At 48.8% G+C, this 107,647-nt stretch overlaps 2 protein-coding genes across 3 annotated transcripts; both read left to right on the forward strand.

Annotated features, from left to right (window-relative positions):
* Positions 1-2,872: 2,872 nt before the first annotated feature.
* FAM3B (FAM3 metabolism regulating signaling molecule B) lies at positions 2,873-61,272 on the forward strand. 2 transcript variants are annotated; one of them, XM_070252461.1, is made up of 9 exons: positions 2,873-2,955; positions 28,626-28,737; positions 29,326-29,469; positions 38,466-38,589; positions 49,343-49,401; positions 50,324-50,374; positions 51,727-51,814; positions 52,930-53,062; positions 61,143-61,272. In XM_070252461.1, exons 2-9 carry the CDS (start codon positions 28,725-28,727, stop codon positions 61,230-61,232), a joined length of 702 nt encoding a protein of 233 aa, XP_070108562.1. In that variant the 5' UTR covers positions 2,873-2,955; positions 28,626-28,724; the 3' UTR covers positions 61,233-61,272. The 2 variants fall into 2 exon arrangements, with proteins under 2 accessions (XP_070108562.1, XP_005606215.1); XM_005606158.4 differs by lacking the exons at positions 2,873-2,955; positions 28,626-28,737 and adding an exon at positions 22,357-22,478.
* Positions 61,273-66,885: 5,613 nt separating this feature from the next.
* MX2 (MX dynamin like GTPase 2) lies at positions 66,886-104,578 on the forward strand. Its single transcript, XM_005606159.3, has 14 exons — positions 66,886-67,045; positions 77,383-77,764; positions 78,313-78,505; positions 80,153-80,290; positions 83,941-84,095; positions 87,970-88,108; positions 91,015-91,213; positions 94,846-94,924; positions 96,795-96,917; positions 97,202-97,343; positions 98,188-98,346; positions 98,807-98,883; positions 100,651-100,905; positions 101,808-104,578. The coding sequence occupies exons 2-14, from the start codon at positions 77,528-77,530 to the stop codon at positions 102,036-102,038; spliced, it is 2,127 nt and encodes a 708-aa protein (XP_005606216.3). The 5' UTR covers positions 66,886-67,045; positions 77,383-77,527; the 3' UTR covers positions 102,039-104,578.
* Positions 104,579-107,647: the final 3,069 nt, after the last annotated feature.

The following is a 107,647-nucleotide window of genomic DNA, read 5'->3' on the forward strand; positions in this document are numbered from 1 at the left end:
AAACAGAGTGAGTGCCAGTTGGCAGGCCTGCTTTCAGCTCAGCTGATGGCACTGGCTGGGCCAGTTCGGTCCTGCCCATGCTTCCCTCCCCATCCTTACCCCACTGGGGCAGCCCCCTGTTCACACACCCAGAAGCACTGGTCCAGCATGGCTGTCATTTGCAAGGCGTCTAGAAGGGAGGGGTGGGAGGAACAGATTGCCCCTGTGACAGCAGCAGACTCCCTCACCCAGTTCCTTGGTTATGACCGTCATTGATTTTCCTGTCATTTGACTGTCCCCATCCCTGCCCCCCTCCCAGCCAGCAAGGTCCTCCTTAGGCACACGCTAGGGACCAGGGATGCCCTCTCACCTGCACCTCCCGGCCCCTCACCCTAGCGAGCTCTGCTGCAGGGAGCCACACAACCACAAGGTCCTTGTCCGGGAGGGTCAGATGACTTCCCAAGGTCCTTTCCACCCAGACACTCCAGGGCTATAACCTCATATTGTCTGGATGCAGCTGGTGAGTTGCTGTTTTAATAAACTAACTGGTAATAACGGCCTCCCATGGCTTGGCAGTGCTCTCAAACTTTCACGTGCATGTGAGTCACCAGGGAGCTTGTGAAAATGAGGACCCCACTTGGGGTGGGGTGGGGGGTTCTGCAGCTCTAACAAGGTCCCAGGTGATACAGGTTCTGGGACTACCCGCTGAGGATCAAATGCCACCAGAGCTGCTCTCCTCCCGCCCTTTATGAGCAAATCCAGTGGTTCTCAAGTGGGGGCAGTGGTGCCTCCCAGGGAGACATTTTTGGTGATCACAGTGGGGGCGTTCCTACTGGCCATCTAGTGGACAGAGAACAGGGATGGTGCTCCCTGTGACCACCCTACCACGTACAGGACAGCCCCCACAGCAAAGAAGTATCTGGCCCGAAATCTCAGCGGTGCCCAGGCTGAAAAGCCCTACAGACTTACGCAGGATGCTCTAATTCTGTCTGTAGAGTTACCTAGGGGCCTTCTACAAATGTCAGTTCCTAGACAATGACATCGGAATCTCAGCGATGAGGCCTCGGTTCTGTGCTTTTCCCATGCGTCTGTGACTGCAGTGTGCAACCCCTGCTGCGAACCAGTGGCCTCCACCCGAAGTGACTGAGACGCTGGAAACCATGGGCTGGGTTGGTGTTTGGGGACTTTTTATGTTCTCTACAAATGCACAGCATATGTTTTTGCTAACACTGGCTCCCAGGGTGTGGAGCATCCTGAAGACAATCCACTTTTTGTGGTCTGCTCAGTCAGGCCGTGGGGGAAGCTGAGGACCCCTCTCTGCATGTGTGGGGTTTCTGACTCTGCCCAGGCGCAGGGGAGAGCTGGCTGCTGTCTGCCGCTCCCTCTCCAAACCCATTCGACATGACACTTGTCATTATTGGCTTCAAACAGCACAGAGACGGTAAGGGAGTTTTCATTTCATCTTTACGAAAACTAGGGAGGTGGATGGTTAATAACAGTCATCATCATCATCATGCGATTTTTCAGGCAAGAAAGCTAAGGGCCAGAACAATCAGGTGGACTCGCTAGAAAAACGGCAGAGCTGGGATTAGAACCTAGAATCCGTAAATTCGAATCAAATTAAGTCTTCACTTTATTTCATTGCTTTCCATAGAATTCATTCATTCATTCATTCGTTTATTCAAAATGCATTGAAAATTTGCTATGCGCCAAGTATCATTTTAGTTGCTGGATAAGCTAGTCTCAGAGAGTTCTGTCCACAGGTAATTCATAGGCTCCGGGCTGGCAGAGATAATGGGAACATATCTTTATAATGCTGAGTGATAAACACTCCTGGGCGACAGGAAGGAGAGTGCCCACCAGGGAGCCCTCGGCCTGAGTCCTACCAGCTGTGTGACGCTGAACAACTTACTACACTTCTCAGATCCTCAGCTGCCTCACCTGTAAAATGGGTATGACAGTCCTCCCCTTCCTGGACTGTTGTGATTATAAAACAACATTATGGAAGTCAGAGGTCCGAGGTAGATGTTCGTTCTTTCATTCACCCGTCCCTCTGAGATGTTGGAAGGAGGGAAGAGAGGGAGGGCAATGGCCAAACAAACCAGAGTCAATCAAAGAGCGAAACTTCTTTTGTTTCTCTCTTTAGAAACAAGGCAGACGTTTTTACTAAACATGTCTTCAACGTTTTTTTTCACCTCTAAAAAAGACGTGTGTGTGTATTTAACTACTTGCCACTCTACTGATCGCTGTTTCATTTTATAAAGGAAAAGCAGCTTTTGGCTCACGGCTGAAAGGGAGATTTCCATTGTAAGGACACAATGAGCGAGCTTCCTTGGAACGGTGTTGTGAGGCAAGGTGACCAAGGAGATTTGCTTTGCATTCCTGACCAGGTATCCTGACTGTTCTGCATGATGAGACCAAGAACAAACTAGGAGAATGAGTGTAGGGTTTTACTCTCAGAAAACCGCCTTTCTCCAGCCGAATCCTGTGCTGATCAGACACACCTTAGCTGTCAACAAGGATGACCACAATAGGGGGTACGGCCCCAACTCCTCTTCCTGGGTGGCCTGAATTTGAATTACAATGACTAAGAGCATTGTTTCATGCAACAAATGTTCCAAAAATACTAGCTGGGGCATGAAAGGCTGTGGTGGACGCCACAGGACACATGGGGGGAGGGGGCAGGAAAGGCGGTGATGGACCCAAGGGGACATGTGGCAGGGGATGCGATGATGGACCCAAAGGCCACACCAGGGGCCTGCAACGTGGGAGAGGCCGTACAGGCCCAACTTGCTTCTCCTGAGCTCCACCAAACCGGAAAGGCTGCGTAGACTCCAGGCGCCGCCTGGAGCGGCGGGGAGGTGGGGGTGGGGGACCGCGTGGACCCGGCCACGCGTGCGCAGGACCTGGCGGGGATGGCGCGGGCGCAGCGGCGCCAACTCCTCCCCGTGCGCAGAGACCGTAGGGGGCGACTGGGTGAGAGAGCGCGGCCGGGTCGGGGGCAGGGGCGTGGGGACGCAGGGCGGGAGGGTCGGAGTTGGTTGCAACGCAGGGCGGGCTAGGCCTGGATAGGGTTGGTTGGGACCTGAGGCAGCCCCACGGGCCCAAACCCTGGGGGTCGGAGGGAGCCCTCCCCCTACCCTGGTGTCTAAGGGCGGAGCCCGAGGGTCGCCGGCATGGACCGGGCAGTCCACGTGAGGACACCCTCGGGCCCCTTCTCAGCCTGTGGAAGACTTGGGCCCCGCTCCGTACTCATCCCCTCATCCCCTCAGGAGACCTGGGCGGGAACCCCAGGCCCTGACCCAGGATATCTCGGCTGGCCCCCACCTATGCCCCCAACCCCACCCGGGCGACCAGCGATGGCACCCCGGGCAGAAGCTGCCGCGGCGGAGGAGTGGGTGCCTCACTGAGAGCCTCGTGCTTTTCCCTGAAAGCAGTGGGAGGCATGGAGGTTCCAGCTGGGGACCGTAGGACGGTCCCCGGGGAGAAGGCGGAGGACATCTGGAAACGGGGTCAGTTGGGTGCTGTCAAGGTCAACCAGTCAAGGGTGAGGTGGTCAGAGTGATGTCAGAAGGTCACTCTGTGCTACGTGTGGCACCGTGACAGGTGGGAGCCGAAGGCGGGTGGGACCCCAGGTGGCTTGCGTGTTAGTGCTGAAGTGATTGAGCACATCGAATGCCGTGACTTCCCCGGCGTTTGCTCCTCCTTTGTTTGACCGCGTGCCTTCAGTCACAACGGTGTGTTTCAAGGTGGAGCCTCGTCATCCTTAGGAGATCTCCTGGGTCCCAGCCCAGGCCGGGTAGAAGTGTGGAGGCCGAGTGAGAGGCTGCCATCTTTCCAAGAGCTTTGCAGGAAGACGGCAAAGAAAATGGGTTGGTGCAGGTTCCACGGGGAGGCGGAGGAGGGCGGGGGTCCAGGCAGTAAGCTTTTGGCTGGATGAGTGATGGTTTGGGGTACGTAAAGCATAAGGGCAGTCCTGCAACTCAGTCCAACTTAGGAATCACTGGCTTTCAGAAATAATTTTCATTTTCTTCCATTTGGCATTTTTGGGCTGTTGCGTGCATGTGCTATTGAGATGTTTTGTTTTGTTTTGTTTTGTTTTGTTTCCCAAAAGGATTTGCCTTTAAGAAACATCTTTTCTCATTGGAGTATTCTAGAACAGGTGTCATATAGTGTTTCTTTGGTAGCTTTTTTTAAATCAAAACTGAAATTCAGCTAGTTTTCCTCTTGATTGCTTATGACAGTGAGAGACAAAATAACCCATTAAGATCATAATAATAGTCACCATCATAGGGTGCCTTTCTTGCATCCAGCGTTGTTCCAGGTACTCTCCCTCCATTCTCTGACATGTGAGGCCACTCTAGTCAGCAAATATTGCTTCATAAAGAGTGAAAACCAGCAGCGAAGGAAATGAATTTGGGTGTTGGTCTTTTGTTTGTTTTTGTTTTGTAAATGGACGGCGAAGCGATCATCAGATCACAGAAGGGCGGCAATGGCGGGGGGGGAAGAGACGTGGTGTGAGGGTCTCACAGAGTGTGAGCGGTCCGTGTGAGCTTGTGCAGTCTCCCCCTGCCCCTTGAGAACCTGGTGACCTCATTGTATCCATCTCCATCAAAGGAGACATGGCCCTCCGGGAATCCAGGACACAGGCTGCAGGACGGACCTAGGAGACCCAGGTTCTAGCTGAGTGGCCGTTGAGTACTCATGCCCCCTTTGTGCACTTCAGCTGCCTCCCTGTACAGGACCCTGTGAGCAGGGATCTGGCATCGAGCATAGGATTCCTCGCTGCTCAAGGGAGCACACAGCGTCCACTTCTGGGACCAGCCAAGTAGGTGGTCCTATAAGTTGTAGTCCTGATTTATTATGAAAGCTCTTTTCCAGTCTCCACATGGACCCTCCCTTCCGACAAGTGGGCAACAGTTGCTCCAACCTCCCCTTGGAGCTGTTCTCTCACTTCTGTATCACTCACAAAAATCAGATGCCTTTTCTCCCCACAAATGCGTCACCTGTGCAGGGTGAATTCTGCTTCAGTTTCTCCTTGTCCCACCCTGTGAGCAACAAGATGATGCAGAAAATATATAAGAAACTTTTTGAACTGCGGGATATAAACATCCCCAATTACAATTACGGGGGTCAAAAACAGTCCCAAGGTTTGGACTTTTCTCAAAACCTGAAGTGTCCGTTTCACGGTGGTTTTCTGCAGCTAAGGGTGTGACCACGCTCTTGGTTTCTGCAGGCAACGCCTTTCCCAATGAAAGCTCCAAGGTCTCCGTGGATTGTCTGCACAAACACACCCGGCACCTTCGGGAGACTGTCAGAGAAACAGGCTGCAAGGAGCAGCTCAACAAGCAGAACAAACGAAACCAGTTCAGAAGCTTAGATGCCCTACTCTGGACCCTCCCGCCAGCCCTTCCCAAGAGCAGTGGCTGTTCATGAACAAACAGTGGGCACAGTCAGGCGTGGGACCTTCCTGTGTGTGTGACCACCTGGCCCGTCCAGGTTGCTCCCCAGAACAAAAGGGGAGCAGCCCAGCCTGGCAGCTGGAAGACGGGAACAAAGGCTTACCGGTTTACACTCTCAGTTCACCTTTCCCAGCTTCTTCTGGCGCCGTTCAGACTCAGAGATTTCTGGACTCAGTCTGGGTCTTCTGCCAAGCCAGAGTTCACGGGCCCCTGAATTTCTCTTCCTCCCAACATGTTGTGGACCAGGACTACAGACGGAGTTGTGATTAGGAAGAGAGTTGAAAGTTTTCACCCAAAAGCTTCCCTCCCCAGCCTCAGGCTTCCTCCCCTTCACTCCCTTGTTTTGCTCCAGGGCAGCCTGCTGTCCTGCTTGGCATGGCCTCTAGCATCCCTGGCCCCTGCGCCCCAGCATCACCAGTGCCTCCATGCAGCACCACGTGAACCCATGCACAGAGCTTCTGGGGGTCACCGCACATGCTCAGTCCCTCTCCGTGGCCACGGTTTCCATTGGTCGTCCTCCTGTCTGCAGGTCAGTCCTCACCAGGGGCCTGTGTTTGCATGACTTTGCACTAGAAGGTAAGCTGCCTGAGTGCTGGATCTTGGTCAGTTTTGTTCCCTGATGCATCTCTGGGGCTTGAGCAGTGCCTGGCATCTAGTAGGTGCTTAATAGGTAGTTGGCTGATTGAATCGGATTGAACTAAGACCTGTACCTCCGCAGAGCTGCTGTGTCTGGATTTCTGGCCCCTCCAGGGAGGAACACTTCCTCCCCCAAAAGTTGGAAGGGCTCTGAAGGGTCAGCCCTCCACCAGCCTGTGGCCTTCCCCAGATGCCTCCCGGGACATGGAGAGCTTTTGCTTTCCTTATAGTCGGTCAGCTGGCCGGATTCTGAACTTCACCCCCAGCTCAGCCGAGGCTCTGGCTGCCTCCAAGCCTTATAGGAGAAGGGCAGCGTGAGTAGATAATCAAAGGGCTGAGTGCCTGCCAGCTGCAGGTGTCTTGTGCTAGTACCTTCCATGCATTAGCTTATTTAATCTCAGCAACTCTGAAAATGATGTCATTATTCTTCCCATTTCACAGATTTAAAAAAAAAATTGAGGTTCAAGACTATTAAATAATTTGCTTAAAGCTGTTAGCGCCGTGTGGAATGCTGAAACCCGGGTCCATCTGACTCCAAATCCGGCTCATTGGACCCTTTCATTTCTAAAGGGTCTGCTCCGTGTTTTAGTCAGGTAGTCGGAAACAGTAGTCCTCAGACTTCTTCATCTCACGATCCCTTTAGCCCCTTACAAGTCACTGAAGGGCCAGGTAAGTTTTTATGTAGGTTACGCATTTGAAATTAAATGTGAGAAATTTTAACAATATTTATTAATTCATTTTAAAGTAACAATAATATACCCATTGCATGTTGACATAAATATTTTTATGAAAAATAATTTTACTTCCAAAACGAAATATCTAGTGAGAAGAAAGGCATTGTTTTACATTTTTGCAAATCTCTTTAATGTCCTTAACAGAAGACCGCTGAGCATTCCGTCTGCTGCAATATGTTGTTTTGGTTGAAGGACTGGCAAAAATCTGGCTTCATATGGCTAAGTAGTTGGAGCGGTGTGCAGTATCTTAACATCCTTTTCAAATAACTGTGGGTCTTCCTCTTTGATAGTATGCCCAAACTCAACAAATGGTGGTTTCTTAAAGATTAATTGCAGCGTAGAATCTGAAACTGAATTTTTCGTCCTCTGTTACTTTAAAATGTGTTGGTCTGCCTGGCACTTGAAGTGGATCCTTTTGCCCTGGCATGATGTTGTTTCCTTATACAGCTGTCATTTGAAAACTGCTTCTTCACTGAGTCCTGCAGAGCTGCTCAGGAGACAGTGGGAAACTCCCGAGAGGATGAGAGTAGAAAAGGCAACTAATGTCGTGTTATTAAGCTGTGACCTTGCAAACTCCTTGCAGGGTCTCATGGACCCACCAGGGGTCCCCAGACCATGCTTTGAGAACTGCTGGTCTGTAGTATGAATTGAATGGTCGTTGACTGCAAAGCCCTGTGAGAAGATACCAAAAAAAAATAAAAAATTAAGTCCAATGAACATAACATTTAAAAAGATAAGTACGATTATGTGTAATTTGATGTGGATACATTCTGAAAAATGAGATTCTGTCGTTGTGTGAACATCACAGAGTGCACTTACACAAACCTAGATGGTAGAGCCTCCTACACCTACGCCTAGGCTACATGGTGCTGATCTTATGGGACCACCATCGTATATGCAGGCCGTTGAGTGAAACGTCGTTATATGGCACATGACTGTATGTTCAATTCAGTGTGTGAAGCTGAGGAAGGGCCAGTGAAGAAGATACGAGGGGCCAGCCCGGTGGCGCAGCAGTTAAGTTCCCACGTTCCGCTTCAGCGGCCTGGGGTTCGCTGGTTTGGATCCCAGGTGCAGACATGGCACCGCTTGGCAAGCCATGCTGTGGTAGGCATCCCACATGTAAGGTAGAGGAAGATGGGCACGGATGTTAGCTCAGGGCCAGTCTTCCTCAGCAAAAAGAGGAGGACTGGCAGAAGATGTTAGCTCAGGGCTAATCTTCCTCAAAAAAAAAAAAAAGAAGAAGAAGATACGAGTGCACATGACTTACAAAACAGACTGGGTCTTTGTGTGTATGTGTGTGTGTGACTGACCTGGGCAGCTATTCATGATCCCAAGTCACATTCATGCCATGGCTCTGTAGACCAGCCGCCCATGAACTGACAGGTTGCTGGAGGATTTGAGATGATTAGAGGCTGTGGGGGCCAGTGGAAGGTGTGGCAGAGAAGAGGAGAGGCTTGGGGGAGGCTTGAAGGAAGGGCAGGACACAGTGTAGTGGGGATGTTTGTCCCGGTCCAGGTGGGACCACAAATCGTTCCCTCCAGTCCTGCTGAAGAACAGTGAGGACCGCTCATGGTGTGTGCAGGCAATCAGAGCCAAGAGCAGGCTTCGGAGGAGGCCATGCCAGGCCTGAAATGACGCTTGACCAGGACAGCTTGTGTGTGCTCTGTCGGCCAGACTGAACTGTAAATGTGCTTCCACGGCCCCGTGAGTTGCAAAGGTTCACACACTGTTCGGCTCTATCATTTCTATCCATTCATCTTTTCTCTTTTTGATAACAGACTTTATTGAAATTTTTCTTTTGGAAGATTGGCCCTAAGCTAACATCCGTCGCCAATCTTCCCTTTTCTTTTCTCCCCAAAGGCCTAGTATATAGTTGTATCTCCTAGTTGTAGGTTGTTCCAAGTTCTTCTATATGGGATGCCGCCACAGCATGGCTTGATGAGTGGTGTGTATGTTCGTGCCCAGGATCCGAACTGGCGAACCCTGGGCTATGGAAGAGGAGCGCGTGAACATAACTGCTACACCACCAGGCCAGCCTCCCGTTGAAATATTGATAGCGTACTTTATGTGCAGTAAAACACACAGACTCTAAGTGTATATAGCTCTATAACTTTTTACGTAGGATTCTTGTGTACTCACCACCCAGATAAAGATAAGAACTTTTCCGTCACACCAGTAAGTTTTCCCCTGCTGCTTCCCACTGAATACCTTTCCACCCTGTGCTCAGAGGAAACGACTATTCGATCTTCTGTCACCATCGATTAGTTGTATCAGCTCTTAAACGTCATCTAAGTGTAATCAGACATCCAGTATGTAGGAAAATAGTTTTTGAGAGTTATCCATATTGTTGCATTTATCAGTAATGCATTCTTTGTTTTTGTTGCTTTTGTTGAGTAGATTCCATCCTACGAATATGCCACAATTTGTTTATCCATTCTCCTGTTGATGGATTTTTTGGCTGTATCTGGTTTTGAGCTATGATCCTACGTGGATACTGTGTACATACGTCATGCAGTCTGTTCTCTGCAGTGTAGTCTTAGGGGTGGAATTGTTGAGTTGTATAGTAAGTGTGTGTTTTACTTTATTAGAAACTGCGAAATGATTTTCCAAGTGGGTGTATCATTTCACACTCTCACAAATAGTGCATGAAGAGTTCCAGGTGCTCCGTATCCTGGTGACACTTGGTGTCAGTCTTTTTAATTTTAGTTCTTCTTTCAGGTGTGTGTTATCTCACTGTGGTTTTTTTCTTTTTCTTTCTTTGGTCATAGATTGTGGCCTAATTCATTTCCCTATAGTTTATCATGTAAGATATTTTTGACAGCCTATAATATTTTATCTATAGAAATAACGTTTTATTGATAAGTTCTCTTCCTGACTAGTCAAATGGGGAGCTTCCTTCTTTAAAGCAGCAACTAAAGAAAACATGTAATGTGATGTGTAAAAATTTTAGAGAATTAAAAAGACACCTAGGAATCTGCAGCTTCCAGTTCCACATGTAAGAAACTTGGAAGTCACTGTTCCATCCTAACAACAAGGGGAAAGCTGAACAGACTGAAAAGTCAACAGCTCTTCTCGGGTCCATAAGAGAGGAGAGCACACAGGGTAAGCCACTGCCCCCAAGATTGGAGAGACAGGTGAATGCAGGGAATTGCAGTTTATGGGAGCAGAGACTCAGGAGTGAAAACTGCCATGGGAACCAGAGGCCAGGTAGGAAAACCTGAACCTTAATTGACAAATTGCTGGAGGCCCAAGGTGGACAACCCTGAGGGTTAAAGCTCCAGGGGGACCTGGTCAGAGCTGGGCCCTCACGGTATTGTGAGATTTACCTCTGGGAACTTGACCATGTTCTCACAGTAAATATAGAGAAAAATCTCCTCCTGTTTCCAGCAGAGGGAGAGGAAAAGGAACCATTTTGGAATACACCAGAGTACTCTGTTCTTCTTAACAAGATCTGCCCTCAGGGGAGGGGACAAGTTAACCAGAGCCTAACCTACTGGGGTATTATCAGAGCCTAACCATCCTGGGGGAAGGCAAATACCCAACTCCAGCCCACTCCAGCCGTCCTATCCCACCTAAGTGGGGGTGGGGGCAGGGGAGAAAAAGAAGAGTAAGTCAAATCTAAAGTAAGCAGAAGAAAAGAAATAGTAAGAATTAGAGCAGATATCAATGAAATTGAAAACAGGAAATCAGTAGAGAAAAATCAATGAAACCAAAAGCTGGTTCTTTGAAAAGATCAATAAAATTGATAAGTGTCTAGCCAGGCTAAGAAAAAAAGAAAGAGGGTACAAATTACCAATATCAGAAATGAAACAGTGGACATCACTACAGATCCTATGGACATTAAAAGGATAACAGAGGAATACTGTGAACAACTCTGTGCCTGCAGATTTTATAACCTAGATGAAATGGACCAATTCCTTGAAAGACATAATTTGACAAAAGTCACTCAAGAAGAAATAGACGATTTGAATAGGCCTATATCTATTAAAGAAATTGAATCAATAATTAATAAACTTCCAAAACAGAAAGCACCAGACCCAGATGAGTTTGCTGGTGAGTTCTACCATTTATGGAAGAATTATACCAATTTTCTACAATCTCTTTCAGAAGATAGAAGCAGAGGGAATACTTTGTAACTCATTCTGTGAGGCCACCGTTACCCTAATACTGAAACCAGACAAAGACATTACAAGAAAAGAAAACTACAGTCCAACATCTTTCTTGTAAATAGATGCAAAAGTCCTCAACAAAATATTGGCAAATTGAATCCAGCAATGTATAAAAAGAATTATTACACCACGACCAAGAGGGATTTATCTCAGGTACACAAGGCTGGTTCAACATATGAAAATAAATTGATGTAATTCATCACATAAACAGGCTAAAAAGAAAAATCACATGATCATATCAATAGATGCAGAAAAAACTATTTGACAAAATCCCACATCCATTCATAATAAAAATTCTCAGTAAACTAGGAATAGAGGGGAACTTCTTCAACTTGATAAAGAGTGTCTACCAAAAAACTATAGCTAACATCATACTTAATGGGGAGAAACTCAGAGTTTCCCCACTAAGATCAGGTACAAGACAAGATGTTCCCTCTCACCACTCCTTTTTGGCATTGTACTAGACATTTTAGCTAATGCAATAAGTCAAGAAAAAGAAATAAAATGTATACAGATTGTAAAAGAGGTAAAACTGGTTTTGCTTGCAAACGACATGATCATCTATGTAGAAAATCTGAAAGAATCAACAAAAAATTCCTAGAACTAATAAGCAATTACAGCAAGATTGCAGGAAAAAAGTTAATATACAAAAATCAGTTGCTGTCCTATATACCAGCAGTGAACAAGTGGAATTTGAAATAAAAAACAATACCATTTAGTTAGTACCCCCAAAATATAGTTAGGTATAAATCCAACAAAACATGAACAATATCTGGATGAGGAAAACTACGAAACTCTCGTGAACAAAGAAAAACCAAATAAATGGAGAGAGAGTCTATGTTTATGAATAGAAAGACTCAACGATTGTCAAGATATTGGTTCTTCCCAACTTGATCTATAGATTCGATGCAATCCTAATCAAAATCCCATTCAGTTATTTTGTTGGATCTTGACAAACCGACTCTAAAGTTTACATGGAGAGGCAAAAGACCCAGAATAGCCAAGACAATATTGAAGGAGAAGAACAAAGTCAGAGGAAGGACACTACCTGGCATCAAGACTTACTATAAATCTACAACAATCAAGACAGTGTGATATTGGCGAAAGAAAAGACAAGTAGGTCAAAGGAATAGAATAGATAGTTCAGTAATAGACCCACGTAAATATAGTTAACTGACCTTTGACAGTGGAGCAAAGGCATATAGTAGAGCAAAGATAGTCTTCTCAACAAATGATGCGTGAACGACTGGACATCCACAGGCGAAAAAGTGAGTCTAGACCCAGACCTTACACCTTTGACAAAAATTAACTCAAAATCGACCACAGACCTAAATGTAAAAGGCAAAACTATAAAACTCCTAGAAGATAACATAGGAGAAACCCTACATGACCTTGGGTATGGTGATGACATTTTAGATACAACACCAAAGGCACGATCAATGAAAGAAATAATTGTAAGCTGGATTTTACTAAAATTAAAAACTTCTGCTCTCCAAAAGACAATGTCAAGAGAGTGAAAAGACAAGCCACAGACTGGGAGAAAATATTTACAAAAGACACATCTGATAAAGGACTGTTACCTAAAATATACAAAGAATTCTTAAAACTCAACAATAAGAAAACAACCAATTGGCTCAATTAAAACATGAGCCAAGGGGCCAGCCCTGTCATCTGCGTGCTCCACTTCGGCGGCCCAGGGTTTCACCAGTTCGAATCCTGGGCAGGGACATGGCGCCGCTCCTCAAACCATGCTGGGGCAGTGTCCCACATGCCACAACTAGAAGGACCCACAACTGAGAATACACAACTATGTACCGGAGGGCTTTGGGGAGAAAAATGAAAAATTAAAAGAAAAAAGTGAGCCAGAGACCTTAACAAACACCTCACCAAAGAAGATATAAAGATGTCAAATGAGCATATGAAAAGATGCTCCACATCCTATGTCATCAGGGAAATGCAAACTAAAATAACAATAAGAGGGGCCAGCCTGGTGGCACAGCCATTAAGTTCACACGTTCTGCTTCAGCAGCCCAGGGTTCACCAGTTCGGATCCCAGGTGCACACATGGCACCACTTGGCAAGCCATGCTGTGGTAGCCATCCCACATATAAAGTAGAGGAAGATGGGCATGGATGTTAGCTCAGGGCCAGTCTTCCTCAGCAAAAAGAGGAGGATTGGCAGCAAATGTTAGCTCAGGGCTAATCTTCCTCAAAAAGAAATTTAAAATAACAGTAAGATGCTAGTACACACCTTTTAGAATGGTTAAATTCAAGAACACTGATGACACCAAATACTCGTGAGGATTTGGAGCAAGAAGAATTCTCATTGTTGGTGAGAATGCAAAATGGTACAGCCACTTTGGAAGAGGTTTGGTGGTTTCTTACAGAACTAAACATATTCTTACCATATGATCCAGTAATCACACCCTTTGGTAGTTACCCAAAGGAGCTGAAAACTTATGTGCACACTAAAACCTGCACACAGATGCTCATAGCAATTTTATTGATAATTGCCAAATCTGGGAAGCAACCAAGATGCCGTTCAGTGGATGAATAGATAAGGAAACTGGTACATCCAGACAATGGAATATTATTCAGCACGTAGAGAAGTGAGCTATCAAGTCACAAAAAGACACGGAGGAAAGTTAAATGCATATTGCTAAGTGAAAGAAGCCAGTCTGAAAAGGTCATATACTATGATTCCAGCTGTATGACATTCTAGAAAAGGCAAAACTATGGAGACAGTAAAAAGATCAGCAGTTGCCAGGGCCTGGGGGACGGGGAGATGACTTGGCAGAGCACAGAGGATTTTTAGGGCAGTGAAACTACTCTGTATGACACTATATGATGGAAACATGTCATTACACGTTTGTCCCAACCCACAGAATGTACAACACCGAGCGTGAACCCCAGTGTAAACCATGGGCTTTGGGTGGTTATGATGAGTCAATGCAGGTTCATCAGTGGTAACAAATGTGCCACTCTGGTGGGGATGTGGATAGTGGGGGAGGCCGTGCATGTGTAGGGGCAGGGGATGTATGGGAAATCTCTGTACCTTCTGCTTAGCTTTGCTGTACACCTGAAATTGCTCTAAAAAAAACATGTTAATTAAAAACAAAAGACGCGTAGTATGTATTTTGGTGCTAAGACATGAAGGTGTGGTTGCAGTCATCGCTGTTCTGAATGTCCTCTGCTACCCGCGTTGTAAGAAGGAAATCAAGGCTAGCGAGGTTGCTCTTTCTTACCTTTGCTTAGCTGATTCCTTCCCTCTTTCCAGAGTCCTGTAAACCCTCCTGTTCGCCGGGCCCTGCATCTTGGGCAGCCTTCCACCCCTCACTCAGATGGCTAAACCAGACTCATAACTCACTTCCCCTTGCGGTCTGCTGCCCCTCCTGACTTGCTGTCTCTTTCAATGGAATCATTAGTTCACTCATTCCTTCATGTATTCGTGTGCTCGCCAGGGATCTGCTGAGCAGCCCGTCCATGTCAGGCTGTGTTCTAGGCAATGGGTCCCAGCAGTGCACACGATGAGGCCCTGCCTTGGTGGAGCCTCTGCTCTGCTGAAGGAGACGGACAGTCAACAGCATCCAAACCAAGGAAAAGAATTTGGATGCTGCTAAGTGCAGTGAAGAGGAGTAAGAAGGAGTGAGGGGTGGGCTCTGGGGGTGTCCAGGGAAGGCCTCTCTGAGGCGCCCCCTTTGTATGCAGACGTGAGCATCACGAAGGAGACGTCATAATCCTCAGCCACCGGTCACAAGGGTGGACCGAGTGCACCTTTCAGTCTGGGGGCCTTCTGATGTCTTCTTCCCCTTCTCTCTTTTATTTCCTGCTTGTTTTCCGTTACGGTTGACACCTCCCCGTTGAAAATGCATCATTCTTCATTTATTCTAATGTTCTTCTAACATCCCACCCCTTCCTGCTCCCCACTGCAGACTGAACTCCCCATCTCCCTGTGCTCCTGGGAATGGCCCCCTGCCTCTGGGGGCTGCACGCCAGGAAACCACGTTTTACCCAAAGGCGCTTGTCAATCCCCCTAATTAGAGCCGAGGGGTCTGACAGGAAACCCTCCACACAAAAAAACTGGGAGCCCAGCTCCATCAGGGCAGGCACCAACCTCAAATGAACAGCTCCTGTTGGCCTATAGACTGTTGTGAATTGACTGTGTCATCCAGGGATTTTCAGGCCTCAAATTTATATTTCTTTAAAGATGGCCCCAGAGTGGTAATGACTCAGGCCCCTAGCAGAAGCAAACACAAATCTTTTCTGGAGAAAATTACTTTCACTGGCTCCAAGACATTCTTTCATCTATTTTTTTCCAATACAATACCCCATGCACAGCCACTGGGCGAAAACCTCCCTGGGCTCGAACCACGAAAACAGCTTGCAAAGACCTTGGACAAATGAATCATCAGAGACACTCTTAACTCGCTTAGGCTGGTTACGATGAATAAAATCAAGGCGGCTTCCAGATACCTTGAGAAAAGTATAAAAAGTAATATGGCAGTTTTGAAAAAACCAAGTAGAATTTCTAAAAGTAAAAAAATATACAGTAACAACAACAACAAACCCAGTGAACAGGTTTAACGGCAGATTATATTGTGCTGAATATGTAATTAGTGAACTGGAGTGCGCAGTTGGAGAAAGCTCAACACAGTGCAGCAGCGAGAAACAAGTGGATGGAAAATGAAGAAGACCGGGTAAGTGACGTTGAAGAGACGCCGTGATAAGGTCTAACATCTGCAGAAGGAGAAGAAGGGAAGTTTGTTTCCAGAAATTTCTAAGCATCTCAACCCATGTAGTCTCCAGCTGTAGGATAAATAAGAAAAACAGAATTAGCTTAATTGTTAAGAAGCTAAGTCTAATTCTTTAAAAAAAAATTTAAAGTGGACTTAGCATTTTATGTGCTATGGGTTTTTGAGATGGAGCATTACAAAGGAAGGCAGGTCATTCCGTGGATGCAAGTAGAACTGAGCGATTGTGACTATTCAAATACTGCCCTTAGGGGGCCCTGGAGTTGTCCTATTCTTGTGATTTAAGCAAGCAAAGAAACTCTGGAGAGAGTAAGTTTGGAGTCGTTTGGAACCCCTTAGAATCCTTGCTCTCTGATGGACTTTGTGACATTCGATGTTTCACTTTACCATCCTGAGAGTTAAGCCATTTGTAAAAAGCTTAAGATACTTCCCTTCAGGCTGCTGTGAGGGTTGGAGGTTTCTGACTACTGCCTCCCCACCAGAGCGTGTCCCCTGGTGGGAGCTCTGTGGCTGGAGGGGGCAGCGATCCTGAACAGTGACCGCTGAATCCAAAGTTCATGCAAAAAGTAAACGTGCAGGAATCTCTGGGAAATCCCTGAGCCGGGGGAAATGAGGCCGAGGGAACAGAAGTCCAGACGCCGACACCAGCGCTTATGCGAACTTCCAATGACAAAGGGACGTTTCCACCAGTGGAGGAAAATGGTCATCCAACAAATCGTGAGCAACTAGCCAGCCAGCTGGAAGAAAATAAGGTCTGGCTCTCCACCCAAATTTAGCATAGAGGCATCAAATATTTTAGTTAAAAAATAAGAAAATAGGGGCCGGCTCCGTGGCCGAGTGGTTGGGTTTGCGCGCTCCGCTGCCTCGGCCCAGGGTTCGGATCCTGGGCGCGGACATGGCACTGCTCGTCAGGCCACGTTGAGGCAGTGTCCCACATCCCACAACTGGAAGGACCTGCAAGTAAGATATACAGCTGTGTACAGGGGGGGTTTGGGGAGACAAAGCAGAAAAAAAAAAAAAAGAAAATATGAGGAAAGGGAGAAAGGCCTTTCTATGCAAGACAAAACTCAAAAGCTGTAAAAAAAAAAAAAAAATCAGATATTTTTTTAAACTGCTCAGGGGAAAAATAAAAAAGCCACACTCAAAGTAAAAACAAATGAGGAAAAATTTTTTTATTACCCTGTGAGGAGGGACTAATTAATGTAGAATTGTAAAAACAATAATACACAATTTAGAATTATATCTTGATGTATATAATAGGTGTCCATTACTGTAAAAGGGGGGCTTTAGACTCTATTTCCATATGGAACAGGGTCCCCTCCCTCCTCAGCTCCCGGGTATTGGGGTTGCTCTGCATTTGTGTGCATTTTAAGGGAGCCCCATTTAAATGGCAGTGCTTTCCTAAAGTCAGCAAGTAAAGTGGAGATCCGCAATAGTAAAAACTGTCCTTGAAAAGCCCTTAAAATGAAACAAGCATGCACGAACGTTGGCAGTGGGCGTGCCAATGAGTACAACATCCCCCGAGGTCCATTTGGCACATTCTACCAAAATCACAAATAATACAAGCCCAGCAGTGCCTCTTCTAGGAATTAATTATATTTATTCCTATATTTCACATAAGTGGAAGGGTCTAGGTGAGAGGTTTTCATTATAGAGTTAGTCCCGACAAAAGGGGGGAAAAGGATCAAATGTGGGTAGTAGGGAACCTGGTAGATAAACTATGGGCCATCCATGCGGTAGGATACTGTGCAGCTGTGGAAGGAACGATAAAGAGCTCTGAATACACAAGGGACAGACTCTCCAAGATGTCTTCATAAGCAAGATGTGAGTCATGGGGAGGGTATGTGACAGTGTGTTAAAGTGTGTGCGTGTGCTGGAGATATATTCCTATTTGGTTGGATATGTTTAAAGACGTTCTGGAAGGACACCCCAAGAATTAGTAACTCTGGTTTCCTATTGGGTAAAGAGGATGCAGTGGTAAGGAGGTGGTTTGTCACTATACACCTTTTAATATGCTTTACAAAAATTAAGCTATGTAATGTATTATCTAGTCAACAAGTTATTTCTCAAAACTATTACAAATCAAAAAGAAAAAGACTAACAACTTAATAGAAAAATGGGCAATTATGTGACTACATAGTTCCTGGACAAAGAAATACACACAAATCACAAATGGCTTTTACACCAATGAAAATATACCAAGGCAATCACTTTAATGAAAGAAGCAATTAGAACAATACCAAGATTTTTTTCCACCAACAGATTAGCATAGACCAAAGTTGGAGCATACAGTGTGTTGGGAAGGGTATGGACAAATAGGCATTCTCCTCTGCCACTGGCAGTGTGTAAACCAGTGTGACTTCTCTGGAGGGAGGGCCGTGGGAAATAGCTGTTAAATTCAGAATTCGCATGCCCTTCCATTCAGTACTTCACTTCTAGGAATTTATTTTAAATTCACTCCAATATATGTGCCACTGTGGATGCATAAAGGTATTCATTGCAGCACTGTTAATAGGAGAAAAGACTAAAAAGAAACAAAAACGTCCTTCTATAACCTATTTAAAGAATGGGTCCATCCAACAGTAAAAGATGTGGTTTAAAGATGTGGTTCACCCAAAGGTGGACTAGGATACAGAAGTCGAGAAGATCAAGCTGGAGCTGGCCCCGTGGCCGAGAGCTTAAGTTCACGCACTCCGCTTCGGTGGCTCAGGGTTTCACTGGTTCAGATTCCGGGCGCGGACATGGCACCGCTCATTCAGGCCATGCTGGGTGGTGTCCCACATAGCACAACCAGAAGGACCTGCAACTGGAAGATACAGCTACGTACTGGAGGACTTTGGGGAGGAGGATGAGAAGAAGAAGAAGAAAAAGATTGGCAACAGATGTTAGCTCAGGTGCCAATCTTTAAAAAAGAAGAGAAGAGCAAGCAGTCTGTGTGTGCTTGCATACAATGCTCTCTAAGATATTATAATACCCAAGGGAAGCTGTGAAACACCGTGTGTAATATGACAGCTTTTGTGTAAAAAGGATGAGGGAAATATATGTGGGCTTGCATATGCAGAGACTGCTCTGAAGACCATAGGAAATGCTAGTGACGGGGGCTGTCTCTGGGGCGGGGACTCTGGGCCTCGGGTGGGGCAAGGTGCCGGTTGAGAGGAATCCTAGGAAATAGACTTGATGAGGTGGAGGGGCTGCCAGAGAGAGAGAGGAGCTGTGAAGAGGAGCCAGTGGCCCAGCGACGCCTGAAGGAATTGAGGGGGAACTTGGAAAAAGGTATATAATTTTTTAGTGCCCATTTATTTTTAAAATTTTAGAAGTAATGTGGTTTTATAGTATGCTCAGGGAAATGCAACAGCATTTTCATTTTTGCATGTTTCCTTCCAGCCTCTTTATAGGCATAAGTATCCACTTTTGTTCCTGCTTTTTCACTTAACGTGCATTTCATGTACATTTTCCATGTACATTACAGGTAATATATAATCTTGATACCAATCATTTTAAATTCCCAAGTAGACTTCCAAGCAATTAAACAGTAATTTACTTGAATAGTCATTCCATCTTCTATTGACTTCATAGGTTTCTGTACATTTTTCACTGTTGAGTGTACATAGCATTTCCTCTTTAAAAAGAAAAGGTTTCTTTAGCATAGATCCCCAGAAATGGAACTTATGTCATGTTTTTTAAAAATAATGGGAGATGGGGCTGGCCCCGTGGCTGAGTGGTTAAGTTTGCGCGCTCCCCTGCAGGCGGCCCAGGGTTTCGTTGGTTCGAATCCTGGGCGTGGACATGGCACTGCTCATCAAACCACGCTGAGGCGGCGTCCCACATGCCACAACTAGAAGGACCCACAACGAAGAATATACAACTATGTAGGGGGCTTTGGGGAGAAAAAGGAAAAAATAAAATCTTTAAAAAAAATAAATAATGGGAGTTGCTAAGGAGAACTTGAGTAGAAGTATTTGTTATAGACCTTGTGAGAATGGGGAATGGGGTCTGGACCCCAGTGATTAAAGCAAAATGAAAACAAACCCAACTTAACCAAGGAAGTGAAAGGCTTGTACACCGAAAACTACAAAACACTGCTGGAAGATATTAAAGAAGACACAAGTAAACAAAGAGATATCTGGTGTTCATAGACTGGAAAATTGAATATTGTTAAGCTGTCAGTACTACCCAAAACAACCCACAGATTTGGTGCAATCCTTATCAAAATAGCAATGATTTTTTTTTTTTGCAGAAATAGAAAAAGCCATCCTAAAATTAATATGGAATCTGAAGGGACTCTGAATAGCCAAACAATCTTGAGAAAGGAGGACAAAGCTGGGGGCTCACACTTCCTGATTTTGAAACTTATTATAAGGCTGCAGGAATGAAAAAAGTGTGGTACTGGCTTAAAGACAGACAGATAGATAATTTAAGTGGAATAGACTAGAGAGCCCGAAAAGAAACGCTTGCATAGATGGTCAAATGATCTCTGACAAGGGTGCCAAGAGCATTCAGTGGGGAAGGGACAGTCTCTTCAGGAAATGGAGCTGGGAAAACTGGATCTCCACATGCAAAAGAATCAAGTTGGACCCTAACACCATGGAGCACAGTTAACTCAAAATTGATTAAAGACCTAAACTTAAGCCCTAAAACTATAGAGTCCAGAAGAAAACAGAGGAGAAAAGCTTCATGAAGTTGGGTTTGGTAATGATTTCTTGGATATGACACCAAAAAACATAGGCAACAAAAGCAAAAATAGATAAATGGGACTATATTCCAAGTTAAAAACTTCTGTGGATCAAAGGACACAATCGACGCAGTGAAAAGCCGACCTACGGAATTGGACAAAATATTTACAAACCATACATGTGATAAGGAGTTAATATCCAGAATATATAAAGAACTCCTACAACTCAGCAACAACAACAACAACAAATTACCAAATGTGAAAAGGACTTGAATAGGTATTTCTTCAAAGGTTGTATACGTATGGCAACAAGCATATGAAAAGATGCTCAACATCACTGATCGTTAGAGAAGTGCAAATCAAACCTCAGTGAGATGTCACCTCACATCTATTAAGATGGCTACTATTAAAAAACAAAGCAAAACAAAATAACATGTGTTGGTGAGGATGTGGGGAAATTGAAATACCTGTGCACTGTTATTAGGAATGTAAAATGATTCAGCCACTGTGGAAAATAGCATGGCCGTTCCTCAAAAAATTAAAAATAGAATTACCATATGATCCAGCAATCCCACTTCTGGGTATAGACCCAAAAGAATTGAAAACAGGGCCTCATAGCGATATACACCCATGTTCATAGCAGCATTATTCATACCAGTCAAGATGTGGAAGCAACCCCAGTGTCCATCGATAGATGAGTGCATAGACAAGATGTGGATATTCATATAATGGAATATTACTCAGCCTTGAAAAGGATGAAATCCTGTCACATGCTACAACATGGATGAACCTCGAGGACATCCAACCTTGGATGGCGCCACACAGGAGCTTCTCAGGAAGCAAAGCCCATGGAGGAGGGGGTGGTGGAGGCAGAGGCATGGCCAAACCCCCTGTGACACCCCAGAGGCGGATGGATGTCCTGAGCTAGGGGAGGGCACTTGGTGTTGTGTTGTTCAACCCTTTCAGCTTGCTGGGAGAGGAGAGATGGGAACAGAGCAGAACTGCCGGAGCCAGCCGGCCTCTGGGGTGGGGCCTGGGTCTCTGCAGAGCCTCCTCCCTGGAACTCTCTTTTCCAGCAAAAGTGGCCAACTGTCCTTGTAGCCTTAACTTGGTCTTGGTATCCTGAGGCCATTGTGACTACAGTGGGTTCCAAAGGGTGCTAGAAACCTCGTCTAGTGTGGTGGGGAGAGAGCAGCTGGTCCTGTGTGGAGCCCTGTCTGGGATGTCTTCTGAGAAGCTTTCTTCAAACACCTGCCTGATGCCCCTCCGGCACCCCCGGCCTCCATGTGGACAAGAGGACCTCAGACCTGTGACCCTGACCGTGGGGCCTGGGGCATCGTCCTGGCCCAGATTTTCTAATCTACCCCCAGAGTAAAGGAGGAAGCAACAGAGCGGTGCACGGTGCTGGGCTGTGCAAAAAGCAGTGGGCAGCCAGACTGTTCCGGAGGAAGCAAGGAGCCTCATAACCCGGCCCAGCGACGTGGACTGGGAACTCGGACCCTGCCGGGACTCAGCTTTGACGGTTAAAAGGCTCAGGCGTGCTGATCTTTGCAGCCATTTTCCCTTGTGAGACATTAAGTTGGGGCCTGGGGCGACCAGCCTTTATGAGACACAGTGTCCTGCCTTCAGAACAAGCCCTGCTCCTTTTCTCTGCTCCTCAGGCAGCTTGGCCTACAGTGCATCCCGCCTGGGCGCCGCCCCACCCTCAACCCTGCCCTGTGCCCTCACCTGCCGCCCAGCCCTCAACCTGCCCCGTGCCCGCACCTGCCCCGGCGCACCCCCGTCAACGTGCCCTGTGCCCGCACCTGCCCTGACACACCCCGGTCAACCTGCCCCGTGCCCGCACCTGCCCCGTGCCCGCACCTGCCCCGGCGCACCCCCGTCAGCCTGCCCTGTGCCCGCACCCGCCCTGCGCACCGGCCGGCCCCGCCCTGTGCCTGCCCCTGGCCTGGCCTGAGGGCGTGTCTCGCGGACCATCCAGTCTGTGCGAGGCTCCCTCCAGTCACCACCCGGAGCTGCCACCAAGGGCCAGTAGGGCGGGGAGCAGCGCCTGGAAAATGCGCCCCGGGGCTGCTGGTGAGTGCGACCCCCAGCGCGGGAGGAGGGAAAGGCGACCCGGGCAGTGGAGAGTCGCCCCTCGCCCCTCCCAGGACCGCCGTGCTGAGAGGAGGGTGGGGCTGGCGCTGGGGCTGCGTCTTCCTTTAGACCCGGGATCGGGAAAGTGGGAAGCGAGTCCAGCAGAGGCGAATCACCTGAGGTGTCCCGAGCAGGTAGCCCTGCACCGTTTCCTCCGCCCCGCCCCTACCTGTCTCCACCGCCCTCGCTGGGGTACATGGCAAGGAGGGGGTCAGCTAGTGTGACGTTTTACCTGGAGAGTGGGTATTGGGTGAGTGCGGGCGGAGCAGGACCCAAGGAGCTGCAAGAAGAGGTGTCTCCCTCCATCGGGGCACGCGTGTGCCTGCAGGGGTGTCCCTGGACAGCGCCAGGAAGGGCTGTCAGCTGCTGGTTGGAAGCACCTGTGGGTTCCACCTGGGCTCGTCCGGCTGGAGTCAGGAGTCATTAGCCACAGGTCCAGCTGACCAATCCAACAAATTAGGAAAAGGAAGGACACAGTGAGGCCGTTTTTAAGTGACTGGGGAATTTGGGTGAGAAGGGGAACTAATGAACACAGAATGCCCCATTGTCACTTATGACACCAGTTCCGGTGGCATCTTTTTATGCGAGTTTTTATTTTTTCCATTTATCAAACTACTTGAGACTGCAGAAGATTTGGAAAAAATAGGAAAGAGGAAAGAAAAACAAACCCCACTGTTTCACCAATCATTTTATCTCAAAGCCTGTCTTCCCGACCTCGGCCTCTGGCCTCTGTCGCTTGCCTGCCTCACTTTGCAAGGGTCCCCGGTTAACTGCCCTGCTTCTGTCACACACGCTCTCTAATGGATTGTGATGTTTTTCTCCTATAATCCGAGGAATCTGGATTCCTCCTGGAATGGAAAGTTCTCTTTGCTTCTTTGAAGAGCCACTTCCCCATCTCTGGATGGTGGGTCGGCTGCAGTGAGGTGTTTCTTAGACTAAATGATCCTTTTTCCTTCCTGCCCTAGCATTCCGGTCATGTGGTCACACTCCAGAAAGTTCTAACACCGCATCTTCTGCTCCATCCCCAAAGTGTAGGAAAGCCGGGTTTTAAGATTTTTGCTTTATTATGTGACATATTCATGTTTTCTACAAAACCATTTATTTATGAAAAGCACTGTTTTTGGTAACTTGCGTGGACTGTGATAAATGACTGGACATAAATAGCTCTTTTGGGGGAGGAAAAAACCTCCCTTGGGGCACTGACTTTCATTATAACTATTTTGGAAGAATTGTTTTTTCATTATTTCTGTATTACGTGCTTATCGTTTTGCTGGTTACGTAGTGGACACTGCTGAGTATTGTCAGATTGCTTTCCCCTCCCTGCAGTTTTTTCACACACAACCCTCATGATTCGTTCTTGAGCTTTCACTTAAAGCTTCAACATGACGGCAGGTGTGTACTGATCTCAGGGTGCGTGGTTATAAGAGAAGTCGCCCGCAGAAATGAGAAGCATTATCCCTTTTGAGTTTGTGAACGTTCTTGCAAGCAATACTTCCTTGGTTACTTCAGCCAAGCACTGGGGCCTCGCCAGGCAGACCGCTCTCAGGAAGGACGTTCAGAGTGGAAGAAATAAGTTAAGCCACCACCGCCCTTCTCCTGGGGGGAGGGGGCAGCTGCCTGGCAGTGGTAATCCTGACGCCTCACATTAGGGCATTGGCATATGAACCTTTCCAGGTGGGTCACCTTGCACACCTGCTGTGGTGTTCAGGTGTGGCACCTCCAAGTCCTTCTGCCAAAAAGCCCCGGTCAACAAAACAGTGACAACGGAAGACACTGGAGCCACAAAGCAGCAGAGTCCCAAATTTGGCTCGTCCGCTGCTCAGCCCTCCCAGCCCTTCAAAGGCAAAGGGGACAGGGGTAGCGACCTCCAGGGCATGGGGTTTGGGTCCATGGGGCAAGACTGCCAGTGACAAACAGCTTCATTGTCCTGCCTCACGTTGAAGGCAATCCCACCAGTGGAAGTGTGTTCCGATGAGCTCAGACTTCCCTCCCCGGGGCCCCCGGATTGCAGGGTGAGGGGCATCCTGGGAGCCACTCCCTGTAGCCGGGTTTAGTGTAAATTGGCTTTAGGACTGCTTTCTTCTCCAGTGTAAGTGAAGTGTCCCAGGCCAGCCTGAGACCCCCAAGGATCTGAGGGTGGGGATGAGGGTAGGACACGCACACGCAGGCACACACACACCCACGTGAAATGAGAGTCTCTGGGAGGGAGTTCACCGACTCCCTCCCTGGGCTCAGTATTGGCCTCTGCTCTGTTCCTCATGTGTCCCTGCTGGGCGGAGGCACAGAGGCGGACACGCCCGTGAGCCAGTGATGTCTTACGAGAAGAGGCTAGGTCACAGGTACAGAATCCCAGCAGTGTCCTGGACTCTGCTTACTTCCTCCTCCTCCGCCCCCGCCTCTGAAGCTGCTGGACCCCCTCCCACCAGGGTAGGCCCACCCTGGTCCCGGGACCTGTCTCAGCTGAGTCCCTGAGCTTCCACCTTTCCTAAGATGAAGCTGCACCCCACCGACCCACCCCCAGCGCTGTTCTTCTCTGCTGCCCAGTGTCTGAGTCTGTCCTCACAAGCTGCCTCATGTCCCGCCCACTCTGCGACCACCCCAGGCACCGAGCTCCGGATGCAGGTGTCCAGCCCCGCGTCTGGCTGTGCCACAGCTCGCCTGGTGCTGCCTGCCTGGACATTGTCCGTCACCTCCTGGCTTGTAAGCCTGCCCTCCCTCGGGCTGCTGGACTGCTTCTGTGACTGCGGGTTAGACCCATGCACTGGCTGCCAGTCCAGCTCACCACCAGCCTGGGCCTCCATCTTGGCTGTTGGATCTGCCCTCCCACCCTGAGGGAGTTCAGGCTCTAGGTCTTAGCTTCTCTCAACCACCACAGGAAACCGACTGGAGGTCATCAGCTGCACTCCTCACCAGAAGCACAGATCCCTCAGAGCCTCCCTAGGAGCCCTGGGAAAGGTCCGGGGATGGAGCCTGTTGCCTCACCAGGCAGGCCAGCCCGGGGTTTGCCGTTCTATTTGTGATGGCACTTGGGCTTTTTACTCATTGTTCATTTTCTTCCTTGTCCCTTCCATCCATTTGTCCTTGTTCAGCTGGGGACGAATCCAGCCTCTCTTCCTCATAGCTGTTCTTTACACATTTGAAAGGTGGCATCTTGTCATTTCACTCTTCTCCAAGCTAAACAGCAGCTCTGTGCTCAAAGCTCTTACATGTGACGTGCTGACTAGAAGATCCTCTGAATAATCTTGGGTTTGCCAGTTTTCCATTCCAATATGACACTTGGGCAAAACAGTTCAGCTGTGACCCAACACACACTGGACACAGAGGGCTGCTGTTGCCTTTGAACCTGACACTCGCTCAGTGCTGGCTCCATGTTTCCAGCAATCACATCACACCGCTCACTCCGTGTGCATCCAGCAGCATTTTCTGGGACATCACGTGGCCCATGCACTGTTCCAGGTGTGCAGGCACGGTCGTGGAGGGAAGGGAGCCTTGGTGTGCAATGCCAACAAGGCGTGTGAAGGACTGATGTGAGGGTGCCCGTGCAGGCCACAGGTACATGGCAGGCTGCACCCCAGTGGGGCCACGTAGTCGCCGTAGGGGAGCCTGGAAGGAGGAGAGGGAGATGGCCGTGGGTCTGTGCAGGAGAGCGCCCTGCAGGCAGAGGGACCGACTCATACCAAGGGGTACAGCGGGCGTGCAGCAGCTGCCTCAGGTCAGTGTGGCTGGAGCGCAGAGCAGACTCAGGAGTGGTAGAAAGGGCGCCTGCCACACCCTTTGCTCTCATTTTGTTTTCTGTGGCTGGTTTTTCCAGCTTGGAGATGTCCCTTCAGCCCTAGAAACTGCACTGGGCACACTGTCCCAGGTATTTCGCAACAGGAAGCCATCTCTGCGTAACGTTCTAACGATCTTAGGGACAGCATAGTTTGGAAGATAGAAAAAACATAATTGATGTTGAAACATGCACTTGAAAAAAACCCAAATTGTCAAGATGAAACAGAAGCATCCCGTTCCATCAGCGTGGCTGCCTAAGCTAACAGGCCCTTCTGAGCACAAGCACATACAGCCTGGATGAAACACAGCAGTGGAGGGGTCCACAGGCAGCTGCCGTCACCAGAAAGAGAGGGAAAGTTCCAGGTGCTACCGATAAAGAGGGAGCTGAGATCCAGAGCTGAGCACAGCCGGACTGACAGACAGAGGTTTGCAGGAGGGCGAGGAAGCCTTGGGCTGTGTGCGGGTGGGTTGGGGTCCTGCCTCTGTGTCCAGGGCTGCAGACCTGGAGAGGGCTGGCCCAATGGCTCACTGACCCCTGCCCAGGGCTCTAGGGGCAGAGCCAGCCCTCTGACAGACCTGGGTGTCCCGCCAGCCAGTTCAGTTCTGACGCTGACCACCCGCAGGGAGCGTCAGACCCCACAGGCTAAGGGCAGAGTCCTGGCGAGCTGCCCTCTCTTCAGACACTAGTCACACGTCTCGGGAACCACGTGCACTTCCGACCGACCAGCTGTTAATTTGAGAGTTCCCACGCTCCTGTCAGTTTGATAGTTGGCAAAAACGACTCTCAGAACTCACTGAAAGCACTGCTGTCATTGTAATCACAGTTTTATTATCAAGAATACATGCCAGGAGGACCAGCTGGATGAAGAAACATATGGATCGAAGGCTTGGAGGGTGCCGGACTCCAAGTTCTGTGCCCTCAGCCCCCGGAGTCCGGGCACATCGCTCTCCTATCATGGCAGTGTGTTCACCACCAAGGAGCTCCCCAAGCTTTGGGAGTCCAGAGTTTTATTGGTGTCTTAGTATGTCATGGTCACATGACTGAGCTCAGTCTCCATCCCTCTCCCCTCCTGGAGGCCAGGGGGTGGGCTGAAAGTGCCAGCCCTCGAATCACACATCTGACAAGGCCAGCCTCTCCCTTGAATCTATCTGAGGACCCAGCCCAGTCGCCTCCTTAGCATAAACTCACTGTGGTTGAAAGGAGCTCCCTACCGGTAACGGCAGAGCCTCACATCACTCAGGAGATTCTAAGGGTTTTAAGAGCTGTGTGCCAGGAACTGGGACAAAGACCAGATACGTTCTTGATTATACCACCCTGTGATAAATCAGCACGACACATGGCACGCACACGTGGACATGGGGTTTCATGACCAGTGGGAGAGGACAAGTGTTAGGGGAGGCGAGGACAAGAGGACATGGCCTGGTCAGGTGGAGGCAGTAAGATGAAGAGAAGTCTAGGGACGTGAGATTTATTTTGGAGGTAGAACCAATGAGACTGGCCAATGGATTCTCTCAGGGCTGGGATGGGAAGCGTGGAATCGAAGAGTCCCAGGTGTCCGGCACTTGACCCCGTGCATCGGCTGAGGCGGGCTAGACGTGGACCCGGAGCAGATTTGGGGAGCCAGGAGCATCAAGGGTTTCCTCTGGGACATGCTAAGTGGGAGGCCAGGCATGCCAGGGTGCTGACATCAGCTGGGCAATACGACAGCCTTGGTGGGACCTCAGGATGGTCTGGCTGAGCTAATCTGGGACCCTGAAGAGGGAGAGGGAAAGCTGGCAGAGAGGCTGGGACCTGCCCACAAAATGGGAGTTCCCTCAAGAGTGTCGTCCAGGGAGGACATGCACAAGGCTGCCATCATCTGGGGGCCTGGGGCAGGCGGCACAGCTGCCCTGAGCCATGGGGTGGAAGGTGAGCCTGGAGGCTGCACAGAGGATGGTTATTTCCAGCTGCTTGGCCTGAAAGGGGCCAGAAATGAGGCAGCCGCAGAAGGGTGTAGGGTCAGGCGGGAGGTCCTCTCCCTTGCCTCCCCTGTTTCTCCTCCTTTTCTTTCTTCTTTCGCCTTCTCTCTTTCGCTCTCTTATTTCTTAGGACTGGGTCTATTAGCACATATTTGGATGCTGGTGGAGAAATTCCTGCTGTGCTTTTATGCTGCCATTCCTGCATTGTGGCAGTCTTGGTGATCTTGAACACTCCTGATCTGTGAGATATTTAGGGGGTAAAATCAGAGGGACCTGGCAGTGGATTGCCTGGGAAGGGATAGGGAGCTGTCCGCTGGGCCCCCGGGAACCTACGACTGGGTAATGCCTTTTCCTTAGGAACTGAGGGGAAGATTCCAGAGCCAGTCAACCAGAAAGATTATCTCTGGGAACTTTCTGCTGTCGGGAACCTCGGGCGTCTCCACAGGCTTGTCTGTGATGATAATGGCAGGTTTGAGGACTTTTTCCAGCATTACAGGGTCCCACTGAATGCTCACGGGCACCAGGTACTATTCTCAGCCCTGGTAATGCAGCAACTAACCAAACAACAGAAGCCCTGGCCCTCTGGAGCCTCCAGGCTGCTTCCAGGAGCACGCTCAGATCTGATTGTCTCGCAAAGGCAATGAGCTCCTTGGTCGTTTAGGCCCTTGTCAGGTGCATTGGTTCCCAGGGCCACTTGATGAATAGTCGCCATTAGCATTTGAGGAAGCTCTGAGACCCAAACCAACAGCAAACATAGAAAGCTGGCCTTGAAAATATTCCGATCTCGGTTGTATTATCTGCCACTGTCTACCTTAAACGCCAGTCTTAGCAAAGCCAACCAAGTCCTCATGGTTCGGTTAAAGCAGACCTGGCCCTCAGCTGCCCACAGCCTCCAGGGAGTAATTTCTCTCCAGAGCATCCTGCTGATGCTGGCGCACGAATGCCTGATGCAGTCGGCCGGGGCAGGCCCAGGAGCGGGTCCGGGGAGGCTGGGGGGGGTGGGCTGCCTGATAGCGCCTGACCTTGGGCGCCCATTGTCTGTCTTGTCTGTCCCCAGGCACTTTGAAGGCAGTCTTCCTCTTTTTCGCCTCCGTGTGCGCCTGGTACTCCGGGTACCTGCTGGCAGAGCTCATTCCAGACGTATCCCTGTCCAGTGCTGTTTACAGCATCCGGAGCATTGGTGAGAGGCCTGTCCTCAGAGGTGAGCACGGGTTGTGTCAAACCAGCAACTCTGCAGCTCGGCTGCAGTGGGAGAAGTGAGTGCTGGCCTTGGCTCTGCCTGGACTGGCCGTTTTACGTTGAGGAGGAGGAGAAGGAGGAAGGGGGGAGGGGGGGAGGAGGTTTATCCGTCCTTTAGTTCCCACACCATTCCAAGATAGGTACCCTTGCTCACCCTGGTGCGAGACCCCAAGGCAAATCATGATGTGAGGAAAACGAACAAAGAAACTTGACACAAGAGGTTGTGTTAAATAAAAATATGCTTTTGGAATACAACTCGAATTGGGAATGAAGTGAAATTACAAAATATCTGGTGTAAAAATTACATTGGAAAACATGTGGAATGCTAAAGTAATTATCTGTATCCCTCTTCAAAATCTCATGGTAAATAGATATGCTGGTATCTTTTTAATAAATTATACAAAGTTAATTTGCACAAATATAAAGAACTGGATATCCTTCCTTTTCAAATTTAATTACCTTTTATGGCCAAAAAAAAAGAGCTTTCTAGGAATTGACTATGACTGAGGTGTTTTTACTTTTAGTAAGGTTTTCACAGTGGATCTTGCAATCAGATAGGCTTATTGCATACAGGCCGTGGATGGGACCCAGTGCTGCAGGGGTGTCCCCACGTGTGGAGGGCGTGGGAGATACCCTCAAAGGGCTTCCTCTCTCGTTTCCTCGATTTTTACACAAAATGTGAAGTCTGTCCCGGACACCAGCTTGGCTCTCCGAGCTGCGTCTGATGCCAGTCTTTTTACAAGGGCTCATAAATGTAATTTCCAGTTCCCACCAGCGCGGCCAGGGCTGAAGCTGTCAAGTTAATGGAGTCTTAACGTTGGTGGGAGAGGTGTGGCAAGGGTGGCTAGGCAGCCGCTGCATCCTGGCTCCTGCTGGCTTGGAACCTCCACTTTGGAGGGATGCGTGGCTGCCTGGGGGTCTGGCAGGCTCTGAGTTGGGGGTTGAGCCCAGTGACTGGCAGGTTAGTGTTCCTGTGGCTGATAGGTTATAAAGGGGACTACATCATCCGTAGGGCCACACTGGCTTTGCGGCAAGACTTATTTCGCGCTGTTATCAGCGGTGTGACTGGGGGGGGGGCCCCCAGGGAACGGCCTCCCTGTGGACACAGGTGGCCCTTGTCCAGGAGCATGCACAGTCCCTCGGCGCCCCTCCTGGGCTCCTCCAGACCGCTGCAGCCCTCTTGGGCCTGCTGAACAGGCAGGAGGGGTTGGGATTGCCCCTGCTGGACAAGGTTCCAGGGCTGGATTCAGTCCTGCAGTCAGCAGGGGCCGTGGAATGTCCCAGTCCTCGGGGCTCTGCAGGGGCCCTCTGCCGCTCCCCTAGAGTATGTTTGTTCTCAGTGTTGCCAGCCCCTGGTCCACATGAGGGCAGTGACTGGCACATCTTGGGGGAAAGCTGGAGCAAAGGAAGGAGCACGTTGAGATGTGAGGTCAGTCTTGGGCTGGCACTGAGAGAAGAGGAAACCAAGGCACAGAGTGCTCCACCCCATGGCCGGCCGAGGCGGCCCACTGAGACCCCCAAGCTGGGACACCTACTGCAGTGCTGCATCCTGCCCCCTGGGGCTTTCACTCTTCTAATCCATGATTTGCTTTTCCCACTGCATTGTCTCTTCTTTCACAATGACCTATCTCCCAGCACAGCTGGAGGGCTTCCATTCCAGCTCTGGATTTCCCGAGGCGGGTTCATATCCCGCAAGTTCGGGCTCTCCTGGGTTCACACCATCTATACCCTGGACGTTGCCTCCTGCCCCTCCTCCGAGGTTTTGAATCTGAGCTGGTCAGCAAGTGCCCTGGGTCACGCTGGTTTCTCGACAGGGCCTCCCCCTTCCTCCTCAGGATCTTCAGAGCAGCTCCCCGGGCTCTGTCCCCTCTCTGCCTTCCCTCTGCCTCGTATTTCGTGGGTGGCTCAAGTCCCACGCTCAGCCCGTCTGCTTTATGAAGACTGCTCTCCTGGAAAGGCCTGAAGCACAGCCTGGCTCCTCCTGCCCTCCAGGGCTCAGCCTCCTGGTGTGTCCGCTCCCCAGAGCCTTTCCTCCCCTCCCCGCCTCCTCCCTGCCTCTCCGCCCCTGTCTGTCTGTCCGTCTCCTGGTCCCTGCCCCATTCGAACCTCTGGTCGCGTGATGGAGTTAACATGCCCTGTTATCCCTGCACTGGCCCAGGCCTCCCTTATTTTATTTATCTCTTCTGTTTCATTCCCACTTCCCACCCCAATTTCCCCCACCCCTCTGAGGTATTCAGTGAGACCTCTCTGTTTGAATACCTCATTGCAGAATGCGCTGCTCCATTCCGGGTGTGGTGTGTGTATTCTGGCTTAGGTGACAGACCACATTCTGTTTCCTTGTTGTCACTTAGTGCCACGCCCGAGGACCCTTCTGCTGTGGGCACCTCTCCTCCCCGGCTGCTCGCTGCTGTGTCGGGCCTAGGGTGTGACTCCTCCTAGTGTCCCTTCTGGATTGCCTCCAGCTGGTCACCGCACAGATGCTGTGGCAGGGAATGTCCCACACAGTCACCCGTGGACCTGGGTGAAACTGTATTTTGCATTTATAACCCAGGAGTGGAACTGTTAGACCATGGGGTCCACATCAGCATGATCTAAGTCATGCCCGACGCATTTCCAGAAGGGCCTGTCTACACTCCCACCAGCAGCACGTGGGGCTCCTGTCCCCGACACCCTCACCAACACTTGCATGATCCAGCTTTGTGATTTTGCCAGTCTGACGGGTATAAACTGCTGTGACAAGCATTTCTCAGGTTACTGATGAATTTGAGAACACCAAGTCACACTTGAGGTTCTTATTTCTCTGTGATGGGCAGGACAAGGAACAAAGAACAGCTTAGGGAAGGAACCCAGACTCATCGGAACCTCTATACGGCTTGATCCCCAGCCCCCTCGGGCGGCCGGGGCGCCCTTGTGAAAAGGCCCTGAACTGGTGGGCGAGTGACCTGTGCCAGGCAGGCGGCGACCGAGAACACAGTGCTGTGTCACTGTTTTTAGGCCTTTGTCTCAGGCCCCCTCTTCTGTAAGCGGCATGTTCGTACCTTGCCCATTTTCTGTCGGTGTTTTTCGCTTTCGTGTTGATTTCCAGCGAGTTTCTCATACATATTGAGCTATTAGTGCCTGTTTCCTTCATAGCACATATCATAGTCTGTAATGATCTTCTTTGACTTACTTCTGTCTCTCCTATTCGTAAGCTGTTCGATTCACTGCTGTCCCTGTCGAGTGGAGGATAGTATCTGGCGTTTAATGCATATTTGTGTAGTAAGAATTTGTGAATGAGTAAAGAAAGGAATCTAGTTTGGAAGCAATATATACGGACCGCAGACACAGCTTACCACACCGGGCTGTAAAGGAGAATAACTCGAAAGAGAGCCCTGTTGAATTCAGCTTCCATATACTTCCGATATAAAGTTGTTCAATCATTGTCTTAGAAAGTCTTGTCAGACGAAACTAAACCAAACCAATCAGCTGCATTAACCCGCCTGCCTGGGCTCTCAGCCAAGATGAAATGAACTGACAGCCGTCCAGTGACTGCTGTTGAGGGAATACTGATGGGAGAGCCAGGAAAACGAATTTTTAATTCTAATCCTGCCATTACCTAACTGTTAAGGCCTGTGAGTTGTTCCTCATCTAAAAATGAAGGAATGGGGCTGGCCCGGTGCGCAGCGGTTTAGTGCGCAAGTTCTGCTTCGGCGGCCCCGGGTTCACTGGTTTGGATCCCGGGTGCAGACATGGCACTGCTTGGCAAAAGCCATGCTGTGGAAAGCGTCCCACGTATAAAGTAGAGGAAGATGGGCACGGGTGTTAGCTCAGGGCCAGGCTTCCTCAGCAAAAAGAGGAGGATTGGCAGCAGTTAGCTCAGGGCTAATCTTCCTCAAAAGAAAAATTAATTAATTTAAAAAATTTTAAAAAATATAAATGAAGGAGCATTGTAGATGACATCTCTATCTAAGGCTCTTTCCAATTCTGAAATAAATCCTACCTGCTACGTTGCCGTGTCCTCTGAAATTCAGCTCTACTCAGTAAAAATGCCGTATCACAGGTTTAAACACGTCACATGGTCCACATCTCAGTGTCCCCACGTGGAGGGCGTATGAGCAACATGCTACTTGCATCTAGGGTGGCACAGGGACAAAGCCCCAGTGAAGGTGACCCAGCGCTGCATCCACATAGTCTGTCCCAAATGGCCACCCGCCCACTCCACGCTGTGCCAGGAGTTCAGCATCTTTTCACGTTGGCCTCGCTGGGCCCAGTGAACCAGCGCACTGACCGTCTGTTGCCCTGGCCTCACCACACTCAGGCGCCCGGTAAATCACTGTCGCTGATTAGCAGAGAGACGAGCTTGCTGTCTGCCTTCCGCCCTTTATTTTTGTGGGCTAGACTTTAACTGCATGCACAGCTGTAAAGTGACTTAAAATAGATGAAAGGCCGTCAGCAAACAGGTAGCCATCCTTCTTCTTTGCCTGGTATACACGCCAAGATCATATTTCTGAAGTCATCGTCTTCATTTAAAGGGATGAATGAGATTATCATTCCCAAGTCAGGAGGTATTTAAGAAAGACAGATTCCTGGACCCAGCTCGGGGAAATTACAAAAATCTCTGGGTCCAGAGTGGAGTCTAAGAACCTGTATTTGTTTTAACTGATGTAAGGACCAGACAGGCCAACTTTGCTCAGTAGGAGAATAACGTCTAAGACAGAAATTCCCAGCAGAGGCCCACTGTGTCGGGAGTGATGTTGCCAATGAGGGCATTCCGTCTCTTAAGCTAACGGATTCTGCAGGAGACACAGGAGCGGGACACTGACTGGCAGGGCCTCAGCGTCAGTGTATCCATGTGAACGTTACCTTTCGATTTTTTGGGAAGGAATTTCAGAAAAGAGCACTGAGGACCTAGATGTGGCCCTCTGTGACCGTGATGGGAGAAGAGGCAGGACTGGAAAAAACTCCCTCTTCTCAGGAGTCACATCTGCCTCTCCGTGTCCCCCCCGAATAAGGAAGACAATCTTCTGCCTTCGTTCACAGAGCGACATTTTGTGCTTCTAGGAAATGGATGGAAGGTTAAGAAAGCCTTAAAAAAAGGGCCATACAAGTTGCCCAGCCTTTGCTGGGTACTGCAAGAAAGCATAAATACCCATTTCCATGCCACCCTTGGGCCCTAGAGTCACATTCTCCGTGGAGAATCTGATGAAAATCAAACGCCTCCCTTGTAGAAAACCTGCCTGCTCTTATCCACGTGAACAGAACCCATGCTTTGCAGGGACCTTGGGTTCGAAGCTCTGCCCTCGGCGGGCAGGGAGCCTCGCTCCAGGCAAAGCACAGGGTCCTGCGTCCAGGGCACCCCGGTGCCCAGGGGAGCTGGCCGCCACGTGGGCAGTAAGGCCCTTGCCTGGCGACCTGCCCATTGTGCTGTTGACCCCACGGCAGGAGGAGGGCGGTGGGGAGGCATCCGTATGAGACCCCCAGAAATGGGACAGCCGTTCTGAGAGGCTCTGGTGTCAAGCCTTTGGGGTCAGAGGGCAGGAGAGAGAGGCAGGTGGAGTCTTTTCCTGGACGGTGCTTGCTCGGCTGGACTGGCCATCCTGTCCCTGTGCCAGAGTCCCAGCCCACTTTGTCCCATGTCATCCCTCTATCTCTTCCAGCTCTGCTCTCATAGAGAACGCCCGGCCCCCTCTCCTGCCCGGAGTCCCAGCTCCCGCTTTCCCTTGTCTGCTCTCAGTTTGGGGTCTGCTGCCCCCGCCTCGGGCACTGTCATGGGAGGCGTGGTGGCGCCTGGGTGCTCTTTGGGGTCGTTACTTGGGCTCACAATGCCTGTTGGAGCCGGTGCCAAAGAAAGAAGGGGAGGGAATGAGAATGGGGGGCGGGGTGGAAGCCGGGGTTCCCACTCCCACAGGTGCAGCCTCACAGGGGCCTTTTTAAAAAAAAATTTTAGTAAATCTGGAAGTTCACCTAGAAACCATTCACTGCTATTTTTATAGTGAAAAACATATTTTAAGTCAAAACTGTGATTTGGTATGTTTGCAGGCACACCCTTAGCTGAATCGTGCAAACACTGATGACTTTATGAATCTTTCCAACATTTTTGCAAAGAAGTGCTCTAGCCTCAGGCCTGGTACCCTCTCCTCCATCACTCAGAGGTGTAATTTCTGACTTAGGGCGAGCTTTGCTCTGCTTTCTGAGCCCTCTGGGAGCTCACTGAGCAGACCCTGAGGTTGCACAGTAGGTGGTCGGCTTGCCAGTTGGTGGCAGGAAATGGGAGGGCGGAGTGTTTATACCCAGTCGGTCGTCGCTCCTCAGGGTTCAGCTTCAAGAGCAGCGTGGTGGATGCTCTGTGGTGGCTGGGAATCTTTCTCCGGCTCGTTTGCAGTGTCAACAGACCATGTTTGCCTGCTTCTGATTTTCCAGCTGGCTTTAAAACAGAGCAAAATACCTGTCCCGGTTTCCCTCCCTAGTCCTCTGTTGTTCTGTCTCCAAACTTCCGTGTCCCGTGGGGCTCGGAGATCCCTGGGGTCCTCGGGGTCCTTGTGGCCCTGTCTCTGAAGATCCACTGGCGCCGGGGCTGTGTTAGACCGTCTAGCTCTGCGAACGTCGCAGCGCGGCTGTCAGGCGCGGCACCCTCAGCGAGGACCTAGGTCCTTCGCATCGTCTAGCTGAGAAGATCCCGGAGCCGGCACACTGCTGCCGGGGCGTGACGATGGCAAAGGGACCTGGAAACAGCATCCTCCTCGGAGAGCAGAGGGCCGGCTCAGTGAGTCTCAGGCCAGTTGTGCTGAGAACAGCAGGGTCCACAGGAAGTGAGCAACGCAACGCCCGCCGTGTGCTGGTTCAGGGAAAGGGGTCGCCTGCGTTAAGGGAAAGGCGGGCGCGAGGAAGGATGAGTGTGGACTCCACTCTAGAGCGTTCTCTCTAGATTGAGTATAGTCCGTTCAGGACGTCTGCAAAGCCGGGAAGCGGGGCACGCCTACTTTAAACAGGATGTAAGTTACATTTGCAAATACTATGCTCACTGTGGTTTTGGGTAAATGATCTCTAAATTTAAAGTAATGAGCACTATTGTTAAATTTGTTTAAATTAAAATTAATACACCGTAGTGTCCAAAAGTCTAGAAACACTGGAAAGATACTGTATTTATAACACTTTTCATGTCATTAGTTGGATCTCTTGCTTTAAATTTAGGTTTCTGGAAATGGAGAAAAAGCATATTGAGTATGTTATTTGAAAATGTAAGTAACGTAGCATACCATGTAAATGTGTTTAGTCTGTATTTTCCAGCTTTGCAGATGCTCTCTGTGTGCATAGAAAAGTCTAGAGGGAAATATGCTGAAAGCTGAAACAGTGAAGATTCTTCAGAGTGAAAACATGTGGGATTTTTTTTCCTTATTTTTGCTTTTCTATTACTTTTGATTTTTTTCTGCAGAAATTAAATCAGGCAAGATAAAATCTCATGGTCCTTTCTTATTTAAAAGACGAGGGCTCAGTCTGCTGGAGTAGGTGCAGAATTCTGCCCGACCAGCCGGGGGGCCAGATGTCCGCGTGTTTGTTCCGCAAACATTGGTAGGGCAGCCGTGTGCGGGCACCTGGTGTGGTGCTGGAGGTGCAGTGAAAAGTAAACAGCCAGCAGCCTGGCCCTTGGGGAGAATTTTTTAAAAAAGGAAACATTAGGATATTAGAAAGTGATGAGAGCTAAGAAAAAGAGGATAAACCAGGGCAGGTGGGCAGCTCGGGTGGGCAGTGATGGGGATGGGGCCGGTGGGGAGGAGGAAGATGTGGATGGGATGAGTAAGCGCGATGTTGGGGTGCACCCTCCCTGGGGAACTCTGCTTTCTCCTCCCGGGCACCGAGGGCAGGGCTCACGCCCACATCCCTGTGGTCACCAGGAAGTCTGCCCGTCCAGCTCATCTGCCCGTCCAGCTCATCTGCCCGTCCAGCTCGGCTCGCAGTGACCGTGCTTGTCTGCAACCCGACTCTCCCCAGCAGGGCCTTCCAGAGCGGGGCTGTTTGCCTTCCTCATGGTATCTCATCTCACGCGTGTTTTGCCACTTGACTGGCTATCCTCCGTAGCCCTGTGTCCCAAATCGGAGAAGCACCGTAATCCATAAATCGGAGCCACATCTCCAGTCAAACTGGAGGAGTGAGAGCACTTTCTAAATGTTTTTCTGGGGATCAGGATTTAAATGCGAACCGAGCACAGCATGATGGGTTCTGTGGGCTAGGACAGGCAGCCACACCTGTGATGTGAGCCGGGAGACGCACCTGGTAGTGAGGGCAGCACAGCATCCCTCAGTGGGAGTGCATGGTGGGCATCCAGGGCCGGCGGGCTCCTCAGGCAGGTCCCCAGTTCTCCCTGGTTGCTGACCCTTGTGAAATGGGGGTGCTGGGCAGACATCTCCAGGGCTGGCCAGTACTGACGTCATAGCACCCCAGGCAGGAAATCTCAGTGCCTCAGGCTCAAGGGGAAGGAGAGGCGTCAGCTAAGGCCAGAGTGGGTGTCAGATGAATGTGTGTGTCAGGGTATGTAAATGCAGAAGCTGGGAAGATGCCCCGTAGATGGCTATTTCTTCATTCACCAGCACTCTCTCACCTAAGTAATCTTTCTTTGATTGTAATACAAAATACACATTGCCTGCCAAGAATGGCAGGTAGACGGCCAGCCAAGGAGCAGGTTCCCAACCCTTTTGAAATTGTTATGCCTACTCAACATGTCCCCATCCCCCACCTCCGCCTTTTGCATATTTGTGATTTTAAGACAAAAGCACATTACATTGACTTTGTGTCTTTAGAGGAATTTCCGATGCTCCCAGTGAAAGTTGGCGACCCCTTCCCCACTCCAGTTTTTTCCCCTGCTCCCCTGGGACTTGCCTGTGTGAAGTCCTGGGATAGAACGGCTGCCATTCATGGTCAAGGAGTGAGTTTCTCTGATAAATACTTGCATGATGCTAACTCTCACATTCTTGTTCCTTACAGCCCCAGCCCCTAAAAGGCAAAAATGTGACATCTGGACCTCGTGCCCCCCGAACACCTATGCCTACCGGTTACTCAGTGGGGGTGGCAGGGACAAGTATGCCAAGATCTGCTTTGAGGATGAGCTGTAAGTACCAGTGTGGAAAAAGAAAACATAGCTGTCCCACCTGATTCTCCCCCTTCTCTGAGGCTGACCACGCAGCAAGGCTGCCCCCCACCCCCGGGGAGAGAAGGGTATGGCCTTGACCTCAGGCAAAAGCTGAGAGCATCCTCGTGGAACTGAGAATGCCATGCCATGTTCGTTGAGGGGACGTGGGTTGTCTTCTATGGCTTTATGTGTCCCCGTGTTGAACTTTCATTGACAGCACGTGGAGCAAACTTTAGTTTATATTTTGTACTCTTTGGAATATGTGGCCTAGCCCTTCAAAGTCATGGAAACACCAAAATTCAGCAGACGGTTTTTCTTCCACTTTGCTTTATGGTCCTCACCCTCGTGGGTTAAAGCAGGTGTGGCTTCTCTTTGCAGCCCCGCCTCCATTTAGCTTGTCTCAGGTTCCCCTTGACTCCTTACCCCCCGTAGCCTACGTAAATCCTGGCGCTTGGAGCGGGTCTGAGTGTAGGGTGGTCCTTTGCTAGGGTGGCCATACCAAACTAGTGCAGCCTTGGTGTCTCAGATGACAGAAATTTACTGTCTCACAGTCTGGAGGCCGGAAGTCCAAGATGGAGGTGTGGGCAGGTGAGCGCTGGTTCCGTCTGAGGCTGTGGGGACAGTCTGTTCCATCCTCTCGTTGGCTTGTAGATGGCCGCCTTCTCCCTGTGGCTTCACATCGCCTTCCCTCCGTGTGGGTGTCTGTGTCCAGATTCCCCCTTTTAAAAAGGACACCAGGTATATTGGGTTAGGGGTCACTCCAAAGACCTCATTTGACTTATCACCTCTTTGGAGGTTCTATCGCCAAATGGGGTCTCATTTGGAGGTACTAGGGGCTAGGATTGCAACGTTTGAGTTTTGAGGGAACACAGTGCCATCTATGACACCCAGCTTAAGGAAGCTTAGGCGATTAAATAATGACTACAGATGAGGGAGAATGGGGCTCTTCCTACGCTGAGGAGGACGTCGTTCCGAGTTATCCCAGCCCTTTCTCCAAACCTGGCACACCCTCCTTTTTGCTGTTGGTCTGTCTGTTGCCCACAGCACTTGGCACTTGCTGCATTTCCCTCCCTCCGTCTTTCAGTTCGTTTGTCTCTGTATGTACCGTGTCCTCCCAAGGAGCGTGTAGCACACCTGGGGCGTGAGCTGTGTCGTGTTCAGCTTCACACGCCTTACACGATCTCAGCGTATCCCCCGTTCAGTATTTGAGACTTGAGTAGGAATAAGGCCCTCTCCTCTCAGCCAGGAGGTTATTGATAAACGTCATTCACCGATGAACTCCCCAGTGTAGGACGCTCAATGGGGGACAATGACAGTGCACATGTGGCTCTTGCCCTTAAGGAGCTATGTCACCGCTCAGGGTTCTCTACCTCCACTCCATGGACATTTTGGACCAATGATTCTGTGCTGTGGGCACCGCCCTGTCCGTTGTAGGTTGAGCAGCATCTCTGGCCTCCACTCACTAGATGCCGTAGACATCCCCTCCTGTTGTGACAACACACATGTTCTCCCCAGACATTGCCACATGTCTCCTTGAAAACGGGGCAGGATCCCGTGGTAAAGTAGAGGAGGGAAGCCCTGGGAGGGAGTGGGGACAGTGGGATGGGGTCTCTCATCCAGAATCATATCGCTAGACAGAAGTGGTTCCAAGTCAGATCCCAGAGCCCAGGATTTCCCCTCTGCACGGGGCCCGGAGCCTTCTGCCGACCACGGTGGAAGAGCAACAGCAGCATCCCTGCCTACTACAACCGACTCCCTCCTGTCTTCACTTCATGTGACTCCCTGTGAGGTAGGCACTGCTATTATTCCCACGATACAGACGAGGAAACTGAGGCACAGAGAGGTTCAATAACGTTCCCCTCATCACACAGCTGGTTAATGGCAGAGCCAGGAGTCCACCCTGGCGTACACAGAACATGCTGGGTTGACCGACTTGAATCCCGTGGTCTAAAGTAACTAACTGTGTGGATATGTTGTACCCAAATGTAGCTGGCCGGCTTTCACTCCGTCCTCTAGATGTTTTTGAGAATACAGGGCAGCATGAAGCAGGGTAATCTCAAATAAAACAAGTTAAAAGGAACAGCGGAATAAACACAGCCGGATGCCTGAGAAGAGACTCTGGTTTAGCATCCTGTTTTCTTGTCACCAACTCATGCAGCAAAACCAGCTGGGTTGCAGAGATCTCATTGTCTGATAAAATAGCCAGGTTTGTGTAGAAAGACAAGTGGTTTTCTTGTCTCATTCGTGGGTTTCCTGGGTGCCTGCGGACGTCACCGCCCGGGACAGCCTCCTCCAGCTCTCGGGGGCTCCTTGCTTCCACGTCTCCAAATAGCAGGCTTCTGTCACCGCGTCTTGGTTTCCCATTTAGGCATGAACTGCTGACTCACCACTCGGTAGGCGAGAGGTCTTGCATCACCACCCAATTCCTGTCCTCTTTCCTTACTGTCGTCCTGATTGAGTCATTATACTGTCATTTTGGTTGGATCGAAATCCATCATTTACATTACTGTGACTGTCAAAAGAAATTTCAGAGGGTTTTCCTGGATATGAATATTTTATTGAGCGAGAAACAAACAGCCTGACAACAAGGAGACTTTCAAACCAAAGGCAGTTAGGGAGCGGGGCTCCCAGTAGTTACAGCTCAGTTTATGAAGCAGGAATCAGTAAGGGATTTCTATTGTGATTTGTGACTAGAAACACGTTTCTTCCCATTTCATAAGCTTACTTGCCTTATGCTTCCTTGCATAAGCTTAGCTGCAAGGTCGCACTGACGTGAAGGGTGCTTCCTTTTTGTTTTTCCAGTTATTTTATTGAGGTCACAATGATTTATAACATTGTGTAATTTCAGGTGTACATTATTATTTATCAATTTCTGTACAGACTGCATCGTAGTCTAATTTTTACCTGTCACCAAACAAATGTGCCCCTTTACCCCTTCCCCACTATTAACCACCAATCTGTTCTCTTTATCCCTGTGTTTATCTTCCACATGTGAGTGAAATCATGTGGTGTTTGTCTTTCTCTGTCTGGCTTATTTCGCTTAGCACAATACCCTCAAGGTCCATCCATGTTGTTGCAAATGGGACGATTTTGTCTTTTTATGGCTGAGTAGTATTCCATTGTATATAGCTATATACCACATCTCCTTTATCCAGTCATCAGTCCATGAGCACTTGGGTTGCTTCCATGTCTTGGCTATTGTGAATAGTGCTGCAGTGAACATAGGGGTGCATGGGTCTCTTTGGACTGTTGATTTCAAGTTCTTTGGATAAATACCCAGTAGTGGGATGGCTGGGTTATATGGTACTCCTATTTTTAATTTTTTGAGAAATCTCCATACTGTTTTCTATAGCGCCTGCACCAGTTTGCATTCCCACCAGCAGTGCGTGAAGGTTCCCTTTTCTCCACATCCTCTCCAACGTTTGTTATTTTTTGTCTTGGTAACTATAGCCATTCTGACAGGTGTAAGGTGCTATCTCATTGTAGTTTTGATTTGCATTTCCCTAATAATTAGTAATTTTGAACATCTTTTCATGTGTCTATTGCCCACCAGCAGTGTTTAAGCGTGGTAACCATGAGAATGTGCTTCTCAGGTCTCCAGTTGCAGGGAGTTCATTGACCAAGGGTTCCAGATAGTAAGACCCTCGTCTCAGTTGGGCTGAGTCGGAAGGATGCTTATAGCAGTATCGGCCCCCGCTCAGGATCTCACTCCTCCAGGGAGGGCTGTGTACCTTAGGGTGGCTCCTGCCTGGCGGGCTGAGAAACTCCGCTGCTCCTGAAGTTGGCTTTTTACCTATCCAGAAGGACTTTCTGCCTCTTCCGCCTTAGTCAGGACTGTCCCTTGTTGTGGGGGTTCTTTTTATCCAGTTTTCAGTTTTCTATCTAGGGTAGTTTTTCCAAAAATAGTTGTAACCTGGTTGTGTTCATGGGAGGAGATGAGTTCAGTCTGCCTACACTGCCATCTTGAAAAGATCCTCGGACCAAGAGTTCCAGCTGCTGCATTCTGAAGTCCATAGCCTGTTTGCCTGAGGCCATGCTTCCCATGGGCTGCTCCTAGCCAAGGACTGAGCACCGTTAAAGAAAAAAATATTCATGCCACTTGTTGAATATGCTAAGGCAGGCTTTATTCAAGGGGGGCCATGGCAATAGCTGTAGGACCATTGTCGTGGGGTCTTGCAGTTGGGGAGAGAGATGGGGTTCAATACAGCATGAGCAAGTGGGAGTTTGTAGACGAGGAGCGGGGTGGGGCTCAGTGGATAGAAAATTACTAAGTGGAAACATCAGGGGTGAGGTGGAGGGATTCTGGCTAAACCAACCTAACAGGATTCTTGCTAACAGCAGAACAGAGTATCAGATGTCACCTGGAGGATGGTGGAGGATGAGGAACCTGATCAGATATGGAGGGTGATCAAATATCAAAGGGGAGGGCTCCTAGTTAAACTGACTTAGCAGAATTCTTGCCAAAATTAGACAATGCAGAGATAAACACAGAAGTCAAAAAGTCAGGCCTAGTTGAAAAAGAGCTCAGGGAGGCTGAGTAGAGTTTAGTGAAGGAGACAATCCTCCTCAGCACAGAGGGACACCAGGCAGGGCCATTCTTGGGAGACACAGGCTCTGCTGATGGCTGCCTTGGGTTCCAGGTTGCCCCAGTGGCCTTGCTGTACCCTCCTGAGACCGAACGGCAGCCCAGGCACGTCCACCCAAGCTTCTCCCTCTCCTTCTCAGAGAGTCAGACTCGCATCATGGTCTGACAGCTCTCCTGGCTTAACCCAGCTCCCTCCCATCTTGTGTTGTAGGCGTTTCCCCTAATAAAATGTCTCATGCACTTAATCCTGTTCTGGTGGCTGCTTCTCAGAGGACTCAGGTTAACACGACAAGAATGACTGTTTCCCCACAGTCTGTCCAAAACAGCAGTTGACCTTTTGCCATTCTGTTGATCTTTGCCATTTTGAGTGATGACAATTGGAGTCTCAGATCAGATTTTCACTTTTATTGCTCTTGCTATAAGTGAATTGAGGATCTTTTCATGGTAAGAGCCTTTGTATTTACTTTCTGTGAACTATCTGTTCTATCTCTTGCCCATTTTTATTTCTGTCATTGGCCTTTTTATTGATTTATAAGATTCCTTATATATTAAGGTAGTTAGCCCTTTTGCATTATAAAAATTTTCTCTGTATTTGGTCTTTTCATTTATTGAAATGGTATTTTTAAATATGCTTATGCCTTAGTTAATATATGACTTTTAACAAAGCAAAGAAAATGCACACCATATAGCAAAAGGAAAAAATTTAAAAAGCAACAAAAACAGCCCAAGGGTGACAGTGTCACAAAGAGCAAATATACGTCACGTAGTAGTCAGTGGCCTGAAAACTGCCAATTAAAGGAAAACAACTCTCAGATTGGATCACAGCACATAAATCCTAAATTATGCTGTATATAAAAAGCACATCCATACGAGAGGACTGAGGTCGCACGGCAAACCATCCCTGAAAACTGGGGAGACGGGCAGATTGACAGAATCACAGCTTACCTTGAGCAGAAACGCCAGGCGGAGCCAGGACAGGTCGGAATCCTTCAAGGAGAAGTGGCTCATTGCTGGAGACCGGGCTTGGGCTAGCTCGAGAGGTCTGAACTCCTGGAGCCCGAGCCTTGACGGAGCCCCTACACTTTCCTGATTTTTTTCCTTCAGGAGCCCCACCAGGCTCTCAGAGTGAAGATCAGAGAGAAATGCCCTGTGCTTCTGGCAGGGGGAAGGGAGAAGTAACCGTTCTGAAATATGACCACAGCGTTCTGTTCTTAACCAGGCCCTGCCTTCAAGGGAAAGTGTTCTGCCAGAGTCTAACCAATGTGGGTTTTACCAGAGACTTAACTGGGAGGGGAGAAACTCCCCAACTGCAGCCCCTTCTAGCCTTCCTGTCTTACGTAAGGGGTAAAAGAGAAAGCATGACCACTTGTGAAGGCCACAGCCCAGGGGCTCAGGCTCTCCAAAGCCTGAGACCTAATCATAGGACTCAGTAGTAGTTGGAATAGGAATATATATATAGTATAATAGGAAGTAGCAGACTACTTCCCCTTCCCACATCCTACCACCACATAAATAAGGCTCCTGTGAAATAACGGGGTTACAGCTGACAAGAACTGCAAGGCTAAACCCAATTTTAAAGGGTCTCTCGGGATATCCAGGACCTAGGGGAGAAATTTTAGCCTTTAACACCTACAGCTACAGCAGATAGCAAATACAGCCTGACTCCCAGCCAGATGACCGTGGAGCCTCACACTAAGATCTGTGTACCTCAGTTCCTTTTACCTGATGTCCCATGGCTGGCTTTCAACAAAACAACAAGGCACACCAGAGGTAAAAAACACAGTTTGAAGGCACGGGGCAAGCTTCAGAACTTGACTCAAATATAGCAGAGAGTTTGCAATTAGCAGACCAGGAATTTGAAACAGCTCTGATTCATATGCTAAGAGCTCTAGTCAAAAAAGTGGACCAAATACAAGAACAGATGAGTAACGTGAGCAGAGAGGTGGAAACTCTAAGAAAGAATCGAAAGGAAATGGTGGAGATTGAGAACACTGTAAGAGAAGTGGGAACACCTTCAATGGGCTCATCGATAGACTAGACATAAGCAGGGAAAGAACCAGCGGGCTTGGCTTAATTCTTTTCTCTTACACTGAAAATCTTGGTTCCTAGTACCATCATGTTCGCTTTCAAATTACAGCATCAACATAGCTACTGAGTGAACCTACAAATTTCCTTTCAGTTCTTTCTGTCTTTAAAAATATTCCATTATTAAACAATCCAAATACTGCGACCGAAGCCATGTGAAATCATTTCTTCTATAGTTGTGTTACATATTTGATGTGCAGTTAGATTTATTTCAGTTTGTTTTAAATTCTAGGGTTTGTTTTGTTTTTCTTTGGATTTTATTTAATTTTTTAATACATTTACATGGTTCAAAAATCAACATTATGTGTACAAAATAAAATCGTACTCAAAGAAATCTCCCCGATACCCTCCACTTTGTTCTCCTCACCCCCTTTTCTCATCCTCATTAATTTTTTATTAATTTCTGATTTATGCTTCCAGTGGTTTTTTTTGGTCAAAAATAAGCAAATTGGATGTGTGTGTATATATATTATATGTGTAATATATATATAATTAATACATCCTTGTCTAGGTGTTTTATATATATGTATATATATGTGAGTATATTTATGCATATGTGTGAGAGAGAAATATATATACATCTCCTTTCTTGTATAAAAGGCTGCAACCTTTATACACAGTTCTGCACTTTGCTATTTTCCCTTACCAGTATAATAGAGGTCACCACATATCAATACATAGAGATTGTCCTCATTCCTTTTTATGGGTGCATAGTATTCTATGGCTTGGACGTATCATAGTTTATTCCATCAGGTCTACACTGATAGATGTTTTTACTGTTTGAAATATTTTGGTCTTACAAATACTACTACAATGAATAACCTTGTGAAGATGTTGTTTTGTAATGAATTATAATAAGGCGAATACTTGTGAACCACCATCCAGGCTAAGAAATAGACTATCACTAACGCTCCACAGGCCTTCTGTGTCCCCCTTTCCAAATGCAGCCCCCCTTCCTTATTGTCCAAAGGTAACCTCTATTCTGCTTTTTATAGTGATCATTTCCATGCATTGCAAAACACTATTGTTTAACTTTGTCTATTTTGAAATTTATATAAATGGAATCTCAAACCATATGCTCTTTTGTGTCTGACTTCTTTTGCTCAAAATTATATTTGTGAGAATCATCTTTGGTGGTGGATGTAGCTGTCGTTCACTGACTTGCATTGCTGTGTAATACTGCATTGCATAAATATATACGACTTATTTATTCCTTCTGCTATTGAGTGACATTGAATCGTATCTAGTTTGGAGCCGATATGAATAACAGTGCTGTGAATAGTCCTGTTCATGTCTCTTGGAGCACACGTGCATATATTTCAGGTGGGTAATGTGTTTGGAGGGGCCACCACCACAACCCTCAACTTCAATGATACTCTAGACAGACTCATAAGACTCAGTAACAACTAATACTTATGGATAAGCTTCATGACACCAAAAGATACGGAACAAAAGCTTCTCTACGGTGTGCTGGTGGTTAACTCCCTTAGTTTATCTTTCTCTGAAATATCTTTATGTCATCTTCATTGCTGAAAGATATTTTTCCAGGCTGTGCTGGCTCTTAATTTTCTTTCAACCCATTCAAGAGACCACTGCATTGTCTTCCGGCTTCCATTTCTCAGCTAACAACCTAAAAGCTGATTCTGTGAAAGTAACTGCCCTTTTTGTCCTTCTCTGATTCCTTTAAGCTTTCTTCCTTGTCTTTGGCTTTCAACACTTGTACCCCGCTGTGTCTGTTGTTGTAGCCCTATCTTATTTGGAGTCTGTTGGGCTTCTTAAATATGTGTGTATTGAAGTGCTTCATCACATTGAACAAAATCTCTGCTATTGTATCTTCTGCCCCATTTACTTGCTCCCGTTCTTCTGAGACTCCTAATGAAGCATATGTTAGACCTTATCACTATATTCTCTGTAGCCTACAGTCTGTTTTGTATTTTCCATCTTTGTATCTCACTGTCCTTCATTGTGGACAGAGCTGTTTTCCTCTGAATGTTTTCCTGTTCACTAATTCTCTCTTCTACTGTGCATATTCTGCTGTTAAAACCGTCCATTAACTGCTGGTTTCAGATATTATATTATTTTAGTTTTAGAACTTTATTGTGGTTTTCTGATTTCCATATCATTTCTTGTGGTTTCCAGTTTTGAGACTTTCGGTTTTATTTCTCATCTTCTTGGACATATTAAATATAGTTACTCTAAACTCTGTTAGCTAGTTCTACTATTGGGAAGCCCTGTGAGTCTCTCACTGTTACCAATGTTTTCTGCTGGTTCCAGGGGTTCTCATTTCTCTTGGCGTCTGTCCTCATGTACCAGGGTTCATTTGATAGCATACCAGACAGTGCATTTAAGAAATTATTATTTTAAAAATTGAGATGTTAGATGATATTATCTTCTTCTTCTGAGAATATTTGTTTTCTTCTGCCAGGGACCTGGAGCCATTAGCCATACAGAATGATCTGAATAAATGTTAAGGATTGAGTTTTTCTGGCCCACCCAGTTGTCTTAAAGCTGGGCTACAGTTATACAAGCTCTGATTTCTTTCTGCTTCGCTCTCACTTTTAGGATTCAACCCAAATAAAATTGGGGGATTTAACGTGACCTTCCCTTTAGTGGGCCCTGGCTTCCAACTTGTGTCCCACTCACCTCACATGGTTGTCAGAAGTGCTACTCACCTTATATGGTACTTTTCTAGAATTAACAAATGCTTCTAGGGTAAAGTAGCTTTATATGCTAGGCTTGCCACCTTGAAATTTAGTCTTCTCCCAAATCTTGGCCCGGGAATTCTTTACTGCCTTATTAGGTCTCTAATAGATTCAAGCAGATCTTTTTTTTAAAAAAAAAGTTCATTTTTGTTTTGTTTTGTTTTTCTCTATGGGAGAGTAGGTTCAGATTACTCAATTTTCCATTATCATAAGTGGAAGTTTCTTTTTGCTTCTTTTCAAGTTTTTATGGAGTATTCTTTAAAATTCTTGAAAAGCTGCTCCTCCATAAAGGACTTAGCCTAGAAGGCTCACAGGGGAGATAGGTAAACATGTCAAGAGCCGAATATGACAGCTCTGTATTCACTATTCCAAAGCATGGGAAACGGGGAAAGCTTCCAGATTCTTTCCATGAAGCTACCAGATCATTGATTCTAAAACTGGACAGAGGGTGCACGCACACAGACACGAGGGTCCCAAGACCTTCAGCAATAATTACCACCTCCAGGAAAGTCCGTCTTCTTCCTGCTTATAGAGCACAGGCCCCTTGAGGTTGATATGTCATATTTTCCTATTTAAAAGTAAAAATTAGGGGCCGACTCCGTGGCCGAGTGGTTAAGTTCGTGCGCTCCGCTGTGGCGGCCCGGGGTTCGGATCCTGGGCGCGGACATGGCACTGCTCTTCAGGCCACGCTGAGACGGCATCCCACATCCCACAACTAGAAGGACTTGCAACTAAGATATACAACTATGTACTGGGGGGGTTGGGGAGATAAAGCAGAAAAAAAAAAAAGATTGGCAACAGTTGTTAGATCAGGTGCCAATCTTTAAAAAAAAAAGTAAGGAGATAAACTGGGTTGCATTTTGTGGCTGGACAAAAGGCTGCCCGGGAGTCAAGCAAAGCCGCCGTCAGTCCGCTGAGGGGGAGGACCTATGGACGTGGATCGCAGAGTTGGGTTACATCCTTCTCTTATTGATCCACCTCTTACTACTTCATATTTATAAAATGGAAAAATGAAGGCTTATGCTGGGACTGAGGTTTCAGTGGAAAGATGGAAAAAGACTGTGCTGAATAAATATTAGTTTTTCCTCTCCCTGGCTGTTTATCTATATTATAAGATTAAATGCAGTTTCCAGGTTCCCCGCAGGACTGAGTCTATAGAAACTTGGGGATGGATGTGTGTGGACCGAGTAGGGGTGACTTTGAAGGAAGCTGGGTCTAGGCCAGCGCGTACCTGCGAGGGAGTGGTCAGCAACGAGGGCCGGGCAGTGACTCTGCCAAGAAAAGATCTTACAGAGCGGGGAGGGCTCCTCACTGCCCACTAAGAAAGGAGTTCTTTGTCTAATGCATATTTGCATTTCAGGCTCATAGGAGAGAAGACTAGAAATGTTGCAAGAGGAATAAATATTGCCATTGTTAACTGTAAGTTGTTCAGTGTTTTCTTTAAAACTTCTCTAAAAGCTCTGCGATTGGATTTTCAAAGATACCTTGGGTTTTCGAGGATTTTTGCATGCAATCTAGTGTAGGTTTATATTTTAATGCATTTTGAAATTATATATTTAATTATTTTTACAGTGCCTCACTTTACAGGTTATTTGTGGTACGTACAAAAAAAAAAAAAAAAACCCTGAAACCAATTATAAGTAGACTTTTAAAAAAACAAAAAAGGCGCAGCAGGAGGCAGGGTTAAAACCAGATACGCAGAGGGGGACCTCAGGCCGTCCTGGAGTACAACCTCACATCCGCTCCTGGTGGCCCAGCAGAGGGTGACACCGCCAGCCAGTTGTCACCGCTGTGTGATAAAAGGCGACTCAGGCCTCAGGGGAAGCTCAGCTGGCCTCCTCTTAGGCCTGGGGCAACATTCTTTTGGGATTGCTGCTGGACCCCAGGCAATAGGAACAGTAGCAGGTTTGGGGAAACGGTGTCCCGTGGAGTACCTGAGCTGAGCGCATAGTCCAGTGACAGCAGGGCTGTAGAAACCTGAGACAAAATGTGCCCAGCCTCATAATCCTGCAGGAAAGCCTAATGGGGACCAGAAAGGGCTGAGTGGGGGCCCTGGTGGTTCTGCGGGCAGAGGCAGGTGTGACAGGAAAAAGCATAGGATCACATCTAACTGGAGGCAGACGGGAAGAAAGTTCTAGAAGAGCTGACAAGCCCTGTCTGTCCCCACATTGGTAACACCCCTCCAAGGAAGGCAGCCTTTTTTCCTCAAGCTGGGCCATCGCAGCAGTCATGCCTCCTGGAAAGAGACAGAAGGAACGTGCCATCTTGAGAACCGCGGTGCCACAAGGGTGCCCTGAGTCCCAACAAACTTTCTTTCAAAAGCCATTTCTTTTGTTTTCAGATGCGACTGGGAAAGTGATAGCAACACGGTATTTTGATATGTATGAAGGTGGTAAGAAAAACTTTTTCCTCTTAAAGTGAATTATAAACATAAGTTAGGATGAAAACACAAAAATGTCAAACATTCTTATTTTGTTTATTAAAAATATTGCCAGAAGCTCATGTGAGTATTCTAGAATGGTCTGACAGAAATCCTCTTAGTCCCTAATTGAGTTCGTGTAACAGAGGTTGAAGGCATTAACTAGAAAATATCTTTCCTCTGATCACAGTTGTCCTGGCTCTTTTCCTTCTATTCCTTCATTGGATAATGGGAAAGAAAATACCTCTTTTTTCAAAATCAAATATGTATAAAATAATGTGATCAGCATCCAGCCTTGAATATTGTCACAATTACTGTCAAGTTCATGCCTCCTGGGCTCGGAGCACGCATTCCTGGAACCAGTGGTGCCCCTTCACCTCCAGTGGTCTCTCCATTCTGGGCACTAGATCTTGAATGCAGTTGTTGGTTGGGATATACCAGCCCTTTTTATTTTTGTTTAACACCAAGAATTGTTGAAAACAAGTCTTTATAAAGATACTGAAGAAGGGGGCCGGCCCCGTGGCCAAGTGGTTAAGTTTGCGTGCTCCGCTTCAGCGGCGCAGGGTTTCGCAGGCTCGGATCCTGGGCATGGACATGGCACCGCTCATCAGTCCATGCTGAGGCGGCGTCCCATAAAACAGAACTAGAAGGATCCACAAATAAAATATACAACTATGTACTGGGGGATTTGGGGAGAAAAAGCAGAAAAAGAAGAAGATTGGCAACAGTTGTTAGCTCAGGTGCCAATCTTTAAAAAAAAGATCCTGAAGAAGAGCAATGAGAAATGCCTGGATACACTCGATAGGAACTATCCATTTTTACTTTGCAGTTAACTTAAGCATAAGTATAAAGAACCAGCCCCAGCGGTAAACAATGAGGTTTGAGATTAAGCTTTATTTTCTTCCTGTAAGGCATAGATAGGTCTCTTAGCAAAGACTTAGCCCCCTGTCCCATCTGGTCTGCGTGTCTCTGTGTTTCTCTTCTCCGTTCTGCACATCAGTGTCCTGGGGCCGCTCTGCTCTAAGGTGCTCACACTTGGGTCTGGGGGTTCGTGAGTAACTGCAGAGAAAACTCCACCTGTGCTGCCAATGTTGTGGCTGGTTTTGAGCTTGATTAATGGAATCTTCATGATCTGATCGTGCTGCTCACCTCCCGCGGTCCCACCATGGAGCCCCAGTGGCTGTCGACTGTAAGAGCCGGAGCACTGTTACGTGGTGGAGAGTCGGAGCGGACACAGAGGCTGCGAGCAGAGGACGCACAGCATCGAGGGCAAGAGTCTGAGGTAACAGAGAAGAGCCTAAAACTGATTTGCATCGACCCGACAGATAACTCTGGACCGATGACCAATTTTATTCAGAGTGCTCCCCCGAAGTCCCTGCTCCTCATGGTGACCCACGATGATGGCAGCAGCAGGTGAGTGGGGACAGGTTTGTCACAGTGGAGGTGGGGAAGAGAAGCCAGCTGGGTGGAGAACACCAGGCCCCAGCTGGCCCCTCAGTGCGTCCTCTAGGAAAGGACAAAACTCCAAGGAGCAAGATGCTTCTTCAAGGAAAAGGAATAGGGGACCAGGGCAAAACAGACTGTGCTTCTAAAGAGATGACTAGCCAGTGGAGGACGTAAGTACTAGAAGCTAAGGAATATTTCCAGGTAGCAAGACAGAGCCACTGCTGACTGTAATTAGGATGGAAAAGCAGTTAGCTTTTTACGGTTGTTGGCCAGAAAAGCTAAACCCAGTGTGGCACTGACACACGTGCAACGCTTTCACGACGGAGCAGGTGATCTGGCTCAGTGTTTCTCCCCGTCTGCTCTTCCAAGTAAACATGTGCGCCTTCACTGCCAATCTTCCCAGAGCCTCGAAGGGCCTCTCTGCACTGCGAACCTCCAGGAAGCGGCTCCTGAACACAGCATTGCCCACATGTGTTTGACCTCAGGTCCTGTTTTCACTAGAGCATCTTACCAGACTGAAGTGCCTTGATACAACTCTGAAACACTCAGATTTAACTCGTTTAGGAAAACCTGAACTTGTTATTTTTTCCTTTCCCTTTCTGCCCTCCATCCTTTGCTTCCTCTCAATTGTACCCCTTTTACAATGCAGTATTGTTTTAGGTTTTTCATTTTTTCTTTTTTTGGTACTGACTTGTCTGAATATGAAAGGGACAGTTTTAACATTCGCTGTCATCTTTCGGTAACTTCTCCACCTCATTTCGTGGTTGGTAAACAGGGGGTGCAGCAAGGAGCAAAAATTATGTTGGCTGAGTATGAGGATGTGATTGAACCCCAAGAAGCAGGGGCTTTTCAGAATTGAGAATTAAAACTCTGTACCCAGAATCGAGTCTAAGGGAGTCCTGGATGTTGTCGCAGGTTTTACTAGAAATTTGACATCCTCAATCAGCACGTGCCCTCTTCCTCCTGCCGTTCGCCCGAGGAGGAGATGAGTCGCTTTAGAAACCTCTATTCTGGGACAGACACAGTGCAACACACTGGGGTCTCCACATGAGACGTTCAGACACTGTCCCCTCTGTCCCCAGACTGAAGGAGGACGCCAAGAAGGCCATAGAAGCTCTTGGAAGTAAAGAAGTCAGGAACATGCGATTCAGGTCGAGCTGGGTATTTCTCACAGCAAAAGGCTTTGAACTTCCTGCAGGAATTGAGAGAGAAAAGGTGAGTGGCTTTTAAAGGTCCCTTCCCACAAAGGGTTGGTCCTCCGCACGCTGTGAGGTGAAGTGTTGCCGGTGGGTCAGAGCCGCCCGTCTCCAGTACGGTGCCTGCCGCACAGGGCGAGGCGGCGCCCGCTCGCTTCTCCACTCAGGGTCTGTGCCTGAGATGCCGAGTTCCTAAATCTGGGGAAAATCACCTCCTATGCAGCCAGCGCTCGGTCCGTCATTACAAGTCAAAGAGTCCATCATAAGATGCTCATAAGCCTTTCCCACTATGTCAGGTGCTTAACCAAAGTTTCAAACTTCTCAAATCTGTTTATAAGTAGAAAATCCTGAGTGGGCTATTGGTATTGCTCTTCTGTCCTGCTGCAGCCAGCCCTTGTCCCAAGCCTCTCTTTCCTTTGCCTCTGTCCTGGGGATGGTAATAGTGCTTACTAGTTAAGGTGGTTAAGGAGATTAACCAAGCCTGTGCACGGGAAGCACTTAAAACGGGGCAGACGCCAAACAAACTGGCGAAATGGAGCTCTCGTTGTTGCTGTTGCTGTAACTTGTTGCATGATTGATTATAAGTCCCTCCCACTATGTCCTTTATTTATCCAAGAAAAATAAAATCAAAAGAATGAAGTTCTAACGTATTAACTTAGTCTCCTGGGAAAGTTCCAACTAGGGTTGGCAAAGTGTTGTAGGAGTTGCAGGCTGAGGCCTCTGGGGATGAGCACGCAGCCTCTGTCACCAAGTACCGCTTTCCAGGAACCGTTGCTGAAACCCGACAGGCTCTGAAAGGGGGGGCGGTGGCTGCCTGCCAAGGAGGGAGACCTCCGACTGTTCCTTAGGAGAAGGGCCTCCTTTCTATGAGCTGGAAATTCAGAGGAGGCAGAGATTTGAATGTCTCCAAGGTGTGCAAGAGGTTGCCTCTGACTCCAGACCAGGACATTTGGTCCCGGTCCCCTCTTTGCGCTGTCCGCTGTGGCTTTGGGTCTGGGAAGGAAGGCAAACAGAAGCAGGTGGGCAGTTGGCGTCCCCTGGTTGGCAGGACCACCTGGGTGCAGGAGAAGGGGAGGCTGAGGTGTGACTTCATTGTGGCCACCACTCAGATGACTCGTGACCGGCTCGCAAGGGAGCCCTAGAGCTTCTCTGACGCCCTCGTTGTAGCCCTCGGAGGCTCAGAAATCGCGGTTATTTTAGCACGCATCTGAAAAAGCAGGTTTTCTCCTTGCACCTCTCATTTCTTTCACAGCCAGGAAGCCAGCTCTGCAGAACTTGTCAGGAGCATTTACCCGGGGCCGCAGTGTAGACCACTCGTTACTAATGATTGGGTCTGGACACCCAGGATACAGTTGAGACCTCACAGACTTGTCCTGATGTGTGAGGCGTTGCCTGGCTCTGCGTGGGGGGCTCCCTGGGCCACCACTACCTGGGCCCACATGGGGGTGAGGTGAGCCAGGTGCACGGCTAGGAGAGGGGCCTGATGTCCAGTGTCAGGTTTGCAGGGGGTCAGGTGTGATCTTGAACAGCCACCTCGCCTCTCTGGGCCTCTTTAGTAATACAGGGTCACCTTCTCCTCTGCTCCTTGTATGATCAGCACTAGTCTAGTGTCTTACAGATCTCCAGATTTTATGCGCTTAGCTGTGTGGTTTTGGGAAAATTAGTTAACCTCTCTGTGCCACAGAATCATCTCCTGTCAGAAAGGGATAATGACGGTGCCCATCCTACAGAGTCAGTGAGGACTAAGAGAGAGCAACACGTGGGGCTCAGCCAGGATGCAAGGATGGAGCCCTGTAATCCCCAGCACCTGGGCCTTTCCGGAGCTCCCCTTCTCCCTCCCCCCAGCCCAGCCCTGACCTTCATTCCCACGTGCACATCCAAACTTCCCCTTAACATCATCTTCCAACTTCGCTGCCCTTTCCCCCATGCCTTACCCTGTCCCCTCTGCCCTTCCCAGTCTCCCCAGGTCACTAACTCAGCAGGAGTGGTGGGAGCAGCAGGACCACTGTGGGCACTGGTCGGGGGACAGAGAGGGTCAGGCCATGCAGGGAAGGGCTCCCACGTGTCAGCGCCTGTCCTTATTATTGTAATTGGAACTGTTACCTCAGATGCACCAGAAAAGCCAGGAGCGAGGCTCGAGTCCCTTTAACTCAAATGTTCACATCTCAACGAAGCTTCCCTGTTAATGTTTAGCTAAGGTGCGTGAAACAAATTCACATTGGAATTGCCCTGTAGCAGTGGCCTTGCCTCTCCCATTTTCTTTATAAGTGTCCACGCAAAATTACCAATAACCATTGTGTAGACAAGAGACAGAGGTGAGTTTGACCTGAGCCAGAGTGAGGACTATAACCTGGGAAGGCCTTTTCCAGAAAAGAAGAAAACGTTCTGGAGAAGCATGGCTCTCAGTACAGTCTTATATCTTTTTAGAACAAAGGACATGCATTAAACACGCCCAGGATACATATACCTCAACGTCTCAAAGACGTAATCAGCTGCCAATTAGCAGGTCAACATGACCCCGATGTCATGTCAATGTCGGGAAAGGGACTAGCCGGGCAGTGTTATCAATAGGGCGTAGGAGGGGAAGTCTGCATGCTTATCTGAAGAGAGCTCATTCTTTAATGGTTAAGCAGATGCACAATGAATGTTTGATAGGCCATAGGCCAGTCTTGCTAGTTCAAGTCGAATCAGTTTTCAACCCGGAATAGTCACGCCATGTACCTCAATATGTGAGAATGTCTGGTGATAAGAAAGAGAGTTTCTGGAATGGGCGGAATCGAGGAAGAGGCTGGGTCTCCAAGCGCTGCACTGAGTTTAGAGAGCCGATGTGTCTTGAAACGGTGGCTTTAAGGGAACTGCAGGAAATGTCTGTCTTGCCTGCATGTGTTGGTTGAAAGTTATTGTCCCAGTTGCAGCAAGAGTTCAAGGACTGGACCTGAACACGGCGAGCAGTTTGTGCAGGACTCACAAGAGCTATTGTGGTTTAGGGCACTAAAGGATGTTTGCTCAACCCTTGATGAGGCCTGAGCTGGTAGCCAGGGCCTCAACACAGTCCTTCTGAGAGCTTGAGTTAAGTCTGTCAGAGGAAGCATTTGTCTTCACATTTGAGATATTCAGACTCACACCCCGTCGATTTCCCTAAGGGCGGTGTATGGCTGTGTTGGGAGGGCCCCCAAGTCCTCGGTGGTCTCTCCAGCCACCGTGCACATCCACGCCCCCTGCTATTCTCAGAGTCAGCTTCCCAGGCACAGCTCTGGGGTCATTTCCATGCTCAGAAGCCTCTCCTGGCCTCACTACTGAATTGAATTTTGAAATGTAAGCTGGTTCTAGTTTCATAAGGGAGGAGCGACCTGAGACCCACAAACTGAGAAATAAACAAGGTGGCAGTCTAAAGGGAGGGTAACCTGGATTTGGGCCTGGACTCAGTCATCGCCAGCACTCAGCACAGGTCATCATTGTCATCACCTCCAGTGTGGTCTTTGTCTTGGTCCCTGGTGAACCAGAGCTCAGACCCTTGCTGCCAGCCCAGCTAATCCCTTCCCACTCTTCTCTCCATGCTTGTATAAGCTCAACACACCAGCAAAACCACCACAATCTTTGCCCTCTTCCACCCATCACAGAGCTTTCCCACGCTCGGACCTTTGCTTTTCCCTAAGTCTCCTTCAAGATCCGCCGTGTCAGGGAGGAAAAATTTCCCTTCCACCCTTCTAGGTTCTTTGTCTGGCCTAATAATTAAATTGACATAACACAGATCAACAGGAGAAAAACAAACAAAAGTTTACCATGTATACCTTCTGTCTACATGGGAGAGACTCAGAAAACTGAGTAACTCGCTGAAATGGCCGACGCCATCACCTTAAATACCTCCTTTAGCTAAAGATGAAAGAAGATGTTGGCGGGTGAGGAGTCAGTTATGGGAGGTGGCCAGGAAAAGCACAGTAAACAAGGGTAGGGCTGGTATGCAGATTTAAGTCCTTGCCTTCTCCATTGATAAATGTCTAGAGATTGAGTCATCCCCTGCTTCCTGGGGACGACAGCCTTACGAACAGAGATTTCTCTTATACATGTAAATGTTTCTTACAGAAGATAACTTCTACTTGGTTTTCAGAGCTTCTCTGCTTTTTCTTAAAAGATATTTTTATCTTTTAATATGTCTGCTATTTATTAAAAAATAACCAGGCTAAGATAATCCTGATGCCAAAGAGATGTATTTTGGGTGACAAATTCTGCTCCCCTACAAGCGTGGTGCCATTTCTTTTGTGAAGCCTTTCTGGGCCTTCTTCCCTGCCTGCGGGTGCTCGTGGCCCTCAGTGCCTTCCTTGACGGGCATGTGGTGCTTTGCCTTAGTGTTGTGTGTCTGTTCACACCTGGATTGTAACCTCTTGAAGGCATAGAGCACATTTTCTTCAATTGCGTGATCCCCAAAGTCCCAACAAAAGTCAGAAGGGTGGTTTTAAGAAGGGAGGTATAACCAAGCGAGATTTATCCCAGGAAAACAAAGTTGATTTAACATCCAAAAATCAATCAGTGTAAGACATCACATTAATAGAAGAAGGGATGAAAACTGCGTCACTCTCTCAATAGACACAGAAAACACACTGACACAATTCAGTACCCCTTCATGATAAAAACACTCAACAAACTTAGAAGGGAAATTCCTTAACCCTTTAAAGGGTATCTGCAAAAACCCATAGCTGACGTCATATTTAATGGTGAAAAATAGGAGGGTTTCCCTCTAAGATCAGGAACAAGACAGGGCTGTCCATCTTTGCCACCTTTTCAACATCGTACAGGAGGTTCTAGCAGGGCAATTGGGTAAATAAATACATAGATGCCATTCACCTTAGAAAGGAAGAAATAAAACCATCTCTGTTCACAAATGACATGATTTTGTGTATAGAAAATCCTTAGGAATCCACTAAAAAAACTAAACTAATAAAGAAGTTTAGCAAGTTTGCAGGATATAAGGATCAATGTACAAAATCTATTTACTTGCAATGAACAATCCACAAATAGAATTCAGAGAACAATTCCATGTATAATAGCATCAAAAAGAATATAATGCTTAGGAATAAACAACCTAGGAGAGGTTAAGATTTATACACTACAAACTGCAAAACATTGCTGAAAGAAATTAAGAGGACCTTAAAAATGGAAAGATATTCCATGTTTGTGGATCGGAAGATTTAATATTGTTAAGAGGTCGATACTTAACAGCTGATGTACAGATTGATGTAAAGATTTAATGCAATCCCTATCAGAATCCTAGCTGACATTTTTTATATAAGTTAACAAGCCGATCCTAAGATTGATAGGGAAATTCGATGGACCCAGATAGTGAAAACAATATTGAAAAAGAAGAACAAAGTTGGAGAATTCACACTTCCCAATTTCAAAACTGACTGCAAAGCTGTAGTGATCAAGAAGGTATGGTACTGGTGTAAGATACTGTCAGGGAAGGAAATTTTCCTTCTACACTTCTGGGTTCTTCTGGCTAGCCTAAGAATTAAATTGATGTGAGACAGATTAACAGGAGAAAATCAAACAAAAGTTTAATAGCATGTATTTATGGGAGAGACCCAGGAAAACAGGGTAACTCACCAAAAGGGCCAAAGCCGCCGCTTTAAATAACATCACCCACAAAACACAAATAAGATGTTGGGGTTGGGGGAGTCAGTTATAGGAGGTGACCAGGAAAAGCACAGTAAACAAGGGTAAGGTTGTTTTGCATATTTAAGTCCACGCCTTCTCCACTGATAGGAGTTTCAAGAGATTTACATGTTTTCTTCTTCCTGGTACAGAGAGGGAGATGCCCTTACAAATAGGGATTTCCCTTACAAATGTAAATGTCTCTTACAAAGGGTAACTTCTCCTTGGTTTTCAGAGCTCCCCCCATATCTGCTGTTTCTAAAACAGTACCCAGCCTAAAATAATCCTTATGCCAAAGAGACATATTTTGGGGTGGCAAATCTGCTCACCTACAATAGATATATAGACCAATGGAGTAGAATTGAGAGTCCAGAAATAAAACCTCACATTTTGGGTCAATTGATTTTCGACAAGGGTGCCAAAAGCATTTAACGGGGAATGAATAGTGCTGAGACAACCACATATTCACTTGCAAAAGGATGAATTTGGATCCCTACCTCACACCATATACAGAAATTAAGTCAATATGGGCCAAATAATTAAATGTAAGAGCTAGAACTATTAAACTCTTAGAAGAAAACATAGGCATAAATCTTTGTCACCTTGGATTAGGCAGTGATTTCTTAGCTATGACACCAAAAGCATAAACAACAAAAGGTGAAATTTGCATTTCATCAAAATTTAAAATGTTTGTGCTTCAAAGGACACCATCAAGAAAACACAAAGACAACCTACAGAATGGGAGAAAATATCTGCAAATCAAGGACTTGTATCCAGAATATATAAAGAGCTCTTACCACTCAATAATAAAAGGAGAACCTGATTTTAAAGTCAGCAAATGATCTGAATAAACATTTCTTCAAAGAAGTTGTACAGATGGCCAAAAACACATGAAAATATTCTCATCATTAGCCATCAGGAAAATGCAAATAAAAGCCACAATGAGATACCACCTCACACTCACTAAGATGGCTATAATGAAAAAGACATAATGAGAAGTTGGACAAGGATGTGGAGGGTTGAGAACCCCCCTACACTGCTCCAGGAAATGTAATAGTACAGCTGTTTTGGGAAACATCCTGGCAGTTCCTGAAAAGGCTAGGCACACAGTTACCATATGATCAAACAATTTCACTCATAAATGTATATCCAAGAGAATGAAAACATATGTTCACAGGAAAACTTGTACATGAATGTGCATAGCAGCATTCTTCATAATAGGCAAAAAGTGGAAACAACTCAAATGTCTGATTAATGGATAAAAAATGTATATACAAAATATGGTATAGCCATACACTGGAATATTATTCAGCCATATAAATAAATAAACTACTGGGCCAACCCTGGTAGCCTAGTGGTTAAGTTCAGCCTTCTCTGCTTCAGCGGCCCAGGTTTGGTTCCCAGGCATGGACCCACACCGCTTGACTGTCAGTGGCCATGCTGTGGCGGTGGCTCACATAGAAGAAGAAGATTGGCAACAGATGTTAGCTCGGGGCGAATCTTCCTCAGCAAAAAGAAAAAGGAAAGAAAGTACTGATACATGTACAACATGGGCGAACCTTGAAAACAGACTCAGGGAAGAAAACCATACACAAAAGGCCACATATTGTATATTTCCATTTATATGAAATTTCTAGAATAGACAAAATCCATAGAGACAGAAAGTAGATTTGTGACTGCCCAGGACTGTGGGGGAAAGAGAATGACTGCTTGTGGGGCTGTGGTTTCTTGTTCCAGTGATGAAAATGTTCTAAAATTGATTGTGGTGAGGGTTGCATAGCTCTCTGAATATACTAAAAGCCATGGAATTGTACACTTTAAATGGGTGAGTTTTATAGTATGTGAATTATATCTCAAAGCTGTTATATAAAAAAAGAGAATTCCAAAGTTTAGGATGCATATTATCCTTTTTAAGCATTAGGTTAAGGGACTCCATTATCTGTAAAAAAAAAAAAAAAAAAAAAAAAGTAGGAAAGCCTAAATCCCACATCAGTATGAACACACATCCTGAGCAAGGAATTTACAATTACCCTGAGAAACAGTACCCTCCTCCTCTCTGAGAATTGAAAACTAAACAGTAGACCTGTGCTGTCCAGGATGGCAGCTACTAGCTAAATTTGCATTTCCATTTAAATTTATTAAAATTAAATAGAATTTAAGATTCAGTTCATCGGTCACACTTGCACATTTCAAGTACTCAACTGCTAAACGTGGCTAGTGGCGGCTCTATTGGACAGTGTCGATTCCAGAACGTTTACATTATTGCAGAAAGTTCTAGAACTGCATTAACACCTGGGTCAAATATTAGTACGAAACACGTCGAGAGAAAGTAGGATGGAGCAAATTCCATTCTAGGAAGTGATTCTCTTTATATGACTTTGCTCATAGCCGACAAATATTTGTTGATTAGATTAGTGAATAAATAAAATTGTTTTCTTTCCTTTACGCAGATCAACCACTCTGACAATTCGAGGAACAGATATTCTGGCTGGCCTGCAGAGATACAGATAGAAGGCTGCATCCCGAAAGAGCCAAGCTAACGTTGCACAGGTTTAATAAATGTGGTTTTTGCTAGACAAATGCATCATGGAATGGCGCAAGGATCTTATCCAAGAGTCTATATATGATGAGTGTTTTGGGTTTGTCATCAGCCAACCAATTTCTCCTCGTTGTATAAAATCTGGGCACACAGTATTGTTATGCCAGTATTTATATAGTGAAGATAGAATGAGCAGGGAGACAGATGAGTGGGAATGATTAAAGGGAATAAAGGGATTTACCTGGAAAGGAGAGGGTTGGGGGAAGTAAGCGCTGCTTGCCCAGGGGCGGAGCTATTATTTGATCAGATCTAAGTGTGACCCCTGTGGTCCAGACGCTCTGCAGAGGGAAAACCTTCATTCCATTGTCACCAAGCACAGCCTTGTTTCAGACAGCCAGCTCCTAGGAGGGCTTGGCAGACTGCCTCGGTCAACTCCAGTTGACCCTTGAGCTCTTCCTGTGGGGCCATGAACTTATTCATCCCACAAATCTGGGCGCCTCCTACCTTCTGCCACTAGCAATGGGGTAATGAATGGGACCCAGTCTCTGCCCTCATGCAGGAGTGTCACTCCAATGACTGGCCTTTGTTTAATGGGGTGGGGACAAAGGAGGCTTGACAGACCCAGCAGAGTCTTCCCTCAGGAGGGCAACTGTATCCCTCCGACTCTCAGGAGACGCCTCATGGATCCAGGAATACCAGATCCCCACGCCCAGTGACTCGAGTCCAGGCATGCGTCTGATGGGGGTTAAGAAATGAAGTCATTGCCAAGCATCCGTTCTAACCTCCTTCTGGAGCCTGGCTAAGAGAAGAGCTAGGAGACTCCGATGCCAGGTTACCATTGCTTCTCGGGGCCTCCGGTTTCTCATCTGTAAGATGGAGGATTTGGGAAAGATGAAATGATTTCAAGCCCTTTGATCAGCAGGACCCCTTTTACAAACACGCTAGCACATGGCATCCTGAATTTCAACGTCCTCAAAGTAACAACTGCCCCAACTCTCAGTGGCTTACAACAGTGTTGATTTCTCCTTCGTGTTACATGTGGGCCACGGGGCCGCCTCAGCTCAGCCCAGGGCGCTGGGAGCCAGATCAGAGCGGGGTCCCTATCAGGCATGGAAGCCAAGAAGAGCAGAAATCCAGCTGCCCCACAGCTGCTGCCAGGACACCGTGTGAGCACCTGATCCTCGCATCCCGGTGCCCTGCCCTGTGGATGTCAACCACGTGGCAGTGGGTGGGGGACTGTCCTCCCACAGGAAAGGGGTGAATCTTTGTGAGCAGGAAGACAACGACCACTGAAAGCCAAGCAGTGCTCTGGCCCAGAGAGGACCGTGGGGCCTGCTGGCCTCCTGCCTGGCCCTCACCCCTCAGGGAGCAGGGCCTCTCTCTGCAGAGGAGTCTGCAAACCCAGGATGGGATCTTGGCTCGGGCCCTGATATGGGCTAAATTCTGTCCCCCCAAAATTCATAAGTTGAGTCCTAACACCCAGTCCCTCAAAACATGACCTTATTTAGAAATACGGTCATTGCAGATGGAATAAGTTAGAGTAGGGAGGACCCTAAGCCAACATGACCGGTGTCCTTATAAAAAGGGGAAATTTGGAGACACACACAGACACAGGGAGAGCACCATGTGAATGAAGACAGAGATCAGGTGATGCTTCAAAAGCCATGGATTGCCAAGGATTGCCAGCAGCCAGCAGGAGCTGGGAGAGAGGATGGAACAGATGCTCCCCCAGAGCCTTTGGAGGAAGCACAGCCCTGCTGACACCTTGATTTTGGCCTTCTGGCCTCCAGAACCGTGAGAGAATAAATTTCTGTTGTTTTAAGCCCCTCAGGATTGTGGTGTTTTGTCACAGCAGCCCCAGGACACTAACGTAGGCCCTTTTAGGTTCTAAACTCTTTGATACACATAGGCATTTCTGTATTAAGAAGAGGTGGGAGCGTAGTTTTACTCTGGCCGAAATTACCACATTTTCACGGCATCATTGATCTTAACTCGCTGTAATAGGGCAGGCCTTGGGCACTCCTGAGCAGGCTCTCCAGGAATCCTGCCTGGGCGCTGAACACCACCAGCACCACCACCCCCACCAGCATCCTGTGACAGCCCTGGGGCCCCTTCCCTCAGCTGGCCCTGCCGCTCTTACTGCTGCCCTCCCTAGGGCCCAGGACTCTGAGTTGTTTGTGTCCTATTCCCGCCTACAGGGCACTGGGGGTGGAGACCGGCATCGCCCCTACCTCATGCCCCAGACTGGGGATGCCCTCCAACATCTGTTCTCAGGATGGCACCGGCTGATGCTCCCCTGGAAAGCTTGGAACGCCTGTCCCAAAATATAGAACTGACTAAAAACATCTTAGTTGTGACCCAGCTGTATTTCTTTCTCCAGGTTTATGTTGTCTACCTAAATTTTCATTTTATTCCATTAAATGAAATGGCAATCGGTAGAACGGCTTCCACGATATTACTACTTGTGAGATTTCTCACCTGGGTTATAGGGTCTGGTTTAGGCTCTGTCACAAGGTTTTCTTTTAGCAGGTCTTGTGAAACGCGTTCTAGCCCCTTTCTCAGTCTTCACAGGGGAGTTCACAGCCCGAGAAGGATCCCAGCAGTGGGATCTGTGGGAGCTGGCCATCCTGACATTGTCATCACTGCCTGCCTGCCCTCAGCCCCAAGGTGGCGACTGCTTCCTCTCTCCCAGTGCTCTGTGCCTCCGCCTTCCAGCCTGGAGGTGGCTCCTGGGGCAGGAAGGGGAGGTGTCCCCCACCAGCTCAGCTCCCTGGGTCCTCCACTTACTGGGAAACCCCTCTGGCTCTCTCTGCAGGAGTCCGGGGTGGTAACCAGTCCCCTTTCTGGGTTCTGACTGGGAGGAGTCTGGGAAAAGGCAGCAGGATGGAGACGGGTACAAAGAGCAGGGGCTGCCAGGCAGGTGGGGAGGGAGGGGTTACCAAGTGGAGCACCGGGGACGTGCAGGGCAGTGACACTGCTCTGTCTGATACTGTAATGGCGGCTACGCGTCGTTATACATCTGTCCAAACCCGCAGAATGTGCAGCACCAAGAGGGAGCCCCACTGTTACCTGTGGACTCTGGGCGATGTGATGTGTCAGTGCAGCTCCATGAACTGTAACACACGTGACAGACAGCTGGGGGTTTTTGAAGTGGGGGAAGCTGTGTGTGCATGTGTAGGGACAGGGGTATGTGGGAAGGCTCTGTACCTTCACCTCAATTTTGCTGTGAACCTAAAACTGCTCTAAAAAGTAAAGCCTATTACAAAAAAAAAAAAAACCTGCTCAGGAGACTGCGACTTAGATGGGCAACCACCCCGGGGCGTCCTAATTGCCCAGACCAGTCCTGAAAATGAGCGTAAGCCCCCCACACCGCAGGCAGCCCAGGAGCCTTCCCCACCGAGTGCAGACCCCGCCCTCCCTGTGGCCGTCCGAGGTCACGGGCCGCGCGGTGGCCCGGAGCATCCTCCCCCGCCCTGCAGAGGGACCAGGGCCTTTAGGCTCCGCCCCCCGGGAGGCGGGGCATTTCCTGATCTTCTCAGCATTTGTTACCGAGATGCCTGTGCTTTCGACACCACAAGATCCATAACAGAGCTTGTCTCTGACTGAGGAGAGGGGTGTCGCCAGCTGAGACGCTCCACCCCCTGCGTGCGCCTTTCTCTCGTTCTAACCCAAAGGTGTGGCCACTACCAGCCCCCAGGCCAGTCCCCGATCGGGCACCTGAGATGACGTTCTATGTGCCAGCCACCCTGGGGTGGACCCTCCCCTACTCCTCGGGCCTGCCCCATGATGGGGTCACCATTGTCACCCCCCTTGGAGCAGGAGGGGTCCAGAGAGTGAGGGGTCAGCGGGCTTGGGACCCCACCGTGCCCTCTGCCACCGCGCCCTGCTGGAGCGAACGCCCCCGGCTAAGAACTCTTGCCCGTCCCCAGGAGTCCGCGGTCCCCACCTCTCTTCGATCCGGGAAAGGCCTGCGTGCTCTCATTTGTACCGCTGAGAGGTCGGCCCGAGGGTGGGTGCGCTGGCCCAGAGGGCTGGGGGCTTCGCGAGCTCGCAGCGGCGCCGGCCCTTTTGCGGGGTCGGCAGGATGGCCGAGACGCGGTGGGCGCGTGCAGGAGCCGAGCAGAGAGCAGCTGAGGACCCGCCCTGCCCTCTGAGGCTGCTCAGGGTGTTCCCTCCCCGGGCTTGTCACACCCACGGGCGGCAAGGACCCCGTCCTTAGAGTTCGAATCTGCAGGCGACCCGGGTCCCTCCTGGAGAGGCGGTTGGGATGAGGGGCGTGGAAGAGGGGATGCTGTTTTGACCCGGAGCGGTGGGGCTCCCAGCTGCCCTTGCTGCCTCCACATAAGCTAGCATCACCCTGTCTGGCTTCCCAGGTGTCTCAGCTTGTGCCTTTCCTGGAGCAGTAGACGCACGGGGGCCTGTTATAAAGGACAGCAGTGCGGAAGCACAAAACCATCCCACTGCCAGGTCCGCTGCCCAGCCCCTCCCCTCCGTTCTCAGCCTCCGCCCGGGGACACTGGAGTGACACGGCTCAGTATTAGATGCTGCGGTGCGGACCTGGACCACTGCCTCCCTGGACCACTGCCTCCCTGTGACCTCTTCATTGTAAAAACATTTTTTAAGCCCCTAAATTCCTTCTTTAAAGAAAAGCTTGCCCACCAGAGCAGTAACTAATATGAAGGAGCAAAGAGGTGCTCAGGAGTTTTTTTCTTAGTTTATAATGTTGATTTCTATTTTGGTGATGATCGAGAGAGTGAAACCGAGACTGAGGGCTGCTTCCTCGCTCCTGAGTCACTCCCCCCGCCCCATCGTGAGGGCTTCTGGAGTTCCAGACAGTTGCCCTCTGATGATGGGAATGCTTAGCTCACCGCCTCCCTCCCCCCAACTTTTGTCACAGAGCAGAGGGTCTTTCGGAGCGCTCAGGTGCATGCCTGCATTTTTGCAGTTGAAGTAATGGAGGGCTGGAAGATCCTGCTGGCCCAGGACTGAGTTCCTGGCTTGAAGCCAGCGTCTAGTGTGGACCCCACCCTCCTCCTGTCCCACCAGGGAGCAAGAACTTGCCAAGGGGGTGGGAACCACTGAGTGTGAGGGTATGCATTGCACAAATGGGTCATTTCGGCAAGCTGTGGACTTCCCTTCCTTGGATATTCAGGGTTTAACATGGGGAGAGGGTGACATTTGCTGGAGTTCCTCAGGCTCAATGCCCACGGGACATCTCAGACCTTTCAGATCACACACTGGAGTGTGCCCTGCAGGGTCCAGAATGGGAGCCACATACACAGTGGCTACTAAGTTAGTTAGAACTGAAAAGAATGAAACATTCAGTTCCTCAGTCTTGCTAACCACATCTCAAATGCTCAGTGGGCACCTGTGGCTCCCACATTGGGCAGAGAACAGAACGTTTCCATCGTTGCAGAAAGTCCTATGGGAAAGCACTGCCCTGTCACTGGATCTCCAAGTGTGGCTGGTCATCAGCCTCCCCTGCAAACTTGTTCGCAATACAGACTCTCTGCCTGCCCATGATGGGCTCCTTCAGATCCCCGGGATGGGCCCAGCCCCCAGCCCCCAGCCCCCTTGTGTGTTCACATGTCCCAGGGAGCCTCAGCCGCAGGTCTAGCCTGAGGACCACTGCGTGAGTCACTGGGGATCATGTTGCCTCTTTAGTTTCATTTCTGTGGTCTGGCCATTAGTTTCATTTCTCTGGCAGTTGGAAAGGGAGAACAGTGCATGAGGGGGTGGTTCATACACCACATAAAAGGAGGGCAGAGGAAGGGAGAGAGTGAGTTGCCTGGTCTCTGCTCTGGACGTGCGCAGGTAAGAGCTGGGCTGGTGCGGGGATGTGTTCATGCAGTCGAAGTCCCTTTTAACAGGAGCCATAAAGACAAGGTTCTGCACCTGCCCCTCTGAGACTCAGAAATGCCTGTTGCTGCTGGCCGCCAGCCAGCCCTGCATGCAGAGGGTAGATTCTAGAAGATAAGTGGCTAGTCTGGGAGCACAGGGTGGCCCCCTCTTCCCAAATCTGGCCAAAAGCCTTGTAGCCACAAAGGGGGGTGGCTTTTGGGACACCTTTGCTCAGTGTCCATGGAATGCACACAGCTGGGGGTGGGGTGGGAGCTTTGTGCCCCTATGATATTGTGATAAGAAATATATTGGCTGCAGTCACCACACTGGACATTGCATCCCCAGAGTTAATGACTCTATTGCATATTTGAAAGTTGCTAAGAGAGTAGATCTTAAAAGTCCTCATCATAAGAAAAAAAATGTTGTAACTGTGTGTGGGGCCAGATGTTAACTAGACATATTGTGGTGATCATTTAGCCATATACACAATATTGAAAAAAAAAAAAGAAAGATATTATTTGGTTTTCATCCTCTTTCCTGGCACAGAGCTCCTAAAACCCTTGGAAATTCCTAAGTGAAGAGAGCACTGTCTTTTGTTATGTTAATGAGGTAACTTTTGGAAAGCAGATAAACATAGGGTCTGATTGCCAGGAGAAACAACCCTGTGATTGGAGGGTTGGAACCTTCAGTCCCACCCCTGACTCTGGGGAGGGGAGAGGGGCTGGAGGTTGAATAAATCTCCAATGGCCAATGATTTAATCAATCATGCCTATGTAATGGAGCCGCCATAAAAACCCACAAGGACGGGCTGAGGAGAGATCCCAGGGTGGTGACCATGGGGAGGTGTGGGGAGAGCGGTGTGCCTGGAGAGGACGTGGAAGCCCCACGCTTTTCCCCACCCCTCGCCCTATGCATCTCTTCCATCTGGCTGTTCCTGAGCTATATTCTTTTATAATAAGCCTGAAATTTAGTAAGTAAAATGTTCTCTGAGTTCTGTGAGCTGCTTTAGCAAATTATTCAAACTCAAGGAGGGGGTTGTGGGGGCCTCCAATCTATAACCAGTTGGTCAAAAGCACAGGTGACAACCTGAACTTGCAATTGGCGTCCGAAGTGGGCAGGATAGGGAGTGGGGACGTGGAGCTGTCTTGTGGGACTGAGTCCTTCCCCTGTGGAATCTGATGCTATCTCTGGTAGATAGTGTCAGAATTGAGTTAATTGATTGGTGGTGTGGAACACACATACACACACACACATACACACTGGAATTGGTGTCAGAATTGGAGCCCCAAAGCCTGGGCTCAGGGCTTCAGAAGCCCCCTTGCTTGTGCTATTGGTGGCACAGGCCACCCTCAGTGGTGCTAGAAAAGTGGCTCTGCTGAGCGAGAGGGCACCTGATTGCTAGCATTTGTTTCTTCCCTGGTGTAACATATAGAGTTAAATTATTATGCCTTCAGTTTTTTACTTAGAGAGAGTCATTGATGCCACGTCTTCCCAGCAAAGAGAGGCATTTAGGGGAACCAATTGGGTACAAACCACAGGGCATTAACTTGCTGGGGCTGCTGTAAGAACGCACAGCAAACTTGGTGCCTTAAACAGCAGAAGTGGATTCTCTTGCGGCTCTGGAGGCTGGGAGTCGATCAAGCTGTCAGCAGGTTTCGGTTCCTCCTGAGACTCTGTAGAACCCTTCCTTGCCTCTTCCAGATTCTGGTTGTTGCCAGCGATCCTTGGCGTTATTGGGGGAAACTATCTCAGGATGCTGGGGTGGCCTCTCCAGGTCACACCGCCAGCAGGAAGAAGAAATCCAGGCCACACAGTCACCCATGACATGTGACCAAGTCTGGCAGATTTTGCAAGATAATCAGACTTGTAGCTCTTCCGCTGTGGTTCACAGAGAACCACACAGTCAAGCCGAGGCAAGAGTGAGGGTTTAGACGTGGATCCTTGAATAGTAACACCTTCTTCCTCTTTCCTGGATGAAATCTCAGTAAGCCAGATTTTTGTTGTTGTATTCTGCTTTTAGGAGAAAGTAGTTTCCTAATTAGTATGAAGGAAGACAAAATATGCCCACAGGGCTGTCTGAGAGGTCATCCAGATTCAGCACAAGGTGCCAGGTCAAAGGGAGAGAAGTTTCCTAGTTAACTGCAGTGTTCTCGGTTCTGCGGGCATGAGTCTGTGCGGCTGTGGAACTTGGCAGAAGCCTGGGCCACAGCAGGTCCAGGATGCCAGGCCCCGGGCCCGGCGATGGACCCAGGGCGCTGAAGTTCAAGCCACTCAGACCTACTGAGACTCCTCTGGGGCTTAATGAAGCATGTGGGAAGCTCAAAACACAAAAGAAGCAAAAACAGTCCAAAGGAAGAGACCCAGCATGGAGGGGCTGGTCTTCAAGACTGCCTGTCTGAAGTCTAGCCATCATTGATGGTGGCACTCCAAGATGCAGTTTCCAGATCTGAATAGCTTTACTGTGTCCTCCTTATCAAGGTAATATCTTGTTCACTGGAATCCCCTGTCTGTTGCCTCCTAGCTATGGGATGGTATCCTAGTTACTTAACAGGTCTGAACTCCACTTCCCATGTTGTGTAACAATAGGGATAATGTAAATGAGATTCTAGAGCACATATCACTGTAGGGGGCACATGAAGAGCGTAAAGAGAGACGGGCGTGGCCACCAAGCCCCTGGGAGTTCCTCCTGACCCTCCTCCTGGCCTCTCTCCCCTGCCCAGTCCCTCTGTCCATCTGTCCATCCATCTGTCCCATCACCCTACTCCCCTGCTCCTTCCTGGCCTCTTGGCACACACATGCCCTCACACCACTTCCCTCTGCGTTCACTCTCACAGCAGAGATTCCCAAACTTCCCCTGTTCAGGCGCCTTGAGCATCTCAGTAATTCGTTCATGGTGTCCCTGACCAAAAAGAATACCTAATAGCTCTATTGATTAATTAGTTAGTTCCAAACAACTTAATAATAGTAGATTGTGTGATGTCCAACAGATGTCTCTGCATAACCCTGGGAAATCTGAAATACCCCATAGTGTTCCCATGTGTCTGCTAAGGTTCCCCAGGGCACCTTGGCACACAGTTTGGGAAACATAGCATTACCGTCTTGGTTAATTCCCTTTTTTCAACTGCACACCACCCAAGGGCTTATCTGGGACGTAGGTAATCTCATCACAATTTGGGGGTGCCTTCAACAGAGGGGGTGTTGTCCCTGTGGACCTGGCTGTAAGGCTGTCCATGTTGAGATGCAGTCGCTTTCTCATCTCCCACTCTCCCAGCTGCTCTAGAACTGGGCAGACCGTGGACAGAAACATGGGGAGAGTCAAGTTTTAGGGGAGGCAGGGAGACTGAGCTCAAGCTGCACTCCCGAGCTTGTGGAGTCTGTGACCAGGCAGGCAGAGAGCTCTAGGTTTCACGACTTATACTCGGTCCAACCACACCCCCAACTCTGTCCTCCTGCTGGACAGAGATCAGCACAGCGTCCAGGCAAAGACGTTTCCTTGTAGGTGATCAAAGACCCACGTGGGGATGCCCAGGGATGGTGCAAAACAGTTCTCTCCTGTTCCCTTCAGCTTTCCCTCGGTCCAGACTCGACTCCGCCTCATTCAGCATCAGGGAGCCCTCCTCCCTTATCTCTCTCCTCCTGTCCTCTGCCACGGTCCTTTCTGCTCTTCCATCCCTTTGCCCACCTTTGAGGCCACTTCTTCCTCTGGGTTGCTGGCTCGGGCTCCTGTAAGTGGATTCCAGCCCATTGCCCCTGCATGGATCTAGATTGGAAGTGGGGGCAGGCAGGGTCCCTCTCGGATGCTGTGGGTCCTGCCCAGTGAGAGGGAAGGTAGGAAAGAAACCCCCTCTCTGGGGGCGGCCTCAGTGATCCTTGTGTCAGACCAGCCATCTCTCTCCTCCCTGCTATGCTGTGCTGCTGCGCTCTGAGTCTCTTCTCTTTCTCCATCTTGTCAAAGACAATTCCATGCTCCCAACTTGATAGGATCCTGCCGCAGCATCATGCTGCCGCATCCTGCCACACAAGAAGCCCAGATGTCAGTATTTCTCACACTGCCTCTCCCGGGCCTCTCTGTCTCTTCCTTCAGCTGCAACCTCTCCCCTGCCTTGGACCCCCTAGCTCCCCCCACCACCACCAGCAAAGGCAGAGAACGTAGCGATTCCCAAAGACTGTCTTTTGCATGCCCTGCTCCATGTTGTTTTAAAAGTACCGCAATAAAACCATAAAACCAGGTAAGGCTTTGGGGACCGGAGCCGAGGATCATGACAGCAGCCTGCAAGAGCTGAGGGCAGTTTTGACAGCCGGAAATTTGTCTCTGAGCCTCCTCACCATGAAGGCCAAGGTACGGGGGAGGGATTGTCTCCTCAGCTCTTTAACAAAAGAGATTAATTCCCCAGGAGAGCAAAGTCCTCATGCTGGGCCCTCTGTAAAGTAATTTGGTGTATGTTTGTATAAAGGAGGTTAATATAATCTTAATCTAATTTCCTTGTATTAAGGCAGTAAGTCGACATGTTCTGGAGGCCAATTTTACTTAAATAAGCAGAGATCTTTTACGTGGAATCACAGTCACTGTTGACAACTTGCTGAAGGGTGGGCGTGACGTGAAGCGGCTGTTTCGTCAAACGGATGATTCTGTGGGGGGCAGCATGCAGTGGTGACGTGGTGATGTACAAAACCATCCAGTGCTGGACATGGCAAAGGCTGAACTTCAGAGACTCCAGAGAAATGAAGAAAATCTGGGAAATGCAAACCAGCCCTGAATGACCATGATTTCTTTTGGGCCCCCATCAGAGGGAGGGGCTTTCTGAGAGCTTTCCATCCACCACCCCGCCCCCCAACCCAGGGATGAAAATGCTTAGGGCCCCGGGGCACTTCTGATGTGGGCCTGACAGTGCTTCCTGTGCGGGGAATGCCTGCTCCACCCGGGGAAGAAGAGCCGTTCCCGTACAACGTCAAACACCAGGACGGACGAGCAGGCTGCCTGTGAGATTGGACTTTGGTGTAATTCACTCTCGAGCTGCTGCTAAATAATCTTGAGGTTGCCTTTCATCTATAAATGGGAACTCAGGTGCTGGCTTAGGATCTGAGCAATGTGGAATCCAAAACAAACAGAAAAAGATCAGGTTAAAGGAGGAGATAGAGGAAGAATGGCCTAGAAGTAACGAGGACGGTGTAATGTGCAAGGAAACCAAGTCGTGGGAAAGCAGCTACTCTTGGGCGGGTAAACGATACTTAAGTTAGCTGCTTCTGCCAGGGCCTGTAAGCGGAAGGGGAGGGCCTAGCCCTGGATTAGGGGATAGCCTGAGAGGGGGACAGATTGCCCCGTGGACAGCTCTGGGAGTTGGCACGCCTAAGTCAGTGTGTTGCGAACACGCCCAGAGAAGGCTGGGCAGAGTGAAGGATGCCAGAGCAGAGCCTGGCCGAGAGGCCTCCTGGAGGGGAAGGCGTCTCCACTTCGGCTCCCCACGAGCAGTGCCCTTTTGAAGAATGTGGGGTCAGTCATTGTTTCTGGTCCAAGTCGCCAGGCCGGGTGGCCAGGTCAGCATTCAGTTGAGAGACCACAGTGGTTTGGATCGAGGTGGCAGCAGTGGGAGACAGCTGGATTCTGAGTATTCGGACGGTCGAGTCGACAAATTGCTAAAGGCAGGCGGTGGGCTGAGCACAGAGAGGAGGCTGCGGGGGGGATGAGGAGGATGGGGAGACATTTTGGTGGAACCGCTAGAAGGCTGGAGCCGGCCTTCACTGAGATGGGAGGACTGGGCGGGGGTAGGGGAGCGCCATACTAGTTCTGTTTCCAAGGAGGGACCCAGGGATACCTAAATCCTGCCGTAGAACAGCAGCCTCCCCGGTCACCACGGGAAATGAACCCATCCTTTGGTTCGGTTGCTCCTGCATCCGATATGGAGTGAGTGCCTGCTGCGTGTCCCTGTCTGGGGCCATCAGGGAAGCTGGGACTCCACCGTGCAGAAGACACAGAGTGCCTGCTGTCGTCAGGTGACAGGTGATCGTCCACAGAGAGAGAGTGACTTTGCAGGTGCACAGGCAGAGGTGAGGGGGCTCCTTCCCCCCCGATGGCCTTTCGCAGGCCTTCCACCGGGGGTCCCCCTCCAAGTAAGGTCCCAGGTTGCAGGGCTGGCCGCTCGGAAGAGCGAAAGTAGAAGGCCTTCCCTGCCTCCGTATAGCCCAAACCCAAGTGTCGGGTCTGGCCCCAGCACTGCGGGAAGAGGCCAGGGCACACCCCCAGCAGGACGAGGCAGAGAGGGTCAGAGAGAGGTCAGGAGCTCCACCCCCAGAAGGGGGCTGCCTCTGGGCTTGGCTTTCTGAGCCCCCCCAGGAGGAAGGGGACCTCAAGACAGACAAAAATCCTGGCACCAATTCTCCAGTCCTACTTGGCTTCTCTGGACTCTAAAATGAAAAAAGAAAAGAAAGCGAGAGGAACAGCCTCCTCCAGGCAGCCCTCCGGGAGTGCCTTGCAGAACCTCGCAAGAGAGAGCCGGGAGAGCCCCCTGTCCACCAGCCCCGAGCCCCCGGGCCTCCCCTCAGCTCTCCCTTCCCTGGGCTCTGGTAGTGGGAAAGGAGGTGGCGAGAAGCAGAGCATGATGGTGCTGGCACCAGCTTCCACTCTTGCAGCCACGTGGTGCCTGGCACAGGGCTAAACCTTCAATAAACAATCGCCTTTAACCCACAACGTCCTCATGGGGTGTCAGGATCCCCATTCTCTAGATGTAGGAAATTACACCCAGGGAGATTCCAGCACATACCCGAGGTCACACACACAGCTGGCCTGGCCTCAGACGCCCCCTTGCTGAAGATATCAGAACTAACCCTGGTTTCTATTTGCTTATCCTGAAATCAGATCACAGAGTTTATCTTAAAGAGATAGTGCAACCACTCATCTCTGATTCTCTTGGCCTTAGCTTAGTGGTACCCCCCCTCAAAAATAGAGCCTGAGGGGCCCGCCCAGTGGTGTAGCTGTTAAGTTTGCGTGGGTTCGCATCCCCGGCGGCCCTTTTCACAGCTTATCAAGCCACGCTGTGGCAGCATCCCCACATAGAAAATAGAGGAAGATGGGCACAGATGTTAGCTCAGCCAGTCTTCCTCAAAAAAAAAAAAAAAAAAGTAGAGCCTAAGACAGGAGTATGTGCATAGACTTTTCGGGAAGGGATGCCAGGGGGGTGGAGTGGGGTCTGGACAGGTGACCCAGAGATGGAAGGTGTGAGCCGCTGACCCCATGAGGGCAACTAGGCTCCATCCCGTGTGGGCCTTCTAAGGAGACGTGTAGGATCGTGCGCATCTGAGAGGTGGGCGAAGAGAGCAGTGTCACGGCCTCCATGGGTCAGAGGTTGCCCCAGGGGGTTAACCTGCCTCTTTCCAGTTCAGGCACGCTTGGGAGCCAGGTGGGTGCAGGCAGGCCCCACCGCAGCTTCAGAGAAGCCCCAAGGTGAGCCCGAGGGGTGTGGGGCGGCCACGGGGGGCAGGTTGTGGGACACCCCCTCTCCTGTCTTCCCTGTCTCCTCCTTTCTCGCCTGGGGCTGGGCGCCATCCTCCAGCTCCCAGCCCTGCATGGCTTTGAACTCCACCACCCACACCAGGGACCCAGGCGAGCTCCTGACTTTCCTGAACTTCCACCTCTTTGGCTGGGGATACAAGGACCTAAGGAGCAGAGGGTGGTGGTGACAAATTCAGTGTTAGCGTGTCAAGTGTTCAGAACAGTGCCGGGCACAGAGGAGAACTCTGGTCTCGAGGGAGTGCTGAGTCCTGGGGCGTGGCTGTTGGTCCCAAACCTGCACGACTCTGGCTGTGTGTGACCTGGCCTCCCGTCCTCGCCCCTTATCCACGGCCGGCCAGGTCCTTTATTGCACCTGGTCTCCTTACCTGCATGGATGTCCATCGCGTCACTCCCCAGCTCACAGCCTTCCCACCAAAGAACCCACAACTCCGATCATTTCCCCTCACTCCCTGCCCACAGTCACACAGTCCTTCTTCCTGTTCCCTGAGCTCATTCTGACCTCAGGACCTTTGCACTTGCAGTTCCTCTGCCAGGAAGGCTCCTTCCTGGGTCCTCAGAGATTAGACCGTCTGCTCATTCCACTTCCTGTTCACAGATGTGCCCGCAAGCAGACTTTCCCTGACAGTCCTTCAGGGAAAATAACACCCAAACCGTGACCTCTAACCCACTGCCCGACTTTCTTCCAGATGCTCCAGCCTCACCTGGAGTTATGTTATTGTAGAGTTCTTTGTGGGTTGGCTTATTTGTTTGGGGGTCTCCCTGCTAAAATCTATGTGCCAGGAGCAGGGACTTTATCTGACTTGGTCACCATCTTACCCCCACAGCAGAAAGTGCCTGGCACATAGTAGGTCCTTGTACTAGTTTGCTAGGGCCGCCATAACAAAGTGCCCCAGGCTGGGTGGCTTAGGCCACGGAAGTTTATTTTCTCACCATCCTGGAGGACAGAAGTCCAAGATCAAGGTCAGCAGGGTTGGTGCCTTCTGAGGCCTCTCTCCTTGGCTCGCAGATGGCTGTCTTCTCGCTGTCGCCCCTCTGTGTGTGTCTGTGTTCTAATCTCTTCTCATAAGGACCCCAGGCGTGTAGGATGAGGGCCCACGCATATGACCTCGTTTACCTTAATCCCCTCTAGAAAGGTCATATCTCCAAACAAGGTCACATTCTGAGGTCCTGTGGTTAGGACGTCAACATATGAATTTGGAGTGGACACAATTCAGCCCGTAACATCCTCAACACATATTTGTTGAATGACTGAATGCTGGAATGAATGAAACCTCATTTTTTTTTGAGTAGGCCATGGCACACACAAAGTTGTGAATGTGCATGTCCAGTGTAAAGAAAGGCAAGATGTGTAGAGAGATGCTAGAAACACTGAAAGGTAGGTTGGGACTACATTTTTTAGAGATTTTGTCCTGAAAAAAGTTCACAGTGGTTTTTAGAAAAGATAGTGACTCATGAGATCGGGGATAGGGGGGTGGTTAGAAAGAAAGCAGGCCCAGTAGAGAAGGGCACCCATGCACGACGTTGTGAGCAAAGCAGGAAGGGCTGGGCTGAGGGGTTTCGGCTGGACAATGAGCGAAAGTGGACTTCCCAAAGGCCAGCTGATGGGGAAGAGGCAGCCTTGAGACTGCGGTCCTTTCCCACGCTGTCTCCTGGGGCTGCCGTGACAAATTCCCCAAACTGCGGCGCTTAAAACAACAGGCTCTTACACCCTCACCACTCCAGAGGCCAGAAGTTCCAGATCAAGGCACCAGCAGAACTGGTTCCTCCTGGAGCCTCTGAGGGAGAACGGGTTCCCGGCCTCTCTCCTCACTCCAGACGCTCCCAGCAGCCTTTGGTGCTCTTCAGCGCGGGGCAGCATCCTTCCAGTCCTGGCCTCTGTTCCCACATGGCCCTCTCCCCTGTGAGTCTGAGCACCTCAAATCTCCCTCTGCTGTCTCTCATGCATTCAGGGCCCACTCTCATCTCCAGATCCTCACCTTAATGACATCTGCAAATGCCATTTTTCCGAAGAAGGTCTCATTCACAATTCCAGGTGGACATGAATTTGAGGGGCGGGGTGGGGGGGAGGGGAAACCGTTCAACCTCCTGCATCCACTGTGTTCCTGGAGGGGAGGGGCCGTGTAAGTCAGAGTAGGCAGAGGTTCCTGCCCAGTGTCGCCTGGCTTGGGTCTCTGAGTGCTGACTGAGGCCGGTAACTGGACTTCCGGCACTTCAGCTTCCTGACCTGGAAGATGCAGATAAGGAGCTGACACACAGGGCTGCTGTGAAGATACAGTGAGCCTCTGAGAGCAGCGCTGGGCGAGGCCAGTACTCCCCACGCCAGAGATTTCTGACAGTGCTGGCTTGATCCATAGAGCCATAGACACCCAAACACCCACTCCTCCTAGACTCCCAGCAGCCCAACCGGGTCTGGGTGAGGAACGGTGACAGCACGGGGTGGGGGCACTGGCTTCCAGAGGGCCTGAGAGATGCCGCTTCTCCTCTCTCCACGCCTAAGGGTTTCCTGTCCCGTCCTGAGCCACAGGTGACATGGAGTCCATCATAAGTGACAGAGGAACATTCACTCTCCTGTGGAAAGGTGGAATCCACTGCCCCTTGTCCCGAAGCCCTGGGGGCCCATAGAGACCCCACTTGTTCTCTGCGCCCCTTTGCGCCAACATCCCCTCCTCACACAGGGGGCCTGTGTCTGTGGGGGAGGCAGGGGTGGTACTGCGGTTGGGTGAGCCGAGGCTGGCAGAGGTGCGGCCTAGGGGAGGACCATCTGGTGACGTTTGGGCCACTCTCCCACCTTGTGTCTTTGCAGGGCTTGTGAAGAAGATTGGAGGTCCTGAAGCACAGGAACTCGCCCACCAGCTCTGGCTGGGCGACAGCTAATACCCAAGGCCCACCGGTTTGGGCGGCACAAGAAGAAGAATTCATTGTCTTCCCAGCACCATCCAAAAAAAGAAATGAGTTTCTCCCAGCAACGGCCACCGCCCCCTGGTGGAGCAGCAGGAAAAATGATGATTCCCCCAAACGGGCAGGTGGGAGAGAAGTTCTCGATGCAGATCCCCAAGGATTTCAACTTTCTGGCATTGAACACTCCGCTGCCAGAAGAAGAAACGGGCCAACAGAGGACAAAGGAAAGTCAGGAGGGCCGACGTTCAGGACAGGTGCATTCCAGCCTCCAGCCAAAGGAAGGACCGGTGAGTGGCTGTGGATGAGCCCACCCGCTCCAACAGCACAGCTGGTGGCCCCCAGCTCTCCTGAGCATGCCAACAAGCACCAGGGACATAGTCTCTGGGATAGCAATGCCCTTCCTCAGCATGAGTCTGGGGGCTTCTGTTCCATGTACCGGAGTCTCCTTCCCCGGAGATTTTCCTTGGGCTACTCCTACTGCTGTCACCACCGCCAACCCCCCCACCTCCCTCCTACCTCAGCTCAGCAGCCCCAGTGCCCAGCTCCTCCCTCCTTCCAGCTGGGAGCTCCCACCTCTTGGTACCTTCTCTCTGCTCAGCCAGGAATCTCCCCCCCACCAGCCCCAGATATCTGCCACGTCAGCAGAAGTTAAGCCTCAATAGGAACAGGTCACAGGGACCTCCCCGAGGCACAACTGAGTCCTCCTGCAACCCAGATCCTCCTCCCAGCCCTCCCATATGCAACCAACATCAGTAGATGCACAGATTCTGCCTCCCCACGGCGGTGGGAGCCCTATCAGTTGCCAAGGCTGTGAATTCTCTTCTGCCTCCTCCAGGGGCTCGAGAACAACCTGTACAACCAGTACGAGGAGAAGGTGCGCCCGTGCATCGACCTCATCGACTCCCTGCGGGCCCTGGGTGTGGAGCAGGACATAGCCCTGCCCGCTATCGCCGTCATCGGGGACCAGAGCTCGGGCAAGAGCTCTGTGCTGGAGGCTCTTTCCGGGGTCGCCCTTCCCAGAGGCAGCGGTAAGCACGGATGGGCCAGCATTACCTGCAGGGAGTAGCCAGCCACCTGTGAGCCACAGAGCATCCCTGAGGTACCAGTGGTTTCAGAGACAGACTGCTGGAAGGCCCGCAGGAGGACAGCTCCTCCAGGCCCTGACGGCTAAGGTCTAGAGGGCACTTCCTGGGCTGGCCACCCTGGATGTGCTGTGCGGTCCCCTCTGACACGGCCGTAGCCACCGCTTGGCCTGTATCAGTCAAGATCTGGGGACCTTGTGGGTTCTTCTAGTGGTCTCTGTGAGAGTGCAGAAGCATTTCTTCTTTGATCGTGTTAAATTTATAAGTTTCAGGTGACATATGTAGTCTTTTCGAATAATTTTCTCAATGCTTTGAAAAGCTGTTAGCCAGGATCACGGCATGATAAGACACTTTTTCCTGTAATTGTGTGTGCAGAGTCAAGATGCTGTGGTACATGTATGACTTAATAAGATAATTATAGAGGAAGAAAAGAAGGAAAGAGGTGGTATCCCCAAAGTGGGTAGAGGGAGGCCCTGTCCTGATTCCCTCTCTTGCTCCCACCTCCTGCCAGCGCTGCCCACCAGCCAAACCCAACCAGAGCCCAGGGGTCAGGAGGCACAGACGCTGTCCTGCCAGGGCTGCCTCTGGGGCAGAGAGGAGGGTGTGGGATGCTGGAGGTCTGCCCAGATCCTCCAAGGCCCCCAACAAGAGACGCCACACTAGGCGCCCGGCCCGTGTTCCCTCCCGGCCACAGGCAGCCCCATCCTTTGCTCCGGGCTGTCCTCTAAGATCCCATCAGCCTGGGCGCCTGATGCCTGAGAGGGTAAGAGTCTGGGGCAGGCACTCCTCCTCACTGCTCTGGGTTCGGGATTTTGGGGAGAGGCACAACAGAGCGGAGAGTCTGGATGCGGGATGGCCAGGGGCAAGCATGTGACCCTGGGCAAGTCCTCAGGCTGGACCAGGAGATAACTGCTGGCTCATAGGCAGCGCTCCTTCACAGCCCTGCACAGCAGGAGCCCCAGCCCCAACAGCTCGGGGCTATTCTAGCCTTCTTAGCTCCAGCTGCACCGGGAGCTTCCTACCTTCCTGCTGGGCAGCAGACACCTTTAGGATTTCTGTGGACCCCCTCCTTTGGAACGTCCAGCATCTCCCCCAGGCTCCTGCCACCTCCTCCCTGCACCCTCCACCCTCGAGTTTGGAGGGAGCCTTGGGAGGGGCTCATGGCCCTTAGGCAGACCTCACTGCTCCACATCTCTGTCTGCTCCCGTCCCCTGGCTGCCACCTGGACAAAGACAAGTCCCGCCCATGCCCAGGGTGCTGGCCCAGCTCTGAGGTGTGCGGGAGCCTCGACTTCTGCTTGCATGCCTTACCGGGCAGCGAGGCAGCGACTGTGGCCATGGTCAGCCTGGAGGTGCTCGATGACCCCCGAGCGGGGCACTGGCACCAGCTGCAACTGCTTGCAGTCCCCGAGCCCACGCTCCTTTGCACCTGCCCAGCCCAGGCCCCCTTCAGGTACCAGCGGGCCCTAGAGGGTCAGAAATTTCAGACGAGGCCTCTGGGGACCCTAGGGCAGCTCCTTGGCGGGTAAGAGTGAAGGACACCTGTGAATCTTCTTTTTAAAGCAAACTTAGGGTGTTTGGGAATTTCTCTCAGGAATCGTAACCAGGTGTCCGCTGGTGCTGAAACTGAAGAAGCAGCTGCAGGAGTGCACGTGGAGGGGCAGGATCAGTTACCGGAACGTGGAGGTCCAGCTGCAGGAGCCCTCCCAGGTGGAGAAGGAGATCTGCGAAGGTAGGACCCACGCGGGCTCCGCAGGCGCCTCTCCGTGGCTGCTCCCTCACCATCCCGGCTCCGGCTGCTCCTCCTCCTCATCAGTGGGGATTCTTCAGCTCCCCCAGGGAGCACACTCTCTTTCTGCCAGGCTTTGCCACATGCTGGCCCCCCTGCCACCCACACTGCCCCCTCCTTTCACCTACCTAATTCCTACTCTGACTTCGGGTCTCAGTTTACCTGTCCCTCCTCAGGAAGTGTCCCCCGCAGGACTCCCCAGCCTTAGCCCACAGCCCAGATCTGCTGGTTACCACTGTCCTGAGACACAATGATGGCTGGCCGCCTTGTGGCCCCGTTCCCATGCAGCATCCCCCAAACACCGACCCCACCCACCCATCATTCTTGGAAGCACAGCCAACACTCAGCCTTTGAAGAAAGTTTACCAATGCGTGAGATTAGCATCAGGTAAGGATAGAAGGATAAAGAGGCCGAATTGCTCCTGGAGTCCACTTCCGTAGCCCCTCAGAGGAGCTCCTGGAGGTCACCCCCTCTACAGCCCTGCACGCCCACATCCCTGAGCCTGCCCAGCCCTCCCTGTGCAGGTTCTCCCCTTTCCTGCTCCCCTGCTGGTCTCAGCCAGGCAGGCAAAAGATAGCCCTGACCCTAAGAGGAGTCTCTGCAGCGACAACCTCAGTTCCAGGGAGCCAGGCTTTGCACATCATTAAATAGCAAACTCCGCATCTGAAGGGGAGGCCTTTCCGTGACTTCCCGGGCTCAGCGCCCCAAGAACCCAGTGTCTCCAGGCCTCAGTTAGCTCACTGAGGGGATCCCTTCCAGAATGCAGGAGTCCTGCCCCCAGTCTGGCATTCACCCCTGAATACAGAAGCTGCTCGAGGCCCCCAGTTGGCAAGTTTTAGCTTCAACGTACAAAAACTCTGCACCCCAGCTGTGCCCACCACGGCTGTCCCGGGGCTGCCGTGGTGCCGAGCACACCCTGCAGCATTCATTGATGTCTGTCCTGACTCTCTGTGGGCAGGACCAGGAGGGCTGTGTGCTCTCGGAGCCTCTAACAGAGCTCCAGCACACCGTGGGTGCATGCGTTGCAAATGTTCTGTGTAAGGATGGATGATGAGCAGGCCGTGGCTAAGGCGTCTTTAGAACAGCATCTCAGAACTTCCGTCCCCTGCTGGTAGGAGTGTAAATTGGTGCAACCACTTTGGAAAACTGGCGATATCCACTAAAGCTAGAGGTGGGCACACCCTATGATGCTCCAATGCTCCACTCCTGAGTATGCACCCAGCCACAATGTGCACCAAAAGACAGGTTCTAGAATGTTCCTTGCAGCACTCTTGTGCTAGCAACACCCTGGGAACTACCCCAATGTCCGTCCACAGTAGACTGGATCAGGCAATGCCACATGGCCACAGGGTGGAATAAGACACAGATATGAGGACAAACAGCCCTCAGCTACAAGCACCAACAAGGGTGACTCTTACAAACGTAAGGTTGAGTGAAAGGGGCTAGACATAAGGGAGTCCATGTTTTACAATTCCACTTATAATTAGGTAGGACGACATGAAATTGCTGTTCTTATGGGTCAAAAGTGGTCGCGCAGCAGCAAATTCATTTGGCTCGACCAAGTCTAAAGTATAAAGATGACAAAAGGAATGGATGCTATTGGCGGTCAGGATTGTGGTCACTCTTGATGAGGGCTAGTGACCGTAGGGAGCATCTGGGCCTCTAGGGGCTGGCTGTGTTCTGTTTCTTGATCCCGGTGTTGGTTACACCTGTGTGTGCAGCCTGTGAAACTCACCAAGCCACACACTTAGGACAGTGGGTACTTTTCTGTACATATGTTACGCTTCAACAAAAACCTACAAAAATCATGTCTTAAATAGTGATTATGAAACGATAATTAAAACAGGAAAGCTTAGAAGGAGTAACCCTGGTTTTCAACATGCCCCTGTTCTAGCGCTAAAGGATTAGGCAATTAACTGGAAGTGTTGCTTAAGCTGCCTCCCTGTTTTCCGATTCAGAGTTGTCCCCAAATGTAAGTGGAATGCATAACTGCCCACAGATTTCATTGCTGGCATCCCAGAATGACACCAGCATTTCTCTTCTCATCTGACCCAGGTCCAGCCATCCACTTGTGGGGAGCCCACTCAGTGCCCCTGGGGCAGGCACTTCGTAACTTACAATGTCAGTGTGTTACCAACTACAGACATGGGTTCTCTACCCACCGCACAAGAGGGGCCAAATAAAAATTGGAATGCCAGGCTTATGGCAAGGAAAAGGTTTTTATTTTGGGAGACATCAGCCAGGAGACGAGAATGAGCCGTCAAATTTGTCTCATCTCTTCTCGTCTCCCCAAAAGATCGGAGGCAAGGGGTTTTTTAAAGGTTGCAAGGAACGTGGCTGCTTGTAGGGTGGTAGGGGGGCATCAGTGGCCTTGCTGGTCGGAGCTTTCCCACCAGCCTGCATTTGGCCTTGTAAGGCTGCTTACAGAGGAGGATGATAAGGGAATTTGCAGGTGGGTGACCTTTGCTGTCTGTCTCCATGGAGGATAGTGGATGCTGGAGCCAGGAAGCCAGGAAGTAAGCAGGGAATGAGTACTTTGGTTTTAACCCCATATATGCTGGGTTTAATGTAGGAGAACTGACATGACGGCCAATATCAAGTGCACTCCTGTAGGTCACAACCATGCGACCTTCCCAGGGGCCCTTTACCTAAGGCCTTGGAGTCTATCAGAATGGATCCTCTCCCCGTCCCAAAGCCATTGTGCCACAGAATTGGTCACAAATAAGTTGTTCTGTCCAGTGAGTTTATTGTGTCCAAGTGTAGGCTTGATGACCCCCAGGCAAGGCTGCTGGAGAAAGAAGGGTCTTCTGGCCCTGATGTTCCAGGATTCACTTTCTGTTCCATGCAACATCCAAAGGCAAATTCTGAGAAGGGAAGGAAGGGGGGAGGTGTTGACACAAAGCAAGTAACTGGGGTGGGCTTAGGGAGCGTCATCCTCATGTCTCCAGGCTTCCCTGGAGACATGTCCCCGTCCTCATCTTGTCCTTGGCATGGGTGTCCTACATATCTGATTTTTGCCGTTGGCACCTTCCCCTCACCTAGACACTCCTGGGCTTCAACTCATTTCAAGATGTTAACAGGGGCCCTAGGTCCTGGCTTCCCAGCGTGGTTCCTGGTCTGCAGGAGCGACATCACCTGGGGGTTTGTTGGAATTGCAGAATCTCAGGCCACTCCTCAGAGCTGCTGTTAAGAACAAGTCCCTGCATCCAGCCCACGCCCAAGGTTCCACCTTTTGAAGGGAGGAATATTGAAGAATTGGTGGATATATTTTAAAACTACCACAATTCCCACTGGAAAATATTGAAAAGCGTAAAGAAAGAGAACAGGGTGCATCCGCCATCCCACTGAGAACATGTCAGTATATTTTCCTACAGACTTTCTGAGGGTTTACGTACATGCTATGTATGTATTACACAGCCACAGTAGTGGCCTCAGAGATCACTCTGCACACTTCTGTGAAATGTTTCTTAAGCACCAGGGACTCTCCGAAGAGCCTATACTCTGAAAACAAGCGGTCACCTTTAAGAACAAGTGCTTTTTCTCACATGGGCTGTAATTTGGATTCTGAGTTTCTCCTCTCTTGGTGGTTGTAGCCCAGAACTTTGTAGCTGGGAATGGAGTTGGCATCAGCCACGAGCTCATTAGTCTGGAGATCACTTCCCCTGAGGTTCCGGATCTGACCCTCATCGACCTTCCCGGCATCGCCAGGGTGGCCGTGGGAAATCAGCCCCAGGACATCGGACGTCAGGTGAGCCTGTCTGGAACTTGGGAATGGGCCGACGTTGGGGAGGTCTCTGCCAGCAGCCCAAGGGCTCAGGTGCCTCTCCCCAGCCCTCACTTTGAGTGGTTGGGGAGGAGACCGGCAGGACTGTCCAGGGCAGGGGTCTCCTACTCAGGTTCTGAGAGGGGCCTGGCAGGTCATGGAAACAAGAGAAACTGATTCTGTGGGACAGGAGGTACATGGAACAACTCACGCCCTGCCTGACATTGCCACACGAGAATGTGGGTCCACTGTCACTAGCTGTTGTGATATTCAAAAGAAGCCAGGAATTTGGATTTTTACATCAAATCTGCCAATTTCAGCAATAATTTTTTTTTAAAAAAATTCACACTGTGTAAGTCAATCAGAGCACAGACTGTGATCTCTGGTCCGGGGCAAGAAGGCCAGCACCATGAAGAGGGATGACAGCTGCAGGACAGCAACGACCCAACACTCACCAACAGCCACTGAGCCTGTTGCTCCTTTGACCTTCCCACTTCAGGTTACCTGAGAACACGCTCCTCACTGAGATGCCTGAATGGCACATGATCTCTGGGCTGGGCCATCCCAAGACCAGCCTTGTCAAGCTTTGCCAAGCCAGCTCACATGGAAGCCAAGGAGACAAGGATGGGCTCAGGAGCAGGGGCGCAGTCCAAGGAGTGGAGGGCTAGGATGGAGGAGGAAAAGACAAGACCCTCCTGTCCTATGACTGAAGTCACTTGCCTGCCCTCTTCCCTTTTATAGGGGACACTGCCAGTGTGGGGAGCTCAACCGTAGCCAAACTTGGGGTATGGCAGTGCCAGGAGCCCCCTGGGTGGGGTGTCTGCTGGCTCCACTGTCTTGGGCAGTTAAATTACGCTTTCTTCCTCAACATCCAGAGCGCCATTCTCTGTCTCTCTAGGGGTGGTGTAATTAGCTCATTTCCCTTACTGAGTTCAGCCACTACATCCATACTTCTTACCCTCCTAGGAGGGTCCTGATCCATCCATCGAATTGGCAGGGATGTGAGAAAGATGCACAGATGGGGTCAGAGCAAGCAGCTTCCTCCTGCCACTCCATCCGTCCTCTAATGGCGTCCAGATGATTCCAACAAAACACTTTGATCTCAAACAATTTCATCCAAAACAAATTGGTTGAGATGGCAAAATATCACAGGTGCCTAAAGTACTTGAAAAATGTGCGCACCATGATTCTAAGGCTTTCCTTCGTGTTCCGGGATGCTTAAGCGCTTTGCTTTTCCTCAGTCTTTACTTCTCATTCGCTTTCAGCTCATTAAATATTTTTATTTCCGAATGCAAGTTATCACCCCCTCCTCGAAAAACATCTTCACTGGCTTCAGGGCAAATTCACTCTGGTTCTCCCCCTCCCTTCCTCCCTTGACCACTTTTTCTCTGTCAATTCTTTCCCATTTTCCTGACCTGCAAATGGTATAGTACCTCAAAGATCTCTTCTTTATATCAAAACCCTCCCTTGGTAGCTCATCTAGTCTCGGCGCTTTAAATACCACTCGTAAATCTCTATTTCCAGCCCAAACCTCTCCCCTGAACTCCAGGCTCCCATCTCCAGCTGCTCACTGGCCATTTCCCTCTGGATGTCTAATAGGCATGGTAAACTCAACAGGTCCTAAACCAGCACCTGATCTTCCCACCCACTCCCACCCTCCCACAGTCTTCTCCATCACGGGAAACGGCACCTCCATCCTCGCAGTGGCTCAGGTCACCGTCGCCCCGGTCAGCCTTGCCGCCTCTCCTTCTCTCACACAACACATCCAGTCCGGCTGTAGACCCGACTGACTCTACGTTCAAAGACATCCGGAGTCCAACCACGTTTCCCCCGTCCATCACCAACATGTTAGCCCAAACCACCACCATCTCTTACTGAGTTAACATGTCTGCACTGGCCTCCTACTTGCTTTTCCTGCTTCTGCCCTTCAGGCAGCACCCCCATCCCAAGTGCGTTCCCAACACAACTCTCGCGTTTCAAAGAACAGGTTGGTTGCTGTCCTTCCTTGAAGTTCTCCAATGGCTCCCATGTCAATCAGCATAAAACCTCCCAAGGTCCAATGGGACCTGGCCCCACTAGTTCATTGGCCATTTCTCCTATCACTGCGCCCCCATCTCTGGCCCCTCTCCAGCCACACCTGAGTCCTTGGTGGTCTTGGAACTCTCCAGCGCACCCTGGTCCCTCCATCTTTGCATCTACTCTTCCTTCTTCCTGAAATGTTCTCCCCACCCAGATTTCCACATGGCACATTCTCTTATTTCCTTCAGGGTTCTGCTCAAGTGCCACCCTCTCAGTGGTGCCTTCCCTGATGTCCAATACCCCGTGCCTGGCCCTTCCGATTCCATCTGTCCTCCGTAATGAGTGTTTACTGCTTATATTCCCTCCTGGGCTGTAAACTCCTGCGGGACGTTGCCTGTATCTTCATTGCTGACTCTCTAGACCCTAGAATGAGCCTAGTGCCTGGTGGGTTCCCAGTAGCAACTGTTTGCTGCATGACGAGAAGGTGTTCTTTGTGAGACTTTGCTCTCCAGGCAGACATTCTGGGGAGCAGCTATCAGTCCCCAAGATCCACAGCAGTTCCCAGTCTGAGTCTATTTTACCCCCAGGGGACATTGGCAACGTCTGAGACATTTTTAGTTGTCACAGCTTGGGAACGGGGGATTGCTACCCGCGTCCAGTGGGTAGAGACCAGAGATGCAGCTAAATATTCTACAGTGCACAGGATGGCCCCCACAACCAAGAGTTATCCACCCGAATTTGTCAATATTGCTGAGGTGGAGAACCCTGGGTTATATGGTCTGCCACTTGCAGACATCAGCAGGATGGTCACGTGGGTGTAGCAGAGGGAAAGAGCACCAAGAAGATAACTTTTAGTTTGAGGACAATTAACATTAATACTCGCTTATAGAGGTTCATTATAACTTTACTCAGTTAAATTTTCCCATGGCTGAGACCTAATTTGTCCTGCTTATATATGTCATTTTTATTTCACGCCAGTGTCTAATTGTTTATATGGTGCTAGTTTGTACTTACATGATACAAATTTTCTATCTTGCGGTAATGCAGTATTATCTTCTGTGTGCAACTTAAAATAATTAGATGGGATATCAGATGAGCAAAGGTATGTGTGAATTGTGCCAAAATATAAGGAAATATGTCCCAAGGTGTCTGCCTTTCCATGTTTGTTTGTATTGTCCATGAGAAAACATAATACTGAAACTTGGCATTTTAAGGCTCATGTTGCCCGCATCTCTCTTTCGCCTACAAATTCTCAGAAATTTTATTGGATTTCTCTAATTTGAATGAGCTAGACCCCTTCCAAGACTAAATTGCAGATAAAGTCATTAATATGAGGAATAAACATGCATAGAGATAGTATTGGTATCAGATAGTTCTGTCGTGAGCAGGTACTGAGCACCTGCCACTTGGGGTGTTGTGCTGGACTCCTCATGGGGATATTGGGACCAGTGTCACGGATCACCACAAAGGCACTTCTGGGCTTCTCGGGCTGATACAACACAAATGCAAATCACTCTCATAGAAGGTGTCAGTTAGAAGCATAGCAGGAGAGATCTAGAGAGGGAGGAGAGGTCCCATCGGGCTACAGGAATCAGAGAGTCTTCAGGAAAGAAGAAATACCGGTGATGGGATTTGTATGATAGGTGGGAAATCCACAGAGAACTCAGTAAGGGCAGCTGGGTGGGCATTCCAGAGGAAGGGACAGGCCAAGCAAAGCCCGGAGGTGTGGAAACAGGCTCACGCTCTGGGAACACATTGGTTTTTCACAATCACACCTGTGGGGTCGCATTGTTGGATGAGCAGAGATGTATGATTCTCCTGTGTGGTTCTTTGGCATCAGATCAAGACGCTCATCAGGAAGTACATCCAGAGGCAAGAGACGATCAACCTGGTGGTGGTCCCCTGTAACGTGGACATCGCCACCACGGAGGCGCTGAGCATGGCTCAGGAGGTGGACCCCGAGGGAGACAGGACCATAGGTAAGAGGACAGAACCAAGCTTCCAGAAGATGGGAAGGATGGGGGAGACTCCTCTTACATTTAGAAGATCCTGGAACGTAGCACTGTTAGAGACGCCCACATCCTGCATTGGATCCAAGTGCTGTTCACAGCAGAAGCCCCGTGGGCCCAGGGCTCATTCGCGCACCGCAAATAAGTCATCTTCACTCACAGTCAGGGTTAGATACGTGGCCAGAATTTGGGGGTTCTGCAGCCTCCTTCCTCTCATCCCTCATTTGCACTCACGAGCCATTCTGGATGGGGGACGAGAACTGCCTTGTTTGCTTTCCCACAATGGTCTAGAGAGGACACAGGGGCCCATCAGCTCTGCCATCCACAGTTGAAGCTCTTGGGACCCCGTGGTGCATGGAGAAGACCTTCATCAGGCCTCATGAACACACCGCCACGCTTGCATCGGAGCGTGAATGTCCGCAGAATTCACACGCAGGCAGAACCCTTCGTGGGGAACCAGGTTCTCCTAACCGTCTTTAAAAAATGTCACCTTGGAAGGCACTGTAGGGGACTTGGTTTAACAGCACAGTCTCTGGATTTGAAGCCACAGTCTACTGCTTACTGGCTACATGTCCTTGGGCAGTGTATTTAACCTCTCCTAGCCTCGATTCCCTCATCTGCAAAGTGGTACCAACAGTCATACCTATTCGCTAGGGCTGCTGGGAGGATTACGTGAAGGACGATTGTATGTGATGGTAGGTCCGTGTGTGCACACAGTATCTTCTCGGAAAATGATAGCTGCCATTTTTAAATTTTTAATATTTTTCTTCAATATCACTTCTTCATCAATTAGTCCACCTGCCCATAGAGTTTACCTTCCTGAAAATTTGCAGGTCATTTCCCCTGACAAAATGGATGCTCAGGATATAATTACCTTTTTTTGTTTCTTCCCAAACAAATGCCTGGTTTTCCAGTAAAGATAGAAATAAATATTAAGGGAATACACCTCAAACATAATGTTTTACTGTATGCCAACTACCCTTGTGCCCTCTTAGCTGTTGAGTTCCACAGGCATCTCCAACACACTGAACCAGAGAGAAAACTCAGGCTTTGGGTCACCAGTCATTCATTGTAAGTCCAAATTCTTTCTCTTCTTGTCATCATAAGTCGTTAGAGATGCCTTATTGGTGGCCAAAGTAGATAATATCATCTGTCCAGCAGATAGATCTATTGGGATATTAATGTCTTTGCATAAATTTAGTAACTCTTCTTATTAATAGTCAGTTTTCTAGTCCTCTAATTATCCGCAAACTCAGATAATCAACAATTCTCACTAAATATTAGCGCTTTTCCAGTCTGGCTCAGTCATCTCAGCTCCCTCTCACCCAAGGGTCTGGAAAGCTCTTTGTCCATCTTCACTGGGCTGGTTCCTTCCTCTCATTCAGATCTCAGACCACCTGTTGCCTTCCCAGAGGCCCTCTTTGTCCACCCAACCTAAAACTGTACCATCCGCTCCTGCCTGCAGTCATTTGGCAGCACCTCACTTTATTTTAATTCTCTTCATAGCACTTTGATATCAGATACTTTCCTTTATTTCTTGTATATTACTAGATTAATTTATCTGACTTTTTCCCTCTAGAAAATGGGGCGACATTCATGAGACCAGGGATTCTGCCATCTCATTTACTACCACCTCATTAACACCTAAAGTGGTGTGATTAATAAGCATTTGTTAATTCAATACGTAAGTGTAATATAATCAGAAATGAATTAATTTAAAAAGAGAAAAAACTGAAAGCATCTAAAAATTGCTGACACTGCCTTTCTCTGTGGCCCAATAGTTGGGGCATTCAGTGATGCTTATGAGTGGATGCCGTAGATGGAAGCATGTGGATTTTCTGACTTGAGTCCTGTTTCAAACTGAGGCACAGTAAGAAAAGGACCTCTCTCCCCAGCTAGGGTGAATTCTAATTGCAAGCTTCAATTTGTATTATCTGACTGCCTCTTCTCCGAATAAAGTACAATGAATGATGGCTGGATCCAGGGAATGGCCTTCCTGGCTGCGGTCTCCCCTCCCATTGGAAGGTCCTCTCCTTTACCAACGGAAGGTGCAAGAGTAGATTCAGAGACTTCTTGGCTCTGTTAGTAACAGGACGGTCTGTGCTCACACAAACCTTTTAGTGAGTGTAAAGATCTCTCTTAAATGACAGCTTCTGGTAACAGGGAGTTTACAACAGAGAGAGAGAAATTCAACTGCTGAGGTGCCCGGAAGATTTCAGGAAGTGGTAGACCAGATGGTCAGACATAACCGCAAGTTAAAAATAAGGACAAAAATAGTAAAAGGCGACATTCAGGTTTCTAACATAATCAAGCAAAGAATGCAGTGGCTATTTGACACTCAAAGAACACGAGCAAAAGTAAATGCTCGGGATTCGAAGCTTTCAATCCAATGTGAGTGGGAAGGTTAGGGACAGAAGAGAGAGGGGAAGGCAGGGAGGGGAATATCAAAGGAGGCGCCCAAGGAAAGCGGCAGAGTGGGTCTGTGATGGGAGAAGCTAGAGAGATGGCACTGGCCCTCCTGAGAGTGGGGAATGAGGTGGTCTTGGGAACGTGGTGATGGAGCTGCTGGAGCTGGTCAGTTCACCTGCCCTAGGTGAACGAGGGCATAACCCAGCAGGTGCCCAAGAAACGTTGATCAAGTAAATTATACAAGGGAATTAATGAGTTGAGCCAGTGGGTGAGCAAATAAACATGCAGATAAGACGGGTGACGATGGAATGAATGAATGAATGAATGGGCTGTCAGGCGCTGGGCAATTAAGGCTGAAGAAGACTTTGTTGGTCCCGGCCAAAGAGGGATCCCATAGCCCGGCAGCATTCAAACATACGTGAGGAGAGAACTGAGCTTTCCCTTGTGGTTCTTTAACCGTCTCACAGGGATCCTGACCAAACCAGACCTCGTGGACAAGGGCACGGAAAAAGTTGTGGTGAATGTGGTGCAGAACCTCACCTACCATCTGAAAAAGGGTTACATGATCGTGAAGTGCAGGGGCCAGCAGGACATCACCAACAAGCTGAGCTTGGCGGAGGCCACCAAGAGAGAAATGGCGTTCTTTCAAACACACCCGTATTTCAGGTGAGATTCTTTAGGACAGCCCTGGAATTGGACTCCGAGGAAGCCAGCCTCGCCTGCCAGAGTCAGCCGAGATGGTTGCCAAATTATATATAAAAATTACACAAGGTAGCACAACCTAGCCTTGTCTTTATTTGAGTGTTAAATTTATTGGTTTCCTGAGACAAATCATTTTTTCTTGGACTCTGATGGTGCTGATTAACAATGGTAATATGGCATTTCTTAGAGGATAGGGCACTGTGGTTCCCAAAAGGCTTTCACTTGCTTTCTCATTTGAGTCCCACAAAATTTTTTTTGATGCTTTTTGATGAGGAAGATTGGCCCTGAACTAACATCTGTTGCCAATCTTCCTCTTTTTTTTAAAAAAAATTTTTCTCCCAAAAGCCCCAGTGCATGGTTGTATATTCTAGTTGCAGGTCCTTCTGGTTGTGCTATGTGGGACGCTGCCTCAGCATGGCTTGATGAGCAGTATGTAGGTCCACACCCAGGATCCAAACCAGTAAACCCCAGGCTGCCGAAACAGAGCACGCAAACTTAACCACTCGGCCATGGGGCTGGCCCTTTAGTCCCACAAAATCTTAAGAGATACGTATGGCAAGTGAGGTCCTTCCCATTTTTATAGATAAGAGTAATGAGATCAAAGAAATAGTGAATGGAAACAGGCCGAGAAACACCAGTCCAGAAACCTATGTCAACCTATGTTAAGCTACGGTTAACCTCCAGAAACCTGTATGAACCATCATAAATGGTACACATTAAACCTGCTTAATGGAACTCTCCACCTCTTGAGAGCCTGCAAACGAACTGGTTTTATTTCCTATAAACCATCCTGTAGAGACCACAGCTTGCAGGACATTGGGATGTCTCTCATTGAATTGGGCACTTTTCACTTTCATTTTATTCAGGAGCTTGCTATCCTTGAACCACGTGGGAGCAGGGTGATAAGATGCAGAGGGCACCCCTGCTTTAAGGAGAGATACAGAGGGAAAGTCATGAATTGCTACTTGCTGCGTGCCCCTGGGAAATGGCTCAGCCTCTCTGAGCTTTTGCTTTCTCATCTGCTACTACTACTTCCCAGAACTGTGTTTAGGGTTTGATAATCTGACACACACAAGGGTTCTGGTGCACCAATAGCCAGCGCTCCATAAATACCACCCCAATTCCTTCGTTCTTCCTCTCTGCTCCTGCCCTGAATGAAAGAAGCGCATGTTTTCAATAGCATTGGGGGTCACAGGAGAGGGAAACTCTGCCTGCTGAGAAGAGAAAAGAGTCTATAATAGTCAAACCCATGGTTCTCAAGCCCGAATGAGCAGCAGAATCTCCTGGAGAATTTGTTGAAATCCAGCCAGCTGTGCGCTGTCTTAGAGTTTCTGCGGTCAGGTCGGGCGAGGAGGTGGCAAGGATTTGTGTTTCTAACAAGTTCCCAGTTGAGGCTGCTGTTGCTGGTCCAGGGACCACACATTGAAAACCACTGCCCAAGGTCTGTGGGAAAGTTAAGTCTTGGAGGAGAAAGCATGTTGAACTGCCTGTCCTTGAAGGTAGGCATTTAAATCCTCGAGTGCCCACACACTGGGACCCAGCCCTTGCGGGAGAGCCACTCAGAGCAGCATTGGAAAAACGATCCTACGGGGTCCTTCCTGAATTAGCATCAACAGCAAACACTCTGCAGTCATACTGTCAGGTGTGTAGCCCTGGGCAAGCTACTTAACCACTCCCGGCCTTTGCCTTTCTCGAAGATCGGCTGTTCAGTGATTAAATATGTTAATATTTGGAGAGCCCTTAGAATGGCGCCTGGCACTTAGTAGACACCATGGAAACGTTTGTTAAATTTAATTTTATTGCAGTAAGAACACTTAACATGAGGTCTACCCTCTTAACAGAATTTTAAGTGCACAATACAGTCTTGTCAACTATGGGCATAATGTTGTTCAGTAGATTTCTAGAACTTACTCATCTTGCTTAACTGAAACTTTATGCTCATTGGTTACCGACTCTCCATCTTCTCCTCCCCCAACACCTGGCAACCACTAGTCCATTCTCTGACTGCACGAGTTTGACTATTTTAGACAGCTCATGTCAGTGGAACCGTGCAGTATTTGTCTCTCCGTGACTGGCTTATTTCACTCAGTATAATGTCCTCAGGGTTCATCTACATTGTCACACATTGCAGAATTTCCTTCTGTTTTAGCTGAATCATATTCCATTGCACGTATCTACCACATTTTCTTTATCCATTCTTCTGTCCCTGGACATTTAGGCTGTCCTACATCTCGGCTATTGTGAATAATGCTGCAACGAACATAGGAGCGCTAATATCTCTTTGAGATCTTGATTTCAGTTCTTTTGAATCAATATCCGGAAGTGGGATGGCTGGGTCATGTGGTAGTTCCATCTCTAATTTTTTGAGGAACCTGCATGCTGCTTTCCATCGTGGCTGCACCATCTTGCATTCCCACCAAGAGTATATGAGGGTTCCATTTTTTCCACATCCTTGCCAATGCTTGTCTTCTGTGGTTTTTTTTGATAATGTCTACCCTAACAGATGTGAAGTGATATCTCATTGTGGTTTTGATTTGCATTTCCCTGATGGTTAGTGACAGTGAGCATCTTTTCATGTACCTGTTGGCCATTTGTAAGTCTTCTTTGAAGAAATCTCTTGAAGTCTTTAGCCCATTTTTTAATTGGGTTGTTAGGATTTTTTGCTATTGAATTTGTGGGAGTTCCTTATATATTTTGGAAATCAGCCCCTTATCAGATATATGGTTTGCAATTATTTTCTCCCATTGTGTAGGTTTCCTTTCCCTCTGTTGATTGTTTCCTTTCCTGGGCAGAAGCTTTTTAGTTCGATGTGGTCCCACTTGTCTATTTTTGCCTTTGTTGCCTGTGCTTCTGGTGTCATATCCATGAAATCATTTCCAAGACCAATATCATGAAGAGTTTCCCCTATGTTTTCTTCTAGGTGTTTTACAGTTTCAGATCTTACAATTAAGCCTTTAGTCAATTTTCAGTTGACTTTTGTGTATAGTGTAAATAAGGATCAGTTTCATTCTTTTGCACGTGGATATCCAGTTTTCCCAACACCACTTGTAGAAAAGATTATCCTTTTCCCATTGTGCATTCTTGGCACCCTTGTCAAAGGCCAGTTACCTGTATATGACTGGATTTATTTCTGGGCTCGGTATTCTGTTCCATAGATCTATATATCTAGCTTTATGCTAGCACTGTACTGTTTTAATTACTGTAGCTTTGTAATGTACTTTGAAATCAGGAAGTGTGATACCTCCAGCTTCGTTCTTCTTTCTCAAAATTGATTTGGCTATTCAGGGGGAAATATTTGTTACAAGAAATAAAATATTGGTTTAGACAAGTCGCTAAAGTTCTATGAAGTTAGGTTTATTTTGTTTACCTGTAAATAAAAAGATGACTTACTTCATGAGTTTGTTGGGATGATAAAGAGACAATGAATGTATAGCTTAGGGATGGGCTCACTCCGTCAACAGCAACTGTCTTTCCCAGGCACTACCTGGCTTTTCTGATGGCACATGTCACCCCAGGGAACTGAGCATAAAACCCAGTCCTGGAAAAATAGCCATATGCGTCCTTCCTGAATTCCTGTGGGCTGTGTCTTATTTCAGAGCTCTCCTGGAGCAGGGGAAGGCCACGGTGCCCCGTCTGGCAGAAAGACTTACCACCGAGCTCATCTCGCACATCAACGTGAGTCAAGGGGTTGGGTGGCCAGTTATCAACATCGCAGGTGCCCAAGTCTCTCTCTGGGTCATGAGTTGGCTACGACATCCACTGAACTGCCCTAAGCAGCACATTCTGGAAACCAAACCGCTCTTGGTCAGACGCTCCCAGGAGAGTTTTGGAAAAAGGGAAACAAAATCAGGCAGTGGAAAAAGCCACACACCAAGTTAGCAAAGTTTTCTATTTTTAATAGATTGTCAATGCTTCACAGTATAAAAAAAATCTTCCCAACCTCAAACTTGTGAGAAATAAATGTTCAGTTTTCACTAATTCTCAAAAAGGGAAACCAAAGTTCTCGTGATGTCGTTAAAGATAGGAGAACTGGTTTCGGGCTTCTTGAGAAATAGAATATTCGTAGTGTTTGCCTGAACTTCGTGCGTGAGGATGAACAACATGGGAAGATGGAAGATTGGCCCTTAGAGCAGAGCTGCTCCCAGAGCCTGGATTCCAGTCCATGCTGAATTGGGTCAGACAAAAGCAATGAATTCTTTTGAGCCGTGAAACACATATTCAAAAAATATTTGGTTGGAAGGGGCCAGTGGTTCTTAAACTGTAGTGTGCACCAGACTCGCCTGGAAAGTTTATTTAAACTCAGACTGCTCAGAATTTCTGAGCGTAGTAGGTCTAGGGTGGGGCCCACGACTGTGCGCTTCTGACTTCCCAGGTGCCCCAGGGAACACACTTAGAGGAGTACCAATTCCAGAGGAATCCCCATGGACTGCAGGAGAGGGCTTTGACAGATACGTCCCTGTCTCACTGAGAAGAACATCTTTTTTGCAAAATGAAGTTGCATTTTGATAACTTTTTCTGATAACATATTTCTCAAACATTTAATATTGTACATTAAAAGTTGAATCTAAAATTTGCAATAAAGTAATTTCAAAAATTTATGTCAAGATTCAATTATGATAGGGATAATTTGAAACATCAGGGAAAAATTTAATACCTTTCTACCTATAGATTAAAAAAGAAAAAGAGTCTGTGCGACCTTAGCAACTTCTTGGTATGCTAATCCATGAACTGCCTCAGAATCCCTGGGCACTCATCCTGCCTGGCTGGCTGCAAGGACCTCGTTCGCCAAAGCAGCAGTTGAGGCTGCTGCTCACTCAGGTGTCTTCACGAGCTGGGGGATGCTGAGCCAGGTGCGAATTAGAACTCCGCCATTTACTTGCTCAGCGATGATATGCAAGCAATTTGCCTCTCTGAGCCTTGGGGTCCTTTCTCATGAAAAGGAGGCAGTAAAGCCAGGTGCTTTGTACCGTAGTATGGGGCTTCGCTGAGATGTGGAGATGCTTGGAATGATGCTTGGCTCAGAGACAGCCCTCCGTGGTGCCCTCTGCCTCCTTCCTTCTCCTCATCTTCATTATTATCATCAGCATTGTTGAGTGGGTGGGATCATACTCAGCCTGACATCAACACCCAAGACTTATCCTTGACCGAAGTACCATTTATCAGTTTATAATACTCAAAAAATTATCACCAACAGAACGTTTTACTCAAGAAATCTTACATTATATTCAAGTGTACTTGTTCTCTAAATACAAAGCATCGAGCCAAACCAGACAAAAACCAAAAACTGGCCATCACCCGATTCCTCCCCACTCCGGTCACATAACGGTTCTGCACCAGATCCTTCAAGCTGGTGTGCACACCCACCGCAGGCAGAGCCCTCCTCGGACTCCTTAACAGGCCTCCATCTTATCAAGCTTCAAACAATAATAGAAATTCCACCTCCTGTTGGATGCTTTCAAATGGGATTCTGCCCAGATACCTAAGAAATCCGTCAGTTAATATCATCGGGCTGCACAGTTTCATTGTTTGCTATTGTTTTGTTCAGAAATCACTTCCGTTGTTGGATAACCAAATAAGGGAGAGCCACCAGAGGGCGACAGAGGAGCTGCGCCAGTGTGGCGCCAGCATCCCCAGCAACGAAGCTGATAAAATGTTCTTTCTGATTGAGGTGAGCATTACCAGGGACTCCATGTGATACTCAGGCACAGAAGCTGGGCTGTCTGTCACCAGATCCCTGTAGATGGCTACTTCCTTCCTGGTGGCCCAGCACATCTTAAGGTGGCCCTCGAGATGGCCAGCAGAGCTGCCTTGTCCCACCTGAGAGATGATGTGGTTGGGTGGGGATCTGAGCTCCTGGCAGCCCCCAGCCCCAAACACCACACCCTGCTGCCCCAGGTCCCCGCTCCTTTTATGTGATTGTAGCACAGACTTATGACTTTATCTCATTTTCAGAAAATTAAACTGTTTAATCAAGACATTGAGAAGTTAAAAGAAGGAGAAGAAATCGTAAAGGAGAAAGAGACCCGCCTGTGTAACAAAATCAGAGAGGAGTTTAAAATCTGGATACTCGTACTTGCAGAAAATATTGAAAAAGGTAAGTCCTGGGACAGGGCTCCACCTAAAAGTGTGTCATATTTACCAAGACCAGAAGTGACTTCTGGCAATAAAAAGTGTGCAAAGAGCTGAACATGCTCACACAGAAGACTGTGGGCCCCTTGGTAATCTACAACTGCTTCCCAGCCATCAAGACCCTTCGCCCTGCAGCGTTGCCCTCCCCAACTCAACAGAAGACAATTCCACTGCCTCTCACTTGCTTCTTGCTTCTCTGTTTTGAGGCTAGACAATTCCACTTACTCCATTCCCCCTTCTCTTCATCTCTCATCCAAGACCAGAGAGGTCAATGGTTTGACAAGAACCTTCTTGCTCCGCCTGGCAGAATTCCAACTTCCATTCTGCTCCAGCCCAGAGGCCAGGAGGGTGTGTGTGCATGCGCACGCGTGTGAGTGCATGTTGTATCTTTGTTTGCTTTGGCACTTGATAAAAACAGCATTATTCACTCCCGTGGTAAGGGGCCTCCAGTGTAGTCTGGAAGTATTCCTGGGAGATCTGTAAGTGCTATAGGAATTTTTGTTTCTATTTTCATTTAACTAATCAGATTTTTTTCCTACGAATTAAAAAGACTAAACTTTTCTCTCAAGGTGATGACTCTCAATTGAAACACATTTTCACAGAATAAGATTTTTGTTTCTTGAAACTCAGCATTTCTCAAACTGGCATTATCAGACCGTGAATATTTTTTTTCATTACGACAAAACTCTGTTTAGAAACACTGCCATAGGGTGCAGTGGGTAAGCAAGACTTTAAAAGAAAATATTCCTGCCTTTAAAATATCTTTGGAATTATTAGAATTTACCGTGGTGGTTTGTTTTCTGTGGCAGTTAAAAATATTATGAGTCAAGAAGTCTCAAAATATGAAAAGCAGTATCGTGGCAAAGAACTCTCCGGATTTGTCAGCTACAAGACATTCGAGACCATCGTGCAGCAGTACATCGAACAGCTGGTCGACCCCGCGCTCGTCATGCTCCAGAAGGTCGAAGGTGAGGAGCCCTCCCGAGTGCCTTTCAAGTCACTGTCCCCACCACCTTCCAGAGGGCTCAGTGCCTCAGAGGCAAAGATTGGAAGGGAATTAGCAAATAGCCTGCAGATCTTCTTTGCGCATTTTGAGGGGAGAATGAGAATGCCCATGAGTTTTGTCCAATTTTACGTAACCCTCCATGCAGCTATGGGAGGCATAGTCAGATGCTAACCCTGGAGAAAACACCCACTTCATGAAAGGACAGGAGCTTGATAGGACCCGCTCAGGATGGGTGGTGACAGTAGGTTTCCTGTCTCCCTGGCATTACGTACCATCCCTTCCTTATCTCTTGGTCTGCAGATCTGGGGAGCTCAGCTCTAGAATGGAGTCAGTGTATCATGATTTAATTTCTCCTCCTTGTGTCTTTAACTCATTTTATTCCTGCTTGCAATTTACTGATGTCTTGTTCTTTCTCTGGTCAGAAATTGTCCGGCAAACTTTCATCAACACAGCCAGAACACATTTTGGCGAATTTTCCAACCTTAATCAGATAGCCCAGGTAAGCACCCACAGGTTACTTGCTGGTCATCTCTACTACTGGCTGATTTATCTGGGTCTAACCTTTCAAAGAAGTTGGATAGTCACTGTCCTTTGGAAATACGTGGCCAGGGCTATAATTTCAGGTTTGCTGGGCTGGCGACTCCAGAAGCATCCGCCATTTTGCTTTGCTCGGGAGTCGGTCTGTACGCAATGGGAGAAATGGAACAATGCACAGGGGCTGGTTATCTTTTCTGCCTAGTCTTCTGCAGCATAGCAGGCCCTAGGCTTGGTGATGGTATCCTGAACATATGACCCTATCTAGTGATTGGTTGGTATTTTGAATCTTTTTCTAGCACAAAGAACGGCATTGTCTAGTATTCCTAGTCCAAAATTTCTATAAGTTTGACTTAAAAATAGTGCCATAGCTATGTGAGTTTCCACTTAGCAACTTAGAAACTCTTTCCTGGATCCCTCTCTCAGTAAAGGGAAGAGGGGCTATTCCGGCTCCCACCTTGGCTCTAGGTAAAAATCCTCTTCTGCCCAGGCTTAGGCTGACGGGTCAGACTCTCATTCCACAACGCAGGTGAGCAAGAAAAAGAATTCCTGTCATTTCACCATAACATAACTATTTCTCCTTTCATCTCTTTTGCCAGTTGTTGACAGCTTAATCTCACTCTGACCCCTCCAACTTTCCCAAGGGCTGTGTCTGAGTCCTGGGGTGACTCATCATGGGATGGGTGACATGCCTGGTCCTCGATTGCCAATTCTCCAGGCTGGTGGCTTCCAAGATGTACACCATCCTTCCCAAGCCTCAGCAGTTGGCCCCCTGGGTCCCCAGTGTTCCTGACAGCAGGGCTGGATCTGCTGAGCTCTTCCCCAGCCCTGACAGGGCACCGGAGCACGCTGCAGCAAGCACACGCCGAAATGGGGCCAAAGAAACTCCAGGACCCACCAAGGGCCTCCATCCCTTTGCGCTGTCCTTGGATAGCTAAGAAGTCTTGGCACAGCTCCCTATATCACGCTGGGGCTCAGAGCTCTCCGGGGCCTCCAGCCCCCACCCTCCCCTCCACCATGTCACTCCTCTTGGGAAGTGCCACACAGACCATTTCTGCTCTAAGGCCCCAAACCTACGAGGGGATTTGCCATACACATTGCCATTTACCACATACCCTCCGAAAAAGAAGAAAAAGCAGCCCCCTGTGAAACTCACAGGCCCTGTCTCTCTCTCAAACCACTGTCTCTGCCTTCAGTGTGCCAAAGTCTGTTTGAAACTCAAAAGCCAGGAAGTGACTCCCTCCACCATGTCATCCCTTCCTTTCCCAGACTGCCTTTGACTGTGTGGGTGACACAGGAGTCACAGGATTTCTGGGAAACGAAAATATCAAGCTGTCATCGCGCTGTGTTCCTTGGTGCCGGAGTCGTTCTGGAATGGTTGGATTCTAGCCAACTAGAGAGACCAGAGCAATGGATGTAAAAATGCCGACTAAACCACAGCTGAGGAAGCAGAAAGATGGTGGTGGGGGAGGCAGGGGAGGTCAAGGCAGAGAGAAAGAACGGGAGAAGAGAAGGCGGGATGGGCAAGTGATGGGGTAGTGTCACAAAATAAGGTTGATGAGGACAAGAAGGAGGGGTGAAGTAGGCACCTTCTGGAAATCACCATTAAAGTCTCAGGCCTTCTTTGACCTCAAATTATCTTTAATTCTGTGTTCAACATAGTAGTATTTCCTAAGTTGACTAAACAACAGGGGGGAAAAAAGGAATGTGTTTCTCTTTCTTATCCAAACAGAGCAAGATTGAGGAGATAAAAACGAGACAAGTGGAAACAGCAGAAAATCTGATCCGACTTCAGTTCAAGATGGAGCAGCTGGTTTTCTGTCAAGACCAGATTTACAGCGTGGTTCTCAGCAAAATCCGAGCAGAGACTTTTAGCGCCAAGGGAACACCTCCACAGAATCTGAAGTTGCCATCGCCTCTTTTAAATGATCTGCCCCAGATTTCCTCCATCACTGAAATCGGGCTCCACCTGAATGCGTATTTCTCGGTGAGTGTGTGGGCGCACAGGTCAGTGAGCTGGCTGAGAGGTGCTTAGCTGAGCGCAGAAGGGAGGGACCACCATGATGCACTAAGCTGTTACTGCTCGTGTATTAGCTCATTTATAATTCTACAGTAACCCTATCAAGCACTTCTAATGAACTTGCCCCAAATCAGATTTTCAATGTGGCAGAGCATGTACTCAGAATTAATTCCTACCCCAAAGCTCTTTATATTGTATGCTCTGCATGAATTGCAAAATTACTATTATCAGAACACAGCAAAACGCAAGACGCACTAACTTTACTGTTTATTAATTTAGCTTTCCTGGATGTTCAGAAGGCATTCAGCTCTTGAAGTGCCTCAAACTCACCAGCTCCACCAAACAGGAGTGAAAATTCCTTTCCCTTGATTTTGTGACATGGTTTCCAACCCTCCATCCATGGGCTGAAGAATTAGGGTGCATAGAAAGGAAGATAGCTTTTAAACTGCAAAGAAGCCCGACTCCTGAAGCCTTTTCTTAGTGAGAATAGAAAGTAGAGTACCCAGGGGTGGGGTCCCCTGTCAGGCAAACTGGACGTGCTGATGAAGAGAGGGAAGCGTTGAAACAGGTCCCGATCTGCTCCAGAAGGGAGCGGGGCCATCATGGGGCCAGGAAGTCTCAACGGGAGGTGAAGTCGTTGGAGGGGGGACTTCCTGGAAAGGCGAGGATGCCCAGAAGGGGTTATGGGTTTGCTACCCCACCACGTGGGTTCTTAGTGCCAGAGGAAATACCTGGGTAGTAAAAATCAGGCAACCCAAATGGAACGTTCCTGTGGTTTGATCCTGATCCCCGGGGTAGGGGTGGATGGGACCACCAGGATGGGACCACATGGACGTGGCCAACCCACTCTTCTTACCCTCCTCTTCCAGGAAACCAGCCAGCGTCTTGCCAACCAGATCCCATTCATAATCCAGTATTTTATGCTGCAAGACAATAGCGACTGTTTGCAGAAAGCCATGATGCAGTTACTGTACGAAAAAGAGCACTATTCTTGGATGCTTCAAGAACAGAGCGAGACCTCCACCAAGAGAAGATTCCTGAAGCAGAAAATTTACCGGCTCGCTCAGGCACGGCAAGCTCTCTTTAAATTCTCCAGTTAAAAGGGGGTAGATACATGGAAGGGCAGCAGCACTTTTGGGATTTTTCTTATGTGTGTTCGTTCTAAGGGAAGGCGGTACAAGAAGCGGCTTCTCCTTTGGGGCCAGACTTTCCTGTTGCTATTGGGGCCCATCTTCTCCGTACTACACTCAGCACCAGAGTTCATATCTAAAGTCCACATGCACTCAGAGCTGTCACCTCTGCTGGGAGGTCTTCCCCAACCTCCACGTAGAGGTGGCTCTCCGAGTCCTTTTTTTTTTTTTTTTTTTTTGCTGAGGAAGATTAGCCCTGAGCTAACATCTGTGCCAATCATCCTCCACTTTATATGTGGGTCACCACCACAGAACGGCTGATGAGTGGTGTAGGTCTGCGCCCAGGATCCAAACCCACAAACCCAGGCCATGAAATTGGAGCACACCAAACTTAACCACTATGCCATGGGGCTGTGTTAATTTGTCTCCCTCCACACACCCTCCATTAGATTTTGAGACCCTGGAGGGATAAGGTCAGTATCGTATTCTTCTTTCGTATTCCCAGAATCTTGCATGGCACCTAGTGCTTGGCAACTACTTAATAAATGATATCTCATTGAACAAATGAATGACGGCTCTGCCTTAACTCTCACTCTGGCTGTTTGGGATGGTGCCCTTCAGCTCGTCACTTTCAGATGAATTCAGTCATGCTACCTGCTTCTTGTGGTTTGTCGTGATCATGTTCCCCAACCCTCCAGGAGAAACGGGCCTCAGTGAAATCAATTTTCATTTGTTTCCCTGGTTGCCATGAGCTCCCATTGCTATGTTAAGTCTTGAAGAGAAATTTAATAAGGAAAAGCCTTCTAAAAAAATATATACAGCTTCACACCCGTGGTCATCTCTACACTGGAGGATTATGGCTAATTTTATTTTCTTCTTCATGCTAAGCTATGCCTACCTCACAGGAATTTTAGCAGGGTTAAGTGAAACCATTTCTACAATCTACCTGTCCCGAAGCAGGCATTCGAAAAGGCCAGCAATTCTTCCCCTCCATCAAAGACCTCTTTTCTCCTTTACCCTCGAGGTCCCTAGAGCAGCCCTCACTTCTAAGGTTCTTCCAGCCAGCTCTTACGTTCAGCTCTTTAATACTTCTTGAGTCAATTTTTTATAGGGTGGTGGATAACACTCCAGCTTCATTCTTTTGCATGTGGATATCCACTTTTTCCAACACCATTGGCTGAAAAGAGATTCTCTTTTCCCCGTTGGTCTTGGCCCTCTTGTCAAAAATCATTTGACCATATATGCAAGAGTTTATTTCTGGGTTCTCCTTTCCGTTCCATTGATCTATGTATCTATCTTTCTGCCAGTACCACACTATTTTGATAGCTGTAGCTTTGTAGTAAGTTTTAAAATCAGGATATGTGAGTCCTCCAGCTTCGTTCTTTTTTGTTGTTGTTTTTGTTTTTGTGAGGAAGTTTTACCCTGAGCGAACATCCGTGCCAATCTTCCTCTACTTTTTGTATGTGGGATGCTGCCACAATGTGGCTCAACCAGCAGTGTGTAGGTCCACACCCAGGATCCAAACCCTCACACCCTTGGCTGCTGAAGCAGAGTACATGAACTCAACCACTATGCCACTAGGTCAGCCCCAACTTTGTTCTGTTTCAGGATTGTTTTGATTACTTGGTGCCCTTGAGATTCCATATGAATTTTAGGGTGGGTTTTTCTCACTCTGCAAAAACTGCCACTGGAATTTTGGTAGGGATTGCATTGAATCTGTAGGTCATGTTGGGAAGTATTCGCATTTAAACAAAGTTGTCTTCCAATCCATGAATATAGGATGTATTTTCTATTTGTTTATGTCTTCTTTAATTGCTTTAAGCCATGTTTTGTAGTTTTCAGTGTAAAAGTCTTTCACTTCCTTGGTTAAGTTAATTTCTAAGTACTTAATTCTTGTTGATGCTATTGTAAACGGAACTGTTTTCTTAATTTCCTTTTCAGATTGTTCATTGTTAGTTTACGGAAATGCAACTGGTTTTTATGTGTTGATTTTTTATCTTGCTACTTTGTTGAATTCCTTCATTAGTCCTAACATTTTTTTGTGTGTGGAATCTTTATGGTTTTCTACATATAAAGTCATATCATCTGTAAAAAGAGATAATTGTACATCTTCCCTTCCAATTTGGATGCCTTTTATTTCTTTATCTTGCTTAATTGCTCAAGCTAGAACTTCTAATACTATGTTACATAAAAGTGGCAAAAGTGAGGATCCTTGTTATATAAAGTTCCCCTGGTTTTAAAGAACTTTTGCAATATTGGAGCTAAAGATTATGAGAAGAACATTTTAAAAACAAAACATTGATCTAAGTTTAGTGCCCCTTACTTTTTTTTTTTTTTAAATTTGGTTCTTCCTCCTCATTTTATGAGTCAGGTCACATAGACAAACAGTCAGTGGTGGAGCTGAAGAGAAGGTTCCCTAGAAGACAGGATCCACTGCTCTTGTTTCATTGTTCTTTATTTAACCTCCAAATTATAAATGCTGTTGTGTAAATAAAGTCTGAGAAAAAGTCTTATGTTGAATGTTTATTCCATTAATTGTATATTTAGAGCATCCCCTAAAAGGTCAATGCATTTCACACATAGGTACACATGCACACAGCCTCAACCAAAGCTTCCCATTTGCCACCTGAGGATGGCCCCCAGAATGGCCCCCAGAACCCAGGTGCCAGGCCTCTAAGGAAGATGCTTGGGGCCTGGTGTATGAGTTTCCTGGAGCTGCTGTAACAAAGTGCCAGAAAGTAGGTGGCTGAAAAGAACAGAAGTTTGTTCTCTCAGTCCTGGAGGCCAGAAGACTGAAGTCAGTTGTTGGCAGGGCTGGTTCCTTCTGGAGCTCTGAGGGAGAATCTGTCCCAGGCCTCTCTCCCAGCTCCTGGTGGCTCCAGCTGTCCTGGGCATTCCCTGGCTTGTAGATGCTTCACTCCCGTCTCTGTCCCATCTGCACATAGTCTTCTTTGCTGTGTCTCCTTATATCAAACCTCAGTCTCCTTTCTCTTTTAAAGACACCAGTCGTGGGATTTAGAGCTCATCCTAAATCCAGGATGATCTCATCTCAAGATCCTTAACTTAATGACATCTGCAAAGACTCCACTTCCAAATAAGGGCACATTTACACGCTCTGGGCATTAGGACTTGGACATGTCATTTCGGGAGAAACAGTTCCACCCAGCAGGTCAGAGAGTGGAGGTGGGTGGATGGCCTATATTTTCATCAGAATAAGCAAACTGCTGCAATAAACACCCTAAGATCTCTGGGGCTCAACACAATCCAAGTGTCTTCCTCACTCACATCCTGGGGGCCCACAGCAGACTGGCAGGTTCCAAGCCACACAGTCCCTTAGGGCACCAGCCTCCTTCCACCTAGTGGCCCCACCATCACGGGGCCTTTGATCTCCACCAGACCCACAGTAGGTGGCCAGCAGGTGAGGGCAGAGAGAGTGTAGATGATTTTGAGGTGAGTTTCCAGGAGCCAGGCCTGGGGAGCGGTGTCCATCACTTCCTCTCACATTCTGTGGGCAGAACTCAAGCCTACGGCAGCGCCTAACTGCTAGGCAGGCTGAGAAATGTGGTCCAGCTAAGCAGACACGAGGAAGAGGAAACAGGATTTGGACACTGCCACACCCTCCCTACATCCATGGAGATTGCTCCTTGAACAAAACAAAGGAGCAAAGAAACAGATGTGTTCCTTGCACTTCCTTCTTATCCCAGGCTCCCTCACTCCCTCACACGTCCACCCTACACATGCACACGTGTGTATGCACATATACGCACAATACACATATGCACATACCGTTTCCTCCCTCATTGTTACTGTGGATCTGGGGTTGTGTTTTTAACAAGCGTAGAAATAAAGGAAGATCGCCCAAATGAGAACAAGCAAAGTTCTTTATTCAGAGCTGGCTATCACAAAGGGGCCAGCCACTGTCACTTACATTTTGGCAGAGACTCAAAGGCAGGCAGAGGAGTGGAAAAGCTTTATAGTGGGGCAAAGGGGAGGCTCAGGTGGGCCCCGGTCAGAGGCTGGGGGCCTGGGGAAGCTGTGGGCAGCTCACTAGAAGCAGGCATCCTACGTGATTGGTTAGGGGGGCACCTTTGGCTTTCTCTGGGTGGTCCTAAATTGCAAGTAGGGACAAAAAAACTAGGAAAGGTGGCAGTTGTCAATCAAGTCCTGGGCATTGGGTCTGATTGTTACCGGGGTTCCTGTTGGGCTTCCTGGGTTGTTGGTAGAGGGAGCGGTCTGGCTTCTCGCAGCTGACTTACAGCAGCCTGGCTTCTGGGCTAGTCACAGTAGAGAAGGGGTTGGTTTCCTGGGCAGGCTGCCACAGGCGCTGGGGCAGAGTTCTGTTCTCATTCATGGTCTGGCCATTGTCCGTGTGTCTATTCAGTCTCTCACAGCCTACTGTGCGCTGTGGGACCTTCCTGTGTCCTCTGCCCTGGTCACTGCAGACCTGCTCCTGCAGGTGAGCTCCGCTTGGATGGAAGTGTCTGGTGATCTGCCTGTGCATACACTCCAAACCCCCCTTCGCTGTGTTTAGAGATTCCTCACAGGGTGGAAGTTGCCCTTTTGGGGTGGGGATGGAAGGGGGGGTGTGTTCCCTTCAATCAGTGCTGCAGTGATAAGACCAAGGAGTACCTGTGAAAAGATATTTACTAGGTAGCATAAACAAATTTGGATTTCCCATCTCGTTTTGACCCCTTGAGGCCCTAAAATGCCCCTTCTGTCATGCATAGTGACTTGGTGTATCTGTTATCTACTGTTCCATAACAAATTGCCTCACATATTACCCCTGGAATTTCTTATCTCAGTTTCTTTGGATCAGGAATTCACACTCTTCCCAGCTGGATGCCTCTGGCTCGGGGTCTCTCATGAAGCCGCAGTGCAGCTGTGGGCCAGGCAGCCGCACTCTCAGGGCTCGAGAAGGGAGGGCTGGCTTCTGAGGTCGGCTTGTTGCTGAGCAATGGGCTCATTCTGTTTGCCGCAAGACTAGCCAAAAAGTCAGGAGGCAAGTCGGTGGAATAGAAAGGGTTTATTCATGTTTGCCAGCAAAGATGGAAGATGGCAGACTAGCCTCCTTAAAGCTCATCTCACAGAACAAAGACTCCAGGCCAGTTATACAGGAGCTGGTCTCCGAGTGGGATGGACGTCTGCTCCAGGCTCCTGATAATCTTTTATTTTTCCTCCCTTGTGACGGAAGTTTCTGTTTTCAAGAGACTGGAAATGCGTCAGAGACCAGAGCAACGCCTTATACCCCAATTTAGTTTAAAGATAATTAGAACAAAATCTTCAATATGTAGAGTAAAGATTACTGTTTACATGAGTGGTGCCAACAGGCTGAACAATGGCACCCCAGAATAGCCAGGTCTTACTCCCTGGAACCAGCGAATGTGACTTTATGTGGAGAAAGGGTCTTTGCAGATCTGATTAAGTTAAAGATCCCGAGACGGGCAGATTATGCTGGGTTGTCCAGGTGGGCCCTAAAGGGAATGACAAGTGTCCTCAGAAGAGGGAGACAGAGGGAGATCTGACTGCAGAGGAGAAGTCAGTGTAAAGACGGAGCAGAGAGTGAGATCTGAAGACATTAC

This window comes from Equus caballus, chromosome 26 (assembly GCF_041296265.1).
Source record: "Equus caballus isolate H_3958 breed thoroughbred chromosome 26, TB-T2T, whole genome shotgun sequence".
In the NCBI taxonomy this organism is placed as follows: Eukaryota; Metazoa; Chordata; class Mammalia; order Perissodactyla; family Equidae; genus Equus; species Equus caballus.

What these genes read in the sequence shown, in the direction of transcription:
- MX2 (XM_005606159.3), top strand. Translation starts at nt 77,528, where the DNA reads ATGAGTTTCTCCCAGCAACGGCCACCGCCCCCTGGTGGAGCAGCAGGA. An exon ending in AGCTCATCTCGCACATCAAC is followed by an intron (nt 94,925 to 96,794) that starts GTGAGTCAAGGG and finishes TGTTTTGTTCAG; the next exon opens with AAATCACTTCCGTTGTTGGA. An exon ending in ACCTGAATGCGTATTTCTCG is followed by an intron (nt 100,906 to 101,807) that starts GTGAGTGTGTGG and finishes CTCCTCTTCCAG; the next exon opens with GAAACCAGCCAGCGTCTTGC.
- FAM3B (XM_005606158.4), top strand. An exon ending in ATCTGCTTTGAGGATGAGCT is followed by an intron (nt 38,590 to 49,342) that starts GTAAGTACCAGT and finishes TTTGCATTTCAG; the next exon opens with GCTCATAGGAGAGAAGACTA. An exon ending in AAATATTGCCATTGTTAACT is followed by an intron (nt 49,402 to 50,323) that starts GTAAGTTGTTCA and finishes TTTTGTTTTCAG; the next exon opens with ATGCGACTGGGAAAGTGATA.